The 121,296-nt window shown below is 40.2% G+C and overlaps 4 protein-coding genes across 7 annotated transcripts; 2 read left to right on the top strand and 2 right to left on the bottom strand.

The window, feature by feature from the left end:
- Positions 1-15,053: 15,053 nt before the first annotated feature.
- On the bottom strand, positions 15,054-24,516 carry LOC122885824 (immunoglobulin superfamily member 3-like). 3 transcript variants are annotated; one of them, XM_044217507.1, is made up of 11 exons: positions 24,395-24,516; positions 22,788-22,945; positions 21,781-22,155; positions 21,241-21,657; positions 20,674-21,078; positions 20,121-20,492; positions 19,598-19,969; positions 19,081-19,473; positions 18,408-18,815; positions 17,357-17,749; positions 15,054-17,238 (listed from the first exon to the last, which is right to left on the bottom strand). In XM_044217507.1, exons 2-11 carry the CDS (start codon positions 22,855-22,857, stop codon positions 17,042-17,044), a joined length of 3,402 nt encoding a protein of 1,133 aa, XP_044073442.1. In that variant the 5' UTR covers positions 22,858-22,945; positions 24,395-24,516; the 3' UTR covers positions 15,054-17,041. The 3 variants fall into 3 exon arrangements, with proteins under 3 accessions (XP_044073442.1, XP_044073444.1, XP_044073443.1); XM_044217509.1 differs by lacking the exon at positions 24,395-24,516 and having other exon boundaries at positions 17,709-17,749; XM_044217508.1 differs by lacking the exons at positions 17,357-17,749; positions 24,395-24,516.
- On the top strand, positions 24,212-31,129 carry klhl6 (kelch-like family member 6). Its single transcript, XM_044217515.1, has 7 exons — positions 24,212-24,638; positions 24,725-24,890; positions 26,316-26,765; positions 26,999-27,236; positions 27,804-28,006; positions 29,481-29,694; positions 30,424-31,129. The coding sequence occupies exons 1-7, from the start codon at positions 24,382-24,384 to the stop codon at positions 30,720-30,722; spliced, it is 1,827 nt and encodes a 608-aa protein (XP_044073450.1). The 5' UTR covers positions 24,212-24,381; the 3' UTR covers positions 30,723-31,129.
- A 43-nt stretch (positions 31,130-31,172) lies between these two features.
- LOC122885826 (protein starmaker-like) lies at positions 31,173-76,114 on the top strand. Of its 2 annotated transcripts, XM_044217512.1 has the most exons (10): positions 31,173-31,989; positions 34,133-34,423; positions 36,367-36,630; positions 38,379-38,477; positions 38,781-38,828; positions 38,942-39,106; positions 39,604-40,221; positions 40,985-41,149; positions 41,647-42,250; positions 68,928-76,114. In XM_044217512.1, the coding sequence occupies exons 1-9, from the start codon at positions 31,929-31,931 to the stop codon at positions 42,246-42,248; spliced, it is 2,313 nt and encodes a 770-aa protein (XP_044073447.1). In that variant the 5' UTR covers positions 31,173-31,928; the 3' UTR covers positions 42,249-42,250; positions 68,928-76,114. The 2 variants fall into 2 exon arrangements, with proteins under 2 accessions (XP_044073447.1, XP_044073446.1); XM_044217511.1 differs by lacking the exon at positions 68,928-76,114 and having other exon boundaries at positions 41,647-44,243.
- On the bottom strand, positions 75,297-114,919 carry LOC122885827 (anosmin-1). Its single transcript, XM_044217514.1, has 14 exons — positions 114,587-114,919; positions 108,973-109,020; positions 95,072-95,134; positions 94,530-94,752; positions 89,725-89,909; positions 89,243-89,372; positions 86,718-86,923; positions 84,782-84,926; positions 83,378-83,524; positions 80,867-80,955; positions 79,580-79,751; positions 78,630-78,850; positions 77,802-77,943; positions 75,297-76,503 (listed from the first exon to the last, which is right to left on the bottom strand). Exons 1-14 carry the CDS (start codon positions 114,776-114,778, stop codon positions 76,445-76,447), a joined length of 2,022 nt encoding a protein of 673 aa, XP_044073449.1. The 5' UTR covers positions 114,779-114,919; the 3' UTR covers positions 75,297-76,444.
- Positions 114,920-121,296: the final 6,377 nt, after the last annotated feature.

The raw sequence follows: 121,296 nt of genomic DNA, 5'->3' as shown, positions 1-121,296 counted from the left end.
GGTGAAATGGGTCTGGGCCCTGAGGCACCAAGATGTTTACAGAATACAGGACGTTAATAAACCGTAACCTGACATCTGAATAACAGTTACCCAAACAGTCTAAAACTGTGTCATGGAATTAACAAAAAAGAGAGACAGCTTTTAGCATGTTTATATAGAGAAAACAAAGGCTTTAGCAGACATTCCTGCCAATAAAAAGTAAGCCAGAATGGGATTAGACACTGTTATGAAGCATGTGGGCTATAAGTTCAGCTTCTTCAAAGGTCTATCCAGGTCCAACGCAGCTGAATTGATACACAACCAAACAGGGCTGGCTAGGTAGGCCATGTGCATTACACCTGGTCTACATATTGCTGCACCTAAATATAGTTCAGTTCTCCACAGACTCCTTATTGCATGGACGAGTGATGGCACAGTTTGCACAGGCAGGCAGCTAAAAGGCAGCTGTTACGTTTTTTGAGCCAAGCATCATGTTAGCACTGAAGATGAGATCACCTTCGACCCCTTACGCTAGTTTTGGCAACTATCCACAAGTATGTTTGCTTAGAGAAAAACAGGCTTCAGAGGGATGTTTGCAAGTATAGTGGGGATCACAATAGGTCTCCATGGAAACAGAGGAGTCTGCATTGTGTGCACTTCATATAACAGGGTCCATCACCAAGATAAACTCTTGATAGCCACAACCTTTTTTGCCAGTATCTTGCGTAATTGTTCAGCGCTGTGTGAGACTTGTACAGGTCCACTTTTTATTATTATTTTTTAAATCTTAATATTTTAATACCCTTACAGCACAATCTGTTGAGCTGGTGTATGCAAGGTCACATAGGATAGACGAGAGAGGCTTGATCACTTATTTCATCACACGCACATTTTCATAGTATGTTCCGATTTCTCTGTGCATTTCTCTCTAGTCTCACATGAATATGTCAGTTTTACACAGAGGAGTGTGTAGAGGCAATTCATACACACATACTGTACATGTTCATTAATGCATACATTAATGAAAATGTGCACATACAGACGCAAGTGTCACTTCAAATTACAGAGGGAAGTTCCTCACTGAGACAATAAACGTACATGTGAGAACATATCACACAAACATGGAATCACATGTGAACCCTCTTTGTTGAGGGCTGGGGTGCAAAGAGGATACAATGAGTTATGTAAATGATCTCTGAAACAAATGAGAAAATTATAAATAAGTAAACAAAAGCTCTTTGTTTTGATGGAGTCAAAAAGCAATAGAAAAAAAACATCTGAAACTACTTATGGTCATATATATTCTAAGAGGCTTCTCTAAAAGGGCAGAGAGGGATGGGGAAATAATCCAGATGATGGAGGAAAGATAAACAGAGAACAGAAAAAGTGTAACATTTCATTGTCAAGCAAAAGTTATGTTGCAATATGTGGTTCTTCTGAATTAAACATTAGTACAAGTGAGGTTATGAGGGGAAAAGGAATGGGCATTGCTTATGGGGAGAACAACTATTGTGCAACTACTTCGCAATTCATCAACAAGTATGGACACATTCAGAGTCAAAACAATTTCTCCTAATCCATACACATGTGGCAGGTTATTATGCTCTGATTTTATACAGCTTCTGTTAGACGGCAATGAGTGTATAGTCACAGGTATCAACCTGACATATTGTATATACTGTGGATTTTGACAGTCAGCAGACTGACAGACAGCAGGCAGAGGCAACACTCCAGCTGGGACCAACCAGATTCAAGAGTGCCACTCTTCTATCTAGGATTTAATGTGAGCTCAATCACAACACAGTCAAAGTAATACACTCCAATTTCTCACGCCACAATTCACATCGGCTCGGAAGATTACACACTGCATTGTCAGATAACCTTTGATTATATGAAGCTGGGCTGGTGCAGTCAGATGTAATTTTGCCTTTATGTTATAAACCAAGTGCCATGCGCAAGATGTTTTTTTTAAATCTAAAGATCAAGCTCAGTTATCCAAACTTCACATTAAACGTATGTTGTATACATTCACAGCCACAGTCACAGGGCTTTATTTTACATTGCATTAGCCGGCCAGGAGCACAAATTACTACATTTTCCAGCAGATCAATTATTCATCATAGGGGCTCTTAATGTAGAGTATTAATATGAAATGACTGTCAAGCTACCTTTTTTTTGTTGCCTTCTATCTGTCCGTCTCTTCTTTTCCATCCCTCACCTCTGATAGCATTTTCTCTCCCTTTCTTGGTAATCTCTGTGCTACATGCTACTCAGACTTCATGTCTTTTTTTCTTTCCACTTGAAAGCTGTTTGCCATGATTGCTTGATGATTATATCTACCAGTACTTATGTATGTGTCTGAATACGTGTTCATTTTTGTATGTGCATGCATGTGTTTGCACTGTAATTCATGAGCATGAATTACATGAGCAGAGATTTCAGTAACACACAGGTTTTGTAATTACTACACTAGAGTGAAAGCGTCCACTCGTTTCCCTGTACTTTTGCAGGTGGTTGCAACAACATTAATGTATGTTTATTTAAATCTCCTTTGTTTTCAAATTATAGCAGAGTTGATGCTGCAACAAGGACCGAACACCACATGTAATTTTCATAATCATTAACTGACAGGTGGTTGCAAGAAATATCCTATATTTATTTCATTGCAAATGATTACTCTAGCTGAATGCGTCAATTAAAGGCTTTTGAATGAAGTGAACAAATACTTGAACATCTAAGTAACAATAGATTCTTTCACCTACGCTGGGCAGGCTTACTGTAGGTGTTATTACACTGTGTTTCACCAGGTGTAAATATACACACATAGTCAGCATCAGAGCCACCAGGCCACACTGAATAACTGAACAAGTCAGATACAATTATGGCAATTCCTGGCAACAGTATAGATAAAATCCTCCTGTGTCATGAAGAAGGACAGCTGTGTACACTTGTTCTTTCATTGCATGCAGCAGAACTAATTTTCTGGGATCTTCATTAAAAATAATTTTAGTAAGGTTCATGCATTCACCTCTCCTCTTCTCTCTGTCTCTCTGTCTTTGTCTTTTTTGCTCATCTTGATTATGTGGGTGTTTCCCACCGTGCGAACACAGCTGAATGTCATACATTATTCATTTGTAGTGTACTGGTCAAAGCATGCACACACGCACGCATGCACGCACGCACCCACATGTTAGTTTCACTATCCCTGTGGGGGACAGTCACTGACATAATGCTTTCCCTAGCCCCTTACCCTAACCTTAACCATCACAACTAAATGCCTAACCTTAACCCCTACCCTAACCCTAACCGTAACCTAATTGTAACCTGTACCCTAAAACCAAGTCTTAACCCTTAAAAAGCAGTCTCTAGTGTGCATTCAGGTTAAAGTCCCCACTGAGATATAAGAACATGAAACACACACACACACACAGACACAGAGATGTTGTATTCTCAGGGAATAGCTCATGATAGCAAGGGCATCAAGGTGAGCTTAGACACATTGTGAAGGTTGTTTGACTTTACGCCCCAAAACACCAGCTACATTACACAACACACACATTTCATCATCATCATCTCTCGCAGGTACAAGCTTGTCCTTTTTGCTGTTGGGTGACAACAACAAAGCAGATGCTATCTATCAACCAGGATGAAAAACGTAATTTGTTTCTCACGTGACTCATGGCTGGAAGAGGAAGTATGTGGGCAAAAAAAGTCTTTTGGAGGCACAGTTGATACACTACCAGATTACTGAACCACAGCATTATTCAAGCTGGTAACAAACAAGGGGCCCTGCGTGTGAAATTTTATTCGTTTTAATAGACACATTGTAGTATGTGTGACGCTGAGTGCTGATGTTTACTTTTATTCACCTATATCCTTTACTTTCACATTGTATGTTTAACTAATAAACTAAGGAATATGACATTACTGTGGTTGGCTGTATAGTACAAGTTAATTTTACTGAGGTGGCAGTAAAGTCTGCACAAATTACAGGGTAGTTGTAACTGTTATTGTAGCAGTTAAAGGTATTTCTGCAACCAGAAGATCTCAGGTTTATTCCCAGGGACATGTCTGTTACTCCCCTTTGAGACCAACACAACTCAGCCACACAACATGTATTATCCGACCTGGGTTCACAACCCTGAACACAGGTCTGACACTGCTTGACTTTGTATGAAAGGTATTAAACAATAATTATAGGATTACTGTGTGCTTTTATTGTAGGATTACTTTAACCTCAAGGGTGGATTTTGGTGTCAACTTCCAGTCCTCTAAACCATTATTTTTGCTGCTCTCTTTAACATGTTTATAGCTTGTTGTATTAGCATAAGATGATCAAAAGAAAATAATTCACAAGAAAATCTAAACGAATAAGAAAATAAAAATAAAAATCCTATCATATTAAACTACTTTATTCATGCTGTCTGTTGTTGAATAACCAGTGAAGTCTACCACTCTGTTTTGCAAATTATGGGTTTGGTATACTTCTGTGATTTAGCAGTGATGTATATTGAACAACAGTAGCCATTAAACTGATGTCATTAACCCATAAGTAGCAGTCGAATTGGTAAATGGGTCAAACTTGTTTAATATTACCCCGTGTCAGACAGGGTGTTTGTGTGTGAAAGTGGTATACAGTGAGAAAGGCTGGGTTTCATATGACAGCAGGGACATTAAGTAGCAATTATTTCATAGCAAACTGGCACATAATTAGTGACTGTAAAATGGAGATTGCTTCTGTCTTATACAGCGTGCATGCAGGTCACTATTTTTTTTCTCCACTTGTATAATACTTGTCAGTGTCATGAGGGGAATACAACCTATCCCAACATACATACTGCGGTGCTAGGCACCCTGGACAAATCTCCAGTCCATTGCAAGGCTAACAGACAGATAGAAAAACTTTTACACTCATATTCATACTCCTGGACAAAGCTGGGAATCAAACATTGTGCAGTAATTCTTAATTTAAAGGAATAATTAAAATGTTTTTGGGAACACATTTATTCAGAGAGAGTTAGTTGAGAAGATAGATCCCACTCTCATGTCTGTACACTAAATATGAAGCTACCCGCTAAATATGAAGCTACCACCATCAGGCAGTTAGCATTGCTTAGCATAAAGACTGGAAACAGGAGGAAACAGCTAGCAGCTCTGTCCAAAGGTTAAAAAAACAATAAATCTCCCTACCAGCACCTCTAAAGCTCAAACACGTGATTTGATCCGAACAAAATGAAAAGTGTAAAAATAAATTAGATATAATCATAGACTGTATAAATAAATAAACACAGTGTCAGTGACTTCACCCATAGGTTTCTGAAGAGTTGTTCTGAAGCTCAACTTGGCAGTCCCCAACTCCGGCTAATCCAAAAATGGGCAAAAAGGTGGAGTTGAGGTGGGCCAAATAAAGCCTGGTTGATGAAACCACCTAGCGGCAAGCTACCTGATAAGGCACCTAGTTGTCACTCAAAGGTCCTTAATTATTAATAACAATTAATAACTTTAAGCCTTAATATAATTTAAACAAGTGAGTTATATAAAAATTCACCCCCATACAGTTGTCATGAATGGGGAAATTAGATATACAGATTAAAACGATTTTTTGTACTAGGCTGTAAACATGTTTATTTCTGCTGTAAAGTTGGGCATTTTAACATAGGGGGCTATGGGGATTGACTCGCTTTTGGAGTCAGCCTCAAGTGGCCATTCAAGGAACTGCAGATTTTGGCACTTCTGCGTTGGCTTAATTTTTCAGCCCTGGAGGTTGACGCTTGGATATAATGTATTAATTTGTGAGCTTTGCTGAGCTAGAAGTTTCTCCCTGCTTCCATTCTTTATGCTAAGCTAACTACCTGCTGGCTGTACCTTTATACATTACTTAGCGTACTAACATGAGAGTGGTATCAATCTTACCTACACCACCATCTCCTAACTTTCAGCAAGAAAGCAAATAAGCATATTTCCTAAAATGATGAACTGTTCCTAATAAGGTGACAGCACGTACAAATGCATGAGCCAATGTGGTTATTCTAAACTGCAATTACTTCTGTCCTAGTGTCCTGGGCAAGTTCCTCCGAAAATCTGAGAAATTGCTAAAATTGCATGGCCATGAACTTGTGTGGTTGTGTCTCTGCAACAGCACTAAGAAAACTATGTGACATCATCACCGACTGGGAAATCTGAGACGGGACAATGAAGAGTGCCACCATCTCCGGGACACAAGTACTAAATTCTGTTAAAGGTCACATTGAGGTATTGATGGCAATGACACAATAAGTCACACAATAAATTCGGTGTGTTGAGTGGGTGCAATGTAGTAAAAATGGTCTATCTATCTATTTATTGATCTGTTTTTTGCTTGTTTTACCTGAGATCTAACACGTAAAATTAAACTGACAATAGAAGATATCATTATTACTATTATTTTGATTTAGATCAGGGCAATGTATGCACTGATACTTAATCATACCAGTCAGATGGGAGTTGAGAGTTTACGGATAAAGATTTCTGAGCCGGTTGTGTGTGTTGTTTAGCAGAGGTAAAGCCCAGGGCTTCTTAATGTAAATGATCAGGTCAGTCCGATCTTATCTCTGCTGCCTGCCAAACAGAAGAAACATGAGCTGCCTGCCTACCTCGGGCTGAGTCATGCACTCCACTCTCTTAAACAAACACACTTGCATATTCATCTGTGTGGAACACAAACACACACCTACACAGCCACACACACAAAGAGACACACACACGCGCACAGAGTTTAGGACACACATACAACTGCTATGAAATACACCGCCTCTGATGCAAACACAATCTCATGCTAGCACTCCCATGCAACAACACTTTCCCTAACATGTCTTTGAGCCTGCTCTCCTTTTTCATCTCACCAGCATTAATGAGTCACATTCATGTGGGTTTTTCATGTCCTTCAATATTCATAAACAGAGGTTCACAGTGCTACATCTTTGCTCTTGGCGATCAACTGTCTTGCTGGAGAAACACTGCAACATGTAACCAACGTGTGGACCTGCAGACTGTCACGCATGCACACATAGTGTTGTTGATTGTGTTGATTGTGCAGAAAATCCGATTTTGCCCAAACAAACTTTGACACATCTCAGTTATAAAAAAAAAAGTACCTACTGTGAGCACTTGTGCAATAGAGGACCCTCGATCCTATGAATCACAACATATTGCAAGTCTAGACATTCTCATCTTACATCATGAAGCCAGAAATAATTCTTGTGGGTCCGTACTGACCCTTAGCACTGAAAGAAAAAATAATTACAGTTTGTAATGTTGTTTTACTGAAATGAGTTTTTCATTAATGAAAAAAGATATTATCATTTTAAATCAATAGGATATTTGGAGTCAACAGCATAAAATCATGTGATATTAGTTCAAGCATATTAAATGTTCCAGGGGATATTAGTTCAAGGAGGTAAATGCAACAGGAAGTTCAGGGAATTAATTAATCAGATTGTCGTTGACAGATTTGGCTTGGATTGCATGTCTGATGAGCATTAGCTGTACCACGATTCAAAATAATTGGTGGATTAAGCTTTTATATCTATAAAATCACTTTTCGCTTTTGTCAGAGGAAGATACTGTAGATTGGCTTTTACCCCTCTGGGAGAAACAAACGTACCGTCCATGCAATTAATTCTATTTAACATTGCAAATACACTCATGGACAAAAAATGCAAACATCTGAACAAACAAAAAAATGAGACACTGTATTGGCCCAGTTGGCCCTTGTTCCATGCATACATGCACAGCCTGTTGTGAACAGCACACATGAAGTACAGATAACGTTGCGGCCGCGCTATCTGAATCCAGGACTTACTCTCACTCCCTCAGGACTCCATATTATATCTTTGCTCTTCTTAGTCCACATTCTTCAATTGACTGTGAGTGTGAGAGAGGGGGGTAAGAGAATTAGTTTTCCTCCCTCTGAACCAGGCAGGGCTGTTAGCAAAAGAGTTTTAATTGATTTTGAAGTAGTAGCTGTTGGGAATGCCTCTCACTGTTAAAACATGCTTGACACACAGAAATCAAAACAGCTTATTACCACATCAAAGGGGCAACCACCCTCTTGCCATTTGTGTAAACTGAATCGCCAATTTTGATGACACAGCTTTTTTACATTTTAAATGGTAATTTATAAACTTCCCTTTAGCTGTGTTAGGGTCATCTTATTGGGTATGCTCAGGATATGCAACAGCCATAATTAGCTTTGGGGGAGGGATTGTTGCTTCATGCTTATCATATATGGAGACTGAAGGGGAGCATTTACAGGCTACATCATAACAGGATGTGGAACAAAAACCAAACCAAATCTCTCCCAGCAAAAAGTATGATTGAATTGTGTCGGTAAAGTTGGAGTTTGTTCATCCTCTCAGGTGTTTATCTGATTGATACGTCGCTCGCTGTACAGGTTCAGTCATGTGTGCTCTGCATCTCTGATGTCAGACAGTCTCCTGCACAGCGTGAGGCTCAGCTCTGGGATAAAGAAGCTGCTTACCAACAGAAATACCAATTACTGCACACTGCATCATGGAGTCTAATGGGCCTGCTGCGGCAGAGAGACGCTCAGGATGAAAGACTGTATCTCATCCCTCAGCAGCTTGTTTTAAGGCCACTGCCTACAGTTTTTAAGGACTTAATGCTGACACTAGGTTCTGATAAAGCTTTATCATTGTATAGCTTTCCTTGCTCAGCTCACATACAGTGCTAAATATACTGTATACGGTTCATTAAAAGGACAGCACCTGCTGTTAAGTAACCGTAAACCGATCTAAACTCACATAAGCTACACTTTCACACAGAAAAGCAAGGCTAAGCGTGACAAACATGCTAGTGGGCTGCATGCTTGTGTCCTGCTTGAGGTTCGCCAGGGGTTTGCCTTTCATGTTAGCTGTGTCGGCAATAGATTTGGCTATCTCTGTTGTAAACAGATTATTAAATGCGAAGAAAATATTTGTGTTATTAGAGCATGAAAAACCTAGCTGCATCTCCAGTGAGTTGGATACTGTAAATACCCCAAAGGGCAGTATATTCTCCATATTAAACTCTCATTAGTCAGAAAGAAGATTGTTTCAAAGATGACAGCATTTATTCCAGGGTAGGAAAATGGTTTAGGACAAGTTTCCTGGGTGATGAGGTACTCTAAAACTTAAAAGGTAAATCAGCACTGAATTACACAGGGTAGAAAACTGCTGGTGAAATGCTCTCTATGGGTGAAACAGTCGAGCATGCTGCACTCTTGGCCACACCCCAATCAGGGATGTTTTGAATCATCTGCAAAAAGAAAGTCACATACTTTTACATCTCTGATTGCAGTGTGGCTAGAGGTGCAAAGTGATTCAACCTTTCATTGCACCAGTAATTTTCTGCCTTATTTGAATCAGTGTGGATTTTTCCTTTGACTAGAGAGCAAGATAAAGAGAGAAAAAACTGATTTATAATAAAATTCACAATAAAGTATTACAGTATATAGTCTCAGTACTACATCTGTAGCATGTGATTCAAATGCTGCTGAACAGCACTTAAGAGGCATATTGTGCATGCCGGGTAATTTCTTAACTCAAGGTTGCAAACCATTACTGAAATAAAAAGAGCAGCTTCTGTGATGGCTGCATCTGTACTGTATGTAATTAGGCAGAGACTGGCAGATGATGAATAAAAGAAAACGTTGCATAAAAGTATCATGGGACCTCTCATTACCTCCATTATGACTTTGAGTCTGCCTGTGCTCTGGACTAGAAAAAAAGTTACCTACATGTAGACGTGGACCAGACCATTTCTGTGCCCTCAAGGCCTACTGTGTCACAGTGTAAGACCCTGATGATGTGTGACAGGCCTGCCTGCCTCAGCGTCACATCAACCAGCTGCTCAGAAAGAGACAAGCTGCATGAGTGAGCGAGTAAGAGAGAGAGAGAGAGCTTCATATTTCTCCATATACTTACCTGATCTGACCAGTGGCACATGATGGAACAGATATAAGTGTCAGAGAAAATGCCATAATAAGGATCATAAATTAGATATAATAACTGGTTAATTTACAATTATTATATATATATATATTTTACTTTTACTGTTAATACTCTCAAGGAGTTGGTTACCATGGTAGCCACAGGGTGATCTGAAAGGGGGGGATGGTAATGGTAACAGATCCTCTGTTTTAGTTGAAATGATTCCACATTAAGCATCAATATACTGTGAAAATATAAGGAAAGGGTTTTTTTTACAGTATTTCTAGTTAGAAGTGTAGATTATGAAATGTAAAAGAAATGTAATGACTTAATATTCGCTCAGTACAGTATGACTCACTGACTGAAAATGTTTGCATTTATGTGAATGCGTGTGGCTTTAATGTCCATATGAAATGCTTCCTTATGCTTCATAAGAAAGTGCATATTTGTTTGTGTGTAGTTGCAGATGTATACAAACATGAGCGCTGTAAATGTGCCAGGCCCTTGGTCGAACTGTACAGTGTTTGTCAGCTAATTAGCAACATGAGCTAGTGCGACAGCAGTTGGGGGAGCACCTCACATGCAGAGAAAAGCTGATGGGAGCTGATGGGCGCAGCAGAGCATCTTTGCTGGTGACTGAGGAAGAGGAGGGGCGGTGACAGCGTCTAAACTACTGCTAATGAAGACATCAGCTCACTTGCATAGCTATCTTAGTCACAGGCGAAGCAGCCATCAAAACTGGCATTATGGCGTGAATATATTGTTCAGAGAGTGGAGAAGAATCGTCAGACGTCAGACATGCTGGTGCAGAGAACAAATATATTTATGCCTCTGAAAACACAATTATCTCACTCCAGTAGGACTAGTGGTGTCCTGGTGGCATTCTCAAATGTGCAGAACTAAACTAAAGAAAACAGCAAATATAATCAGATTGTCTCTGTTTGTTTGATGGTTCTGTCTGGTTTGAGCTGTACTTCTGTACCTCTCTCTTACAATACAGTGATCCACAAAGGCTGGAATAGAGTGGCTTAAAGCAGCAAAGGCAACTGAAAGTTTTTATTAATTTCAGGTTGCTCTCATTGTGCTTATGGTGTTACCATGACAATTTGAAGGCTAAAGTATTGGAAAAAGAACATACGTACATCTCTTAAATGTGAGTTTCACAGGGGTGTAGGTGTACATAATGGAAGAAAATAAACATACATGGTTAAAGAAAAAGAGTTCTGGATGCTAAAAGAAGGCAAAATAAAGATAAATGTGAAATATATAAGGTAAAACAGAGATATAATAAGTGGCATGGAAGATAATTACATGAAAGCAACATCAGGCAGACAGACTGCAAATTAAGTATTGAGGAAGATGCAAAGACAGACACTACACAAAACTGTGGCAGCAATCTCTTTCTTGGGCTCATTCCTCTGAAAATGTGTAACAATAAGGTGTAGTGTGGTGTGGTTAACGTCAAACTGACCATGACATTTCTCCCCTCTCTACCCTATAGGAAAACATTTTGGATGCAAGACCCTTGTGGGCACTGGGTGTGAGGAAAGCTTTCAGTGCCAGGGGCTGACATGTTGGCTGATTAGCAGCTTGTGTGGCCTCTGCTGATAGAGTTCCCTGATAGCTGCAGAGCTATATTTGTTGCCCTGCTCTAAGATACCAATGAAAACATTTTTTGGAAACAGCTGACATTTCCCTCGGTTTTCATCCCGCAGCTAAGAGGTCTCTTCTCTACAGCAGCTCTGTTCAGATCAGAATCAGATAATGTCAAACTGTACACAGACAGTGTTAAAACCAGCTTAACTGTTGTTTTCTCACCCAGGAAAGTCAACAGCTTCAGTCAGAAATCACAGTTGTGCTAAATTAAAAAGTCCTGCTCTAGCTGACGTCTCAGACTTCATGCTACTTCTGCCTCCTTGGTTATGCTTGATTCAGATTGCCCTCACCAGCACGTCATCTGCAAGCCAAATAGATGCATGGCAACTCACACTGCATTAGTTGTCTATGTCATCAGTTATTCACATTGGGTACATGTTGCTGTCACTGATATTTCTTTAAAATAAATTAACAATGATTTATTAAAGAGAATTTCGGAATGATGACAGTCATAATAACAACCATGAGTAGCTGCAAGGCTCACACCACAGGAAAACAGCAGTCTCATAGTAGAAGCACCTGCAGTCCTATAAAGAAGCATTAATGGAGTGTTTGTTTCATTTTATCAACTTAACAAGTATGTTGAATTTAATCCCAAAATGAAAAATCTATTTCTTGTTTGTCAGTAGGATGGAAATGTCTTTGCTGTCCTGTTAAATGGAGTGGTCTATGGAGAATAGGAGACAAGGAATGACAAAGGAGAAATATGCTCGATCAAGAGTCAGTTAAGATTTATTGTTTTATTCACGTGCCTACCGGCGCAATATTATTTAAAAAAAAACAAGCCAACAAAAAAGCAAGATTGATTTCATTTCATTTTGACACATGAAGTACATGCTTCATTTGGCTGTTATAATGAAATCTGAACTTGTCATCACCCTCTCCATTTTCTGTCTACTTTCTATCAGGGGAGACACAGAATATGGCAAACATGATTAAAGGTAGCAGCATATGCACATACAACAAGCAGACAAACATGAAAGACACATGCATGCATATTGGTAAGCTACATTATCATAACAAGAGGCACACAGATAAAGCAGCTTTGGGGTGTTCATGCAGTTCCAGCATGTGAGAGTACAGAAATGGAAAGAAAGAAATGGGAGCTCTGAGTTTCTTGAGAGCTCCCTTGACAGGGAGCAGAACAGGCTATTACTTCATATTGCACCATTTAAGCTGTTTTTATTTTGGACTCTCCAGCTCCTTCTACCAGCCGGCGCTGTCTCTGGGGATAACAATCAGGCCTCAACAAGAAAAGGAAGACAGCTCTTTATGGTTTAGAGAGTTTCATACAGTTTGCGTATCTATATATTTGTGTGTTGGGGTGGGGTTGGATAAATGAGGTAATTATCTCTTTGCGTGAATAGACCGTGGCTGTCAATCATGCTCAGTTTGCTTTGACTCTTCTCAAGTGCCGCTATTCTAGGTGACAATGTGTAGGTGTCACCTTCACATGCTGACTTCCAGCCTCTCCACCTGTTTGTCTCTGTCCAACTTTGTAGGCAGTTTTTCCTCTATTCTCACACGACAAGCGCTTGCTTGCTAAGCCCTGGGCACCAAGAGAGCTCAACAAGTGAAGGCAGAGAAAGAAATCTGCAGTTTCAGTTTCTTAGATTCTCAGATTGGGTGTTGTGATGACAAGCTTTGAGCACTCTGACTCACCCCTTTCTATTTTAACCTGTTGACTACTATATGTCTCTGTCCTTTTGGCTAACAATAGCCCCCTCTAGTGCTGACAGATGATAAGACTGATGTGGAGAGACAGAGAGAGACAGAGTAAAACCATGTAGCTCATAGACCGGGTGAGGAACAGAAGGCTGTTCTGTCAGGCCTGTGTCCTCTCCTTGTGAGAAAAGGGAATATCAAAGGCAAGACAGGGCCATGAGGGAGTAGAGAGGAGTTTAGAGTATAAGCAGAGAGATTCAGTGAGCTGAGGTGAGAGGAGGCAAAAAGTGCTTCAGAGAAGACTTTCAGATTTCAGGAGAGGCGTTACGTAATTTGTGCAGATGGTGGTTTGAGTGTCTCTCTCCCCTTGTGTCGCCCCTACCTCTGCCAGGACACATTATCCTTTTGTTCAGGAGGTTTGAGGGCTAACTTTGATCACTTGTGCTGCTTACTGTGTTTGTGTTTGTGTGTGTGAAACATTTTTGACAAGGCACTGTTAAATGCACACACATACAGAGGCACGGGGAGTTGCAATCAACAGTAAGAAAGGCAGGATGCATAGTAGACCACAATAGACCTTTCTCGCAGGAGACATTTTGACATCTCATAACAAAATAATCTAAAGTCAGCCGCTAACATGCTCACAATGACAGCAGATATTTAGCAGATATGATGTTTACTATGCTCAACATCTTAGTTTAGTGTGTTAGCATGCTAACATTTGTTATTCATCACTGATGGGAATGTCTTTTCTTGCAGGTATTTGGTCATAAACCAAAGTATTGGTCAAATGAAAAGTTTGACTTGATGATGGCACTAGATATAAAGTCACTCTGAACCAAGGCTATCAACCTCATGGTGGCACTAGAAGAAAAGTCAGGGGATCCCTAAAGTTGGTGGATTCACGTCCTGGGAACCATGGATGTCTGTACGTAATGTTATGCCAATTTATCTAGTAAATGTTGAGATATTTCACTCGATAAGTGAAAAAGTTTACCTGCTGGTAGCACTAGAGAACAAGTCAGGGGTTCATCAAAGTCATTAGCATTCATCCTCTGTGCACCATGAATGCCTGTACCATATTTTATGGCAATTCATCCAATAGTTGACATTTTACTAAAAAACTAAAATGTTAACTTTATGGTGGCACTAGAAGAAAAATAGGAGGATCACCAATCCATAAAACTAAAACTAAAAACAAGGATGGGGCACAGGGCCATTTAGGTGTGTCAATAAACCAGACAGACAGCATGCACAATAAGGTTTTGGCACTGGATACCTACATGGAACACACCCACCATTGTTGTTAATTACACCTATGATTCACAAGTCAGTATGCAGATTGAGGTTGCTTTTACTTTCAGATGAGTAACCTTCTTTCAGTTTTATTAACTAGTAGCTGTTTCTTTAACTCCAGATATCTATATTGCTGCTATTACAGTCCATGTGGTATACCTGTCTGTGTGTGCACTTACAACGTTCATGTACCTGTAGTTCAAGATGTCATGGAAACAATGAGCCACATGGTTTTCATAAATCTAGTCCATTCAAGGCACATGAAGGACAGAGCATCAAGCTGATGCCAAATCAGATCTGGAACAAGATCATAGCAATAGAGATAACCGGCTCAAAGCATCCAGCTACATGCTGGGAAACTGGGAACCAAAATGTCTTCTAACACCTATGAGTTTTGGATATTTGGAAAGAGAAGGATTATAAATTTCACTTTGCGCTTCATGCACTGCATCCAGTGTCAAAACAACAACTGATGAAATTAATATTTAATATGTTAATGTTCAGACTTTATTAAGGCAAATAGCATGACAAGGGAGTTCTAACATGGCAGCTGTTGTACATTCTAGTTTGTCCCCGTTACATCTAGTCTTTGCTGCGTAGACACAAACATTGATTTGCCTCCCAAATTCAATGTTTCTTTGTTTGCTCTGACAGGCATTGCCATGGAAACACAAGGGAGTGGAATTACAGCAAAGTTAAGAGGGAGGCTGTAAGAGGGAGCCAGTCCATCAGACTGTGAAGGGCTGGTATAATTCAAGACCAAAGACAGTGCTACAACATCTCTCTGGGGCTGAGAGGACAACAGCCTGCCTTAACGGTCCTCATTGAACTTTTAGTCTCTCACATCTTTCAGAATACCACTGTTAGTTTTTAAGTTGTACATAACTGGTATACACTCATTGGACAAGAGCCTTCCTCTGTATAGGAGTAATATCATGTCTTGGCCTGTTTCCTCAAAAGTGGAAGCAAGGAATGGATTCTATTCTTGTCTCTTACACAGATGGGGTGTTAAACATTGATAGGGCTGATGTAGGGAGAAAGGGAGAAAGAGAGAGGCACTACTTTCTTCTTCTTAAGTTTTCATTTGATTACTCTCCAGCATCCAGTTATGTTGAGTAGGAACATCTGTTAAAATGCAGCAACTGCATTATTGCAGATTCAGAATCTGACATGCATTAATGTGCAAACATATACAAGTGCAGCCTGTTAGTATTTGGACAGTAAGACAATTTTGTTGTTTTGGCACATTAGACTTTCAGGTTTAAGTGCTGACTTTAATCTTTACTTTGAAGGTGCTTACACCTACATCAGACAAACCATGTAGGAATTATAGCACATGCATAGTCCCCCAATTTTAGGGGACCAAAATTAGATAGGACAATTTAAAATTTGTAAAATTGGTTGCAAATCATTTACAACCAATGACTGACTGAAGTCTACTACTCATAGAAATCAACTGTCATTTGGTGATGCTCTACAAGGTCTGTACTGCAGGCATCGCAACTTCTTGCTTGTTTAGGTGGGTTTTACCTTCAACTTGCTGAAAGACATGCTCAGATGATTTTAGGGTATTGACTTGGCCTATCAAGACCATTCCTCTAGCCCAAAATGCTCTGGCTGTGTATTTAGGATCTTTGATCTGCTGCATTGTCTTACATCATGGGACCATGTATAAGAGGTGACGATTCCTACGTTGTTCAACCATTATGAATGTCAGAACCCTGAAACACCCTTGAAAGTCGGACATTTAATCTTGTAGTAATTGTTTAATTTTAAATCCAATGTGCTGGATTAGTGCCAAAAATATGAAAAATGTTTCACTGTAAATGACATGTGGTCATCATCAAAAACAGTGGACAACCTTTAGCAAGTCAAGTAAGTAATTACAGCAAAAGGGATGGTTGCATTGGCTGATTTCTACTTCCAATGCATGAATGTAACCTCTTTAAGAATGCTGTGTCTCTCTGAGTCTGCGCAAATGCTCGTCACTCTCACATCTCAGCAGATTTGCAGACCACAGAGTCATCTTCTGCTCTACCCAACCACAGACCATTTCCTGGCTGATCAATCATTTTTATAGAGAGAAGTTTCAAAAATGACAACATTTCGTGCTTAGCTGCTCCCTTAGACATGCAATGCTTTGACTACCCATCAAAGACAGTATCAAGCTGCCTGGTATGTTGCTATATAAAAAAGAATGTTGCTTTGTAGGTGTAAAGCCACAACAAAATTCATTTCATTAATTCATAAAGGCAAAATTATTCCCAGCTGCATAGAGAGTAAAACATTTAAACTTTTTTTTTTAATGGAAGATTATCAACAGATTAATTTAAACACAAATTATTGAACTTTGAATAAAAATTAATAAAAAATATGCATAGTGCAACATTTTAAATTATAAAACATTATCACTTTTACATATCACAAAAAAATTCTGAGTGCATTTTTCCTCTCCTCTCCTCTCCGGTATATGAGTTTCATTCCTCTGCACTGGATTTGGTGTTCATAGGGTGTTGCTCTGCCCACAGACATGGGCCTGTCTTCTTTCCCTTGCTCCGGCATATCTTCACCACCAGTAGCAATATGACCAATAGTGTGCAGATGACAATAGCTACGAGAATCCCTATCCAGGTACCTAACTTGCATTCTGACTCACAGACGCCTTTAACATCTCCTGCAAAGAAGAAGACAAAGAATACATTACGTGTGCCCACATACACATATGTTTAACATAGTGTTCAACCACTGATATTTGCTGGGAGAAAGTGCTAATCACATTAACACGTGCGTACCTTCAGCATAGACATTAACAGTAAAATATCCTGACTTTTCCACTGCAACCTTCCTCCACCCATGAGACAGAGATGGGATCCACTCTTCTACCTCACAGAAATACACGCCACTATTTTCAGGACCTGGTTTCAAAACTGTAAGGCTGAATTGGTTGGGCAAAGGGTGGCCAAATCTTAGGTGATCACCCTTCCCAAATCTGTCTTGTAGGGTGGAGTTTCGGTAAGCTGCGAATATGGGGCTTTGTTTAGTTTCTGTCTCTTTCTGCCAAAACCACATGACTTGGAACTCAGATTCATTGCTGGATTGTTTGGTGATATGACAGGGGATAGTGAAATCCTGGGATCTGCTCACATTCAACTCCACTTCTTTCTTTACAATGGACAGGTTTTTTTCTGTGAAAAAGCACACAGGTAAGTCAAACCAATCAAAGGGACTTAAAATTAAATTACTAGGTACACAAGAGGCTTTGCCAAGGGCAGAAACAGAAAACAAACAACAGACATCTGCAATACTAAAAGAGCAGAACAAGTAGGGCAGACGTGAATAACAAAGTAGAGATAACAAAATGTATAAAATTAGAGACATTAGACCATTAGAGAAGTGGTTATTTTGATGAGAACAGCTTGTGGTAGTGAAGCACAAGCCATAAAAATGCATGCAGACATATATACACACCATCATATGATATTGGTAATATGAATGTACTACCTATTGCAAGTTTAAAGGGAACAGTGAAACATTTTGTCAGTGAGTGAGCCCTGGCACTGGGCAGCCATCATTAATACCTTTGGACAGTGCCAGGCTAGCTGTTTCCCCCCGTTTCCGATCTATGTGCGACTATGTTGACTAAGCCATAGTCAACTGGTTGCTCACGGTAGCTTCACAAGTACCGTACAGACATGAGAGTAATATCAATCTTCTTGTTTAACTCTTGGTAAAAAAGTGAAAAGGCAAGTTTCCCAAAACTGTTCATTTAAACACCCATACAAACACACAGCCACATCTATAAAGCTGCCTACAGAGTGCTCTGAAAGAAAGATGTGGTCATACCTGCAACATTTACAGTCAGCGTAATGGGGCCAGCACTGTCTGAAGCCTTTTGCTGCCAGTGGCCTTCATGATCCAGCTGGTATTGCTCCACCTGGCACTGGTAGGTCCCACTATCCTCCTCATGGGCCTTCTGAATTGATAGGTAGAAGGTGCTCTGAGTGGGTCTGGAGAGATGAAGGCGCCCCTGCAGCCTTCTGAGCCTCTGGTTCTCTGGGTAACTCAGCAGGCCCGTGTGATCAAGCTCCACCAGGGCATTCGTGACAGAAGAATTATGTCCAGTGTAGAGCCAAGTGACCTTGTAGAAAAAAGGACTGGGTGCACCTGAGATCATGTTACACTTGAGCTCCACCTCGTCTCCCTCCCTGACAAACAGCGGCTGCTCTTTCTTATCTAAATGAAGGTCACTGGCTGGAGAAAGAGAGAGGATAGAGAAAAGAAAACGTAGTCAATCGAGAACTTAGTCTTTTGTCAAATTATTTTTGTTGAAAGCCCATGAAAAATGTATTTCTATATATTCACGGCAAAATATTTACAAAACAGTCCTAATTTTAATACTCTTAAGTTTTTGATCAAATCGTAATTCACAAAGGCTTTTAGCACCGGGCACTTAAAATTTGTGAGATTGCAAATAGTCAAATACAGAAACTCTAATTTAAAAGATACCCAAACTTACCAGGCTCAATGACTGTTAGCATTGTAGTTTTGGACACTGGTGAGAGGTCATACCAATCCCCATGAGGATCTTGTAGCCACTCCACCACCTCACATACATATGATCCTTTGTCTGAGATCCGAGCTTGCCGAATACTCAACTCAAAACTAGGGCCCTTAGTGCGCTTCATGCTGATTCGCTGTCTGTGGCTCAGCTCTAGCTGGAGCCCAAATGTTACTAGGGCATCCTGGTCCGAGCTTACAATGGTCTTATTTTCTGCCTGTTGCTGCAGCAACCAGGTGACAGCATAGCGAGAGGACGCAGAGGGTTCTGAGATAACTGAGCATTTTATTTCTATGTCAGTGTTGATTTTGCTTGTCAAGGCCGCGGTGGAGCTGAGAACGAGCTTACTCACTAGGAGAGGGAGACAAAGTTGAGTCATATACGGTGAGAAACAAAGAGAAATAGAATGCACAGTGCAGCTTTCATCCAAAATTGCTCCAAAGATGGCATGTAGCCTTACAAATGTCATTGGTACCTGGCTTCTGCACATTCACAGCCAGCTGGTTGGATGGAGGCAGTTTCTTGTGTACATTCTCCAGGAAGACAGACACACTACACTGGTAGCTTCCTGCCTCGCTGTGGCTTGCACCGTTGATAAGGAGATAGTGAACGACTTCATTCTGTCTGTTCTCTACTTTCAGCTGGTAGCGGTGCTGGTCTCCAGACCAGCTGATGGCACCATCAGAGTACAGTGTCAGGATGTTATCTAGGGTTGAGGCATAACGCTGCAGGCTCCAAGTCAGTGTTATTGGTACATGTGGCCCTCTGACCCGGCACATCAACTCCACATTTTCTCCTACAGTCACTATGTTGTTGCGACTTATCAGCTTCAAATTCACAAACGAATCTGTGACACATACCCAAAACAGTCAGCAGTGGTAAGGAAGAAAGAAGAACTTGGACAACACACAATCATGTGATCTTAAGTGTTAAAAGTAAAAAAAGAGATGTGAGTAAATGACATTTCCAAAGCATTGTCTTTCTCTCTCATATCTTACCTATTAGAGCCACTGTCACAGTTGTAGTCTGTGACTGGCTGTTTGTCTTGCTATTGATTTTCCATTCAGACACAGTACACTGGTAGACACCTGAATCAGAAGGTGTGACCTCATCAAGCTCTAGGGTGAAGGTGTCAGTTGCTGGACGCATTGCCTTTACTTTGCGACTCAAAAACTCCCCCAATTTCTCCATAACACCTTCCTGACTTAGACTGATGACATTGGTGAAGATGGCCGTTGATGTGAATGCTGATCTGTGTTGCCAGGTGACAGAGAGCTGACCTTGGACCCCAAGCACTTTACAGGTGAGCTTCAGCTTGTCACCTTCGTTAACACTCAGAGTGTTTTGCATTTCAACTGAGAGCCCACTCTCTGTGATGAGACAGGGCAACAGACAGATTGCATGAGTGTGTTTTAGAAAATTTTAATAGAAAACACAATAACTTTATGATACTTTACAAGAGATAAAATTAAGATAAAACTTAAAATCCAGGGTACATCATACAGGTAAGAAAATTTAACCCTGAATAAATGGGCTCACTTGCTGACTGACCTGTGGCTGAGATGCTGACCAGCTGGGGGCTGGAGTCCTGGGCTGCTCCCTGTGTAAAGCCACCATCCTGGCCTCTGTCCTGAGGCCATGCCCTACAGATATACTCTCCTTGGTCCTCGGTTCTGACAGGCTGCAATATGAGACTGTAATCTCTTTTCCCTATTCGGGCTGCTCTGAGCTCTCCTTCTTCCGCTCGCACGCTGTATTTGGGCCCTGCAGACAGAATGCCTGTAGGGCCAATGCGGGCCATCTCAACACTTCCCCTGAGCCAGGCTACAGAGAAGAACCTTTCCTCCAGGTTCTCTGTGTTTATGTCGCAGGATATTGATAGCTTCTGCCCCTCCTGCAGAGTTGTCGGCTGTGCCGAGATTCTCACCACCAGAGACGACGTGTCTGGCACCACCTCTACTCAAGGCAAAAAATAAGCATAGTGAGACCAACACAGACACACACATACTGTCAAGCAGCCACAGCGACTGCATAAAAGGAGAGCAAAGATGAATGTATTGACTTATCAAGATGTGCTATTTAATAGATAAAATCAGTCAAATGATAGCTGCGTCTAACCTCTGGCTTTGACATTTAGGATAATTTCCTCTGCATTCTTCTGTGCAATAGCATACCAGGAGCGGTCGGGATCTTGGCTCCACTCCTGAGCCTGGCAGTAGATCCTGCCTTGGTCTGACAGCTCTAGCTGAGCTATCTTAAGCCTGTACGTGGCCTCGCCTATTTTATCTAACCTTATGAGTCCAGCTTGGTAACGCCCTTCAAACCCCTGGCCTGGCATCAGAGTGAAATCTCTGTCCAGAGAAATAATAGGCTGAGCGTTGTCCTCGCCGTCTTTATGGAGATACCAGGCAAGAGACAGATGGGTATGCTGGACCGTGTTGCTGGAGGCTTGGCATGTTAAAGCGAGAGCATCACCCTCATTATAGCTCAGTGAGGCGGAGGCAGGTGATGAAACACTTAGGGAGTTGTCAATCACTGTGGAACAACATCAGAAACAGACACAAAGACATGAAAGTAATACATTTTTGGCATCTTACATTACAGCGATGCAGTTACTTTGAAAAGTATGTCTTAAAAAATAGAATGGTGACTGATTACCTTTCACTGTTGTCTTAGCATTGTAGGTTCCATCATAAAGTTGTTCTGGGTTGATTACAGAACAGTCATATTCCCCTTCATCACGTTTCTCTAGGCTTTGTATCTCAAAGATGACTGAGTTTGGAGACACATGTTTCAAGGTAATTTCGCCGCTCCTCACACGGCTACTATACATGGCAAAGCCAAAGTTTTGGTCTTTGGTGCTGATGATGTTGATCTCAAATGCTAGATTTGCAGACTTCGTAATACGAAATTCAAATTCTTTTCTAGTACTGGCACTGGCGAAGCCACTCACATTGCAGAATATGTAGAGCGAAGAGCCCACCACGCGATACAGAGGCCCAGCCTGTGCTTCAGTGTTCACTCTGGCTTCTCCTGAGTGAAGAACAGACAAAACACAGATGTTGATGTCAGCTGAATACTGCAACTGTCACTCTAGAGTCCAAACTTTGTTTCAGTATTGCATGGATATGTAAAGCAAAACTATGTAGCCTTCAAGTTACTTTGCACATTGCAAGAAATTGCAAGAAATATAAACCTGTTACAGGAAATTGAAAGAAAGGAAGTGATTACTGCTGCTTCATGAAATTATTTCACATAAGTGAATGATCAGTTATGAATCAAAAGTCTTTGCTAAATTTGATTAAATTACAAAAAGAAGGTACCAAAACTACAATGAGTATTTTAGATTCATCAGATAAATTTAGCTTGATATACACATGTATTAGTGGTTATTATTATTTCTTGGTATTTATTAGTGGCATATTCAAGATAGACATAATGACCGATGCACAAATAATTACGTTCCACTTAAAATGCACTCAGCAGCACCAAGTTACATGGCTCCACTTATTACCTCCTTACTTTAACACTACTTTTTCTTTCCTGTTCTTTTTTCAACAAGGGCATATATTATATTTTACAAAATACGTAGCTACCATATTTTCACTCAGCATGATTTCTTACCAGAATCCAATTCAACAGCAGGAATTCAATGTACTACTTACCACAGTGAAGAAATAGTCCCAGACAGATGAGCAAATTGGCCCCCCAAAAGGATTGCAGGGAACACATCATTCTGAACCTGTTTCAGAAGTAACACAGTGTTCGCACCATAGCAGTTGTGACCAAGCCTCTAGTCTCAGCTGTTTAAATCTGCCTGTACCTTAACAGAGACATTGAAGTAGTTAATGCTTCCTGTAGGTGGTTATACAAGAGGAAGTATGAAATATTTCCTGCACAATAGGCTACACATACAACTGCAGCATGCTGTACTTGGAAATCTATTATCATTGTCATTGATCCTTAAACTGTATGTTAAAAAAAACAACCTGTAGGCTACATGTGCAGGTGGTTTGTGGTGAAGTTTTGGGAAAAATAAACAGACAAAGACCCATAAAATAGCTTTGTTCAGTTCTATTCGATCATTAATTTACATAAATAACAAATAGCTACTGCCATAATCTGATCATACAGTAACAAGTGCGGGAGATAAAGGGCATGCGGTTGAATTGGGTCCAAGTTCGTGCTATTTCGGCAAACATTGAAAAAAGAAACAAGTTTGGACTCATTTAGATTTTGTTTTAATGGTGTTGTAGACCAGTGAGGCACTAGTGCCACTTAGTGGAGAAGATACAAGCACACATGTCTGCTGCAGCTATATCCTTTATACTCACATGTCAGCATCTAGCCTGAGCTATTGCTTTGAGTGAGTAAATAAATGCTGGGGAATTTGATGTATCTGTTCATAAGAAGTGGTGTAGGACAGAGGTGGGTCTAATAGTAGACTCATCTCTTTCTTTTCTTTTTTCTCTCTTTTTGTTGTTTTATTTTTCCAGGGATGTTTGAGAGAGAAAAAGATAAGATAAGATCAGATAAGACTTTATTGATCCCAGAGGGGAAATTCACAAGTTACAGAGACAGGCTAAGAGGTAAGAAAAACAGATAAAGAGCAATTTGAATGAAATAAATACAAATAAAATGGGAAATTAAGGAAATTAAAGATATGGCATTGAAAATCTGTATACAAAATATACATTACAATACCTTGGACTTCATAAGAAAATTGTGCAAATATTTGTGCAGAAGAAGTCCAGTAGCACAACTCTGGCAGCCACAATTTGTTATAGTATAAGCATAGCTATATAGGTATAAGTATGAACAATAAATACAATATACATGATAATACATTACAGTAGAAACTTAAAAAGGTTGCTGTAAATTTGACTAAATAAGCCAAAAAGGCTGTGAACCACTGCATTAGGGGATTAAGGGCTCAGGGACACCTCATTTGTGGTCATGAGGGCAAACGCTTAAAATTAAGAAAAGAAGACAAGAGGAATATTGAGTAACTTAGGGGAAATTTACTCAGCACAAGAAGAGGAAGTGTCTAGTAACAAGCATTGCTACATACGTATGTTTCTCTCAGAACAGGAATAGGAAGTATGAAGAAGACAGGAAAAAACAAATCCACATCTCAAGCGACAGAACTGTTGCAACCATAAACCACAAGGGTCTTTTTACTAGTGCAGGTGCACCCACAGCAGCTACATACTGTTCTTCTGAGAAGAGTGAGTTTATGAAGAGCTACTGGTGTGAAAGATGAGTGACTCACTGGAGAGGACTACAGACTGTCCCTTGCTGCCTCTTGGAGATGACTCCAGCCCAGACGAGGAGAGAGAGAACCTGACAGGCTCAAGTGAGTTACATTGGGAAGATGGAGGTCTACCTGTGGAGCTGCAAAGAGGAATGGAGACCCTACGAGTAAATAGAGAGCTGACCGATGTGGTGCTGTGTGTTCAGGGACATGACTTCCTTTGCCATAGACTCATACTCGCTGCTGCTAGTCAGTACTTCAGGTAAAATAAATCTAGTAGTGGCCAACTCCATTGTGATGGCACTGCTGGTTTTACTGAATGAATTAAGAGAATTTTTTTCTGTGCAGGGCAATGTTTTGCAGTGGTCTGAAGGAGAGTCATGAGGAGCGTGTGGAAATAAAGGGGGTGGACAGCGGGACGATGTGCTGTCTCCTAGAGTATACCTACACCAGCCGAGCCCTCCTTACACACTCAAATGTCCAGAGAATACTAGAGGCTGCCAGTCAATTTCAGGTAAAATGTCAATTACTTACAAAAAAAGTTAAAGAAGATTGAATTTTAACATATCTTTTACGTAAGGGCACTGACTTCAAACACCTAATCCTAAACGAAAAACTGCATAACATCCTTATATCCTCAAAACATAAATCAACCAGTAAAGAAAAAGATTATATTTCTAGCTTGATACATTTTTGACTTGATTCAGTTGGGTGTAAAGGGGTTTTTAACATTTTCTCATTCTGCAGTATGTAAGTGTGACCACATGAAAAATCATGTGATTCTTCAGTGGAAGTAAAAACACAAACTACCAGAATTAGTCATGAAGTTCTAACCCAACAGCAACTGTTTACTGTTTATACAATATAGTTGATATTCATGGCATTTTAATTCAGTGTAAATGAATTATTAGCTGTCAGGTGGCACACATGGCAAATCAAAGGCAAGGCAGACACCATATGGTACAGAATTAACAGCAAAAAGCATAAAAAATGTAGAACATCATTGATTTATTTACATTCAGAAAGACTGGTTCTATCTAAATGATGATTTTTATCAGCGCTATAACCTTGCTGTAGTGTAGGACTACATTTAAAGTCTTCAGATTGTTCTGATATTCTTACTTTGGACAGTTATCCCTCATTTGGTGGAACAAACATCTTACTTACTGGGTAGGAGACGAGTTGCTCTAAGAGGGAAGTGAAAGTTGCCCCGTTGTTTACACTCAGGATCAGTTTTCCATACAGGCTTAAATTAACTGCACAGCTGTGTCACATAAGGGGGGAGGCAGGGGCTTGCGTTCGTATACTTGTATTTTTGTGACGAACAATTTGAGTTTTAGATTTTTAAAATAAAAAGGTTACAGCATTCTGGTTGGTACTCACTTCTTCAACAGGCTGTTCTAGGGTTAGGACTTAGTTTAGGATTGAGGTTAGAATTACAATCAGATTAAGATTTAGGGTACCTACAGTCTGAGGACTTGCAATGTAATAATAATAACTTTATTTGTATAGCACTTTTCTGAACAGAGTTCAAAGTGCTTATCGGTAAATAAAAATAATTAAATTACAATAAAAAAATTAAAAGTAGAACACAGAATAAAAGTGTAAAACAATGAGGAACATACAAAAAATGTAAAGTTGGTTATTGTTAAGCATTAGGGCAAGAATTCTCTTTTTATGGCCCACAGCACCTTTTGGGTTTCTAAGACACGTTTCATGTTGTTTTGTCAATTTTAGTTTTGCATACTTTTGAAATTCTACTACAGCTCATCAGTCTTAGAAATCTCATGTAGCTTTATCTGTTTATCAGTGACAATATTATAAATATAATAAAAGTAACCCTGTATGTGCACATTAGCGTGCTTACTTAATTAGCTTGCTTACTCAATTTCCAGCTAAAAAGTGACAGTAATGCCTATGCTGGCCTTGTCTCTTGTAGTTCATGCGTGTGGTGGATGCATGTGCTGGCTTTATGAGCAAGTCTCTGCACCTAGAGAGTTGTATTGGGATCCTGAATCTTGCTGAAAACCATGCCCTGCCGGCCTTGAAGACCAGGGCTCAGGACTATATCACCTCTCAGTTCTCAAAGGTAGTCCAACAGCAGGATTTCCTGGAGCTGCCAGCGGAATCACTGGAGATGGTCCTACAGAGGGACGACCTTGATGTGAAGTGTGAGGAGTGTGTTTTTGAGGCACTCATGCGTTGGGTGAGAGCCCGGCAGGATGAACGCCATCCTTTACTGCATAGGTTGCTTTCACATGTGCGACTGCCATTGTTGGAGCCTGCATACTTTGTAGAAAAAGTGGAGTCGGATGAACTGATTCGCAACTGCAGTGAGGCTTTTCCTTTTTTGCAAGAGGCCCGCACCTATCACCTCTCCGGCAGGGAGGTCAGTATACAGGGAAGACCAAAACTGTGTTGTCATGTCTGACATTAGAAGAGTTATTTTACAAATACTGGCACGCTAATTTGGAAACATCACAAAATCTATCCACTATCCTTTAAAATGTTCCATATTTGTAGTATTTTTAGTAAAAAACTACTGAAACTGAAAATGAAACTACTACTGTATTTCTTGTTTTATTGTTTAATGTGTGTTGTACATGTATAACATGTTTATAGGTGGTCTCAGAACGAACCAAACCCCGTGTGCAGCACTTTCTATCAGAGGTGTTCCTGATTATTGGAGGCTGCACTAAAGATGAACGCTTCATTTCCACTGTCACCTGTTTGGACCCCCTTAGACGCAGCAGGCTGGAGGTTGCCAGGCTGCCACTCACAGAGATGGAGGACGAATCCCAAAACAGAAAATGGGTGGAGTTTGCCTGCATCACCTTCCGCAATGAAGTGTACATATCTGGTGAGACAAGTCAAGTATTAATGTTTTTTTATAAAAAGGCTCAGTTACTGTAATATGTGTAGGTGACCCTCCACAGTGCAGATGAAAGTGAAATTGTTCACCGTCTACTGATTATGTATCTGCCAAGTTATGATTTCTATATGTCCTCTCATCGAATATTCATTTTTCTTGCATCTTCATCATGTACACAGGTTGTTGTAAATGTTTCTAGGCTTCTCTTATTTAAATGTAATGTTGTTTTAATCCTTGAATCCATAGTGTACAACTGAACAAAAGGAAGACGTGACATCATCTGAGGCAAAAGTTGTTGTGGTTTTAGGTGTTTCCCAACTCAGGAACTAAAACGTTAGCCACGGTTACTCTAACTGTTTAGCAACACTTACACTTTAAAAGTTCAGACTGGTTCATGGGATTTTACATCTTGAATCAGAATGATAAGTGAGTGGTAATGTAAAGCACAGATACAGTCATTACTAAAGACTCAGTGACACATTTATGTTTTGGGATAAAAGATAGTCTGTACAGCAGGTTGTATGGCAGTTTTCTCTAATGCTCCTGTTGTTGCAGGAGGTAAAGAGACACCACATGATGTTTGGAAATATAATGGCGCCCTGGACAAGTGGATCCAGATCGAGACTCTTACAACTGGACGCTGGAGACACAAGATGGCAGTTCAGGGGGGGAAGGTGTATGCACTGGGTGGATTTGATGGAGTTCAGAGACTCACAAGTGTAGAGGTCTATGATCCCTTTCACAATCGCTGGACGCAGGTAAACACACAAGAATTCTATAAAATCTATATAATATAATAAAAATGTTCCTTGAAGCAGCTAGAACAATAACTACATGTGTGTGATGGGTGTCGCTCGTTGAGATAAACTCACTGTTCTCGTCAGCATTGTTTCCAGTCACAGCAAGCAGCTATTTTCAGCTAAAAAGCTCTAAAAACCGACTCTAAGCTTCCTGTCCAGCACCAAAAGGCAGATAGTTAGCGACTAGCTGGTGAACATAGTGGAGCATTTAGCAGCTAAAGAGCCACAGACCTCCATCCGAAGTTGGTGAAGACCAAAACAGAGCTAAAAGCAGAATGAATATTAGACTTACATTTATCAGGCGGCCAGAAACACAATTCCATATGAATCCTAATGTTGGGCCATGTCTACTAGATGTGTAAATAGGCAGCTGTTTGCTAACAATCAGTTCATATCACAATATCAACTTCATGAGGTGATGTCCATGTTGTGTTTACAGGTTGGCTCTGCTGCCGTCAAGTGCAGGTTAAAAGATATAATTCAGCCTCCACCCAAAATTTCAGTCTTTCTCAAAACTGGGAGTGATGTCCTGCTCAGACACTGGATTGGCCCATAACCTATGGAACCCCAAAATGTTCAGTATTAAATTAATAAAAAAGACATCATATAAAATGTATAAATGAACCAACAATTATTAAAACAAATGATTAAAACTCAACTCATTATTATGCCATGTTATTTCATCATTCATTTTCATAAAAATGTATTGGACATCATATTTTTTTTTTGGAGATATTTAAATGTTCCCCAATAACACATTTCATTTCAAGTTTGATTTTATAATGCCACTTTTCAACATTGGCATTGTTGTTACTCTCGCTAACAGGTGAAAACAGGCTAATGTTGGTAGCAGTTGTTGAGCTTGCAAGCTTAAGAGGCAGGGAATTATTATGTGAATTAGTTATGTGATTGGCTGAAAGGTGAGAGGGCAGTGACTGCTGACAACACAACTGTCATGAACAGTGACATTATGAAATAAAAAGTGGCATGACATACAAGTGTTATTGGGAAAATGCCATTGTGAAATAAAAGCAGACTTTTTAAAAAGGGTAATTTGAAATAAAATGAAGTCCTTTAAAATAAAAATTATGAAAATAAAAATTATGAAATAACGTGTATAATAATGAGTTGAGTTTGAATCATTTCTTAAATAATTAAGCAAATTATTGTTTCATTTCTACATTTTCCACAATTTATTCATGTACTTATTTATTTCATAATTATCTGTTTATTTATTTAATATTGAACACTTTGAAACACCATAATAACCTTGTTAATTACTTTACTATTATTGTGTACATTAGGTGTTAAATACTGTACATCTGATGCTCCATAAAGTGTGCTGCTTTAAACAATATACCTCACATATTTACTTCTATGCCTGTGTGGCTGTACTTCATTACATATACTTACTTGGATGCCCTTTTGGCAGGTGACACCTCTTGCAGTAGGTGTGAGCTCCTTTGCTGCTGCAAGCTTTGACAGATGGATCTATGTGATTGGTGGCGGGCCGAATGGAAAGCTGTCAACTGATCAGGTCCAGTGCTGGGAACCTGGGACAGACTGCTGGGAACTGCGGGCGCCCATTCCCATCGAAACCAAATGCACTAATGCAGTCACATTCAAGAACTGCATCTATATAGTCGGTAAGCTGGCAGTGGTGGATGGTAACTAAGTACATTCACTCAAGTACTGTACTCAAGGACAAATTTGAGGTATTTGTATGAGTATTGTCATTTCATGCTTCTTTACACTTCTACTCCACTACAAATATTGTACTTTTTACTCCACTACATTTACTTGATACCTTTACTTACTTTACAGATTAAGATTTTACATACAAAACACGAGTTTATAAAATACGATGCAGTATATAAAATATTTAAAATTAGCTTAATCTCGACCAACTAAAAACAGTGCTACTTACACATGAATCCATCATTAATAACAATCCAATAATATTAATTCACACGGGACATTTTTTTATTAAAGTACTTTTGTATTTTGGTATTTTAAATACATTTAAAAATGTATGTAATGCTAATAAGACTTATGAACTTTTACTGAAATTACATTTTCAATGCAGGACTATTTTTTCACTATCTTTACTTACGTAAACAATCTAAATACTTCCTCCATCACTGTAAATTGGTTGATTTGAAATTTGGAGTATGTGTATACATGTGTGTATCTGAGTTTCATTCCAAAATAAGATGGCCTTAAAAAATGGTCGCTAGTATTAATCTCAGTTTTTATTTGTTTTCCTAGATCATGTTGTGTACTCTAGTATAATATCAATCAAACTGATGTTGGGTTATTTTGATAAGATATCTAAAAACTGTTTTTCATAAATAAGTTTAATTCTCTGCTCCCAGGTGGTGCCATGCATGCCATGTACTGCTACTCGCCTCTGTCAGACTCTTGGTCCCTTGTGACCCGTCTGGGAGAGAGGGCAAGCTGCGCCATCGCTGCCTGTAACAACAAACTCTTCATCACTGGAGGACGGGACAACAAGAACCAAGTTATCTCCACAGTGATGTGCTGGAACGTTGGCCGGGGGGTCTTGACAGAAGAGTGTGTTTTACCTATGGGAGTGTCGCACCACGGCAGTGTGACACTCATGAAGTCCTACACACACATACACAGAATAATACCTGCTTCAGAGGGCCAATGACACAGGCTTCTGTGAACAGGACATTATTGTTGTTGAGAGAATGGTTGGAAAGGAAAACTGAAAAAGAGTGATGAAAAAGGGGGATTTTCTTGCATGCATTATTATGTTCACTTTATACCACATTCATAAACTAGTCAATCACCTTCAACAATCAACCTTTAGCTGTATGATGTTATATTACAGCAGCAATTGTTGAAACTTGATTTTATACTGATAAACATTCATGTACAACAGTAATAACAGATGAACATACAATTAGTATATAAGACTTTAATACCAAGAAATGCATTGTTTCATGGCTTTTACAGCTAAAAGTGGTTAACATAAAGATTACAGAAACATACTAAGCAGTGAAGTGTTGCTGACAGAATTTAATATTTGGATGAAATAAATAATAACTAAAAATATGCATATCAACAACAGGTGTTACTTTCATGGAGGAACCAAACCAAAGCAACCTATAGCACCTAGTGGTTTTTTAAGCAGCTTTATGTCCCCACAACATTAGTAACACCAACACACACACATCTTTGTGATGCTGTTTCTGTATTTTCTTGTGAACACTGCCATCAAGTGGTGAATATTTTTCATTACAGGGTGAGAATTTCAATTCAATTCAATTTTATTTATTTCTAGAGCTTCAAATAGCCTAGCACCTTATGTCTTTCACATTCCAGGTAACAATGAAAAATAGTCTCTGGCGACTGACAGAAAAGACACGAATAGGTTATAGTTGGATTAAAAACACTGTAATGTTTAAATCACTTGCACATATTCCAAAGATTATGGGCATAGCCTATTATTTTAATTTACAAGCTTCCAAGGTCATTGTCACCTACTGTTATGTTGATGTGTGTAGAAACAATGATCAGGTTTCGAATTTATTGTGAAGGTCGGGGAAATCAAGAGACCGGAAACTCTCATCTGTGCATTCTTTGGACAAAATACTTTCGCTTCGAGAAGATTGATAGCCTGCCTTTCAACCAGAAATACACCCCTTGGCTTACCTGCACAGGTACTCTAAACAGTTTTGTTTCAAGCCTGTCTAAACTTGTTCGAGGAAGAATAACAACCCATGAGCTTTTCGACTTAACATATCGGGAAGGGCGACAGTTAACCTATTTATCCCTGCAACACCTGCGACGATAGAGTGAAAGTAAATGTAAGAGGGCGGCTGCGTACCTGTGATTTTTCTGCTTTTCTGAAATGGCTCGGTATTTCATGGCTCGGTATTTCATGGCCTATTCCATCTGGACCTTCTGCCTAGGTGAGTATGTTTGTGGATCATGGCTGTGCTGATTTGTTAAACTTGGCACTTGTGTGTCCGTATGAAAACTACAGTACAGACACTGGCAGGCCTGACAAGTTAATGATTTATCCAAAGTTGAGTTCAATAGTTAATGTTTTCTCAAAACAGATACAAATTAAATAATACTTGTGTCTGTGGTATATATTAGGTAGTATTGACCTAATGTAACTCATTTGGTTAAAACATCTTTTGATTAATACTGTTTAATTTATAGCCTAACTTATTGTAGAAATACAGCATGACTTCTGAATACTAAGGAATACCAAGAAATACGATGATATTTTTTTGTTTTTTAAAATGTATTTATTCCAATTGTTTACATTCACTTTACACCTGTAGTTACACCTGCACAGTCTAATACAGTGTTTTTCGACCTTTTTTGAGCCAAGGTACATTTTTTCATTGAAAACCAACCGAAAATGTTAAAAAATGAAACTCTGTAGCCTATATTAACAATATACAGTCATTCTTATCAAAGTGTCTTGAATAGGAATCAAATAAACGAAAGACAAAGAAAAAAGTCTTTTATGATCTTTGGCACCGTAGTCTCGCTAGCCACAATGCCACTGTCACTGCCACCTGTCGCATCCAGGCATCACTAATTCTCGTCTCAAAATACAAGGCAATTAGCTACCTGCTGCCACTTACTGATATGGAAGAGTATGACATGGTTACTCTGCCGGTCACTAGACAGCACAGACACTCGACAATGGCATATTGTTTGCAGACAATAATTAATTAGTTTTCAAAAAATGTTTTTTAGACCAATTAGGTGAAATTGAATAATTTTCCATGGCACACTAGTGCACAGTGGTTGAAAAACACTGATCCAATAATACAGCAACAGCTGCTATGTCTTAGGCTGATATCATTTTTGTCAGAGCGGTGTTATGTGGTACTTTTTTAAAGCTGTAGTTTGCGTATTGTTATGTTGGAATGAACTATATTGAAAGGTTTGACAAAATAATCTGGATCTGTTTCACTAGCTTTTTCTGGAGTTTTCAACTGCATCTCATGGTCTTCATCAGTAGATGGAGTTTGCTCGGCTGATATGGAGATGGCTCAGTTGTCATCATGTTATTTCATTTATGTGATAAGGTGGTGTTACATGGGGGTTTATTGTAACCTGTTGGTCCCTTGAGCTTTCTCCGCCTGTCCACTGACTCATGGTCGATGAGTTCCTAGTCGATGCAGTGACTGGTTCTGGTCTGGTTTTCACAGACAGCTGATGTTGTCTGTTTCTGATGTTGTGTCGAAGTCTGTTTCCCCATCAATTTGTGTTTCCCCTTAACCTTAAGCTGTACTCAACCTCATCACTAACCCCAACCATTTGCTTCCTGCGATGTTTAATGTCAACCTAACATTACCCTAAGTCAAGGGCTGCAACTGACAATTATTTTCATTATTGTTTAAAAAGCCCAACGTGATGTGAACACATTGGTTGTTTGATGACATCAACACTCTAAAACCTAAAGATATTCAGTTTACTCTCACATAACACAAAGAAAAGTACGAAATTCTCATATTTGAGAAGCTGTTACATGGGAATATTTGGCAACATTGCTTGAAAAATGACAATAACAAAAAAGTTGCAGATTAGTTTTTTGTTGACTGACTAAACGACTAATCCTTTCGGTCCTTACTGTGAAATGCAGTTGAAAGCTCCATAAAATGCTAGTAAATAGACGTTGAGTTAAGATTATTTTTTCAAACCACTAATTATTTCCATGGTCAAGAATGAACTTTCGCCCTTATATTGAAAGGCGTTTCTAATATTTTGCCCGCCTCCATTACCATACATTAGGGGTATAATATATTAGAAACCCCTCTCTACAACAAACAACTACAGTCTCAAAAATGATCATAGATTTGAATCAACACCGAAGACTGAACATTATAAGCTTCACAGGAATAGAATTTATTGCAGACTCATTTTTAATTGGATTATATTAGATTGTGCAGGTGTACCTAATAAATTGGCAACTCTGTGTATATTGCTGAGGTCTTGAGTTGTCATCATACCCTTCGATGTTTAAAATATACGAAACTCTTTCACTTATTATGCTTCATGTTATTGTACCTCTATATTCTCTGTGTCTAGTTGCTGGACAGTCTCTAAAATATGTACTCAAGGGGCTGGAGGTCAACTTAAATCCAGACATCACTGGACACCCTGATGACATTCTGTGGAAACATAACGGCAACAAAGTGGTAGAGTTTGATGGCAAGGAGCAACGTGTGTACAAACCATATGAAAACAGGATCACTCTTGACTGGGTCTCTGCAGAACTCAATATCACTGACCTCAGATTTGAAGACAGCGGAAACTATGAATTGGAAGTATACGTGAACAATTTCTTGCATCATTCACGTTTCGTATTGAAGGTCATTGGTAAGTTTTTTTTTAACTAACTTTTTTAACAAAGTGCTTATATACAGTTAATCGATCAACATTAGTACCTGCATTCTAAAGCTGGAAGTTGATGTGTTGCTATAGCAACTCCATGCCCTTAAATTCATGGATAAAAACCCAACACACAAAGAAAATAGACTACCTGCAATAAAAAAAATTATATCCTATTCAGACTATACCACTGCCACTGCCAGTAAGAAATATTGGATCTTTTCATGTTTTATTGTTTTACAACTTTGTGTTTTTTGACACTGATAATGGAAACTCTGACTCTTTGAGTTCCACGCCTGAAATGTCAGACACTGTGCATACAACAACTGTTGCTTGGTTAGTTTACCAGCTGCATTATTATAGTAGAGTAGCTAAAAAACGCAACCTGTGGGCAAGTGTTTTCCAGAGGACATTGGAGACTATGATGAAACAAATGGAGGAAGGTTCTATGTTCTGATAAGACAAAAACTGAGTTTTGGGCATCAGCCAAATACCACACTGCAACAGAAACACCCAACATGAAGCATAGTGGTGGCCTTGGAAGGCTTGTGAAGGCAGAGGAAAATAAATGCAGCAAACTAAAGAGAAATCTTGGGGAAAAAACCTGCTGCAGCTGACAAGAGAACGGTGACTTGTCAGAAGATTTATTTTCCAGAAATCCAGTTCAGAATTTGTAGCATTAAGCAACAGAGAATGGGGGGAAATTGCAGTGGTCAGATGTGCAGGGCTGATACAGACACACAGTCAAGGCTGTCATGCTGCAAAAGGTTCCTCTAAATATTGACCCTGGGGGTGGGGAATACACTTTGAAGGGATTTGTTTTCACTTTCAAGAGTATTTTTTTTTTTCTGTAGATCAATTTCAAAGCTTGTGACTCTAATATAAAACAATAAATACCTGAAAGGGGTGCAATAGTGGAGCATAGTTTTATAGGCATTGTACCTCTAGCATAGTTTGTGTTTCAAGTTGTTAATTTCATCATGGGGCTTAAGGGTTTATTGAGGCATTTTTGTTTTTGAATTCATTCTGTAAATTTTGTAGTTTTTGAATTGCATTTGTATTTGAAATTGGAAATGAAGTAAATTTTTAGTATTTGTAGTGTTTTTTTAAACATAATAAATTGTGTGGGCATTCACACATTGGCCTCCAGTTAATAGAGACATTCAGAACTGCTCTCCCACACCCAACAGTGTAGCGAGGACATCAAGATATCAAAACCAGTATTATCTCTTAATATGTCACCTATAAAGAGCATTTATAGGTTATATGGTATAATTGCTTTGCTTTTTATGATGGCCTTGGTATCAGTTGAGAGAATTTGCTCTCTAGAAAATATAGGTTGTTGTTTGCTGAAAAAGATCTATGTCTCCATTCAGTGCCAAAGTAGGAATTACTGTGACTTTCATATATTGCTGTAAGAAATCAGGGTGTTGTTGTTAATGGCATGTCCTATAGTCAGTGTTTTTCTCTTTAACAATGTAAGTATTATTTCCCTAAAAGTGTTTTAGTCTAGCCTTAACCATGCTGTAACAATAATTTATTTGTCATGATCAGGATGTTTCCCTAACCTTAAACCAAGTAGTTATAGTTACCTTAACTTATTTATACTTTAAATATAGGGGCAAAAGAACAAAAAACAAGTGCCATTTTGGAACGATTTAACCTTTTTGGCATTTAATGATGATGATGATGATATCTCTGCCATTGTAGTTATTTTATTCCTTTTATTTAATTCTGTTTTATTTAGTTTCATTCACATATCTTTATAACTATAACTAATATCTCTTTCTTTCTGGACTTAACACCACTTTATGCCATTTAAAGTGTTGATGCCTGAATGTAATGTTTCATCCATGTAACATAAGGGAATCATTTATTTACTCATTTAGGTTTGTATTCATGTGTTTATTTTCATCTATGTCTTCATATAGACAAAGTTGCCAAGCCCAACATATCCTGTGAGATGAACGATGGCAGCAGCTCTAACATATCTGGAAAGCTGCTGTGCTCTGCAGAGCCCAGAACACCTCAGTCCTTAATGAAGTTTGAGTGGATATCACATGGAAATGTGCAGCTTGGCCCAGAGTTAATAATATCTTTGGGGAATAAACATGATGATGAAGTATACAGTTGTAGGGTAAGCAACCATCTGAGTAGTGAAACAGCTATATTCATGGCAAAGGATTGCTACCCAGGTAAGATTTCACTTAGGTATTAGCTGTGTTGTGTACAGTATTTCTAATGTATTTTGTCATTTCAAGCAAATACATTCAGAAGCAAATTTACACTGGATATTCTTGTAATATACCCATCGATATACAGTATATTTCACAATATATTTTATTCTATTCACCAGTCACTGCCTATGGAGCCCCAAAGTGTTCAATATTAAATAAATAAATAATTCTAAAATAAATTATCAAATGAATAAATCATATAAAATTATATGAATGAAATAATAATTTGTAAAAAAAAAAGAAAAAAAAGAAAGAAAAATAGTAAGAACTTAAACCAAGGCTATCCATGCCACATCAACAGCATAGTTAAAACTGGATTTTATCAATTAAGAAAAATTGCAAAGATAAAGAGCTTTTTATCCCAGGAGGATGCTGAAAAAAATGTTCATGCTTTTATTTCCAGTCGACAAGACTACTGTAGGAATTTTTAAAAAACATCTAGTTCGACTACAGCTACTCCAGAATGCATCTGCTAGAGTTTTAACTAGAAAAAGGAAATATGACCATAAAACGCTTGTGCTGAGGTCGTTACACTGGCTCCCAGTAAATTTTAGAATTGATTTTAAAATTTAAACATTTTTTAAGGCCCTAAATGGTCTGGCACCTGAATATCTCTGGGACATGCTTGTGAGCTATGAACCAGCTAGATTGCTTAGGTCATCTGGAACAGGCCATCTGGTAATTCCCCAAGTCTCCACAAAAACGGGTGAAACTGTCTTTAGCTGGAACTCCCTACCCAATCATGTTAGGTGTGCCCCAACGTTATCATCTTTTAAAACCAAACTCAAAACATCAAACTTAATTTTTAGCTGCGCTTTTCAGTAGTCTGGTTTGCTGGTTTTATTTTATTTTATTGGCTTTAACTCACGACACATCCTATTATTTTTATTGGTTGACTGTTGGTCTTAATTATTTTATTTAGTTTTTATTCCTAATTTTTAATGGTTTTAATTACTTTGTATTTCTATAACTTAACTTTCACATGTATTATTAACTGGTTAAATTTGGTAGCAGTTGTTGAGCTTGTTAGCTTAAGAGAGGCAGGTGCTACATGATTGGCTGAAAGGTGGGCAGTGACAACTGCACTGTCATGAAAAGTGACATGAAATAAAATGTTAAATGAAATGACAGTGTTATTGGGAAAAATGCCAAGAATTATAAGCAGACTTTAAAAAAAAAGCCTACCATGAGGTAAAAATTGTATCCAATAAAATTAAAGGTATTATGAAAATGAATGATGAAATAACTTTTCATAATGAGTTTTAATTATTTCTTCAGTTATTTCACAAATTGTTGGTTCAATAATATACAGTATTTTACACAATTTATTCCTATGATTATTTATTTTATATCATATTGAACACTTTGGGTTTCCATTACCTCAACAGTATTATGGTTCTAAATATGTTCTTAGAGAAATACACTGAACTCTGTGAAGAGCAAAAAGACTGGGGCCATGTTATTGGCTGAAAAGTGGGGGTGGTGGTACTGGTGACAATTCCAATGTCATGAAAGCTGACATTGTGAAAAAACAGTATTACTGGGACGGCACTTTGAAATAATAATGCCTACAATAAAATAAGACTAGACTGAAATGTCCAGTGTCAGGGTGGTATATGTCATATGTATGTGGTTGTAGAAGTAACGCAGCTCGTTATTGATATTGCAGAACTTACTTTTATTTTAATTGTGTGTTTTTTCTGCAGATAAAAGTAGTGTAGTTGTAGCAGTGACTGTCGTGGCCATCCTTTTAATTTTACTCGTGATATGCATCGCCGTCTTTTTCTACTTGCGACACCGCAAAGGTACAGTAAATAAATTGCAGTTTCTCAAAATAGGATGTTAACCATAGGAATTGATTACAAAATTATTGCTATCTTGGAAAAAGTTGCATGTATTTTTTAGCAACTCTGGAGGAGTAGCTGATACTGTAACTGTCAGTATATTCTCAAAGCTATTTTGAGTCGTTTCATGTTTAGTGTTTTTCCAACAACTGTTTGCATAGAAAGCTAAAGATTTTCAGTAATGAGCACTGAACGCTTGATGACATACTAACCTAAAATATACTGTTTCTTTATTTTCTTTGCTACCTTGTTGCTCTGGAAAAGGAAAGAGCAATGATTTGGAAAATCAGTCACAACATGGTTCAAGAGAAGGTATGATATGTTTTCAGTTGTTATTAGCATCATTGTTGTAAGATTTGCTAATAGTTTGGATGTTTGAAATTAAATGAAATTGAATTTTGTGTTTCATTTGGTTTTGGGGTCAGACAAGACAGCAGATCAGGAAGTGGAAAAAAGGCCTCTTATGAACAGCGACCTTGCTACCAAACACAAGGAAGATGGCGACTCACACCAGATCACTGTAGAACCTACAGAGAAAAACAGTCCGGGATCTGGATCATCAACAGATATAAAAGAAACAGAGTCAGATGGTGAGTTGTGCATTTTAAGTAAGGAGAACCTCTGCTCTTCAATCATCCACCTCTCCTGAAGAGCAAGGTTCAGAAATTACTCTAACTGGGCTAGATTCAAACTTGTCACTGGAAGAAACAAACACTAGGCAAGCTACCAAATCTGTATAGTCTCTCCACCCAGCAGAGTTGGAGCCTTGTCGGTTGGTAAAAACCAAATTATAAAAAGCAGATTTTCTCACGTACTTCTACTGGTATGCACATGTAGTCATGCAGATAGTTAATATTTTTTGTGATCCTGACATTAACCAAACTTTATTCTCATGATTGATCATCACTGGATCCCTGATACACCCGTGGTAAGTTATACTGATACACAGCACAGAAGTGGAAGTTTAATTTTGTGACTGCTAATTCTTAAAATGGCAGATAAGAAACCAAGAATGCTTCTGGGTGGTTTGAACATTGTATTTACTTTTCTGTACTCAGTTTTTTACATATTTTATTGTCTGTTTCAGGGTCAAAGGAGGAGGCAGATGAGGATGAGGAAGCACAGTCTGCTCCTGCCAGTGCTGAAACTTCTACTGCTCAGCCATGTTTCCCTTTGACCAAAAGCTCTCCAAATATGGCACCTAAGGACACTGCTGGTGAACACAAGGAGAAGTCTGACTCTGATCAGGTCACTGGAGAAACTGTCAGAGAATCTGATTCTTCAGGCATTCAGCAGAAAATAAATGAATCGGACGACTTCAGCAAGGAGAAGCAGTCGTCCACCATTCCTGAACAGAAAGGTTCAGAAATACCAGTACATGAGCAAGATTCAAACTTGTCACAGGAAGAAACACACACAAGAAAAGACAACCAGCAAGAAACAGACAAACCAGTTTCTGAAGATGAAAACAAATCAGATAGTGTAGGTGACGGTGAAGAAAAAGAAAAGGAACAGGATCTGTATTTAGCCACCTCCCAGCAGCCTCAGAGCCCCGTACCAACAAAACCAGACAACAGGAACACCTTTCAAGAGTCCCCAGACACTGCACATGCAGACCCAGATCGAGAAGAAGAGGGTAAGACCAGGCATGACTCAGATGAGTCTGAGGGGCAGCCAAACAGCAGCACAGAAGACGCAGATAAAGGTGAGAGTATTATAACTGATACATGGTATAAAGGTTGTTCCAATTTTATTTGACGGTTCTGACTGTTAATTCTTTACAGGCACTGTCGCGGATAAGATAAAGTGTATTGAGAACGCTTGTGTGTCAAAGAATGAATTGAAAAGGTCTCGATCTAAAAATCGCTCCACAAAGAAAAAAATCTGGAATTTTTTTGTCTCTAATTATAGACAGTCTGATCATCAATGAAACTCAATTAAATTAGACAGTAAAACTTAATGAAACAGTTTCAAACAGAGCAACTGTGGCTTAGTGGTAGAGCGGGTCATCCACCAATTGGAAGGTCTGCGGTTCGATGCCGGCTTCCCCCAGCCCACCTATTAAGGTGTCCTTGGGCAAGACACTGAACCCCAAATTGCTCCAGAGGGCTGTTCCTTTGGTGTGTGTATGTGTAAATGATTTACTTTCTTTGAATTGATGGCACCTGCCATCAGTGTGTGAATGGGGTGAATGTAATATGTAGTTGAAGCGCTTTGAGTAGTTGGAAAAGACTAGAAAGGCGCTAGATAAGTACAGTCCATTTTTACCATTTATTCATATTTAATTGCTGGTATTGCATTAAAGTTAAAAAGCAACCACAGCCATTCAATTTCTTGCAGGCCATGGCTCACATGTGAAATAGTTGTGTTAATAGCTTGTTATTAGCATCATTGTTGTAAGATAAACAGTTTGGATGTTTGAAATTAAATTGAATTGAATTTTGTGTTTCATTTGGTTTTGGGGTCAGACAAGACAACAGATCAGGAAGAGGAAAAAAGGCCTCTTATGAACAGCGACCTTGCTACCAAACACAAGGAAGATGGCGACTCACACCAGATCACTGTAGAACCTACAGAGAAAAACAGTCCGGGATCTGGATCATCAACAGATATAAAAGAAACAGAGTCAGATGGTGAGTTGTGCATTTTAAGTAAGGAGAACCTCTGCTCTTCAATCATCCACCTCTCCTGAAGAGCAAGGTTCAGAAATTACTCTAACTGGGCTAGATTCAAACTTGTCACTGGAAGAAACAAACACTAGGCAAGCTACCAAATCTGTATAGTCTCTCCACCCAGCAGAGTTGGAGCCTTGTCGGTTGGTAAAAACCAAATTATAAAAAGCAGATTTTCTCACGTACTTCTACTGGTATGCACATGTAGCCATTGAGATAGTTAATATTTTTTGTGATCCTGACATTAACCAAACTTTATTCTCATGATTGATCATCACTGGATCCCTGATACACCCGTGGTAAGTTATACTGATACACAGCACAGAAGTGGAAGTTTAATTTTGTGACTGCTAATTCTTAAAATGGCAGATAAGAAACCAATAATGCTTCTGGGTGGTTTGAACATTGTATTTACTTTTCTGTACTCAGTTTTTTACATATTTTATTGTCTGTTTCAGGGTCAAAGGAGGAGGCAGATGAGGATGAGGAAGCACAGTCTGCTCCTGCCAGTGCTGAAACTTCTACTGCTCAGCCATGTTTCCCTTTGACCAAAAGCTCTCCAAATATGGCACCTAAGGACACTGCTGGTGAACACAAGGAGAAGTCTGACTCTGATCAGGTCACTGGAGAAACTGTCAGAGAATCTGATTCTTCAGGCATTCAGCAGAAAATAAATGAATCGGACGACTTCAGCAAGGAGAAGCAGTCGTCCACCATTCCTGAACAGAAAGGTTCAGAAATACCAGTACATGAGCAAGATTCAAACTTGTCACAGGAAGAAACACACACAAGAAAAGACAACCAGCAAGAAACAGACAAACCAGTTTCTGAAGATGAAAACAAATCAGATAGTGTAGGTGACGGTGAAGAAAAAGAAAAGGAACAGGATCTGTATTTAGCTACCTCCCAGCAGCCTCAGAGCCCCGTACCAACAAAACCAGACAACAGGAACACCTTTCAAGAGTCCCCAGACACTGCACATGCAGACCCAGATCGAGAAGAAGAGGGTAAGACCAGGCATGACTCAGATGAGTCTGAGGGGCAGCCAGACAGCAAATAAAGGTGAGGATGAAACTGTTGAAAATAAAAACGAGGTCCAGTGTGTCCCAAAAGAAGAAAAGCAAGGCAATAAGAGCCTTAGTCAGGATGAAGAAGGACAAAAGAAAGCTGAAGTTGTTGCATAGGCTTACATAGAAGTTGGCAAACTGAAAAGTGAACATTTAGGAAGGAAGCAGATAGTGAAAGTGAAGTTGTAAATAGTCAGACAAATATTCACTGTTGGAAAATGGTGGAGAGATGGACATACAGTAAGAGCCATTGAGAAAAGAAGCAGACACTGACCTAAGTAAAAAAGGACAGTTGTGAGGTCGAGGTCCACAGAAGATTGAAAGGTTCATCTGTGTTGCCTGTTTTTTTTTTTAAAGTAACATTGTATAAAAGGTCTCAATAAACCAGTAATAACAGTATGCTAACTAGATAACTGACAAAAATACAGCCATGTAGTGAGTCAGTCTCAGAGAGATGTCATGCACCTGAAATGACACTTGGCAGTTATCTATAATTAGAGACAAAAAAATTATGAATTTTTTGGTTGAAATCTTTTAAATCCTTCTCTCTCAAAAAACGTACCTGTTACAGTAAAGAATTAACAGTCAGAAGCACATCCTGAATACAGAATGAACTGTCACAACCAAAAAATTTTAAACACACCCTTTATACACTACGCCTAGAATCTATGGTGTTTCATCTGGTCCATTGTTTGGAAAAAAAGACACAGGAAAAAACAAACATTGTCAGAGTACCAGAAGTTAAACTCAGAGTACAGAAAAAGTACTTGTTTCATTTATGGTACCCATTTCTTAAGTTTTCCCTGGTCCTCCTATTTTTTAACTATTTAGCTACTTTTTATATTATTTATGTAATGTATTTGACTAATAGCTGCATTGTAAATTACATTTGTTTGTTTTTTCAAAAAAAAGTGTCCACTAATGATGCTACATGTATGTTTTTTTATAAATCAAGCAATTATAAATAATATATTTGACTATCAATTTAACAGCACTAATCTTATAAATGTCATGCTACGACTTTTAAGCTTACATATTAGGGAAACACTACAGTATTACAGAAATAACGACTAATCTCATAAATCATATATTGTGACTTTACTCATAAGGAAGACTTTATGGTGTAATGGAAATATTGTAAGCTTAGTTGGACATCCAGTGACGAGGTTAAAACAACAGATTTTACAATCAAAATGCTTTATTGAAGGTGTTGTACTTGAGTCGAGTCATCACAAGCATCAAATAATCCCTCTGGACTTATAAAAGACGGATAATATATGTTATGTTATGATGCTGTATACCTATGATAATATAACAGTAACCACCACACCCACTTTTAAAAATCTAAGATCAAAAAGATGGTTCATCGTTTTGTGCACTGATTTTTTTTCATTGAGACCAGCTTGTTTCTGTCGACTAATTGCTGTGATAGCATTTGAAATTGTTCAGCGCTCAGGGTATATTTTTAATATACTATTGATTATTCATTAATTTGTGATTTCCACCCATGACACTACAGCTAGATTTTATTTGTATTGTATTACCTTTCGCTTGCTGTGGTTTTTGCTGATGATGGATGCTTTGGAAGTGAATACCAGAATATTTACTGAAGGTTGCGGGATTTGCTTTAGAGTCCTTAAGTAGTCTAATGGAGCCAGAAAACTAAGGGAATGTATTTACAAGAGAAGCCATGTATCGGGGGGAAATGATTGTTGAAATTAAATGCAATACACTTGCTATGAAATAAGAGAAAAATAAGGTAATAAACTGATGGTGTGTTTGACAGCTTAGCACAGCAAATCTACTATATAACCTACACCAGGGCTTCTCAAAGTCCGGACCTGGATCCGCATCCGAATCGAACGGCAAGTCAATCCGGACCCAGCCCATACCTCTTGTTATGAATACAATATGTTATGAAGTGTAATGTTTCTATTTCGAAATTTTTATTATATTGATCAATAAATTGTTAGTCATGTAACGTTGAACATACAGTAGCTGGAGATCATTCACAGCGATCCTGTCCCCAGATGAGGTTTTAACTATCGTTGACATTGTTGTCATGGTGACGTTAACTGCTGGAGAGAGTGTCTTGTGTTGTTGCTGCCGGGACCAAATCAGGCGCTGCTGTGATTAGCTGCAGGTTTGTGCGGAGATGTGGGGACGTGGGCTTGTTTATTTGTGCTTTAGAACGTAACCGCTATGAAACAATTAAAAAAAGTTTTATTTTTCTGATTCACCAGCTTTCTCGCTACCGCCGCACCCTCTCCTCATTCACTCTATTGATTGCTCGACAGCAGCCGTCTCCCTATGTCTCTCTCTCACCAACAAATGAACACAAACCAAAGGACGCTTCGTGGTATCGCTATTTTTCAACATAGACTGCAATCCAGACACAGACGTCGAAGCTGGTTACACAAATAAATCTGTAAATACACTGCAGACACACAGCAGCTGTCAGAAAGAGGAGGTCATATTATACAGAGAAATATTAGCTTTTTCTGGGTGAATAAATGTTAAAAAGGGAAGTTAAAGGACAACGAGAATGCTGAGCTTTCAAGTTTCATCAGGAGTCATAACATCATCAAGCACATCATGTTAAATTAGTAGACTATCAAACCAATAACTAACGGCAGTCAATGTCAGACACCCCTATCATACTTTAGCAGGTACCTAGTGTTTCTGTAATGGTGACAAAACATTAAAAAATATAGGCTATATACAGTATTAGCAGTTTAAATTAAACTGAAGCATCCTGCGCGCTCCGTGGAAAATATTACGCCAAACTCCCTTTAAGAAATAGGATTTATTAACACTTCCTTACGTGTCCGCAAAAAAACATAGCTCTAGAAACACAAGCTAAAAGGAGTCATATATCGGAAGTCTTCCTGTCAATTTGGCATCAATATACTCCATAAAGATACTCTATTTCCGTACTTCACATTTTGGATTTTGTGCCTCAACTCGCTACTAGCCTCCGTCGTTTAGCTGCTCTATTTTAGTGACAGAAGACCGTGGGAATGAGTGGCGAACCTTTCAAAAATTAAGATTTCTCACGAAAATACGTGCTGGTTGGTGGATCAGATACACGCCGAATTAAACACCGACCCATAACACTGTTAATTCACCATCTATCGTGTTTGTGTGAGTCGGTATTTGAGGAGTTTTTCGGTCGTTTCCAAAGTAACTACCCGGTTTGATGCTTCCCGTTTGGTGCTGGAGAGATACAGTATATACGCAGACGGTAAGAAACCGTTTTTTTGACAGCGAGGTTTCTTTTGTATATTTCTATAATTTTAACCCGAATTTGTTGTTCACAATATAGCCTACGTTAGCATTATCAGGGGGAAAATATGGTGCGTCCCCAGGACTTTACCGCGTCCTTTCGGATTTAAACGCTTCAGAGACGCAGGACGCGTACCTAGCAACATCACTGGTTATACAAACAGCCTCTTAGTTTAATAAGGCTGCTCATGCTACCTAGCTAGCTAGCCTGGCTTGTGAGCTTATTATTCAGCATCAAAGTGGAGTCCGTGTTAGCATCGTTAACTTACCTGCTAGCTCCTGTTGGCTTCAGCAATCACAGTAAAGTGTATCTGTCTTTCTGATCTCCACAGAGGTGTGTGTCTGTCTCTGAGGATCATCTTTAGAATCAAAACGCTGCTGAGGTAACTGAATGAACTAGCTTGCTGCTGCCATTAATACTTAATTAATAAAGTTTGATGCTTAAACGAAGCTCACAACCCCGCCTAGTAAGTTAGCCAGCTTCGTATGTAACGTGAGATGTTAGTTTCTGTGGTTGAATACTTTATTACTATAATATGTACAGCAGCAGCTGATTCTTTCACACACACATACTTGTATTTGGTATTTGGGGGCGGTAATTAAAATCTATGGAAGTTTTTATTGGACTTTATTATTTGTAACCCACAGAAGACAATCCACAAATGTAACTCACAAGTATTTCACTATGCACAAATATGTATTTTTTATTTGTGTTTTGTAAAGGCATATCCACAAAAATAGTGATTTGCAAATATGCATAACTTACTCTGTAAAAACGTATTTTAATTTGACATAAAAATGACATAGGTTTTACAAATGTAAATTGTTTCACCACAACAAATACATGTAAAGTGATATTTATGCATTTGTGGATCCATTTTTACATATGAAACAGGTTGTGCACATTTGTAGATTGCTTCCTGTCAGCTTGTATGCCACGTGACATTTGTTAATTCCTTCCTATTTATTTGTGGAATTTTGTCCAATTCGCACCGCAGCAGACCTGTAAAAGGGAATCCGCAATGTGAGGTGCAGTTTCTAGTTTCCCTCACATGAGCTGATAGAACAACAGTCTCTACTAGAAGAAGAGCGATCTGTAGACCCGCCCCCTCTCTGCCTCTGATTGGCTATACCGTTCCAGGCGTCTGCTAAACAGTAACGCTAGCCTAGCTATGATTCAAACCGGCACTACGACCTAGACAGGCCCCAGAGGAGAGCTACTCAGCCACAGCAGCTCACGTTTTTGTTCCTGTAGCACCAAAGCAGCAGAGAGAAGCTCCACAAACTGCCACAACAGCAAGTTTGTACCTGCGGGGGTTGCTGGCTAGCCAGCCGACCAGGCACGCTCACAGACCCCACTGTAAACTACTGTCCACCATTAATCTTGATGCGTTATGGTGAAATTGACTTTTTAGCATGTAGGCCCCAGGCAGTCAGGGCTAATGGTGCTCTATCCAAGAAGCAGCTGCCATCCACAGGCTCACCCAGGGGTGTGTCCTGTCCCCAATATTGTATATTCTATATACAAATGACTGTAGGAGTATACGATGACAGGCATCTCCTGAAGTTTGCAGATGACACTGTTTTAATTAGTCTGCTCCAGGATGGAGAGATCGATCATGGGCCAGTTGTGAAAGACTTTGTAGAGTGGTGCGACAACCACTTCCTGAGGTTAAATGTTCGCTAAACTGAAGATATGGCCATGGACTTCAGGAAACCCTCCCACTCAACCGTTCCAACTATAATTAAGGGCTCACTTGTTGAGACAGTTGAGTGCTACAAGTACCTGGGAACAGTGATCGACAAGAACTTGAACCATGAGCTCAACACATCTGCAATCTGTAAAAAGGGCTGGCAGAGACTTTACTTTCTGTGCAGACTGAATACTTTTCATGTGGACAAGACAGCGTTGGCTTTATTTTACAAATCCTTTATTGAGTCCATTTTAACTTTTTGTTTGATTTCTTGGTATGGTAACCTCACAGTGCAAAACAAAAATCATTTGTTCAACATTGTTAAAGTAGCCAGAAAAATAACTGGCACACAGCAGCTTTCTTTGGCAGATATCTATGACAGTTGTGCGGAAGGCACGGCCGATCTTAGCCAGCTCTGACCTCCCGCCTTTGGAGGAATTCATTCTTCTCCCTTCTGGGCAGAGATACAAGTCCTCCAGGGTAGAAAGTTAGGCCTAGACTGCCTGGAGACTTCCCAGGATGCACTGAGCTCCTCTCTCCTTCTCTCTCTCCACCTGTATGCATTTTTATCACATTAATGCATGTTATTAACTCGACATCTTCTCTCTCCCGTAGTTTTGTGCTTTCTCGTCTCTCGTCTCTCCTGTCGCTTTCTGCATATATTTCTGTGTCCGGAGCTGCAGAGTCTGGATCTGTGGTTGTGGGCCACCTGCTGCCCCTGTGTTCCTGCTCGACAACTGCTACTACAATTGTTATTATTAGTCTTATTAGTATTATCATCATCATTATTATTCCTATCACTATCATTCCTATTATTATTATTTTATTAATATTAATATTACCACTACCATTAATTATTACTATTTTAAAATTCTAAGTGGAATTTGCATTGTGATCCCTCTCCCCCACCCCCATTTCTCTCTCTCTCTCACTCTCTCTCTCTCTTAACCCAGCTCAGCAGCGGCAGATGGCCGCCTACCATTGAGTCTGGTTCTGCCTGAGGTTTCTGCCTGTTAAAAGGAAGTTTTTTTTCTTGCCACTTTTGCTAAGCGCTTGCTCATGGTGAGATTTGTTGGGTCTCTGTAAATAATATTATAAAGAATACAGTCTAGAACTGCTCTATAGGAAAAGTGCAATGAGATAACATCTGTTATGAATTGGTGCTATATTAAAAAAAATGAACTGAATTGAATTAAAAAGCAACAGTTTTTTTCCAAGTGCAATAAATGCACTTAATTTGCGCTGAACCCTGACTGCACTGCTCAGCAGCAATTTATCATGGCTACCATTCCAATGGTTTGATACTTTTAACAAACAGATACATCTTTTTTATTTGGTTGTTTGCTGTAACTGTTGTGATTAATGTCCCATGTCCTCTTGTATGTTGTGTTTTTGCCCTCTACTGTAAATCAAATTTCCTCTCGAGGGACGATAAAAACCTGATCTGATTATTTGTGATTTCCACCCATGACACTACAGCTAGATATTATTTGTGTTTTGTTCTCTTGCCGTAGTTTTTGCTGATGTTTTGGAACTGTTTCATTGAACTGATTAGTAAGGGCAATGCTAGTGTGAGTGTGCTTTGTGAGTAGTTTATTTCCAGTTCCCTCTCTTTTTTGTTATATCTTAAAAGCTCAGAATCCACTGTTTTTTTAAGAACTATTGCAGTAATGGTACCAGAATATTTAGTGGAGGTCGCAGGTTTGCTTTTAGATTCCTTAAGTAATGGAGCCAGAAAACTTGTATCTGGGGGGGAAATGATTGTTGAAATGAAATGCAATCCACTTGCAATGAAATAAGATAAAAATAAGATAATAAACTGATGGTGTGTTTGACAGTTTAGCACAGCAAATCTGTAACCTACACACATACTTAGAAAAAAATACTGACAATGCATCAGGTGATTTTGGTAAGTAACTGTAAGAGCGTTTTTGTATCAGTAGGGGGCAGTGTTTATTAGCTCTTACCTCTAGTCAAGAACAGATTTTTAGACATTAGAAATAATTTTTTTTAGGATCTTAACACTGAGATGGTTAGATATAGAGGCAAGCTTAACAAATACACAGTTGAAAAATGAGATGGTCAAATATGGCTTTACAGGAATTGATTGATTTATCTAAAGTCCAAAACATACAGATAGGTGATATTACTTTGAGTTTAGGGCAGGGTGTTGATGAGGAGTTCTATAAATGCAATGTGTAGGAATTTGTGGGACTGTGCAGGTTCAGAGAGATTGTTGGTGCAGATGTGTCTACTTAAATGGACAGTTACATCACATTTTGGATGTTAATGACTTTTGTAGGTCATTCATTTAGTGAGAAGGAAAACAGCGATCACAGGAAACCAGCAGTCAAACCACCTAAAGTGCTCAGTGATGTAAATGCATGAAAAGCAGGTTCACCCACTGCTGGATGACAAGCTGGTGTAGATTTCTAAAGGTACTGGTTGGGCCATGTGAGAAAGTCATGCATGATTAGTTTAACCTCTGAGTCACAGAGAAGTCTGTGATCTGCTACCACCTGACCTGTGGGTTCAGGGCACAAGCAGAGAATGAACACTATCATATTTCTGTGGTCGCAACAAATACCAAGGGGATATTAGAGTATTGAATTATTTGTGGGGATCAGGGCTCTGCCTCCTCAGACGAGGGTCACAATGTGGTTCCACTGAGACATTGTTGATGTGTTGATGGCAACAGGGAAGCTCACATCCTGGCTCAGAGTCTTCCAGTGGAGCAATGATTTCTCCATGCCAGCATGTTTTTATATAAGCATCTTTTCTCTGGGATGATTGTTACACCAAAGAGGTTTTTTTTGAGTTTGTCCTGGATTTTGAAAAACAACACAAAAACGTGACAATGGCATGCCAGCCTAACTGGCCAGGGCATGCCTTTTAAAGTAAGAGTACTTGTTTCCTTTTCCACATCATGTAGTTACATTTCACTGGAGTTTAATGCTCCTTCAGATACAGGTCCAATTACACTTTTCTCCTCAGATTGTTAAGGTCCTTTTTTTGGCCTTGGTTGCAATAGGTGGAAAAGAAAAAAAGAAGAATGGGCCACCCTCCAGAACTGTCTTTTATACCAGGTTGATTAGCATGCTGGCTTGTTTAAATTGCCTCCTGGAGGGCTGACGTGAAATCGAACAATATCCTCTGGCTTTAGAGACTAGCCCCATAGCTTCTCATTTATTTTTATGCAGACTTAGGACAGACCTTGGCACTGCTCCACTGAGGAAGCTGAGCCTGGGGAGGCCAGGTCTGTGTAGGTCAGGACAAATCAATTAATATCAGCTCAATAAAAGTTCTTGGCTCTTTCTGGGCCATACTTTACTGTGACAGTGCAACCTGGGCGCCCAACATAATTAGGTGGATAAATTGTTAAGTGTGGTTGAGACATTATAATGAAATAATATCCCTTTCCTATCTCTATAAAAGGCCTCTATTAAGGCCTGATTTGTCTTTGGACCCTGGTTTTACGAGAAGTGATAGTAGAGCTTTGTTTGTCATTGTTATTATTATACTATACTAAACAAGGTTTCCCTCTTGGGTGATCATGTTTATGACTGTATGTTTGGGTCCAACTCAACCTCTATGCTCTTATTTTTCTACTAACATTTGGTCATCATGTAAAATTTAAGTTTGCCCACAGCAGAAATATTATTATACCCATGGCAGCAACCAACACAGTGGAAACACTTATTAATATACTACTTATATACCTATAAATGTTACAAATGGGACAGATAAAATAGGTGTAGGGTAGAAGATTGAAAGTTGTTTGACTGTACTCTCTGAACCAAAAAATTATCTCAGTAGTTAGAAATCATTTAAGTAACTACAAATATACCTCAGCTCCTTTGTGGTCTTAATGACAGAGGCCTTGCTCTGCGAGGGGAAAACCTGATCAGGTCATTGTTGAGATTTATACGGCTATCATGCTGTCATAACTCCACTAATAAGGAACATAATTTAAGGATGATATCTACTGTTTGGTTGTGTTTGAACAACACAAGTTCTATCAAACACACCACTGTTGCCATGTACATATTTGGTAACCACAATATAAACACTGATTATTAGACCTTCAGACTGAATGAAGGTGTGCACAGTGGCAGCCATGTTTGCGTGAGTCTCATGGTGGATTCTTTAACATCAGGACAGCTTAAAGGTAATTACAGACTCTCAGACATCTCCTTGTGGTCTGGCTGGAGTTTTGGAGTTTGGTCACATCTTTGTGCCTGCACACTTTCTCTGTCACACAATGTCTTGGCAATAATTTCCCGCTGAAACATCAATTGTTAAGTCAAAAAGTAAATATTTTCTTCTGTATGGCCAGGAAAAATCTTGGCGTATTTACATGTTTTCATTATGGTTTCTCTTGGGCATTTACTTTGGAGACTGCTTTCATCTTTGTGGTAGGGACATAGAACCTGGCCTAATTTGTGCATTTTATCTAAACAGTATGGGCACACTGCTATATGAAACAGAGACAAGCAATACTTGGTGTTAAAAAAAGGCACTACATCTTTTGTCAAGCATTAGAAAACAATATTTAACAACAGTTTCATTGTAGTAGTATAATGTAGGTTGCTTTTAGGCATGTAAGCTTCGGTTGTTTGGTGCACCACTTTGGTCCAGACAGAAATATTTCAGCTATTGGATAGATTGCCCTGACATTTTATAGAGACATTCATGGTCCCCAAGAATCCTAATGACTTTAGTGATCCCCTGACTTTTCCTTTAGCACCACCAGCAGATTGACATTTATGGTTTTTGGTGACACTTTCTTCAACTATTGGATAGATTGCCATGAAATTTTGTTCAGACATTCAGCTGTACTTTATACTTTAGACTTCCCTTAAGTCTCAGCTCTACTTTGTGTTTAGTGCTAATTAGCAAATATTAGCATGCTAACATGCTAAACTAAGATGGTGAACATGGAAAACACTACACCTGCAAAACAACAGCATGTTAGCATTGTCATTGTAAGCATGTTAGCATTCTGACATTAGCATTTAGCTCAAAGCACTGCTTTGCCTATGTAGCTACAGCCTTACAAAGCTACCAGATCAGCTGTAGATTATTGTTCTGTGTTGTTCTGCTATTTGTCAATAAAACAATTAGTCATTTAAAAATTGATAAAGGAGTCTTTTGAGACAGATGCAATAGATGGAGAACACATTTGTATATTTGATTTACATGCAGTATTCTCTTGCAATGAGCAACACTCATCATCTGGTTTCACACTATTTTGTCTAAAACAACCAGCACCATATGATGATATTTGTCAAAGAAAAACCTCCACACGAGTTGTTGAACGCTCTTGACTTTGCATAGGCAAAGATGTCACAAAAGCTTATGTTTTCCATTTGCTCACATTTTTAAACCACTCTGTAACCATTTGTAATTAACTTTGGAGTGGAAAAAGTATGCATTGCCCTTTTCAACAATTAGAAATATATCCTTTCAGCACCATGGACAGACAGTTTCTGAGAATCAGCAGAGGGAATCACTTTGTTTTGTTTTCTGTTGTCATGTGCATGTGTTTCTGTAAATACTTTTCTCAACAGTCGAGCTGCTTAGTTCAGAGCTTTGTCAGTTCTTTATTTGAACAAGCTGCCTGTCAATGTGCCACACTGACGTATCTGTGCTTGTGCACTTGCAGAACCTGACACAATTCTCTTGTGGCAAAATGGAAAACACTTGCAGCATACCGCCTGCCTCATATTGTCTGATGGGAAGATTAAAGCCAATCCAAACAAAATTCACTCTCTTCAACTCTGAGTTGGTCGATGGTGAGACCACCAGAGGGGAACAGCTTGCTCAACTATGTCATCAGATCACATTATCATTGATCTCAGTCTCCCGCTCTCCTCCTCTGTCTGTCTTTGCCTTCCTGAGTCTGCCCTATGCTTTCAGTAACATTTCTCATGGCTCGCTGTTGCCTCTCATCTCTTGAGTGTGATAAGAACTCATGATGACTTCACCAGAATAACATATTACATTTGAGTGCACAGAGATGCACTTTAACTGTTTTTGTCCCAGGCTTTGAATATAATCACCTTAACATGACTATTAATACTTACCAACATCTGTTAATAATGGGAGGAAATAATGCAGTGGGATTTCAGCTCTAAGTAATTGTTGCCAGTCTGGTGGTGTATTTGTGGCTGTTCTGTCTTCACACCAAAAAGATGACATAGCTTTCAGCCACAATCATAGAGCCCCCTGTAGTGTATTAATTGACAGCAAGGAGCATTGTTCACAGAAATTATTAAAACACTTCTGAGATAAATTCAAAAGCCTTTAAACATAACTTCCGCTTCAGGAAAAGGAAAGATTTATACAGCACAGCGGGTAGAAACTAAAGGTTTGACATGGAGGTCACCCACATTTAAACTGTGCCTTGATTAATTGGTTTCATCAGAGTCCTCACTAACTGAATAAATCCTTATTGAACAATTAAGATCTGACCTAAAAGACAGAAATTCCACTTTGAATTATGCTAAGAGTGATGTGTTTTCAGTTGAAGCACATGTCCAAATGACAATAAATTGAGTCATAATGAATTTCTTCAGCAAAAAAATATTGAAAATAGCAAATTAATAATTTAGTTAAATGTGTTTCTTTTTGTAAAATAGTGTCAGGATTTTTGGAACAATTGTGGCTATTTAAGATTTTCATGAAATTGTGATGTTACCAAAACAAGATGTACAACACTGTCTTCCTCTGTTGTGGTCGATGCGGAGTCTGAATATGTCGAAATGCTCTCCATATTTCTAGCTCCACTGACCCCTCTTACTTAAACATTGCCAGGGTGGAAGGCAAGGTGGACAGATTCCACACTCGGCCAATGTGCGGTGATGCTGTTGTTTTACTTTACATGAGTATCAGAGCAGTACAAATTCCAGTGAAACCTAACAAGGAAAGAGATCTACTACTGTGGCATATCTAAATTTGGAGTAGAGGAAGCTTGCCACTGATTGAAATGTTATTGCCAGCAGAGGACTTTTTATGTACTCCATAATGGTGCATAGGTATGGAAAAAAACTCCTGCTGTTAAAGCTCACTCTGTGAGACAGAGAGTTACTGTATGTGAAAGCGAGCGTTGCAGCCAAATGTTATAATTGTTTATTTGTGTCTGTTCAGCTTGATGGCAGCGTGTCACTTCTGTTTCCCGGATCTGTCTGTGGGGGAATGATTCATGTGGACAGCACCACAGATTGTGCTGGTGATTACCCAAAATAGCCCTGGCATGCAACATTGTACATGCGCAGAGAAGTGCATGTATGTCATTGTACGTGCATAAATGTTTGCTCGTGTGGCTATGTGCACATGAAACATGTCTGCTAGTGTGCACGCATTCCTGCCTTCATGTGCATGTAGTCTGGGATCTGGCGAGTTCCCCTCCAACCATGGTGGGCCTCTCTCAGCCAGATGGATGGGCTCAGCCAGTGTCAGAGAGGTGACAGCTGGCTGGCCTGGCCTCTCCTGGCCAAGGGTCTGGATCCTGTCCTCTGACAGCTCCTGACAGCTCCTGATGGGTGACACGTCTACCACTCCCCCCACCCATGAGCTTGCATCATGGAAACTTGTGGTTTACTGAGAAATCAATGATGTCTCACAGCGTGCTTTAATGAAATGTAAATGATATGAGCCACACCCCGGTGAGATGACGCCTGAACTCATAAGTGCTCTAAAGGAAGTAGCCACCCTACTGATGATTGAATAATTAGGCTTTTTCAATGGTTGTAAAACATGTTTTACAGAGGAAAAGAGTAATAGCTGCTCCATTCCAAACTGAAATAAGACAACAGGTCATGCTTCACACTGAAAAGCTAAACTCATGTACCATGTCAAAAACCTCATTAGGTAAGCTCCACAAGCTGTCACAAAATCTCTCATGAAAGTCATAAATTAGACTAAGCTAGTGCTACTTCTTTTACTTAACATAACACCCCACTCTCCCTCCTGGCTCTCTTGTTCTCTTACTCTCAATCTTAAGTGGACTCAACATTACAGTCAACTCGTTAGAGAGGCTGGAGGTCTAAGCTGCAGCGACCTGGGGAGTGGTGCTGGAACTGGGGACTGTGTACAGGGACTTTGTAATGTGTGTGAGTCATTATTTTCAGCTTCCATGCAGCAGGCTGCGGGCTTCAGCAGGACAGAGATGGGGCTATGCTAAACCAAGCCTGCTGGGCTCTGTGTTAATGAGACAGCTCTGCAGGGATGAGAAGAACACACACAGAGCAACTTAGGAGACGTCTGCTGGCCTCCCAAAGGTAATTCCCTTAAATGAAAAGCAGACTGCATGCTAGTCATTGTTGCATCAAGGGGGTAAGGATGAATAGTGATGGGGTTGTATTTCAGCACACCTCCCCATGCTCTTATTACGGGGCTGAGATGAGTGGAGGCAGGGGTACCTTGTTCAGACACTCCCTGCCGATGCTCTTTCTTACACAGTTATCCTTGACTAGAATGACTTGTGTAACACTGGCTGTGTCACGCAGCTTTGGAATGGATGTTTTATCCTATCAAGGCCTTTTCATTTTTCAGATTAAAAGTTTTTCTTGCTTCCAACCAAGGACGCCAACAGGACTGAAGTACTCTACATCTGGGAGACATTAGGGACACATGGAAGAGGCTCATTTAAGGATCTTGTTAGCTCACCTGGCGCTTTAAGTAGGACCATTAATATCGATCTACTTAAAATATGAACAACCTCGGTTCACACATGTCTGTTCGATGAGAAAGACACAGTGTCCCTCAGTGTGCATCAGCATGTCAATTCCAGGCTTGCATCAGCCATCGCTATCAAACTGGCCGAAGCTGTGATTTGGAGCTAATAGGCTTTCCAGATGTTCTCCCTTGTATTTCATTGAATCCAACACCTCTGCAGGCCACTGTCCAGCCATAAATCACAGGCTGCATGCTGCATGAGGAGAATGAGGGGATGTGGCTTGATGCATAAGTCACATGCTTGATTCATGAGTTCACTGCGAATATCTTCAGGACACAAGTGAAACAATTAACTGTTACCTTAACCCCGAGGCCACAAAGTCTCTTAAAGGGATTTAGTACCCCCTTTATAAGCTCTGAAGCCCCAGCTCAAAGCCATGGGGACAGCAGAGCTTTATAAGAATGATTTGGTTTTATGTGGTATTCTTGGATGACAGTCCACCACGAGTCACTGTGCAGTGTTAGCAACAGTTCACAGCTTTATTTGGTTCTGCAAGCGAGCTTCAGTTCCAACTGTCTGAGATTAGTCGGGTTGAACAGATGTCTGATAAAATGCTCTGCTCTCATCCATCTAATGTAAATGTACTGTGTGACCAAGGTTGTTATTAATCTCTGTAAAGCATCAGGCAATGTTTTCCTTCCGATAGCTGAGCCAGAATAACGTCCTGCTAAGAATTACACCTACACCAATATTCAACATGTCGGCTGAACATTTATCCATAAACACGCATGCATCCATTGTTTTGTACCTAATTTAATTCCCTAATGTGTCATTTGTTAATCCTCCTTAGCCATGCTATCTAATGAGCATCTCAACCTTGAGCTGCATTGATTTTTTTATTTCATAGACATCTGAAATGTTATGAATCCATATACAGAACAAATCACACAAACTCAAGAAGGTTATATTTCACTCTAAGTCTTCTCTCCAACTGCCTTTTGGTTACTGAGGCCTTGGGAAAATCATGCCATTTTAAATCTTTCTCCTTCCTAAAAGGATGTTGCCTCTATCCCACTTTTTTTAGCCTTTAAAATTGGCCGTTGGCGTGTCTGAAGACTTTTAATGTGCAATCCATCTGCTCTTTGGCTCATATAGAGGAAATGAGCAGATCCATAATCTTTACCTGCACTGGTAAGTCTATCTGACATGGTGACGAGAATGATCAATCTGGTGTTAGGGTTTATCTTTCCAGGGGATTGTTATTTGGCTTAGATATCTCAGTGGAATCACTGGGTGAAACAAAAACATTCATAAAGCTGTTTGCTTCCACTATCTGAGTTCTCCAATATTGTGAATCATCAAACATCAAATAAAAGAGAAAAAAATGCTGCTACAGACACAGAAGTTTATGATCCGTTACTTGCACGCTGTTAGACATTTCCCAAATAGTTCCCCACCCTTCACATGTGATGGTGTATGAATTTGAAGTAATGTTTAACTGTGTGAGAATTTTCACACCCAGGTTTTGCCCTTTGTACAGTAAAGGACCTCTTGATCATATTGTTCTTGTAGTTCATAGAACATGTTATAAAAATGTCCTCCTTCCTTGACATCCTTACTTTTGTGGCCCCCAATCTAATACTCACTGAAGAAAGTGTAATTATACAGAATGTAAAAGGTGGAAAAGGTTGATGAACTTTATGGAGGTTTTGATATATTGACCTTTTTGTAGATTTATGTGTCCGTCCGTCCGTCCGTCCGTCCCCCCCAAGGCCCTGATGCTCCACAGGATGTACTTTAGCTAGTTCCAAAACTAGTGATTTACTAAATCTGGTTGCCCCATTAAAGCTTAAGGACTTAGTGTAAATCAGTCACTAGGAAACATCTGTAGCAAAAGCAACCAACTATGTAAACAGGAGGTCAGCTGTAGCATCACAAGCTGTAGCATAACATGAGGGGGCAATTATATATTACATTTAACTGTTTATGCTATGTAAATATAAGTATGACTTTGTTTCATTTCTATATGCATATATGGAGAAATATGAGCGTTAGTAGTATTTATGCAGTTTAGAATGAAATATCAGATTATACTAGCTAGCATAATATATCTGACATTATTAGGTCAAATGAGGTATGTTGTGTAATTTTGATAAAATGTCATTTAAAATATTCCCAGTTTACATCAATATTAAACAGCATTTCATCAAGTGTTGGGTCAGTTATGTCGACCATATTCCACATTACCTCTTTCACTCCACACTCTAAATACGTCATATATTAAAAAGCTAACGTTAACTTTGTCACTTAGTTCAATTAGCTACGCAACACCTGGCAGTCATGGGTGTAAATATTTAGTAACAGCTAATCTCTGTGTAAAAACTAATTTGTATGGTGCAATCCATTTTGATTTAGTGATGCATAAATATCCACATAGTAAAATTAAGTTATAACTAGACTAAGTTTGAACTTACAAAGAGCTGGTGCAACCAACTCCAGGTCTCCACGTTGACAGCTAGAAGCCTGGCACTGTTGCCTCCAGAGAGCTGCCTCTTCTAAGACAAACAACAAAGCCCGCAGCAGCTGCATTGACTGTCATAAGATCATCCTGATATTTATTCTATACAAATTACTTGCACATGTTCACCGCTGCCTTGCCCTCCAGGTTAAAGCTCTCATCCAAGCCCAAGGAGGGATGTAGAGAGGACAGTTGGCAGTGACAGATCTACAGTGTTGTCTCTCGTTTCCCATCCACACCTCGCAGCAAGGTCCAGACGCTGAGAGAAATGAGTTCCAGATATTCTGTGAAATGCTCTGCTGATTCTTGGCCTGTTTATGATCACACCTTTAGATTCAGATTAAAGTCAAATCAGAAGTAACTCAAGGGAGCACCTTCACATGGCCAACCATTACAATCAATGTCATTTGTCCAAGTTGAGCTGCCTGGTGTGATGGGAAGCAGAGAAGGTGACGAATTGTGTTGTTTCCATATCAAAGGAGAGCTCTTAGTTTCAGGATCACTGTATTAACGGCATGTGGTGAAGAGTCTGACTGATAAATGAAGAAACTAATTAGAGGAAGTAGTCCTGTGGTGCTACAAGGCGGCTGGAGCTTGAGGTCCGGATGTCATGTCACCAAGTTTGCAACATGGACCTGTCAGGATGATCTGTGGTTGGTGTGCACACTGGACAGCTTGACATTATGCCCTACCCAGCTACCCTTCATGAAGATGAAGCCTGCAACAGCTATTCACATTTATCACAGGCCTTGTAAATGTCAGCACAGAAACTGCTGTAGACATGACATGCAAACGAAAATGAATCTAAACAAAAATAGGTCATGATCTGGATTCCATTACAGTACATACTGTGGCCTCAGTCACTCTTCAATGTCTGGGCTGTGCTGTTGCTCCACTTGCGTAGCTTTGGCTAAAGTGGAAGATCTATTTGTAACAGCCTTTTAATATACTGTACTAAGGTCATTTGTAGGAAATAAATCATAATCTTAACTTTGGTTGGGTACCAATTCAAAGGTAGCAAATGTCAGTGACACCATGAACAATAGCACAGACTTAGAACCAGCAATAACACACTTTTATTTCACTTCCGAGTTGCGTTCCAGGAAAATTTTATGACATTTCAGGTCACTGGCCCAGTTTGTTAGTGAACTTTTCATATTTAATAAAATATATTGATAGCAAAAGCCATTCAGGACAAAAAAAAAAGGTGCAGATTTTTCTCTGGGCTGTTCCACTGGGAATGGTATATCCACGTGTTTCTTTCCTTGACATTCTCCCTTGCTTTTTAACAAGCTCACAGAGACACATAAAGCCCTCTTCCTTTATCCAGCGAACAAGTTTGATGCAACTCCTCTGAGCAGATTCTCAGAGGAATTCTCCTCCTCCAAATGCAAATCAGACTGGAAGAAATATAAATCATAAGATAACCAACATATTATGTGGCTTAAAAAAGATTTTAAAATTTGTACAAACTGTGTGGGTTCAGACAAACTAGGCATATTTGTTATTATGTATCAACTATCCACTAAATGGATGCTAATTCATATTCCAACGTATCACCTATCACTAAATCCTAAAGTTTCTTTTGTTCTTTCATGTTTTGAAGCTTATTTCCTCATTGTAACATAATTCATAAACGCTGTACTGACTAGGATGTAATGATTAGATAAACACTTTGATGGTTTGCTTTTGTTTTGAAATATGGATCTATTATAAATGGGCTCCTGACAAACAAACACATGCCTGGCTTCCCCCAGACGTCCTCAGAGGCTCACAAAGCTTAGACAGAAACAATGCCACAGCAGTCATGAAAGGGAATAGCAAATCCTCTGCATGTCATGTGCTCTCACTATATCCATCAGCTTGAAAGGGCTGCTTTAAAATGGATGGACAAAATATACATATCCCTGGATTTGACATGGAATTATTTGAACCTCCGCTGGGGCATAAATCCACCCTATCCTAATCCTGTGGTAACATGTAAACAGTCTACTGCTTGCATGACATAACTCATACCCACTGAAGTATTTTTCAGCGTCTTTCTCGTCTTACAACATGTCATGCTTTTAAAATCTACTTCCACCTAATTCCAATGTTAAGTCATTAGATTGTGGTTTTCTTCCTAACATGCTACGGTGCTGTCCTGCTGTCTCACAGGGGTGGTGCTAGAGGGGTGCCAAGGGGTGGCACCGCCCTGCCATCAGAAATCTGATTGACCCCCCATGGTGCCCCCCTACCAAAGTCAGAAGGTGATAGGTAGTTGGCTTATTAGTTTCATGGATGGATGACTGAATGGGCCTACTGGGTACAGGACCAGGGCCCTTGGACCAGAACATCTGTATGAAGTGACTGTTAACAATACTTGTTGGAAAGTCAATCAAATGACTACAAAGAAACGTAAAACCACCACAAAGAAACAAAAAAGAAAACAACTAAAGAGATGCAAAATTACAATGAAACTATTAATAATGTACAATGTATTATTGCCAAGAACCTTTAGGCTTTAGATTTCAGTCTTCACACATTTTTACTAATTTTACAAATGTGCCCCCCCTTCTTTAAAATTGGGCCCCTGTCCGGCTCCTCCATTCAAAAGTTTCTAAACCCGCCCCTGGTCTCTCACAAAAACGTGTTCACTGCTGCTTTGAGAGGTGATTGCATGCTGCGTGGTGTCCAGACTCCTTGGCCCCGACCTTGGCTCCATTCATTTGAATCAGAAAGAGCTTTTCACTGGATGGTGCTGTAGTCACAGAGGAGCTGGACTCTCTTTCCTTGGACTTTACAATAACTCTGTGCCAAGGGACAAATATTCTTTTTTACTGCAAACCTTATATAAGCTTGTGCTAGGATAAATGATTTTCTTGCAAAAGTGAACGTATGCCTGACTTTTATGATTTGATCTGAAGCACATGTGTAGAACACCTATGATTATAACGACGTAGCTGTAAAGTGAAACAATGCGCGATGGTTTTTTGTGTGGTCACAGATAGATATGTCATATTTTCAATGACTTACTGAATCAATTTTGCATTCAGCTCTGTTGACTTTCAAACGCCTCGATCTCCATGATAAATTCACAACAGAAAGGGTCTCTGTCGTTTAAAAAATGACAAAAGCACAATGTCACTTCAGGCATGCCCTTTTGCGAGAGTCCAAGGCTCAGATCAGCTGCATTGTATGCTTCTTCCTCAGTATATAGTGCAGGCGTCATAGCACAGGCCCCTCTGCCCTCATAAACACATCCAGAAGGGAGTGATTATTTCTCAAGATGTGGAGATGGGGGACTTGCCAGTTCATGCCTCTTTATGAGTGTTTTGGCATGACGGCCTGTTCCGCTTCACAATGCTTTTGTTCCTCTTGTTAGAAGAGATGCTTAACCCAACCACCCTGTGAGCCATGTGTCTCTGTCACCTTGAGCTCAGCAATGGGGCTGAGAGAAACAGCACTGTGGGTTTCTGTGTTTGTGTCTCCCTCTAATGAAATGTATCAAGTGTCCCCAAATTAGTAACAGTGTTGCAGGTCATAAAATATGGCATCTCCTTTAATCCACAGTGACACAACCATGCCCGCATTCTCTCATGTTGCAACATCAGGAATGCATTTTCATCTAATATGGGGCTTCTTAGCCATGTTCATGCATTTTTGAGGAGACCAATTTGTCCCCAGATTGTGAAATTTGAAGATGTAATAAATCAGGACATTTAGCAGGGATATTATGAGTGGTTGAAGTGTGGGCTTTGGAAAAGGATAAAAAAAGATATGTGCTCAGTCATAAGAACGATTTTTATTTTTCCTTTCTTGGATAGGACCTCTGAATAAATGCCATGAAGCAAGTTTGTCATTAAAAAGGCACAGATAAGCTTTGATGAGTCAGTTCTTAAAGCTGAACTATGTCTTACTTCATCTTCTTCCCTTCAGATCTGCATTTAGTGATACAATCTAATTATCCTAATGCTTCCTACCCAACCCAAGAAAAAATCTTTTTATGATGCATTATTTCTGATTGTTCCTCCATACCCACACCTCCGATTCAAATTGTATACCAGTGGAGGAAAAATGGAAATTTGAACAGCTGCAATTGCATGACAACTGGGGAAAAACTCCATCTGCTGATGAAGATCATACGATATGACTGAAAGCTCCAAAATAGCTATTAAATGGACCTTGTGGTGATTCTTTTTTCAAAATCTACCTAATTACAAAATAACATCAGGGATTTTCTATTTTCCATTCATAAAATTCAAGAAAAACAGACAGTATAACATACAGTATAAAAAAAACATATAAGAAATCCATCAAATTGTATTTGTTTAAAGTAGCCCAGTGTTTATTTCAATCTGTGTGTCTGCTTTACTCACTATACTGTAGTATAGACTCTACTGTGTCTCTCTGGAGTCAACAAGACTGAATAATGAAATCATCACTACTCCTCAAAGAGCAACTCATCTCCTGAATACCTATCATTTTAATTATATTGTAGAAATACTACTGGCTCTTTTCCCAGACCTATACGTACAGAATCAGTCACACAAGATCGGGCTTGGCAAATGTTTATTTTCCCAAATACTAAATGGGACCCTGGGGATATTATGCTTCATTCCACTTTGTTTCTCACTTCAAAGGCACTGCTGGGAATCAACTGACATATTTCACTGAGCTTACTTGTCCTATGAACAACTACTACACAATAAAGGATATTTTTCAGGGTATCACTGGATAATTTCAAATTTTTAAAAAAGTGCTCTCTATCAAAATGAATAGAACAAATCCACACACGCAACAAGCAATAAAAACATAATTTCTGATTCTACTTAGGGATCTTTATTTCCCATGGCCAAGCATTATCCCTTAGCATCAACATCAGGAAGGAATGTGCTGGCTTCATACCTACAGACTTCATAAATTAAAATGTGTAGAGAAATTACACACAATGGCAAAAAATAGATGACAGAAATGTGAGCTGTGTATTTAGCAGCATGCTGTTTGACTCTCTGGCTCTGTAACAGAGCTTTTATTATTGTGCTGCTTCCCGGTACTCCTCAAACAAACTCTCACACTCGCTTAATTAAACCCTCGATTGAAAATGTGTTTGTGGAAAGAAAGGAGATATTTTCCGTGCAGAAAACACTTTTGCAGACAATTCATAGCCCTTTGTTTTCCCAAAGAGGGCTGCACTCACTCCAACCCAGATTGTGTCTGTGTTTGTTGGCTTATAAGTGGGTGAATTTATTTCCAACAGGCTTTTTTTTTTCTCTTTTCAGTGTCATGCAAGGCTGTGGTGGATTTTTACACTGCTGTTAGCTGACAGTCAAACAGAGACCCAGGTCATATGAGCAATTAAAATACTCAAGGCATCCAGGATTCCATACCTGACATTGTGGTGGGATTTTATGACACTAATGAGGCATCTTTCTTACTCCGGTCAGGAGGTGTTTCCTTGGAAAATGCTGCATTCTTGGTTTGTTGGCAGCTCTCACCACCTCTAATGATTCATGTCTTCAAAATGGTTGTTTTTGAGAGCTAGGGTGAAGTTTGTAATTTTACCTTGGAATGTTTGCTTGGGATGAAAAGATAGGGTGTTTGCTAATTAACTACCTTGAACTAGCACCTTATTTTGCACAACACTGGCTGGACATTACTGTCTGATGTCTTTTAAAATGACTCCTGTCTTCTTTCTAGCAGGCTATTTAGTTTACATTTAGCTTTCAAGCGGCTGTTAATGGTTTGTATGTCATCACATGCTAATGCAGACTAAAAGAATTGTTTAAAGCCACTTGGTATGAAGTTGAAAGGCATTCCTCCTGTATCATCATGCAGAGGCTTTGTTCCAAGAGCGAAAAGCCACAGGCTAAATCACGAATAATGCTGCTTTCTTGCACATGTTTCATGGTTTGGGATAATTTTGGCACAGCAGGCTGGGGAGTCCACGACATTCTGTGATGTTGTAGCGACAGGCCTGTTGTGATTGACACATTTCAAGTGGGATTTGGTGGGATTGAAAGACCATGAGTGCATTAGGAGTGGAGACATGGCGCCAAAGGCAACACCTGTAATATGAGTTGCATGTTTCAAACAAAGTTGCATTACAGTCACTTTCAATCTGCGCTCTGCAAGAAAAAGCATAGCGGCCAGTTAAATCCAGAGAAATACAAATCTAGTTTCTGCTTTCCCATGCCTTGACACTCTGTCATTCATGTTTCTGGTGATCTTTATTTACCAAAAGAGTAAGATGATGGGAAATTTGTCTTTTCAATCCATGCATTTAGGCTTCAGAGGCCAAATAAGCTCCATTAGGTGGAGCCCAGTGGAGAGGAGAGCAGGAATGCAGGAGGGATGGTAGCTCTGAGAGTGTATTTACTGTAATGAGAAGCAGACAGGAGGAACTCTGAGCTGCTATTGTTGTGCACAGGTTTGCTTTGGATTCCTGTATCACCCCTGCAGGCTCCAGACCCATGAATATTTAAATAGGAAAGGGACTTCCTCTAAACATCAATCAAAACCCTATCTATTCAATTACTGGCCTCAGATCTGAGATGTTCTACCAACAGCAGCTTCTGATGAGAAGGAATTTTGCCTGTGGTAGTGCCCGTGAACATACCAGCCATGTGGACAATGAGTTAATTAAAAACAGCCCCTCAATAGCTGGCAGACCTTCAAGAGAGGAAAGTCACTTGATATTTATTCAGTGACACTGCACTTGGAAGAAATTCATAAGAAGTTTTAGTCAATTGAAAGAGAGTCCGAATATAGCAGAAAAATCACTGTAAAGAAATATAATCCCCTTTTCTGTACCCGGTATGAAAGCTTAACTCAATTCAATATTTTCTCATAAAGTATGGTGAATAGACTCAAATTCAAAGGCACTTTCTCTCTCTCTCTCTGAACACATTTCATCCTTGATAAATGCCAGAGGCTAACACTATTTCTTTTGTATGAAAAGAGCAAGCGAAAGCAATAGAGAGCGAGTGTGTGGGTGAGTGTGCGAGAGTGGGAGGAGTGGACTGAGATGGGATCAGATACACAAACAGTAATGTTAAAAAAGAGAGAGAGAACAAGAGCAATGAGAAAGAAAAACAACAGCTTTGGACACCTGTTCAAAGATGTTCTACCAGGCTCTTGCCATGAGAAAAAGATGACTGCACTGGCAGAGGATCAGTTGATTGGAGGTGTGTCATTTAGCAGCTCCAACATCTCTGTCAGTGAGTGATTGTACACAACAGTCCCGTGATCTTTTTTAACCACAACAACAACACGACTCAGCCTGCAGAGAAGCTGTGCTTGACACAAACCTATCCTCTGCTAACAAGAGCCAGACACATCAGCCAGTGCTATTCTTGGCAGTCAGCACTGGTCGTCTATGACAGATCGTGCAGCGAGACCAGAGGACTACTAGAGGGATTTTACAGCAACCACTACAGTGGTTAGTTAATATAATGTTTGCTTTTTGTATTATCTTTGCATATTGTGGCTTCCTGTTCTTGATTCGGTCACACTAATTGAGTTAATCAAGGATCAGAGTGTTGTGCCCTGTAGTAAATGGTTGATTTAGTCTTATGAACATAAGAAAACCATAGAGGAATTTATTGAAACACAGCAAGTGGATGGATGACTAGTGAGAGTGCTGAAACACTGCATTAATTAATTAACACTGTGCTTAAAGGAATGTGCTTATTCGCTTTCATGCAGAGAGTTAGATGAGAGGAATCGATACACTCATGTGTCTGTGCGCTAAATATGAAGCTACAGCCAGGAGATGGTTACCTTAGCACAAAAACTGAAAGCAGGGAGAAACAGCTAGCCTGGCTCTGTCCAAAAGGTAACAAAATCTGCCTACAAGCACCTCTAAAGCTTACAAATTAACATGTTATATCTCATTTGTTTAATCCCTACAAAAACGTCAAGTTGTGGTCTTACGGGGGGATTATATGTCAGACTATTTCTTGGACGAAATAGTCTTGTTTCCAGTTTTTATGCTCAGCTAATTGGCTGCTTGCTCGAGCTTCAAATTTAGCATACAGTTATGAGTGTGGTATCAATCTTCTCTTCTCAACTCTTGACAAGAAAGCGAATAAGCGTATTTCACAAAGCCAGAGTTTCACAAAATAAGCATAGTTCACAGGTGAATGTGGTTTTTCCACAATACTATTCAAAATGTTTTATCACCAGAATAATGCTATTAAATATATAGTGTATTAGTGTGATCGGAGCTTAACCGATGGACACTATGATCTAAAATTCTGAAGTTTCTTTATCACTTCATGGCATTGTTTTTACCACATATATGGGTATGACCCATTCATGATCAAACATTAGGTTGACTTTGTTTGAAACAAAGAGTAATACGTTTGCTTTTACGCAAGATTAATTGAAACACAATCCAGAAAGCCACTAAAAAGATGATGGTGAAATATTGTCAGAGCTGAAAAGAATCTGCAACGCATTAAGAGCCTTGCTTGGAGGAGCAGATGAAAGGCGCTGCCCTTATATTAAAAGAACTGCTGGGGAGGTGAAGGATTCTCCTCAGGAGAAATCAAAAACACTCTTTTCCCACCGGCGCACTGACAGTAACTCACCGGGCTGTCAATCCATTTTAATCAAATTACCATGATGTTTCAAACAGTCTATTTTAAAACTGGAATGACATAAGTCTGAGAGATTGCTAGTTTCACATTATGAAAGCTGTTTCCAATCAGATGTGCACAATATTTCATTGTCTTTGGGGCTTTGCTTTAAAGAACTGTGAATATGAGAAGAGATGAGCACAGAGATGAGTTGAGGGGGATCTTTGGCAACATCATATAGTCACAGACATGAGAAAAGAGAGGTCTGGGAGACATGGCACAAATTATATGAAGCAGTAAATTGTTTCTGAACTGAAAAGAGGAAAATGTTTGTTTGTTTAGCACATTTGAATCTTACAGGAACTTGAGGTGCTCCACTCCAGCTAAATGACTGCTAATGTTTCACAAGAGTCTCTTGTGTATGGTAATGAAACATCATGCGATTAAAAAACCCAAAATATGTTGCTGCAGTCAGTATAGAGGATTGGGGAGTGAACTGGGTCTGGAAAATAAGGTCTAGGTTTCTGTCATAAGTGATGAAAAGCAGATTGTCCTCAAAAAAGTATCAGATAAGTAGCTGATAATGTCATTTATCCCAAAGGTGGGACGTGGTTAACAGCCACTTAAACATCAAAGCGTGGAAAAAGAGAGATCATCCCTCGTTTAGCTGCACTGTGCAAACCTTCCAAACATGTATACCATATGTGTGTTTCTCCTCTCGAGTGTCATAAACGTGTTACAGGCTGCGCGGGCACAGTGGCCTGTCCTGACACTGAATCACAGGATTCCCTCAGCTCACCTAAATCTTGGGTCCACTCAACACCTCAACACAAACGGAACTGTTTATGTTGCAAACAGGCTTGAAAAAGCATACTCGTAATGGTGCATTTAGACAAGGGATTTATGATCAAGATGTTACTGTTTCATTTTATATTGTTGACCCACCCACTCTCTCAAGATATTAACACCTAATACCCACCGCAGATATCCCTATCATCCCTTAAATAATCTGTAATTTTGGTGAAATGGAACACAAATGCTTCAGTGGTGTGACTAAGATATATATACCATCATGTTCTGCTTACCATCGTCCTCACCCTCTGAGACAAACAAGTCCAGGCAGTGCCTCGAAGCATGCTGAGGCACAGGAAATGGTCAGCTATCACTGAGGTCATAAATTGAAGTCATGGAAGTATTAGATGTTGCTTGTACTGTGCGTTTTTTGGTGATAAGGCATGGGCTACTTTTTTAATGGTTTTGAATGGCTTAATGGCTGTTCATGGTTCATTCATTCATTTAATAATTTTGCTTTATAGATCAGCAATAACACATTAATAAGAACACCAGAGTTGAAGGCTTGTTAGAAAGCTGTTAACCTTTATGAATGTTGTAGTAACATAACTGTAGACTTAATGGCTTATTGGTTAGTAAGTACTGAAGAGTTATTCCACTACAACAGTCCAACAAGTCTCAGGGTCTTCTTTTGTTCTTTTTTTTTTAAATTATGTTTTCGGGTCTCGGATAGACAACAGCATCCAGCCAGAAGCAAACAGGAGACTCTGCAGTTCATAGTTGGTGCCTCAACCTCTAGGCTATCAGGGCGCCCTTGTGGTCTTCTTGATGAATTAAAGAACTAGTTAAAGACAAAGCAAGTTATGCTGTTGGATGATATAAACAAGCCCACAGGGGGTTTTCCACAGTTTGTTTTTACAAATGGTTACTCACTCATCCATTCATTAATGATTTATTAACCCTTAATAAAGCCATAAGTTACAACTTTTATAAACCCCTTATAAGTGATGCCTTATTAGAAAATGGTACCAATTTTTTAACACGCAAACACTGTATATGAAATCAAAACAGCATGAATGATAACTTTGTGAAAAGCATGACCTAGAGCCATCATTCACAGTTTTGTTTTGAATTCTTTATAGGGCATTACTGACCACAGCCAAAGTATCAAGTCCACCAGGTTGAACAGCTGTCAGCGTGGCTGGCATATGGCAAGTGACGCCGACGACCAGAGAGGGAGAGCGGTTGACTTTCACCAGCCAGGCCCTCTGTTTGACATCGTGTTATTTTAATAAGAGCCAGCTGTCCGCAACATCAGCATTCAACTTCATACCAGCATAAAAAAAACACATGAAAGTTAGTGCTTTAAACATGTCCAGATTCCTTTGTACGCCACGGGCAGAACTAGCCTGCTCGTCAGTATTACAATCAATGGTGCCTGTGATCATCAAGGGTGGAAATGAGCTCTTAGCCTTGGAGCACACACACACACTGAGAGAGAGAGAGAGAGGCAGGACGAAATACTGCACATTCATTATATAAACACTGCGGTTTGCTGAGCCATGTGCCGGCTTTGTTTTTAATGCATTTAGATCAACGTCTTCATACAAAACAAAAACAAAAAAACATATTATCCTGGTGCTAATATATTTGTGGAGTCAATTACTGTGCCATGTTTTCAGGGGGCCTGTAAAAGCTTTTGCCTCTGTAGCCAGTGATTGCACATATAAGCTGCTCTTTTACAGTGTAATCAATTTCATGCTCCCTTTTCAGTTCATGCCTCATTTTGATTTTCTCAGGACAACAAATGGATTTAACAGACATTTTGAAAAATATCCCAGTGTCTTTATTGTGAGCAATAATTACCTCTGTTGCCATATTTCTATATGTAAACAAACAGGTACATTTACTATTTTGGGTATGAACCAGATGTTAATCCATAGCAGTCCTTCCATATGAAGAGAGCAGATATACAGTACATATGGTTTGACTGTTTAAAATATAGTCGTTGCCAATCTGGAACAATCATGATGAAGACGATGAGCAGATTTTCCTTAGAGAAATCTCTGAATTAAAATGTGCAACTGTGTTTGAGTTCAAGTAAGAATTAGATTTTTTGTTTATTGTAAAAACAGCAAAATAAAGTGCATGGATTTTAATCTCTAAACAGCCCTCAGAACACATTTTTCACAGCTCTTTTTTCTGTCATGCAAATTAATTTCGACTTGCTGAGGAAGCAGAGGCGCTTAAGCTTTGTGTTTACACATCAAATTATGCCTGTCATAACTTCCTCTTTTACTGTAACTGCCACTTTGGATGGCAGATGTATCATCTTATTAACACCTTTGAATTAGTGCAGAGTTGGAGATGTGTTTACAGTCTCTGATTCTGCATCCGCCTTGTGGAGTCTTTAGCGGCAGGCCAACAGGAGAAGTGGAAGAAGCTCTGTTCTCCCCTGACAATATCTATTTCAACATCCTCTGTGTGGATTCCATCTGAACTCAACCCCTGACCCTTCCCCTTGTCCCCGAGCCTGGTCTTGCCCTCGCACTGCCGTCCATCCTCCTGGGTACATGCTGACCTTTGCTTCGCCTCTGAGGCCCGATTACAGACCCTGCACACTGACTTCACAGGAGAAAAGAACAGAAGACGGAAAGTTGCCCCTCATCACTAGTCACGCCTGGGGGGTGTATTGTAAAGTGAAAAGCAGAAACCAACCAGTGATCCCAATTTAAAAGTGTCAGCTGTTGTATTTTGAGTTATTACCTATACATTGTATCATTAGGAGCACATTTTGCTTCTATACAATCTCATGTAACACTGGATTGACCACAGTGAATAGATGATACCAAACTTCCTAACTTCATAAATTAGGAGTGGGTCACTTGGGTCAACATGTGTTTATTCTCAGTGAGGAGCATTAAGGGGATTAACACTAATCAGAGGGGATTATAAGGAGCTATAACCCAGCTGGATGGTACTTTCCTGCCTGATCTCTTCTCTTTGTGCGCCTGTGGAGAAGGATGTTTGGTTTGGAAAGAGGGATCTGGATAACGATTCCTCTGGTGACATTTTCTTTGTAAACACAAACATACTAGACTCTCTCTTACCTTTGACCCAAAAAATGTCAAGTCATTTGAACAGAGTGCATTTCAATTCGGGATAAGGGAAAATGTATGTGAAATGTGTCATATCGTAGGTTAATTGATTGTAAGGATCAGCTTGTGACTGGTGGGAATAATTGTCATTAGATAGCAGTCATTAGATAAATGGTTTCCTACACTGAGCAACCAGTTTATTGGGTAAATCTCTACACTCCAAAACAATAGCTCTGCTATAAATCCTCTGTTTGTGAAGCTCAAATGTTCAGATTTGATGACACTGTTTCAGAGAGGTGTTGATTCAACTGTATGGTCATTTTTGAGGCTGTAGTTAGCGTTGTTGTTGTTGTATCATATTATAGTCAGGGGTGGAAAGGAACTTTGTACATTTAAGCACTGTACTTAAGTACAGTTTTGAGGTACTTTTATCTGAATATTTCCATTTTAAGCCACTTTATACTTCTACTCCACTACATTTCATTTGGAAATACAGTACTTTTTACATTTATCTGACAGCTTACACTCGTTAGTTACTTTGCAGATTAAAACTTTCTATGCAAAACATTTGATCAGTTTCAGAAAAAGAATCAGAATCACAAAAACTTCATTGATCCCAGAGGGGAAACTCTTTAAAAGTGGAGATGCCAGGGATAAAACCCAGGGACTCACACATGTAAACCATGCACTCTCTCATGCACAAACAATACAAAATAACACAATATGAAGTATTCTTATAGACCAAAAGACCCAGCAGTATGCATTTAAAATGAGTTCAAATAATAATAATATATATAATAGAATAATCAGCTGCAATAATATTAATGCAATAATGCATCATAAATAAAACTATGAAATTCATTCTGCCTTATAGGTACTTACTTTTCATACTTTAAGTACATTTGGCTGATTTTGCTGATTCTGTGCTTTTACCTGAGTAGAATTTTGAATGCATGACTTTTACTTGGAAGAGAGTGTTCTTACAAGGTGTTGATACTTTTACTTTAAAGAATCACACTACATCTTCCCCCATTGATTATACTGAGAGGTGATTTAATATTGTGCCTCCCACAACACATTTCTCTATAATAGTCCAATATATATCCACCACAACTGCCAAAAAATTACCATAGAGCTGAATCAACAGCTCTCTGACACAGTGTCAACAAAAACGAACGTTATGAGATTGGACTGGATTGGAGATTATTGGAGAGCTGTTGCATTGGACTGCATTTGATTGCACAGGTGTACCTTATAAGCTGGTAACTTTGTTTATATGAAAGAATTTTGTTGTGGTATTATTATAGCAGCTCAGCGGCTGACTTGTATAACCCAAGATGGCACATCTTCCATTTCTTCCAAAATATACATGATAGAAAGCTTTTCCAGGCACAGAGTCTAGAAATCAAGTTCCCTGTGGAGCCACAGAGGCAAAGGAAATTGTTGCTAAAATGAAAGACAGAGAAAACAAACACATTATCGGTCTGTCTTTGGACGTGGCAATGTTTTCACTTCAATAACCTGGTAGTACTGCTTTTTAATCGCAGCACACACATGTGCTTATCAAGCATTTCACTTTTTCAACCTTTAAAGAACAGGAGAAGGATACCAAGCTTGTCAACAGCGTTGTAGCTCCAGTGCTTGTATAATGTGTGGCATGCATGTTCTCAGGTCTGTCCATGTGTTCTGGTCTTCATTAGACTTAGACTGAACATCTTTGCGGCCTGACAGAGAGATCCTTTCATGTGTCCCCACTCACCAGAGCCTAAGCAGAAACATGCCCACTGCCCAGGGCAAGGTCAGATTTCTCACCATACCACAGCATTAAAGCAACATTGCCTTTCCTAATGGAGGGGGGAAACACTGGTTATTTTTCATCAATCTCACAGACAATATATTCCATCTCATCATATTTAAGGAGTACCAGCGCAAATTGATGTAGTCCATGTGGTAGTAATCTGGAGCAAATGCCTGGCTCTGCTCGATGATCTCACTGACCTGAAACTCACATGAGAGTTAAATTTGCTTTCAAATCGTTCAGGTTCCGATCGGTGTCATCTGAAAAGGGAAAGCAAAGACCATCCATTTAATTTTTTGCCTCATTCTTCAAAGTCATGCTCGGATTGTATGTATCATCAAAACTTAAATTCCACCCATCCTTGAAGGAGTAATGTTACAGTTGCTCTGTCAACTATTGTAGGATGACCCATAAAAGTGGCTTAAATTTGATAAATAGTGATGCATGGCTCATTGCAATGTTAATCTGCAGAACGGGTGCTAAGGGGTCAGAGGAAATGTGGGAGAAACAGCCATCTTTGTTGCACTCCTCTGAATGGACTCACTGTTATTCTCAATTCTAATAAAATGAGGGCTAATGTCAACCAGAAGACGTGTAAATATTTAACTGACCACGATTATTCAAAGAGCCAAATGAATAATACTGTTTTCAGAAATATGTGTTTCAATTTGAAAGCAATATCCCCTGCCTGGTTTTCACAATAGGGATGTAATGTCATGCAAAGTGAATAAGCCCTCACTGGCCTTGTACCATCAGAAACAAAGCTTTTGTACTGACGACTGGCCTATTATTTAGTTGTTGCATTTTTTCCTTTCTTTTATGTCCTTGGAGACTTGGACGTCTTGCAGCATGCCTCAAAAGAGGCTAGAGGCCCTTTTGTTTTGAGGTTTTCACACTTGAGGGCCATGGTATTTGGTGTGTGTAGAGAGGGACTGTGACAGCCTGAAAGGGAGAGGGGCTGGGCTGGCTCACACAGAAAGGAGCCTTGGCTAAACACTGGCCCGGCTCTTAGAAAAGAGAGAGGGATTAGCGTGCACAGACCAAGAGGAACTAATCTCCTGTGACATAATAGAACTGTACATAAACAACATCCCTGAGAAGTGAGTGGCGAAGCATTGACTGACTGAAGAGGCTGAGTGTGTGAAAACAAGGGCTCGGAATTATTTGAGAACAGACTTCAATTCTTAACATCTGGACAGCAAAGTCTCCTCACAGACATACACTTATAAAAACGTGCACACACACACAAATATGCAAACGCTGCACCCATTTCATACAGACACATTTCTAATTTAACACTGACATATTTGCAGTTCTGAATTGACACTGATTAACCGGAAACAGGAAACTATACCTTTGCTAGTGGCACACTGGAATAATATCTGTCTATTTGGGGACACTCATTTTCCTTAAGTGCATCAAAGGTAAGGCAAATTAGAATTGCAATCTAAAACAAGAGCATGGCTCAGGGAAGTAAAGCAAAATTAAAATGCATCAATCTGAGGCTGGAAAGGAAACTGCACCAATTGGAAAAGTTAAGAACAATTGAAATTGATCAACAGTTACTGTTTTTTATTAATTTTTCCTCTCTACGTAACATTTCTGTTGACTGAATTCATTTTACAGTTACATTTGTGATGATTTTTGGAAACATCAGAATGTATCTGATTGACCTGAATTGAATTTTGGACAGAATGCATGCTTTATTAATTTTTCAATCCAATCACTGATGGATTCCCTGTGTGTTGTCATTATGTCAAGTCAATGTCTTTTGAGGTCCAAAATGCCAGGTCTGGATGTCAAGCATAATGAAGGCAGATGCAGTGGTTTGAATGCTCTGATGAGCTAGTTGGGGAGAAGTGAATGAGGATACTGGTGTTCATTAGTGCAGTGCAAGACTGAATGTGCAAATGAATGCACTTCTTGTAAGTCAATTTGGCCAAAAGCATCTGTAAAATGAACTTTAAAGTGATGACAATCACCACAAATCATACAGTATATCTCTGGTGTAAATAAACCTCTATATCACTGAAATTATTAAGGAGAATGTAATGCATGTCAACTTGCCTGTATGATAAAATATATAAAAGGTATGCACTATTAACATTAGTCTGCATGCACTCCTTTGAGGATTACTGTATGCGTGCTAAAAAGGCTTTCATCCGACATACAGAAATAGCTCAGTTTGCGATTTTAAACACAAAAATCATGCACTCCACACATGTAGGCTCAACTCTCACAGTGTCACTCTTAGCTTTATTTTCTTGTAAACATTTCCACTTTTCATTTTATGAGGGTGAAAGGCTGCTGAGCAGAGGAGGGATTTAATGCTTTTCAAACACACGAGTGCTCTGAGAAGCTGAGCATTATGTTGAGGGGTGCCTGACCCCAGCAATGGTAAATTTGCTAGGGCTATTGAGCTAGATGACCTGTTTATTTGGACTTGCAGAGCGTATGTCTCAGGCTCCTGGACCGATCAGTGAATATGCTGTACACAGAGTCTGCCATGATGGGTTTTACAGCCAAAATAAGCAACAGTAACTGCCAAAAACTGGGAGGAGAAGCATGTCTATTTACCTCTCACAGCAGCTTCAATTAGACAAACAGCAAAGGGAACGGGTTAAGGATTATTTTATTACTTAGCATTTTGTACAGTTTCTACCATGGAAAAATAACATGTAACATAAGACTGTATTTACAATTCCATTTTTACAAAATGTCTTTACAAGATTATTTGACGGTTCAAAAACTTGAGACTAGAACACACAAAACATACACATTCACACACATCCAAACCAAACTTTGTAATACACACATAAATAAATATAGACATTCACTGACTGTTCCACGACAAATATTTCTACAGCCAAGAACATGTACAATTCATCATTTCCACACAAGTTATAATTTCATTAATAAACATTACATATTACTCCCAATATATTTCATTGTTAATCTGTTAATGAAATATTGCTAACATACTGAAAAGAGGTAACACAGACATTATTTCATGCCAACAGAATGCTAACAGTTGTCATGCAAAACCATTACAAGCTTTCAATTTGAAGCAAGTAATTCATTTACAGTTCAAAAATCAAATGTACTACATGCAACATACTATGTGAAATATTCTGGGTTAGACAACAATGACTTTAGTTACATTATCCATCAGTACTGATCGTATGCCTAAGCGCCTCTTTAATGGGTAACAAAATAAATAGATGAATTTCTACGTTTCTTTCTTCATGAATTGTTTTACAGTTTCCTACCATCCATGTTCAACCATCTTCAGTCAAGTTGCCAAAGTAATTATTTTTCTTTAAACCATGAACTAATTGCTTGTCATTAATCAACTGATCAAATCCCATTGAAATTTTGTTAATATGTTGTTGCTGTGTACAATGACAGCAATTTTAGGGGTTCCTGGGTCTTACTTTTACCTGGAATTTAACCTCCTGATGAGTTGGGGATGTGTTGGGGAGCTGTGTACTAACCAACGCAGAATATGAGACCTTGCAGTATAAATTTCACTGTACAGACCAACCCATCTAGTGACATGTATCAGTCAAGAGAGACGGGTTAAGAAGGAATAGCTGATGTGTTGTGGAGCCTGGAGAAGATGGACCCATATTTCACGAGGAGGGGGGTCAGTTCATGGTCTGGTGCACTGTGTTTCTGTTTGGTTCCACACATTCCTTCCCTGACAGACAGGAGCAGAGAGCCACTAGTACTTCTCCCTATTGGGTTTGCCTCAACTTGCAGTTCAGTGTCTCTCTACTGATGGCTTCTGGTGGTGAGAGTGGTGCTGCCGGAGTCTGGGTCCTAGAAAACACACATCATCAGAGATCTGTCAGATATCACTTCAAAGATTCAGAAGTATTACTTGACTATTTTTTCATACAGTATAAATGTGCTTGTTTGCTACCTTTTGTTGCTGATACGTAGTGTTTAACCTCTCCTTTTGGTGAGCTAAACGCCCAGTGTTAAGTGCCTTTTCCTTAAAATTATGCTGCCAAACAAAGTAATGTGGCAGAGGCACAACATCTTTTCTTAAAACTACAGATTTTTTTGCAACTTGGGGGCAGCGGAAACAAGCTGTAAACACAACACTGACATATTATCACCTTATAAAGTTGATATGGCGAACTTGTTAGCAAACAGTTGCTTATTTATACATCCAGCAGATACAAAGCAACATTAGCATTTATTTAGAGTCGTGTTTTTGCAAATCTGATGAATGTAAAATCAATATCCACACTTTTAGGTTTGTTTTGCTCCCCATCAATTCATGTGAGAAATATCTGACTCTTTAGCTGCAAATTCTCCACTATGTTCACTAGCTAGCCGTTTAGTTCTTGGCAGGCAGCGTACGTAAAACCGCTGCCTGTTGCATCTGGAAATGATGCTCGAGTGGGCCCGGAAACCAAAACATTGAGCTGAAAGACGCCAAAACGCTCTGTAGAGCTGAGGGGAACTGCAGTAATTCTCTCTGGTTTCCCCCTTTCACATACAAGAAGGCATGTGATGCATTGTTGATATTAAAATATATATTGATCAAACCTAAAGGAATAGTTTGATATTTTGGGAACTACACTTATTTGCTTTCTGGTGAATTATCTCCCTAATCAATACGAAGTACAAAAACGACAGTGCAACGTTTTATGCGGGGTTATGTGCCGGTCTACTATTTCTGGCTTTGAGCAGTTGCCAAGCAACATGTTAATTAGTGAGCTTTAGGGGTTTTATTGGATTTTGTTACTGCTGGACAGAGCCAAGCTCGCTGTTTCCCCTTTGTTTCTAGTCTTTATGCTAAACTAACCGGTTTATGGATGTAGCCTTATATTTATTGCACAGAAGTGAGCGAGGTATTGATCTTCTAACTCTTGCCAGAAAGCAAATAAACAAATTAACTAAAATGTCAAACTACAGCTTTAAGGATAAATGAAAGATCTACAGTATGCTGTTAGCACTGCGCAGTAGCAGCCACCAAACAAAACAATAATCCAGACACAAACTTCAACAGATTATTTTAGCAGATAATCACTTAAAATCAGCTAATTGAGGTACAAACTCCTCGGATTGTTTGACATAGCAACAGCTGACAGGGACTTAGTACTTACGGTGTTGAATGACTGGTAATATGTTCGGGGTCTGGAAGGTCTTGACAGTGGCGGGACCTTCTCCTCCAGTTGTTATGACCTGCACCTCCAGTCTGTAGTAGGTGGATGGCCGCAGGTTGGACACTACAAGCAAGTTATGATCCTGCCGAGTGAGGGAGGAGAGCAGCAGAAGACATGCAATCAGTTGAAATACAACAGAACGTGCCTTTGAATTTGACAGGACTTGAATTTGAATGGGCTGTCAAACAGGGGAGTATCAGCTTCATAGCTGTCTTTGCACAAGCCACAGACAAAAACAAAGACTTTGTTTCATAAGGCTTGTCTCTCGATTTTGCTGCCAGCTTGATAAAGTGTGAGGTGGGTGGTTTTATTTATAGACGAGCTCCAGAGGCTGGGGGATGCAGATAGGCGGAACGTGTTGTTGATGGAGCAGATTATGTCAAAGAGTAGTTTTTTCAGAGCTCTCAGGGAGGATGAAAGAGGAAGACATGAAGGCAGATGAAAAGGTAGAGGAGGAGAACTTCCAGCAGGACACAACACTTCCTCAGATCTATCCCTGTGTCTGTCTGCACACCACCACTTATCACAAGATTCATGCAAAGAGGTCACAACAGTGTTATCCTCAAATCACCCTCACCTCTGACAGAAAATGATGGAACATACTTTCCTACTGCAAGGGACAATTTACTGACAATAAATGACAGAGCATGGTCCCTGTCGTATATGGAAACATATTCAATCTGAAGCATTTGACAACAGCCTTTACTCTATGGCTATTATGGGAGTTAGAATAGAAAAACAATCCTGTTTTAACAAAAATAGACTTACTGGAGGCAGGATCTGGGACTGGGAGATGATGCTGTTGGGCAGGCTGTTTTGCCGGCTTTCAGTGGTGATCTCAGCCCAGGTGACCTGGAAGCCTGTGATTCGCTGATGGGGAGCCACCCTGGATACACGCCACAGGAAGTTGCCAGTGATGTTTCCCTCAATGATGGAGAAAGAGGCCGTCAAGTTCTCTGGCTTAGCCAAAACCTTTGGAAGCCCTGGAGCTGTTAGGAGAAAGTCAGGGTCAGGGTCTCAGTCAGGGTGTTGATATTCAAGGAACAGTTCGACATTTTGGGGAATACTCTTATTCACTTTATTGCAGAGAGTAAGATGAGAAGATACTACTCACATGTCTTAACTGTGCTTAACTTAGCACAAAGTGTAAACAGGGGGAAACAGCTAGCCTGGCTCTGTCCAAAGGACAGCCTTTGTGCTAAGCTAAGCTAACCGGCTGGTGACGGTAGCTTAATATTTAAGAGGTCAAAACTCCAGCACCACTTGTAGTATATAGAACAACTTTAATGTTAGACCAACGCGTTTTGGCTTGTGGCCTTCATCAGAGTCATCATGGAACACATTACAAACAACATTTAAATAGGGTAGGTGTGGAGCAGAAAAAACTATTCAAAAGGGTAAAAAAAGTACAAAAGACAACCAATCCTATACATCCACACGTATCAGCCAATGGGGCACCTACAAAGGTGGGTTGGGTATATGGTCATGTGGCTACAGGCCAATTGTAGTCCCTGACTGGCAGAGAGGTAGCTTCATATTTACTATACAGACATGACTTGGCAAAATAGCGAATAAGTGTATTTCCCAAAATGTCAAACTATTCCTTTAAGAGCGTATAGATTTTATCCCTCATCATGATTATAATATGCTGCTAATACAGTGTCTGATTACTGTGTCCACACTACTACAGATCGATTTCAGAACAGCTGAATACTCACCTCCCTCCCCAGGGCAGGGGATGTGTTTGTGAGTCTTGCTCCGGATGGTAGCACAGGATGGGGTGAGGAAGGTGGTGCTCTCGTCCTTGGAGCGTCTCTTGGACTTCAGCATGTGAACGGTGACTTTGTACTTGCAGGAGAACAGCAGGCCTGAGAGGTTGATGTAGTTCTCCTGAGCCAAGAAACACATTATTCAGCCCTTATGACTTTGACATGTCACCCAGGTCAGGTCCCATGGAGCTTCAGAGATAATTAAATACACAGCACCAGGGCAGATCCCATTCCCACTCAGGCCTCAGGAACATGCCCCACATTACAGGACCACTTTGAACACTCACATGGTAGGGGTTAGACCAATATTCTTCTATTCAACTTACAATATAAATGATTTTTTATAGCTTCCACATGTAGCATAAACACAAGAAGAACTTAATTAAGAAGCAGCAGCAAAGTGAATTCATGTCTGATTTGAAAAGAGAAAGGCCTGTAAATCCATGTTAATGAATTCTGTGCAGCAGTCTTACACTTACTCATTTCAAACTTTAATCATCTATTGATCTTAACAGAAAACGCTTTTCTCATCTCTTTTCGAGGAAACAAAAAAAAAATCCTGCTGACTAGTGGATTTAGATCTTGCATTTGTAATAAAGAGATTCTACATTAAAAAGACAGTCCCTTGAGAGAGAGTGTGTGTATATTCTCTCTGATATGAAACAGCTTTGATTAAAAGTGAATGAGGCGCTGTACTCACATAAAAGCAAAAGCCTGGAATCCTTCCGAGTGATCTATAGAAAATGGATGTATACTTCCTAGCAACCAGAGTGCTGGTCCCCAAAGAATGTGTTGATTGCCAGGTCTCTGCCATCCTATATCAGCCTGAGACCCAACAGTTAAACCCCACCCCCAGACTCTCCCAATCCCTACACAAACCCTACTGCACCCTAAAAGAAAGCCCCACGCAGAAGCATGGCTGGGGCCATTGGAGGTGAATGATTCCCCATTCCGGGAAACATTGTTTAAGTAAATGTGTTTTATTGGCCAACACACCACATACCTGACCACACGACTGACTCATAATATTCAAAACAACAGCCAGTGATTTGCCCAGTGCAAATCCAACACAACAGGGCTTCGGGCTCACTCAGTGGAGTTGTTTTCTTTAGCGTGGCTGTCCTTTCTAAGCATTAGACAAAAGGTTAGGAGCGTGCTTTGCATAGCACAGAGCTGCTGATCAAGCCATAGCTCTGTGCACTGCAGTCTGTGATCAGACCCTTGCTGGTAACTAACCTGTGCAACCGATTTCTCTGGTCCTCGGGTCTCGTTGTGGCTGCAGTACTCCGGCATCCACTGGACATGGTAGCGACTCACGGTGGGGTCTGAAGCAAAGGGAGGATGAGAAGATGAGAGAATGACACATCACACAACAAAGACACAACTCAGTATTCAGATCATTTACTTTTTTACATTATATACATGTTTTATATACTGGTGGGTTGGGTAGATGAAATGAGCCAACAGTATATTAAGTAGTTAGAATAATAACTGTATTGATAAGAACATCATAGGTTTTGTACGCGAAATCTTAATCTGCAGTTACGTTGGTTTAATCCCTGAGCTCCTCCTCCACATGTTAAAGTTTTCTTTAGCAAGACACTGAACTCCAAACTGCTTTCAACATATGTGTATGCATTGGACAAAGGCATGAAATGAATAAATTAGTCAAATAAATGTAGTCGAGTAAGAAGAATAACACTTCTGCCCCTCTACCTCTGAAATGTAGTGGGGTTAAAGTATAAAGTAACCTTAGATATCTTAAAACTGTACTGTACTTAAGTAAATGTACTTAGTAATGTTACACCACTGCACCCACAGAACATCAATCAGATGTCAAAAGACAATCTGACGGGCTGAAATGATTAACTGATGAGTATCTCACAAATTACAACACTTCCTATCTGAGATCTGATATCACTATTTCCATTATTGATGATTGCGATAACTTATGTCTTTGAAAATAAAACAAGAAACTTGAAAGCACTTCCTTCTTTATCTTTGCATTAGTTTATTAACATGATTTCCCTGTTTCCTAAACCTTTCCCTTTGTTCGTTGAGGGCTCAATTCTCAACCTAAACTTTTCTGCTTCAACTTCACGGATTTGCATTCTCAAGGCTGCCAGGAGTAGCAGCCTTGGTCACGCCGGGGCACGCTAGCTCTCTCAGCTGCTGAATTCAGCAGCAACGTTCGCTTCATTACTGTACAGTTGCTCCTCCTGAGCTCATCAGCAGTGTTTATCTGCCCATCACCCTCATCTTATGTTACTAGATTTATTATTCATTCAACTGTGTCGCTTGGATATGTGAAATACTTCTCAATTAATAATTGAGTTATGCTATGTTCGCCCCTGGGCGGGGGCCTGGGTTGTGGTGGGGAGATAAAAGGGGTCCTTTGAAGGCTTAGACACAGATCTGGCACTTGGAGCCCCTGAGCTCTTTGGAAGCAGAAGAGAGGAATTACAGGGAACCAGGAAATCAGGAAAAAATAAACAAGATATGCTTAGCCTGGTCTGACGGACAGGGGAAGTGGTATGTAAAACAAGAAGTGGGACATGGAAATCAGGCAGAGAACAGAACCTCAGCAGTGTTCGATAAATCATGACTGGAAGCGAGCCTCAGATGTGCCGCCACCGCCGGACTGCTGTGTATTGTCTGGGTGTTGGGCAGACGGCGATATATTATCTGAGCTGGTGTACAGTAAGGTTCTCTATCGTCTCCTGGACACAACCCAGAGACTGGACTGCTTTGGATCACAGAGACAATGAGTGAAAGTTAAATCATGGTTCAGTTAACCTGTCCCTTTCCTCTGTCACACAAACCAGATGTCCAGAGACTCCAACTCTCCAGGCCATCTGTATGTCTGTATGTTTACAGTAGTGGAACCCAGGTTGTCAGAGTCAAAGCCAGGGTCATCCCTCAGACTAATGAGCTGCAGTGGCACACACACACACTGCAGACCAGCCCTGCAAACAAGAGACAGAAAAAGAAGCTGGACCAGGATTAACTCTGCTCTGCAACACTGTGATTCCCCAGCCATTCTTGATCCCCGTCAGCATCACTCAGCTCTCTGAGTCCAGGCCAACCTCGCTAACAGCTCTGGGCCAACTCTATCTTCCCCTTCTCTCTCTCTCACTCTGATTCAGCAGTTGGTGTCTCACCAGGCCTCTCCTTCAGCCAGGGTTTGCATTCTTGACTCTAAGATGTGGAGTTTGGCTTAGGCGATGACATATATTAGTAACATAACATAGACCAGTGAATGGGACTTGACAGGTTACCCTGAGAGCATGGCTTTCAAGGTTTCCATATTTCCACTCTGGTATTAACAGAAGGGATGGGGAATGGACGCCGCTGGGATAGGCATTTCTATAGGCTTTAACCCCTTGCTGCAACCCACGGCTGTTTCTGTTCCCTATCACATCAGGTCAATAAAGCCCATCGCACGGCTGAGCTCTGCCTGTTTATTGTTCCTTACTAAACGGTGGCTCCACTCTGCCAATCCATGTAAAGGTTTACACCAATTTGCCCAGCACACACATTACTCAGCTCTCACAAAGACACATTGTTTCATTTATTTCTTTTACACCATACAATACCACGTTTATAAGGAATCTTTAATCGTTTGAGTAACTGAGAATCAGTCATAACAGTTTATTATGGTGTACATGAGTCATTGTGATTGATGGGCATAATGGGGTGCTAATTATATTCTAACAAAGCTATAAATCAATACAGTAGAGTGCATACCTCCCCGGTTCTTCCAGTAGACACGGACCTGCAGCTGGCCATCCTGGTAGAAGGGCGTGCCTACCTCTAGAGGGCCAGAGGGGCGTTTGGCCATGGTCGAACCAAGAGGGGATATCTCCTCCTTCTTTGACTTGAGTACTGATTTTACTGGAAAGAGAAAGGAAAAATGTTTGCTGCTGTAGCTAAAACAGTGACTGTGTTGTGGCAAACTCTCCAGCATGGTAACAGAAACACACAATTATTTCTTTGTAAGATCACAATAGTTACAACACGTTCTTTATGCATGAATGTGGTGCAACACGATTGGTACACACAGTGCTAACACTGCCAAGGTTAGAGGTTCAATTCCCTCTAGAGCCACACATGTTTAAAATGTACACACTCATAGCACTGAGGCTCGAGTCTGTGCTTCCTAAACACACAGGAGCTCTGAATGAATGCAGATGTGCTCTCAGCGTACCTTGGCCATTCCTGCTTTTTGCAATTCTCATGATTGTTTGCCTGAAGACTCTCAGTAATTTAGGTAAATTCAACTCAAAAACAACAAATTCAACAAGGAAAACAAACAAACAAAAAGAAAAACTGGATTCTGCTAGGTTGGTTCAGCCAACCCCATATGGATCTGCTGCAATCACAAAACTGCAGCTCGATCCAGGTTTTTGTTTGATTTCAGGTAGTGCATGACACTGCATGTGACTTTTAATTGCACCTACCATGCCTATTTGGTTGCCACATAACCTCGGCTGCGTCAGTTTCTGAGTGGACCCTTAACCATTAGGTGTTTTGGCTAAAAGTATTTACCATATGGCATATACTGTATATAGTAAAACAAGACTAAGAGTCTACAGCCTGTGAGGCTGCACTTACACCCAGCAGTGATTTGAGCTAAATGCTAAGCTAGATGCTGAATTCACCATTTTACTTTAGTGTGTTAGCATCCTAGCATTTGCAAAGTCGCACTAAATGTGAAGTACAGCTGAGGATGATGGGGATGTCATTAGTTTGGCAGGGATTTGGTCATAAACCAAAATTGGACAAAGTGAAATTTTGGCCTGATGATGGCGCAAGGTGAAAAGTCCGGGGATCGCCAAAGTGATTACAATTAATCCTGAGAAGGACATGAATGTCTGTACCAAATTCCATCAATTTCGACAATCCATCCAATGGTTGTCGAGAAATTTCCCCTTAAAAGCCACATGTCAACCTTGTGGTGGTGCTAGAGGAAAATTTAGAGGATCACCACAGTCATTAGGATACATTATCTGGAAACAATGAATGTCTGCACAAACTTTCATAGCAATCAATCCAATAGTTGTTGAGATATTTCAGTCCAATAATGGACTGACCAACAAATACTGCCATCCCTACCTGAATGACCAAGAGAAAATTAGCACCGATGATTACCTGACTCATTATTCTGGGCAGTGCTGAAGTGGAGAGAAGCCTTGGCGCTCTTCAGACGCACCTGTCCCCAGTATGTGATGGCCTGCAGCTCCACAGTGTAACTGCTGTTTTGTTGCAGTCCCTCCAGATCCACCCAGCTCTGAGCCTGAGACAACAGAAAACACTTGCATGTTGGCATTTTGTATGTTACCGCACTGTCACTTGAGACTCCTTTCAAAGCCCTGTCATTGTCCCAGTCATAGTTCCAGCTCAGCTCAGCCTGGGCCAACACGGGATTGTGGGAAAGCCCTGCTTATTAAGAACACATGTGGAGCTGGGGAAGGTATCGTGGTGAGGAGATAGCCTTCAGGGCCATGTGAGGGAGCCATGTTATCAGAACCTCCCAGGGTTTCCTCACTGTGTTTGACTTGCAGCATTCCACCATCAGCATGAGCTTGATGAGTTCTTGTTATTGACTGTGCGTGTTTTGACATTCCTCTACCAGCAGGCTGCTTCTAAAGCCTGAGGTGCCAAAGTGGAAACCAGTAGTACATGTCAATAGGTGTCTGGTGTCTTCCACCTCTAGCTTCTCTGTGCCACATCTGTAATGCATTTCATAAACTAATTCAAGAGAAGACTCTATAGAGGTGTGTGTGGACTGTCTAGACAATCTGTCTTTCTGCTCCTGTCTCTAATGAAATGCTATTCGCAGATACTGAGCCATAGGTGCTATCAGGTCACATGTTAATGGATATATTGTGCAAATGGCTCACGTACCAAATTGATTCAGTTATGTGTATAAGAGTCTGTAATGTATGAGGACAGTCAATGATCTAGTCATATGATTTATCTACAAGGTCAATTCAATTTGTATGTGCTTATGGACCCATTGCTTCAATCTGTGACAGTCCAATCAATGCTTGCATACAAAATTGTGTAATTTTTATGTAGAAGCAAAAAAACTCATTTGTAATACTATCAAGCTATTATTCTGTGGCTTTCTGAGTTGTCCAAGCCAGGAAGTCTTTGTAACTTTGTAAGCTCTTAGCTTGCCTGTTTGTTTAAGCTTTTATAACCAAATTGTATTTATTCTTTCATTGTGATCGCAAGCGGGGGGCTTTGTCTATGTGAGAGCTCAGACAAAGGGTCATGAAAACTCTTACTGACTGGACCAAATAGTTGAGAATGTTCCAGTATGCAAACTAAACTGTTCCGAGGCATAAACAGTAGGAATCAATGGTATTTTCCTTTAAACATGATATTTATATCATTATTAGAGAATGTTTCTTGGACGTTTTTAGCTGTTCTGTCCTGTTTTACTGAGTTTCCTCTTAGTTTAAATACACTGTATGCATTAATGCAAAAGATAATAATAGGAAAAAAGGATAGGAATTGTGAGTGTAGTTATATAACTACTTGAATATCAAACTACTGAGCTCTATGTTAAAAATAAGACAAATAAATAAATAAACCCATGTACCACTTTAGAAAAAGCTGAATTACACAATCAAAACAGAATAGGAGAAAACCAAAGCTCCAAAACAACAACTGCAAAAAAAGTGAACAATACAAATTGAGATATTTAAGAAATACAGAACTTGAAATCATGATTTATAACTATAAATAGGGTCATTTATCACACTTAATGTGTTTTCTTTCAACGCTTAACAGTGCATTTAAGGGTTCTTTCATCAGTATAAGGAATTAAAACAATGAAGAACACATTGTATCAATCTGTGTGTGATTGATAGCCTTGCAAGTATATATAAATAAATGCAACTCCTATTTTATGTTTATCCTTTCTTCCACTGCAGGCCTACATGGTTATTTACAGTGCTGTGTTAAGGCCAGAGGAGAAGATGCTGAGATAATCCTGGACAAGACCCTATAGTCTTAGAGAAAGGAAAAAGGAGTGGAAGAGAAAGAACACATCACTAAGACAGGGTGAGAAGATTACCCCGTTGGTGGTCTTTCTCCTTTTCTTCTTGGATGGCACCATCGACTTGGTGGGCACAGTCCAGCTCCAGAACACTTTGTAGTGATGTATAGGGATATCGGGCTCCTCTGGCACGGTCCAGTTGAGACGAGCTGTCACCAGGCCTTCGTCACCCAGCGTCACGTTGGTGACACGCACACTGCTTGGGCTGGGAGGGGCAGAAGGATCTGAAGACATAGCAACAACAAGAAACAACACTGTCAACAGTAACAGATTTTAGTACATCTGTAGACATTTAGAGAGGAAGACAAAGAGGGCCTCTGGTTCTTGTATGTGACAAATCATGGGCCAAGGCAGTTTTCTTGCAAGTATAATTTCAGGTTGAATGTATTACAGGCCAAGACAACTTTCACCACTTGAGGGTTAGCATTGCAGTTGAGGAGGGGGACCAGTATGACACTGTGTAAAGTAATTAGTCCTCCACTGACAATCTGCCCTGAGATGTTATGACAGGTGTCATGTCACGTCTGTGACAGCGTTCGGCAGGACCGAGAGCGCAGGTCAGGGGTTAACAAACACATGCTACTCCACACTCAACATTCCTGTACTCCAACTAATGTGTGTGTGTCCAGAGTAAAGCTGGTTCTGAACCCATCCGTATGTGCTGTGACCCAGCCTGCTGCCGGCTGTTGATGTCAGCCTGGTGCAGGAGGAGAGGCAGGGCCACATGCCAGATGCCAGACCAGAGGGAATAGCCCTGTAATGAGAAAATGATTCACGCCACAGCCCTGTTGGCTCTCCTCTCCCCTGCCCTCCCACCTGAAACACATTTAACCCAGTCCAAAACACAATTGGACACATCGGTTCTCCATACCAGCTGATGTTGGCTGCGCAAGATAAATAAGCAGTCAGTCTTACAAATTGCCCTAACAAAGTATAGTAATGCAAAATTGCAATCAGATGATATGGCTGTACTATATAAATAACAATGGCATGACAGAATGGCCAGGAGCTCATCAAATCCATGACAGCTCCCATCAATCTATCAATGTTCTGGCACTGATTGGCCTGATTGGAGATCAGTTTCCATCCCTGCAGCAGAATCCTTTTCCCACCTGGTATCTGGCTCTGTCTGACAGCCATCCAGAACGCTCTGGGGACTAAATGTATGACGAAGGATTGACAGGACAGGTCAAAACACACACACCAAACACACTAATACTTTCTGTATTTGGCACAGGTTTTTAGTATTTGGCAGAACATGGAAAGTACTTAGGACGTCTGCCAGTGTTCCACTACTAAACAACTTCATATATATGTTAATGAATAAATAACACAAGTTTGGTAACGTGTGTTGATGTGAACTAAGCATTACATAGATGAAAAAGTGGTCCACACAATACAGACACTATTTTACATGATATACATTTACAGACACTGAACTCAGGGCTGGGTAAGGCTAAACTGGAGGGCACATGGCTCTGCCTCAACATGTCAAACAAACACACTGTATCTGATCTGGATCAGATTCAATCTAGACACAATATTATATTCACAAACCTGTAATCCCTAGGAACACCATTACTTTAACAAATGCCATATGCAGCACAACACTGAGATTTAGTGTCATTTAACATTGATAGTGCAGGGCAGAGGAGTCGAGCAGCAACACAAGCCATCAGAGCTTGTTCACTAATCTGTGGCAAAGATCTGAAGCGCGCCTTGGGTTACGTCACTCCCTCTGGAAGCAAGACAACACTTGCATTCATTTGAAACCTGCAATATCCTGACTTATTCAGACATATTACATTTTATATGACTGTAAAGAGGGGGAAACCCCTCCTTTGAAGACATAAATGAAGATCTGGTTGCAACACAGAAAAGAAATGTTCTGCGCACCTAGTCCCTCCTCATTACTTGCATTCTACTTGGCATCGGCATGAATTACCCTTTCCACTTAGCTCACTGGGTGAATGTGTGGAAACCGTGGAGGGGAAACATGTATTTAGAATTCAGGTTAACAAGTTAAAACAAAATACCTGAATACAGTTTTAAATAAACACATCTAAGCAGTGTGAACGCCATCAGTTAAAAGTGATAAATGCATGTTTGACTTTATCATATTTAAGTAGTTTTCATCTCAGTCAGTTTGCTGCTGCTGTATGGAGCCATGGGGTTGAATATTTTAGGAGTGGATCACACAAAAATGTAGGGAAAAAAAGACATCAGTTCTCACAAAAAAATATGTCCTCTGAAGAGATGCAAGGTGCAAAGTGCAGGTGAATAAAAACTAAATTTAGACAAAATACACATTTTCTTTGAGTCAGTGATAAAGAAAGCTTGGCTGACATGCAAAGGGAATATTCACCGCATGCACTTGCTTTGTATGGTCAGATAAGAAGTCAAATCAGGTCTTAAAACTCTTTCCCAAAGGCTCCACCTGTTCCAAGGTCTTAACCGTAACAAATGGAGGGCAGTGGGTGTCAAACAGGAACTCACAAAGCAAGGCCACACACACGCGCATAAGTACATACACACACACAGACCTCTGGAGGAGCGGAAGTGTTTGCTGGGCGCAGTGAAGCCGCGGGTCCCGTGGACGTTGACTGCAGCAACTCTGAACTGGTACCATCTGCTGGCTCTGATGTCAGCCAGTTGGACGCGCTCCTCTGCAGTCTGAGGGACAGATGGGGGGGAAAGCAAACCACAGGGGTCAGGGTTCACACAGGGTCACCGCCCCATGTGAGTTTGCTGCCACATCAGTCATCTGTGTGTTTCTCTTTGCCAAACTTTCAAAGACACTGTGACTGTGAGGAATGCGCAACCGTGTGCAAAAGTCCATCAGCGCAGTGCAGCACTTTCACAGCTGTAGCATGTGGCATGCTGGGACATGTGAAGCTGACATTTCTTAGTGATACAAATCCCAAAAGTCTGATCAAAAGGATTACTCATAACAACATCTGATGAAAAACTTTTCATCATACTGACATGCTTCAGTATTTTGCAAGTATGGTGTGTAGATTCCTACCTGCGCCACAGTCTCCCACTCCGTGGCATCATCCTCGCTGGGGTGGATTCCATAATTCCAGCGGCGCTGCACCACATAGAGGACGGGCTCCACGGAAATGTTGAACTTGGAGGACCAGCGGATCTCCAGCTGACCCGACGGCTGCTCCAAAAACACCAGCTCTTTCCTCGGCTTCAGAGGGACTCCTAAAAGTACAAGCAAGGAAGACGATACCGCGACAGGACTTAATATCACCGCTGTATGGAACATTGTAGGTGAACTTCAACATGAAATTTGTTGTTTTCCTTTCTTGGGTGGAAAGATAAATGACACCATTGGAGTTGGACAGATACAGATTTGAAAATGAGACATGACCTCACTGCAATAGATTTAATACATGCTGTGGGTCAACAGCATCATCTTTCTACTGTGAAAGATTGTGATATTTCCTGGCCAGAGTGATGTGTTTTAGTAGCTGCGCTTCTTAGTAATGATACACATAGTTTGCATCAAGGTATGCGAGATGGCTTGCATAACGTCTCACTCGTTCTCTTGCAGACAGAAAAGACACCAGTGCAAACATACACACATACATGTAAAGTTCATGTGGATCATTGGACTTCACATTCAGCCTTTCAGATGAAGCCAATGTGGCCATGTGCAATAAATTTAAGATTTATTAAGTGCAGGACTGGGCCAAATGCTCAGCCAAGTCAGACTGACTCTCTCAAGTGAATTTATTGCAGTGGAGACGTAGTGAGTTGTTGATTGAGCGCTGGGCACAGTGATAATGAGATGGAGATTGGAAAAGCAAGTCTGGAAGTACAGGAGAAGGCTGAATACATCCCACAGTTCTCAATAAATCAACTAGCACTTCAGACCATTATGTCGGACCTCTGTCGCTGCTGAGCAGCCCACTACTGCTCCACATTTATAAACAGCATCAACATGCGCTCAAGGCTACTTCGCTTCATGTCGGTAAACAACATAATCAAGACTGTGTTTTGTATGCAGCGCGCTTGATCTACTTATATCTCTATTCAGTCTTCATACAGGGCATGTAAAAGATTGATTGATGCATATAAAATCCTGGAAGATGAAGGAGGGTTCTTGAACCACATGCATATGGAGTCATTACTTTGTTTTGTCCCGCTGATAACAGCTTTCTGCATACTAACAGCTGGGGGTCATTTTGCTGTGGTTTCGCAGCTCCACAGTTGAGTGTGTGTGTCTTGCGAACAAACGTGTCACATTTCCTGCGCAATAACGAACAGCAAGGTAACCACAGCATTCCTCTTCTCCCTCTGTCTTAGCTCATCTTCCCACAAAGTCACACAAGTACTCCTGCAAAGCACAAACCACACAAAAATACAACCCCCACCACACACAACCTCTCTCTTCCGCAATATGTAAGAGCAACAAATACACTTTGTCTCAGTTTGCTACTTCCAAAGATAACTTTCAGGTCAGGTTTGGTCCAAGAATCATAGAGCGTTCATTTTTCAATGGCCACACGCTTACTCCAAACCATGATGTAACTGCTGCTGAAGCACAATCAAGAGTACGGTGTCCATTCATGTCTTAATCCTGCCAGAAATTACACTCCAGGAACATAATTCTCAATACTCACGCACATACTGTTATAATGACTGCTCTAATCACAGGGGTTGAGAAAAACACTACAAATACTGCTTGTACTGTAGCACAAGGTCTTACTGTAAACTGAGGATGGCTGATGGACCGATTAAGTGACTGACTTGTTGTGACAGCGTGAGGATAACTCTGGCTGAATTTAATTTCATTCTGACATCTACATTTTTCACATATTCGTTGTTTTAACCACTCCCGAGCTCCTCTTCCAGTTTCTCTCACAGTATAGTGTAGAACTGTGCACTGCTTTTGATCACAAATTTATCGTCCTTGCTAATCCTTCCAAGGAACTAAGAAAATGAGAGAACTAGAGGGAAAGATATGAAAATGAAAGAAATAGAAGAGCCTAATAAACCGCCTATCTCCATACATGCACAGCATATTTTATCTGAGGCACACCTCCGCGAACACATCTTTGAGACAACATTACAGAGCAGTGGATGATAACAGCATCGGGCTCTATTGATGTAAAAAAAGAAGAAGCTTTGTTACACATCAAAAGCTCAGTGGGGGTCCAGTGTCTCAGAGATCCTGAACACTGAAGTTTTTCCTCTATCAGGGACATACACATGGCCTGGGGACCCTAATACACACACACACACACACACACACACACACACACACACACACAAACATACACACACACACAAACATACACACACATCTGAGAGTGATCTCAGTGGGGGAAACGCTCCATTTCTCCTCGCTTGTGTTTGTTAATGGCTTCCAGCATCATGGCTCATCATGGCAAAGACTTCGTACACACTTGTGCACACATAGAAACAATTACACTCTTCAAACCATGAGCAGCTAATTAGACCTTTAACACTGAGGACCGGGACAGGAATTCCATCCGGACTTTCACCAAAACGCTCAGTGTAATTCAGTGTAAATGTGGTGCTGATGGCGACCCATCACGAGCTCAGTGTTTGGATTAAATCAGCGGGTAGGCTGCCTGATTTGAAGGTCTTACAGTGCGGTGAATAGTTTTCATTCACTGGGTCACTGAATTGACATTTTCGAGGTTACGCCTGCTTTCATCTTTCCCCGATTAACTGTTCACCTTTTGAGCATGACATCCACCATGAAGTCCCTCTGAATTTTTCCAAATCAAACATAAATACTAGCATGCTCTTCTGTGTGCACTCGTTCAACTGAATACAGTATGCACAGTAAAACATGCTTACACTCACTGCTGTGTGTTTCAAAGCTTTCACAGCTACAGTTTATCACTGCTGCGGTTCAAAGCTTGATTTAGACTCATCTTCCACTGCTCTCACTTCAACATCTCCCCTACTTTGTTATGGCCTCAGGCTGCCAATTGTGTGCTGATAGTGTATATAATGTAGTTCCAGCTCTCCTCTCCAAGTTCAGAGGCTCTTGGTTCTCTCACATAACGACTCAGCACCCTCAGAACATCAGGCCGCCTTGGGCAGCACTATTAAACTGTTTTACTGCAGCAAAGATTCCTGGGTACATCTGTGTCTGTGAAACCCTCAAGCTTATCCAGCAAATTCAAGACTGAAGATATTTACAACAGAAACAGCATGAGCGATGTGTGGGTGAAGTACAATACAAAGAGATGAAATAAAGATTTATGATTCTGAGCAAGTTGTCAAAATTAGTTTAAGATAATCTGCAATTTGCGTCAGTGAGAATTAAAATTGATGTTTGACAGAGAGGGATTAACTGGTTCGACACTGTTTATGAAAATGATGCAAACTGCAACAGTTAATCACATTAAAAACATGACGTTTGCATTGGACCATTAACAGATATGAAACGTCATTTATTGGGTAGGATAAATAGAGAGGGAGGGAGTATCCATGATACGGCTGACGAACCGTGTTAATCTGGTCCCTCTTGGAAACAGTACTGAGGAATGATTAAATAAAGAGATGAGTTGCTGAGTGCACGGACAATTAAACAACTTTATTAGAGCGCACAGTCTAACGTTTAGACACATTGTGCATCCTAGTCTGTCACCCTGGCTTGCTGTAGAACTCCATTCTTCCTCTAATTAATAAATTATGATGTTTCTACTACCTGCCTCAAATCATAATTTATCACTGCATTGCAGTTGAAATGGCAAACTTGTTGGCAAACAGTTTCTTATTTACACATCCACCAGTTATGGAGCAACATTATCATTCATTTGGAGTCGTGTTTATGGCCGCGTGGTGAATTGAAGTCCAATATTCACTCTCCTTTTGGTGTCCATCAACTCCTGAGGGAAATATTGGACTTTTTAGCTGCTAAATCTCCCACTATGTTCACCAGCTAGTCGCTAACTCTGCCGCAAAAAAACAACACTAAAACATATATTAATATTTAATACAAATGTTTAGACTTTTATTCTAAATGACTTGCAATACAGTAACATATTTAACTTATAATCCTCATAATTTTCATGAAATCAAACCCCATTTTGACAGTATTTATGGTTAGCATTTTTTCAGAAATAGTAATTTAATGTATTTACATTCTGAAATTACCTCTCTATATAGTGTTTTCATTGTTTGTGGCAGAGTCCATCCTGATTTCAAATTGCCTCTACACACACAATACACATACACATAAAATGATGCATGTATGTAATCCATCTTTCCTGTTTTTCATTTGATCTCAGTGATAACAGCCTCTCTGTTTACTCTCCTACTGGTGCTTCACATGCTTCACATTTAATAGCATTCTGCAACTGGTGAAACACATGAGGCTTTTATTGTGAAGCAGTCACAAGAAATACAATGTATTGGTCACCGAAGTAAGAACTGACAGCTATCGTTCATCAACATGCATCTAACAAAACAACAGAACATGAAGGAGCAGCCACCGTTAGATGAAGAGTTGCAGGCGACAGGCTGCACACCTCAAACTCCTTTCACCGTGCCCTGCAGTTGTATGGAAAACTGCTAAGATGAAACAAAATGAGTTTGTTTGGCTGCACTGTAAACAGATACCTCAGTTGCTCTCCTGTTGTATTTCTGACAATGTAGCTGCTGAAGGAGCATTTGCTGTAGTATTCATTAAACCACATTTGTACCACCTGTGACCACAGGTGTCACTAAATCAACCAGGGCTGAAATCTTAAGGATTCTAACTTTAAAGAACAATTTGTTGCGGAAAAAAATATTTTATTGTAATGCATGTGATGTAAGTTTAGCCTTTAGTATTACCTTTGTAGAGGTTCTTAGGCAGCTGGCAGGTGTGGCCGCAGCCATTGGAGCAGCACTTTTTCACGGCTGAACACTCTCCATCCTCCTCACAGCTCTCCACGCAGGCTGCTGCAAAGCCGCTGGCTTTCTCTGGGGCAGGACAGTCGCCTTGCTTCACTCCCTCTACTGACTTTAGGAACTCACAGCTCGTAAGACACTCATAGTGCTTCTTGGGAAAGAGGGGCTAAGGAGTAGGGGGAGGATGAGAAGGAGGAGAGGAAAAATATATGTCAGATTACCTTTTAAGACCAACCTGCCTGGCTGGAAACAGGCAGCTCTGTGAGCTAACAGGGATTGTCCTGTTTACATTTCAGCTTATGACTCACTGGAGCGGTGAGGACATTAAACAGCTTTGATTCAGCCTCACAGAGAGCGTCATTACAGTGCAGAAAGAGTTACTTCACGCTCCTCTCAAACTTTCCTCTCATTGAATTTCCCTCTAAGTTTGAAAAGCTCAAACACTTGAGTCTGAGGCAACCACGGTATTTGTGGTAGTGACATACCTCGCATAAATCCTGGCACTGGTTTTCCTTCAGGTCCCAGGATTCCTTGCAGGGCTCCAGGCACTGTGAAAAGGAGAAGGGTGTCAGTTCTTCAAAGAGCCAGCCACATCAAAGAGCCACTGCTGTGGAGATGGTTGGCTGCCTGACAGGCACCTCACTCAGCCACTTCCCCTGCACGTTCACAACAACCAGTCACACCTCCTTTTGTTACAAATGCCTGGCATACTTTCAAAGGACATAAACAATATTCTACAAAACCAAACAAGGGGCAAAGGGGTTCTCCGTTATTAGTAGACAGGCACATCCTTGCACTGTGTTTAGAAATCTACCGATGCTTGGATTTGGGTGTGCTTGGTGTGCCCTGGCAAATTCCTTCTTCATGCCTTAACACTACTAGCCTCCCATACTGTCTATGCCTCATTCTCATCCTGCCACTTCTCCTGCTCATGTCTGGGCCTGATACACTCTGGCGCTGGCACCAAACTCCCTTCTCTTTACCACGCTGAACAGAGAGCGCTTAATAGATGATACACTTGGTTTAATGTTCTTGGGATTCCCTTTTTTAACACGTGGAACAAATTTACTGAATGTTTGGCATAGGCATGGGATAAAAGAAAAAACCTCAGCGCGAGTGCAGCTTGAAGTCATTTTGCCAAACATAATGGGATGATAAAATTTAAAATGAAAAGTTTACCAATCTAGTCAAACTCCTCTTGCTTTAAGTACTACAACTCACCCTGAATGAATCAAATTCAATAAAAGTGAATGTAATATAACACAAAAGTCCATGCATGTCCAATAGAATCAGGCAGATGCTGCCGCAGGAAAGGGAATGATTCAGATGGGTCTGAGAGAAGCTAGGGTCTTAAATGCTCCTGTTGCTGGCCACTGAAAGCTGGTGTGAAAGAGAAGAGCAAGCTCAGTCAAACAGTCAAACCACTGCCAGGCTGCTTCTGTGCTGCACTGGGAGCAGCCCAAACCACACCAACCAGAGACCTGCCAAAGTCACTCATTCAACTCCATTTAATTTAGACTCCTGCACCAGCTACAGCTCTAAGACAAGGCACAGCAGTACATTTTCAACACATTTGCCTACATTCTTCATCTGGGACAGTCCAATATATTGGTCAGTGGAAGAGGGAGATATGATAGAGTAGATATGGAGATCTGCCATGAGTGGAGGTCCACTTTTGGCCAGAATAAGAGACTCCTGAAAAAAGATCATCAGAACAACATGTAGTGTTATGTAAGGTACAGTGCAAAAGAGTGGTTAAATGAGGGAACCTACTGTAGAGAGTGTATTTAACACAAAGTTGGTGTATGAAATTTCACATCTCAGTCAGGGGGCCAGGGTTATATTTATGACTTTAATTCACTCATTAGCCAACTCTGTCATTATTATGCCATTGCCAGTGAAAAGTTTATTTGCTTTTTATGGAGTGCGGTGGACGGGCGCATGATGAAACATAAACCTTGCTTCTGGAGGAACATGCTGCAATCAGAACTGTGCATACGGCTGCCAGCACTCAATTACACTCAGCTTCGGCTCTCTGCTTTGCCCAGCCTCGTCTCGGGCAACCGAGAAGCCCTGTGTGGACAGTGCGTTGAGTGTTGAACAGCCGGCTCCAGAGGGTGGAGGAGGTTGGGAGGGGAAGGTATTTTCTTAATTACTTCACAGCAATATAGATATCTCTTTAGCGATGATATAAAATATAAAGTGCCAGAGGGAAAATTGGACACCTTGGAGGGAAAGCACGTAGTTATGACAGCTGAGAGCTCCAAAAGAAACTAATGTGGTTTCTACAGAGCTGATCAGGTGAAACCACTGCAACTCCTCTGAGATTTAAGATGACATATGAGCTCAATTGCACAGTCCAAGTTATGCCTCACTGGCCAGAGTCTATGCAGTTTTATCATCATCTGCTATTAATAATATGGTGACCTAATGTCATTAATTCTGTTCTCAATTGTGTCCTCTGAGAGTACAGCCTGCAGCGAAGACGGGCAGTAGCAGCAACCTCAGCATCCCAGCCTCGCACAAGCACAGCACTGGAACAATGAGGTGTTGAGGCAATAACTGTGTGGTGCACCCGTGTCTAAAGGACATTCTGCCAGTAGACGCACATGTTAAAGCCCCCAAATCCCTTCTACAAATCACTGAACATACACACATAAGCCAGGGGATCAAGCTCATTTTACTCATTGAAAGATCTTGTGTGCATGGACTGAATGCATTCCATTGGCTTTTCTTGAGGATGAATCCTTTTCTGGTTCGCCACAATCACAACTATATGAGTGAAAATAGAGTCATCGTTACCTCGAGATGCTCGAGCTTGCTTGCCAAGCAGCATGAATTAACACAGCACATTGCGTACCAAGGATATTGCAACACAGATCAGAATGCTGGCTGTGTGTTTAGTGTTGTCTCACCCTCCGAGTCTTGGTTTTTCTTTTTTTCTTTTTTAACTCTTCGGGGCAAAAGTTCCCAACTAACAAAAACTGCTGAACTCAGGAACTGTTAACTGTATTTTAAACATGTTTATCAGGACAATTATTTTCGCAGAATGAGCGGATACATCGTAAACGGCACTCTTATAAAAGATAAGCATTTGTGTCGAGGCAGGGAAAGCTCCCTGCAGGTGTGCTGGAAACTGACAATCTGTCAGCGTTTCTCCCCAGCCACACCCACAACCTGACATTTAAGTAGGGAAGAGGAGGACCGACTACAGATGTTTTGCCAAAGCAAATAGGACAGCTGTATATAATTACAAAGGTGCTCTCATCAATCAAGTGCCTGATTCCTATTTACACAGTTTGGTGCTCAATCTAAACCATAGTACTGATGCTGCCGAGCACACTTGGGAGATTGCCATAACATATCTTCTATAAGCTCTTGTGCAATTTGTTGGGGGGCCACCAGCTCCATCCGATCATATGCAGATACACACCCTCATCCTCCTGACACATGTACTTCTGCTTTTATATGTTGAAATTTTAAAAAATGTGTTGCATTGGCCTATGCAAGTACGAATTCTACCGCTTTGCTAATTACAACAAACCAAAAAATGCTAAATCACTTCCAAACCATAAGTAAGACTTCCTGTATATATGAATGGCACATAAAACTGCTGCTATTCTATTAATGGGATCAGGAGATATATGCGGTCTAACTTAGTATTAGTGGGTCAACGAGAGCCTTGGAGCTCTCAACCATTTGCACATTTTGAACCGTCAATAGCTATGCTAGTGTTTGACTTCTGAGATCTAATCTGGGAAAACACACCATGGAACTGGAGTCGAGAACATAATTGAGCTGGACATAGTGTATCTGCTGGGTTTGGGTGCCAATGTCTGGGTCTCCCTCAAGCAAATCTCTCCAGCTGGCAACACAGCTACCATCTGTTTGAATAGCGTAAGGAATGCATGTAATTATCCTATGTGATGTTAACATATTTCTGGACAAATTTCACCTAAAAAGACACAAATGGTTTTACTCTGAGATGTAAACAAGAGCATGGGGTTGTTTCTATGGACTGGAGCTGTTAGTCTTAACAAAAGCATTTGAGCGGCTGATTTCCCCTTTGTCCCCTTATATTCCTACCCAATAGTGACACATTCTGCATGGTTAAGTAGGAACATCCATAGCGGTCTTTCACTCCACATTTCACGCTGTAATAAAACGCAGCAGTTGTTACTCTGGGGGACCCTGAAAGGCATTCTGTGGGGCCGATGAGAAAGTCAGGCTGAATGGCAGCCAATGCCACAGCCCATCTTCACTTTGTCATAGCTGGGACGAGGCAGGGAGGAGGTGGAGGGAGTGAAGAGGGGGAGAGATGGGGGAGGAGAGGGAACGGAGAGAGGGTGGTTGCTGTACATAGAACTGCCTTTCTCCGTCATAGGACCACGGTTATCTCCACCCATCGTAAAAATGCTTACTGGCCCGAGTGAGTGACTAGAATAACAAACTATGAAAAAGGTGCATATATAAAATGTCACGCAAGTGTTTTGTCTTAGTTAATGAAGCATGAAGTGCTACCAGTCGAGATTGCCCCAGGCTTAACAATACACAGTGGATACAAAATAAAAGATGGGCCATAATTCACACTGATGAAAATAACATTTTCCCATTTTGCCAGAACACATTTGTACAGTCATGGAAAGATGGGTGAGGCAGCTATGACTGATATTTTTATTTTGTAAATTATATTTAACAGACGCAAAATCATGCACCGATACATGTGGGTACCTGTGTTTTCCCCGCATCTACACAGGCAGCTAAAGTATGGACTTCCCCAGTATGTTATCCCAAAAGCTTAGACATGACATCTGGGAGCTGAACGTATCGATCCCAGCACTGACAATCAGTGTAAAGCGCCAGTGGTGCCAACAGATATTTACAAGGTGCCTTTGCTGCCCCTTGGGATGGAGCAGCAGCTTTCTGCTCTCCGGGAGACTCAGATATGGAGGAATCTCTGTTGTTGATCATACACATTGTAAATCTCACCTCCAATCTCATTGAGTCATGGCTATTTTCTGCTGCCCTGGCGCTTTTCACACTCCGGATGACCGGACTCAATTATTCCAGCAGCTCTAAGCTCTCTGCTCATATCTATCGACCCATCCAGGAGCAAGTCATCGGGCACTTACTCCACGTATTCACTCACTTCTCACTCTATTTGACTATTGTTTGGCTGTCGTCTCCCCTCAACTTCCCCAGTTTTCTTCTCAGTTCTTATCTGCCTTTCATTCCCTCTCATTCTCAGACCACGTCTGCTCTAATCCAGATAAATTCTAAAACTCATCTGTTCTCTCTGTTTTGGCCTTCCATCTGCACTAAGCCAGTATGATCATACTCAGAAAATGGATGTTTTCCATAACTCTCTCCAAAGTAGATACATCTGAAAACACCAGGCCCACGTTGCAGTGCAGCCAAAGAATGGACTTTTTATCATGTGATATATCTTTTGTAAACATGGCCAATGCACTTTCATTTGCCAGCAATGTTATGAGGCCATGTTTCGGCCTCCAACTTCTTTCTGTGATCTTTTTTTTGTGTGTGTTTTCCTAGCCTATAGCCAACCACACAATACAGGGGATGTCACTGACACATGTTTTGTGTCTGCTGTAAGACAATTGCACACACAATTACTAAAAAATCATTTGATGAAAAAATCCAAACAAGAACAGGCTCTCAAGAAACATTTTGCAACCTGGATGAGTTTGCTGTTTTATGCAATCTTGGCAGTTGTAGAAAATGTAGAAAATCCAAATTTGGTCAAAGTGAAGGAAGGGTTGAGCTGAGGTGGGACATGCAAGCAACACAAAGAATTTATGACAAATTCATTTTTTATTCTGTACTTTATTTTTTTAAACAGTACAGAAAAAAACATGTCAATGACCACACCTGTGTTGAGCGTTTGGATACTCTTGAGACACAAAATAAGCAACCACAGAGGGAGTCAGGAGTGACCAAACTAGTTTCTCAATTAATCAATTAATCATTTTGTCAATAAAATGTCAGAAAATATGGAAAAATTACCGTTATAATTCCCCTGAGCCCAAGAGGACAATTTCAAATTGCTTGCTTTATCTGACAAAACTATCCAAAACCCAAAGATATTCAGTTGGCTGTCATTTATGGCAAAGAAAAGAACCAAATCTCACATCTCATAATCTCACATTTGAGAAGCTGGAACCAGAGAATTTTCGATTTGACAAATCAACTAATTGTTTCATCTATCGGCTACATGTGTCACAACAGCCTATACAGTCTATTCAACCCAATTTTATTGTTTGAAAACCACTATTAAACATAAAAGAAAGAAGAAAAAGTTTTTAAAATGTTTTAATTTTCAAATGTATCCGCAAAACAGTGAACATGACTCCATGCTCTCTGCCTGTCTATCACTCGTTCCCTTTCTCACCCTCAGTTCTCAGTATAAAGCCACAATGAGGACCATTACTCTTGATGACTTTCCTGTTTTCTCCCCCATTCTCATTCATGGCACAAGCCCTACTTCAAGCTGCTTTACAAAATTCAAAGTCATCTTGATTTCTGTCCAAAATTTAAGTCTATTTTTGTAGACAAAAAATGAGTAGCATGCCTGAAATCTTTGTAGTTGCCTTTCAGATGATGCCCACAGAGACTATGATTACAGGTTAACTAGGCTGAAACATATTTCATCAAGTGCTGGAGCTGTGATCTAAATGAGTGTAAAATCATATGCTAGCAAGGCTTTCCAATACGTCTCTGACGTGCCATTAAATTTCAAAGGACTGTAAAAATATAGCGCGTAAATCAGGAAGAAGATATCCCCGTCCTGAGCTGTTATAAAGTCTAGACACACTATTTCCTCAACCTTACACGACCTTATGGTGTATTAAGTCCAAGAGATATCGTGTATTTAATTTCTGCACTGCTGTAAATCAGCACATGTGTGTGCTGAGCAGACAGTGGGGTGGATCAGGTAGATCAAAAAGATTAACAGCGTGCTGACTTGAGATGTGAGCCCGCAACTCTATACGCAGCAACCTCACATGGGTGCTGATAAATATGAAATGAGGTTTTCCAATGAGCAGAAGGCTGCTTATCTAAATGCCAGACTTATCAGGAAGGAAAGATGGGTGAAGATTTAATTTAGGAATTGTATTAGAGCTGTTGGAATTATTCCCAATCAATGTTGAGGTTTCATTTGCAACTCAAACTAACAGAAAAAGCTGTGTGTAAGTGCATCTTATATATTCATAGAAAGTTTTGGTCTGATATTTCGGGGGGGGGGGTGAAATTATACCGCAGTGGTTGCTGTGGGGTTTTCTATTCTGCAATTACATAAGCCTCTGCAAACTAACAGGAAACCCGCATGGCTCACGGTGCCAGAGGAGGATTGCTGTATTGAGAGCTAGAAAAGACAACAATTACAGGATGTTGGTGCTCCTGCGCTTCATTTGCTCCCACTGCTGAAGTCTGTGTGTGGAGCAAATTGGTGGCTGTCTGCTTGTCTCCCTAAAGGTGCAGGTATCCAAACTGTATGGAAATGTGGCATTAGGTGCAGTAGATGCCTATCATCCCTGTATCTGTTTATCACTTCTGTCATAGCTGGTCTGAGGAAGGACAAGCTCTCTGTGCCAATATCCTGCAGCACCTGAGAAATACAAAAATGAATTATAAGTAATGCAAGATACAGTTATGATAAATATGAGACTATGATTGACACAGACTTCTTCAAATTACTCTTACACTAGTAATGCCACATTTTCCAAATCTCCAAGTGTTTTACAGCCCTGAGAGAGACGAATGCTCTGAACGCTGCCAGTGTCATAATTCCTTCATATTTACAACCAACTAAAACACTGTAGTATTCCAGCTCTAGTGGGGTAAAATGAAATGTATACGGTTCAAGACTTTATATTTTGTTTCTCAAACCAGGCTCAGAGACGGTGAGTAACCCAGCAGGTGGTGTCACAGACATTCTTTGAGCATTCCTTTAATTATTAATTTAAATGCAGTTGAGGGTGCAGACAACAAAGAGCTGAAAAGGAATAGCTTGGCAGAAAGTGAGAAGAAAAAGAGGAGGAGCAGGAGGGGCAGTGCATGAATTATACATTTACCCCACAATCAGAGGTGCCTGCCTTATTTATGAGCATAAAGCCCACACAGCTTAGCCAGAATTGTGCTTTGTCTGCAGTGGAATGCAATAGCAGTTCACTTAATACTTAATGACTCAGAAGTTTCACCCAGACACCCCCACACACACACACCGATGCCCCCGTCCTCTGTGAGAGCTCCTTTTCTTACAGGTCCTCTGCCATCTCATGTTGTTATGTTCTGCAGTGACAAGAGTCAAAATTACAGAGGCTGTAACTAGAGCCTCAGTTATCACCTACCTCTGGGCTCAGTTTACATTTCATGACAATTAGACTCAACAGGACGTATCAATCATGCGGGGTCAGATTGGTGATAAAGAGGCCAGCGGGGCCTTTTCACAGTGACGTGGCATGGGAAAGCCAAACCCTCTCCGCTGTTCTCTGAAAACCACGTCAGATCTGCCCAACACATGATTTACTGTGTTTACTCCTACACCATCACACTGAATAATGTTATGATGACAGACGCATGGGAGCAGAGTTGAAAATGGGAACACATGATAAAACACTTCCTCAGCGCCAAAGCCATTTATTCAAACTGTCCATACAGTTGATTTACAGCAGCGATAATGAACTCACATTTTCCACACAGAAAATAAAAAATGCATTTCTGTCATGGCAACGTCAGTCATTGCAGATTGAGGAGATAGTAAACAAGATAAAAGGATGTCAGCCCTGCTGGCTTCCTCCTACAGTGACCATTCAAGCCGTCTCAATCCCTCCTCATCTCAAATGAAAGATTCTGTCTCAATGTAGGCCAACAACATGTAAAACATGACACGCCACTGAGGGGAGTAAAGCCATCTTAATCCCATGCTGCAGTCACATTCCACCGCTATCTCCACTTGTTTATTTGAGTCTCCGAAACATTTGAAATTCACTAATCCTACTTGCCCTCTCCAGCCTCCACTAACAGCTCCTCACACCAGAGGTTCTTTTCAGTGTCTTTGAATTGTAGCACATACAGATTGAGAATTAATGTGCAGCCCAATAACAGTGATATAATGCATTCTATTTGCTTGAAGTGATGATTGATTTCTCTTTTATATGTATTTCAAAAGCTGACAACAAAGAGGGCAAATCTGGGCAGGTTGACCGTGAAGACTTTGCTGTAGAAGACAAACAAAAGAACCAAAAAAGGGGGTTTTCTTCATCTCTGATACATGTACAGTCTGGAGTCTCTATCTAAAGTATAAATTACTCTGCTGAAGCACCTCCAAGTCAAAGGTTAAGAGAGCTGTTGATCACTCAAGTCTTTGACACACATTCTGGTTTTCCATCGTCCTGAAACTGTCGCACACAAATCTATGGGATTTATCTGCAGGATGCAGCAGCTTTGAGTGGAGCTGGAATAAATTGATAAGCCCACATCTACTAAGTACATCAGCTTTAAGATTCTTACATTCTAATCTTCCCTGCGTCAATGTGACTGTTGGCGCGATTAGTTCAGTAACGATATATTAACGTAGACCATAAATAAAGAATCATGCAGAATCATTTCTTGCGTTAGCTCCTCTAAACAAGTGAGCTAGGGAGGGAAAAGATAGCAAAGTCAACATGAATGGTATGCTGTAATCTATGATAGTTAGCCAATCCATCCTCAGAATGAGAATAAACACTTGGATGACAGCAGATTGTCTCTGTGTGACTGGTCATTATAGCTAAAAGAGGATTTTACAGCAGCCTTGATTACATTAATCCTTCAAGAGATTAAAATCCCCTCTGACAGGAACAACATCTGTGAATGGTTGATTATCTTAGAAAATAAATGGCTACTATTGAAAAAGACCCCCATGCTCTGTAGGATCAATAAAAACACAGGTTGGTATGAGATAGTGAGTGTATTTCTTCATGGAGGATTTCCTGGAGTGCTCCTCACTCAGATATTGAACAGACAGAATGGCAGAGAGCAGCTTTAGATGTGAGCTTTCACTGCTGAGGAAGTCTAAACTGCAGTTCCACAGCCTCCTCTCCCGTGGCCACGTCTTTGGGTTTTTTTGCTGTGGGGGGTTTTCATTCTCTGCCACCCACCATGTGAATAATGAGCTCCACAGATAGCAGCCAATGAAGCGACCCCCCCTTTAGCCAATGAAACTTAACAACCATGTCCAGATCAGGTCTTTCCTGCTGGGACTGACCAGCTATGCTTCACACTCCTCCGCCACCCACACACACACTAACACTAACACTGCCTCAGAAAAGGCTTCAGAGAAACTACAGAGACATCTCTTTACATGATCTCCACCACCTCTTCTACCGACTTCTTCTACATATATATGAAATTAGAAAATGAATTAAGTCAAACTGGCAAGAACTGTTTTTCAATTTTTACACTCTGCTTTGCAGCTACACTGACAGGCAATCCATACACTGCCCACTTGACAGATTGATTTCTAGTCCAGCTTGCTTTGAGGTGTTGGTGCTGGTAATGTGGCTAACACGGGGAGGTGAGACAAACGTCTGGCCTCAACATGACCAAAAGGTGCTTTGAAGTCTGCCTAAGCACCTAACAATCCCAGCCATGCCCAGCTGTAAACCTACCGACCAGCACCCACTTTATCACATCTTTTCAGTGCGCCTCAAAATATACTACCTACCGCCAAAGAAAAGATGACCACACAAAAGACTTGTAAACTGCATTGACACACACTCAAAGCTTCAAGGGAAAGTGACCCTTCCCCAAAGTATGTGCTGTTATTTTTGTTTTTAATAGAAAGAAAAAGATTGAAGAATGAGGCTCCTGATTTAATTTTATAGGTTCAACTGACCCTGAAAAAAAGAACAACTGATGGGAAGTTTGACCAATTTATTTTGGCGTGAGAAAATATGGGGGTTCGTAGGAGGGGGGTTGACAGTGGGCTTTGAAAGACACTTTTGAATGAGACATAGTAGCATTCCAGTGATTGTTATTCAACCACTCCAAAGCTTCAAACATATGAAGATGAAGGCGCGTGTAATCCAAAAGAGTAAACACTTCTTATTCTTGCGTTGGTATGCGCAGCTCAGGGTGTGATTAGTAGGAAAGTGTGGTCCAAAAGAGCCACCTGGGATATGTGAGACATCTATGAAAGACATGCACGACTCATTGCCGGCCAGACAATGTTGCTTTCTAAAGCTTTTCCCTCTGGAAACTCTGGATAAATAAAGGGCAGGGACGTGGCTGGTTTAAAGAAATGTAAGGCCAAGTCAGCATCTCCCTCCTAAGAGATGTTAGCCTATATTACAGACTGGTGCTTTAATTCTCTTCAGCTCAGTAATCACCACTCAATCTAATTCATTGAGAGCTCAGTCTCATAGGAGGAAAAAGTATACTGATTTTAAAAAATGTTCAGGATGTTCAGTGTGTTTAGAAGAAAAATATTACACTTTCTTCCTCAGGAATTATAAGTTATGGACGCGTTCCAATGACTCACCACAGGCCAACTAATGCACATGTCCTTTCTTCTCTTCCCTCCCTGAGAGAAGTTTGAGTAATGAAGCGCACCGCTTTGTTGCAGACCGGCATTTAGCTGCCTTAAGTCAATCCTAGCATTTGATTTGGAGCCTGGATCACACCCATGGGGGAAAAGCAAGCCCTGCTAACATCAGCCATGCTCTGAATGTAGAAAGCTTCTTGGCTGCTTCTGCACACTCCCATGCACACGCACAAAATCTATTTTCTTTGCACCAGTAGAAAAAGAGAAACCCCCCTGGAGTTTTTTAAAAACCTTAGGGGAACACATCCAAACTTCTCAAGTGCGGAACTCTAACAGTAGGGAGACAAAATGACAATAGCTCATAGAAATGCTGCCGCTGTCTGTTCTCCTGGCGTCTCCCCACTGAATGGAGTTTGTCTGCTGGTCCAGTGTTATGGCATGATAATGACTCCCCGGCTCTCCAAATGCCACCACGCTCTGCTCTGAAGAGAGGGCAAGCAGGTTAATTACCATGACAATGGGGGCACTGAGAGCTGTGCTGCCTCTGGACACTGCATACGAGATGACCGGGACGACTTTCTCATCACAGTTGGAAACAGGAGGCTTTGATTTCCTAAAACGCAGACAGATGGACGGGGTCACAGCATCTTTGTCTAAATTATTAGGCAGCCCTTCCTCGCATTTTCTTCACAGGCAGAGAGCTCTCGGAGGCTCTTTAACAGAGCTCTGGGTGGACAGGCCTTCTGCCCTAATGCACTCCCCGGGAGCCACCACCTTTGTTTCTCTGTTTGACTGTGTGCTGTTCATGAAGTGAAGAGGCTAATCAGCGGCTGTAGAGCTATTCACAGGGTACCACTGTACAGCACGGGCCCATTTGGTACAATTGTTAGAGTGGCTACAATAGCCGCGTTTTGACAGACTACACAAGGGCCCTGAGTGTGCACTCGAGTCATTCATGTGGATGTGAAGTGTGGTGGTGTTTGCTACCAAAATATTGACTTCTGGCCGCAAATTAAACTTCAGCACAGTGCCTGCATCCTGAATGGCTGAACCAAAACCTAGGATACAATTAAATTAATTAAAGTCAGAGAGCCCTTGAAACTATTTGGAATGGCAGAGAGGCAGAGCACCACAGTTATACAGCAGTAACACAAGCATGTCATTATTTTTAAGGGCTTACATCAAATCCAGCCTCATTTATTTACAGCCTACAAGTAGGATAAAGAAGTGCTAACTGACATGCTTGTTATAGCAAGGGGAACACGAAGTCCATTAAAAGAGATTTTGGACATTTGCAGAGTTTCAGCTATGTTAGCTGGTTGATTATGAAAACAGTATGCTGTGCTTGGACTCACAGCCAGCAAAAGCCTTTTTCAAACATAAAACTCTGCCGAATGACTGGGGAATGACTAGTGCCAAGAGCCAATGTTGGTTGGCCATCACAGTGGAAAGGGGAGAAACAAGTTTCACAACAGTAAGGTTTTCCTATACATTAATTTTAAACTTGTCACAGAGGGCATAATATAAAATTAAGAACATGTTCTTTATCGTACATTTTGTTTTAGGGACAATCAGACAAACTTAAGTTTTTTCTGTGCTTTCACTTGAGATGCTTAAATTACCACATGGAGTTCAATAATAAAACTTAACAATTAGAAGTAAGACAATATAACAAAAGTTTACAATTTACACACAGATTAGGACGTGCTGGGGAAGGGAAATCACCTATACATTTGCAGATGGGGTAGAAAGCACAAAGCACAATAGCTCTGCTGTATCCCAGGCAAATGCAAATTGCCAAGGAAACAATTTGAAATTCAAAAGAAGTATTTAGAAATCAAACACAAAGGGTTATTTTGTGAGGCAGTTGATACTAGACACTGATTGTGATTAATACGTACACCAAATGTAAGGCTGTGTTAAGTAAGCATAAGAAAAAATGCAGCAACTCTGCCTTTTCCTGAATTTCCAATTAATCACCATCATTGCAATACTGTGATTTGCCCAAATTCTCAGCATGCATTCCTCTAGAAGTACAAAATCTGTGGACTTTTGAGAAAAAACAATAAATACACACAAGGACTACATCTACTTTGTCATCACCTTGACAACAACATACTTCCTGTATTTTATTTAGACAATGAACATGTGTTGTCTTTGTCCTATTTTGAGTCCTCATGGGCTAACGGCATTGAATCCTAGTGTCACAGTCTGTGTGTGTGAGGAGATGAGAGCCTTTGACAGCTACAGAGAGCAGTGTTCAGATTTCTACTTGGACGAGGTTCTGCTAGCATATCATCTGTCTTATTTCAGCGCCATAGTGTTCTCCGTCTACAGTCTATACAGCACATCTCTGAGGGCCTTGTCAACAGCTCCAGGAGAGTCTGATAGAATATGTCAGCGCCATCTTTTCAGAGGAGCTGTCAACGCCAGCTTTGTATCAACCTTCTTTGGGACAGGGCACGAAACACAAACAAGCCCTGCGGGAGGCGTACCGTAATGCATCCTACTGAAATTCCAAATGACAAGAGTAGAAAAAACAATCTTGCTTTGCTTTCATAAATCAACAGGCATTTAACCTCTTCAAATCTTATTTAATTGTATCCCATTTACAAGAGCAAATGAGTATCAATGAAAGCAGAAGCAATCTAGTAAGGACAAGCTGAAAAGAAAAGAGTTTTTCTCGTGATAGTCTATGTCAACAACTCTCGAAGCGACTCCTGCAGGCATGACAAAACTAGTCCTGTCGTGACTCGTACGCTTTATGTTGTATTATCGTCTGATAATGAGGTGTGTATGTGGCATGTGTCTTATTCATGATAGAAGTGAAAACCACACTACCTTGGAGCACTGCTTGTGATTCTGGCACCACACCAAGGATCCATTATTCTGTAAAAGAGAAAGAAAAATATCATCAGCCATCGGAGATATTGTTGAAAATACATTTACAATTATCAATTCATAAAATGAATATGCAGCCTCTCCTCTCCTGTCACAATACATCTTAATGCCAATCTCCTTAAGTCATGGCCTTTTTGAGTAAGAATAACGCTAACAGTAGACAAATTTCAAAGACAGACTCAGCTTTGCACACTGAGTGCATGTAACCTAAGCAGGAAAGTGGGGGCACCGGCTCCAGGGCCAGGGCAAACCTCTGGTCAGTTTTAGCAGAGGATGATGACCTCAGCTTTTCTGTGGGCCTGTTTGATCTCTAAACAGACGTCCCCAAGGTCACTGAGGCGGGAATTGATGTCAGCACTCCTGTGTAGACTGCAGATACTGCCAATTTCCTCTAATTGCTGTGGAAGTGCCACCTTTTGCGCTCCAATGAGGCAAACATTTGGTCCTAATAGTGCTGTGTATTTAGAAAACCCTCTAAGTGTAAATATGGAGAGTTGTCGAGTGAAGGACCAGTGGGGGTAAATGGCTTGTACAAGTGGTCTTTTCCTGAAAGCCATTAGGGCAGAGAATTATGCTGTCATCCTCTTCTAATTGTGCTTAGATGGCAAGTGCAAGGCTAACACTTCAGAATAAATGACCATTCGACCAACATAAAAGACATGAAATGTTTGAATGTGCAGTATATCACAATTGATAAAAAAAAAATCAAATGGAAATATTCTCAATAATTCAATGACCTGAATCTGAGCTTCACTTTCAGATGTTCCCTGCACTTCTTAATGAAAGCAATGAAGCGGTAGGATACAGCCAAACTTTAGGGGTCTGCAGGCAAAAAGTCTGCTTAAGTTCAATGTCAAGTTCAAAGCCTTTTCCCACAATGTAATCCAGAAGAAATTTCCCATGAGACCTTGGGAGAGAACTTATCATTAAAGGGTTTAATTTGACATCCAGTACCAGTAAGTGCTGAGCTTTTAGTGTCAAGGATAATGGTCAAATAGCTTCAAAGGAATCCGTGATTGTACGATCATGTCTTAAGAGAATCTCTTCCACAAAAAACTGCAGATAAGGATGAAAAATACATGAGTCTAAGCGCCAAGGAGACTAGGAATAGTTTTATAACCCAATAATTTTGTTACTCAATGAAGTGGAAATGAGCGCTAACTTGGCTGAGGAGTTTAGTGTGCATCAGCAAGTTTTCTACCCTTTTCTGTATACAAGAACACCTCCACTCTGTTTGGTCAAATACTGAGTAAAATATGAATTATTCCCCACCACATAATTTTGTGCTGCATCACATGATTAAAATCATTGTGGAGTTCACTAACTTATTAAACTTATTAAAATGATCAATCCAACCAAAGCCAAACCACAGCATTGGTGGCACGGCGTAAATAAAACCGTGACCTTTACACTGGCAGCCAATGCCTCGGGATAATTTATACAGATTGTCACAACTCCAGACCATGTCCTAAATCATCAATCCTGTTTTTTGACACCTTTCTTCGCCCATCCATCAACGGCGACAGGTCCAGATCCACAGAAGAGCTAATTTTGCTGTGTGACAGCATCCCTCTAGCAGAGAAGCTCAGCAGGATGTTGCCCCAGCTGTCCAGGCCTGACCCCACCATGTCAGGGACCAACGGGGGAATAATTATAGGTCAGGACTTCATCCCTCTGACTCACCATGACATTCCTCTGCAGCCTGAACATTATGCAGTGCTGAGGACTGTCAAGGACTCCAGTGAATGAATGCTTTCCAGATATCCTCCTGTGTGACTGGGGTCGAGGAGAGGAGACCAGACAGAGGTCTACGAATGTGTGGCTAAGGTGAACTCACTGCTTTGTTACTGATGCTGGTGGAGTCATGTAAACAGGGGATTTATCACAGAGATACATTATGGCTGTTGTCAGCTGAGAAGTCAGAGCAGGTGGCCAGGGGTGTGTTGTATTGTCTAGACAACTAAGGGGAACATGGAAAACTCCTTTTATCTCTGAGGATAGCATTCCACCTTTTGAAAATGGAAATCTTTTGTTTTCTATGATCTTGTTTCCTTCTGATTCAGATTAAATGGATCTCCGTTTACACTTATGAATTGTTGTTTGTTTTGGGGGGGGGGGGTTCTAAATTGTATTCAATCTTACCTATAGGTTTTTTCTAGCATTAAACTATTGGAGAATACTGCTGGTCTATGAGACCTTGTACATTTCCGGCCAAGTTAACAGGAGACAGGACTTCAAAGGACAGGCTGGTGTCTCTGTGTGTTCTTTGACAGCCCAGGGGTCCTCAGGCAACACGAAAATAACTGATCCTTAAGGGCACATATGCAGCACTAAAATAAAGGGCCTCAAGATTTAGGCTTTGACTTGAGTGGGTGTGAGGGCTGTGGTCATTCTGCTCTTCAATTATTTATTTAAAGTGAATTATTTGACAGAGGCTCTGAAAGTGAGCTAATGTGTTCAGTGCACATCCAATAACATAAACATTAACATAAAAGGGTGTTTCAGAAATCTCAAACAACACTGGTGTAAAGTTGTCCCCACTTAGCAATGAAGTCTATTTGTCAAATGAGGTAGCTCAGGGTGTAGCAGCACTGGCGGCTGGGATTTACAGACAGGACTGTCATGGTTTAAAAGCATTTACAGAGAGGTGAGGCCAAGCTACATAGACCCCTATTCATCCGCTGTCTTCACTAATGAAAAACTCCACACATGAGAAGAGCACTGGCTGAGGTTTGATTCCACCGCAGGTTATTTAATATCAAAGGCGAAAACAAGGGGACGCGGAAAAACTACTTTCCAATGTTTTTTCTTCCCTTCGCTTAAAACACAAATCTCTCAAGCAAGATGCTTAGACTTTACTGCACAGCACATTAGAAATGAATGACTGAATTTAAAATGTTAGATTTTTATTACTTTGAATGTAATAACAAGACCTCATGGACACACCTTGTTTTTGGCTTCACAGGTCCCCACATAAATAATCCACTACAAGGCTGATGCTTTCAGAATACATTATTGCACAGGGCTCCCAGCTCGCTCTTAATATTTTAAAGTGTCCGAGGCTAATATTTATGGTTGGGTGTTCCCCTCTGTCTATTGTACTGGGGTGACAAGGTCCCCAAATGTGGAGTAAAATGTCAATAAATCTGTATTTGGAAATACTATTACATCAATAAATCTACAGTTGCTATAAATTTGACAACTAATGGACGACCCATGGGTTTCCTAACTCTGCAACTCCATGCTTGTTTCCATTTCACACTAATTCATAATTGCGACAATTAAAACAAAGTCCTCTGATTTGTACTCTGATTCAGCCACATAAAAAAGGAAAGACGCGTGGGTGTTCATAACATCTGCAAGCGCTAAATTCTCCAAGTATCATTCCAGTATTCACAGAATGATCAAATTAAAGCAGATATGAAAAACAGAGGTTTAAATTCCAGCTGCAAAATGTGTTAAAAGGACAAATTGTCTCTTGTACCGTACCCAAAATAAGTAGTGGTCCATATAGATTACTAGATACTGAGTAGACACAGTAAAATATTAAGAAACAGTAGGCAAAAGTCACCGCTTTGACATACAGCCCAGGCATTTCATTTCCATTAAAATGGAAAGTGTTGTATGTCTTGGTTTTCCTATCGAGTATTAAATGACCCCTGAAGGATGTCCGAGTTGAATTAAGAGGTCTGTCGTCTCAATCATTGGAGTGGAGCTCCGAGCTGCCTGTCGGCCCCGTTGCTGTAATAAGATCCGGCAGAGGAAGCAGATCCACCTGTAGGTTGTGCTGACTGAGCATGCTCCAGTGTTGTGGCAACAGTACATTAGAGCTTATCACATTTAGCACAATTGGGCGCCAGCATTTAGCAGAAAGGTGACCTCGGCGGAGCAGCATCAGTAGCTCAGTGTGTATCCTCTACATGCCTATGAGGTGTGATGCTGGCATTTATTGGCAGGGCCAGGGGGGTAGAGGGCAGAGGGGGGAGGAGAGCCATATGTTTTTGCAGCTGACCAGACCCCCCATTTTCACATGAAAGGACTGTTGAGAACACAGTGCATAAGACAGTCCTCGCAGATGATCAACAATTGCCTTCTATTCTTAGACCCACAAGCTTCCTCAAGTTACCTTGCTTAGCACTAATCACAAATACCTCCCTCTCACTGAATAACGGCTGCCTCAGACTTCAAGGCTCTGCAGTCAATTATATAGACTACTAGCTGTTCATTAGAGGTGAGACCTCCATTACTTATTTGACTTTTCAGTCAGCTGGTGACTAATTTCATTCCCCAACTTTGCAACCCAGGGCAGCAATATACCCTTGGAATCTTCTTAAAACAAATACCTAACACTACTTGCCAAGCTGTGAATTAAGAAACACTGTTTTCAATCTGTGTCCTTTGGATGCACGGCACTACTCTTTTCTGTCCTAACATGATGTTAATTATGGTTAACTGCATTTATCCTTCACCCCAGGTGTATATGGTCGCTTAATAAAATTGCTAGAATTAACCGCAGTGGGTCCCTGTGTCCCACGGACATGCATTAAGAACTACTACACTAGATCAATAAGTGCTTTCAAAGTAAAGTTAATTGGTGACAAATAAACAAGCAATGAACTCGGTTGATTCATTAGAACCAATTACAAATGTACCTTGCTCCACAATGTTTCCTGACAAGTAGGGGATTCATTAATGCACCTTGAGAAAGACAAGCCATGCAAATGCAAATGAAGTGAGCATAAAGGCCAGATACCAGATAGATAGCTGGTGAAAAGGAGCAGAGGGGAGAAGGATCACTGACCAGTCCTTTTCTCCAGAGTCCTGGGAGAGAACAGTGTGTCCAGTGGAGGGTGAAAAACAACTTCTGACACCACATACCAAATCATCCAAAGAATACAGGGAATTCATAGTAGCTTCAAACAAGCTCTGCATCACAACATTCTCTGTGAGGACACTAGTGTGAAATTCTCGCTATAAACATATAAGGCAGTGGTTCCTCTCATATGAGAGCGGTACAGAAGCTTTAGTAGTAACACTATATAGAGTCAAAACAGGAATTAAGTCCATCACATTAACAGAAACGGGCATCCTATTTTCCAGTATTTAGCAAGTAATGGATGGAAACTGGCTTCACTGAAAGGTATCCATCATTTCTCAGTCTTAAAAATACTGCAGTGTGTTAGTAGATATTAAAGCGTCCCACTCTTCACACTTAGGCGATCAGTGATATACTGTATGTGGCAACTTTGCAAGCAACTCAAACCTTCATATAAATGCTGATAGGATCTGCAACTGGTGTTTATAATTTTAGTGACATCGTTTTGAAAGATCTAATTTCCTTGTCAGTGATAATTCCTGACAGCAGAGAAAGTATTTCAGCACCATTAGTGACCTGCTCCTGTCTACTCACAATGGGCTCAATAGAAAGAGGTTTGACTTATGTAGGAAGGATCGACTGGCACATATTCATTCATTAAATAATACATCACCGCTTTTATTTCTGATTTCCAACACATTGCCAGAAGTTTGAGGGTCTGTGGCCACATGCTCGTACCTGAGAGTGCTTGAAAAAAGCAGAGATGCGAGTGATGTGCAGGCTGAGGCATCTCGAGGCGCATCTTGCTCGGTAAATACTGCCAGTGAAGAAAGAGTCGTCCTGCTTCCTCGCAGACACACTTCCCGGGCTCATTAACGCTGTAATCCACAAACACAGGGTCACACACACATTCAGGCTCCTGGAAAACATGGTCCCGCGGTTGTGTATTTAATCCCACCACGGATCGGACAACACTGCGTGCAGGCTCCGCCGGAGAAACTAAAGAAACTTCAATTATACACCGGGGAGGAGTCACGAGCTCACGTGCCCTGCGATTGGACGATCCCGCGGTGACTGACAGACACGAGGAGCGTTAAAGCAGGTAGACTGCTGCATCGTCCTGCACACTATTCAAAGCATGAGCAGGTTGTTCAGAGAGCAGGCCTACACGGAGAAAGAAAAGGGTGTATTAATGGAAATCACGGTCTATAATCATAAATGTAAACAGATAAGTGATTATTATTACATTTTAGTCTACACAAGCTCAGTCCAGCACCTTGCTGTGCAGTACACAATTTGCATTACTAATGTACAGTGTTTTATTACTGGGCACATTGTCCAGTGTTAGTTCAGTCTCTCTTCTCAGACTTATACAATTCTAGTTTATTTTTTGTTGTTGTTGTTTTGTGTTGTTGTATTTGTTTCTTATCTATCTCTCTGAATCTATCTACCTATCTATCTCTATAGCCAATAAGTGGAAAATAACCAATCAGATTCTATTCGGTATCTGAGAAAAATTGCATTACATGTAAAGGATACAGTAACACTTAATTGAGGTACTGCAGCAATTTAATATTTCACATGCATACAGTTGGGGGACTCACAAGACACAGAATGGTCAAAATCAAACCAGCAGAGGCCAAGATATGACTTAGTCCCCTAGTATGGGAATCCTACATTTCCCATAATGTAACTCAATAGTGTCTTTCATTAGACCCCACTGCCTCCTCAATGCCCACTCCACAAGTCCAGTTTGAATGCAGGCTTTCTGATATAAAATTCAAGTCCAATCAGAGATAATAAAAATAACCCTGATGACATACATTGCAGATTTGTGCTGATTTATTTATATATTTTATGCGCTTCCTTCCTTCTTTTCATTTATTCATTAATGTATTGGCAGTGTACCAGCTTATACCTTCATAAAATACCCCAACAATATACCCAAGCATAATATACAAGCCAGGTACACACCTGTCTACTCTAAGCAGGGGGGGTAGACCTACTGCCATCTACTGATGACATAACTCATCAGAAATGTGGAGAAACCAGGTTTTCTGTATCAAACCCTCACATATGGCCTTGGTGGAGCTTGCCAACATCCCAGGGAAGCCCTTTCGCTTTAGCTCTCGCCTCCCAGTTTAACAGTAGCTTGGAAAAACAATTCCACTTGGAAAACTATTAAAACCAACCTGACTAAATTCCTCAAGATGGACTCCCAACTTCTGGCATCATTTCATAGCCTGAGGTATGGAGAAAATATGACATGTAGGAAAAGCTTGAAATCCTTGCTATTTATTGGAGTTAAAGAGAGAGTATTTAATTAGAAAGTTCCCTCAAGGGTTTACAAGACACTCCTGCTTTTGTCAGCTCATGGAGTACTTCCCTGAACCCCATTACAGCAGCAGCATAATGAAGTTTTATAGGTGTTGCTCTTAAACTGTGTGCAGAGTGGGAGTGAACACACACTTCCACACCATCATTAGATTTGGCTTAAGTCGCCATCTTGCCTTTGGCCAATTACGGATTGTGCCAATAGTTCGACCCATGCCTCTCCGCTGAAATGGTCATATGCCCATATTAGCACATCCTGAACAGCAGACACTGTCTCTATGATGGAGACCATGTCATTCATGAATACTCAACTTCCTCTTCAGTGACAATATGCAGACCGCTGTAATGAGAGCACTGCCCTGTTATAGTTTTGCAAAAGTATGGCTATGTATCATACAAATCATCTCACAGCTCTCTAATGATAAGATGGATGTGCGTTCATTTCCCTGGTGGTCTCAGACATACAATGTAACTTGGGGTGAGAGATCCCTTGCTACTCTTAAAATATTTAAACACGGATGTCTGTGTACCTTAAAAACAGTATAATGGCTTAATTTGTTGCCTTATTACAGCCATGTGTGGTGGTGGTGGTGGTGGGGGGAGTTTATAGTGTGCAGTGAAGGAAACACACTGTCTGTGTGCGGTCCTGATGTCTCCTGCAGCCTGTGGGACACGTACCCCTCCGACGCCATGCTTTCATTGACTGGGAAAAGCCTCTGCGAATCATAAAATCAGACTATAAAGCTATCTAGAGAGGGCATGTTTGTCTGACTGGATGTCATCTCTCACTGCATTAATTCACACCTGTATTTACAATGAGTCACCGTTAACAACATGTGTTTACCTGTGTAAATAGACCTTCATGTACATAATCTGGCTCATGATCCAATAAAACATGAGCATACAGTTTTTTTTCCTGCATGGTGCATCCAGTCTTTAGTGCAATTGTGAATGTGATTGGTTTGGAAGATATTGCTCAAATTTGCACAATTTGACAATAACTAATATTTGAACACAAACCAGTGGCTCAGCACTGCTTTTAAAAAAAAAAAAAAAAAAATTCCAGTCTTTGTTAATCAATTTGTCCCTTCTCACAAAATGACATCAACATGCAGAGGAAAACAGCCAATCTATAACCCCAGGTTCAGTGCTAAACAGGAAGTGAACATCATATGGTTGCTCTTCTTTATGTGGGGCACTCTTTGTTACACTGCAGCTTCTTTACACCCTCTTTTCTCCCTCTTTAGTTGGTATTCTGAAAGATGACTGGATATGCCGGTGTGGCGAGGGACCGGCTGCACACGATCTGACAAAAGGCATCTCAAAATATACCACACCACTATCAGTTTTCAGCCTGCATATTCCTGAAGAAAGAAAGAAAGAAAGAAGGAAAGAAAGAGGGTGCATTGCGATCAAATGCTTGAGTATCTTTGATCCTTAAAAGGTGCAGGTGAACTCATAGTTCACACCTTTGATGAGAGGCCACCCGGATCAGAGGAGACACCCGGCTTTTGTTGTGAACTCTAGCAAACAAAAGAGAAGGAGATTAGTTCAGATGGAGGCAGTATTACAACAAGGATAACTTAAGTGTTATGAACTAGAAGTGCAATAAAAAAGTAGATGCAGGAATCCATTTATATACCTTTTTTACGTATTTCTGAATTAAACAGTGAATCTTCCTCCATCATCTAGATGTATATATATATATATAATATATATATATATATATATATATATATATATATATATATATATATATATATATATATATATATATATATATATATATATATATATATGTTATGATATATGATTTGTATGATACATAGCCATCTAGAGGTGATTTTATAGTATTGTTTTCAGAATTTCAACACCTGCTACAGAACAGGTTGACACTCGCTAATATACAAGACTGAAAGTTCAAAGATCTCCCATTTCGTCACAGCCAAAACTGTGAGTCTATAATTCCAACACACCTGACATTATCACTGCTTAATCTGCACAGGCTATGATTTAATATAAATCAAATTTCCAGAGGGATACTATTACTAAGAAAATGGCTTCAGGCAAATCAGCAGCCAACACTATATACAAAACATGAGGTCTATGTCTAGGAGCAAGCTACAACAATGCCATCATTGCAACAGATATCTTCTACAGTGTCATCCAGCAGGGAGAGACAGAAAACACTGAAATCTTGCCCAAGTCGATACTAACATAATGGTTGATTAAACACTTTTCATCACATGCAAAGTCTTGAAGTAGTACACACACACTCATATCAATTTTAAACATTTATTTTGTTTATTGATCCTCTTTTGTTCATTTTACCAAGTCAAATAACATGTTATGGAAAGACACAGTTCCACTAGCAGGCTTCAAATGAAGGCAGTATATTAAAAATTCAGTCAGTGTCTGTCATATTCCTGTCATTTTATTGGAGATAACAGAAGCAAGTTGATATGCATTGCATGTTAATTATTCCATTTCATTAGCAGAGGGTTTTTTCCACTGAGTATTGATATGCAAGCCACAGGGATGTATCTGTTGCAGATGAGAGAGGGACTAATATTGATTTACAGTATGCTTCATAATTTAGATTTGGATGTGCTATTTATACATCGTCTCTGATTGGTCAATTACTTGATATTGCCTTTTTATTTCGAGTTATGCCTTCATGCCTGTGATGTTGTACACTGCTATCCTTTCAGGTGAACCATGAGTGGATGGTTATGTCTTGAAACTAATAAAATATAGTGTGTGGAAAATGTTTTTCTCTCTAAATAGGCTGTCTCACTGATAAAAACCCTTCAGCTATACAGTCACTCTTTTGTCTATTCATAATTTCAGGTCTATTCACTCCTGCCGTGTTCACACAAATTTCTAACATTCCCTGTGAAAATATTTGTCTTGTGTACGAGGTTGGAAAAACCTACTTGGCATGGAGGACTTCTAAATAGATGTCTGCATGAAATATTTTCCTTCTTGCACCACATCCCAAAACAATGCAGCGTTGTTCAATGGTGGGGGATGATAATCCAGTAGAAGGTGTTATTCACATATAAACCACCCACCCAGAGCTGAAGTTACATTTCAGTTTCAGTTTAGACAGTGATGGCTGACTGACAGCTGAGTATCCCTCAGTGGTTGTTAGCAGGCCAGATCATAATAACTGCACCTTTTTGCGAAGTGTGCTGGTGTTTATTTTCAGATTGGATATAATAAACAGACAAAGAGGAGACAAGGAGGGTGGAGTTATGAAACAGCACTGATTTAAACTTGTCTATTCACAGTATGAAGACAGAAAACATATCCAAATGAGGATGATCTCAATGCTTATTAATAGGTAGTGTACCATTTTACACCACTAGATGGCAATGTGTCCACAGACAAATTTTAGGTCCAGACAAGGCTTTGACACTTCTCTCCCCCTCTCTCTTTCTCGCTCTCTTTTTCTCACAATATTTTCCAGGAGATGATCCAGCATTAACACCCAACAATGGGGAATTTATCAGGGGGATTTTGTTCTCTCGTCTGAGGCAAACAATTATCAGATATGATGGGAAATAGAACACATTTTGAAACTCAATGTAATCTCTCTTTCTCTGTCACTCACACACATGCATGCACATACACTAACACGTTCAAATGATTTTACACACAGAGATGCATACACACAACTCTTACATAGTTAAGCAGGATTTATCCATGTTTTATAACATAATTTGGTAGTGAAATGTTAGCAGATGGTAATGCTCTTTGAATCATTTTATTTTACATATCAGATCATGAGGTGCTTGAGATCTCCATATGAATGACTTTTATCGGGATGTGTGATAACACAGTTTGTTCTTTCCCGTCTGTTATACAATCCCATCATTCTCAGCCACATGTAAATCTCAACCAGAACCATGCCAGCCTTGTTCAAATGTCATCTCCTAAACCTGGAGGTCATGAGGAGGAGAGTGATTATGTAGAGTGACATGTCACAATGTTGTATTGGGTGTCTTGCTGAGTGGAGGCCCATTACACAGCATTATGTTGCTATGACAAAGCAAGAGGCTGAACCAGTGATCCACTGCACAGCAGACATGCCCATCCCCCAGCCTCTAAGCTAACAATACAATTTCACTAGGAGATCACAGCTCCTGAGAGATTCTCATGGCTACAAATCATACAGTAGGAATGTTTCAAAACGCCTTGGGGTTGTACACTGAAAGCTAACCCCGCCCTATATTTTCAGCAAAGCTCACCAGCCTGGTTTCTACAGATCTATTTTGAAGTTGCTCAACACAAACTTCCAAAAATTTAGAAAAATAAAGAAAGAAGAAAGTTCAACTGTAACCTCAGGTAAACAAATAACATGCTAATTTGTTTTAGGCATGGCCATTTTTGAGTTGACCCTTGCATGCTTCATTTGGCTTCACTATAAAAAGACACATTAGTGTAACAAATCACAAAAGTGAATGGTGTTATTATCAGAGCAGGGAGATGATTTTAAAGTCATCAATGTAAATTTGGTTATAAAGGATTTACTGCACAACTCCACCATCATGCAGTCTAATAAAATTACTAAATGAATAGGCTACATTCCGATACCTAGCAGGAATATTATGCATAGCCACAACGCACAACATCTCAAGACTGCGACTCATACAGTGGTCTCCATGGAAATCCATCCATGGCATTTGTGCTGTAGACCACCATTCAGCTTCAACATCAGCATTAACGATTTTTAAACAATAAAAAAACAAAAGATAACATGCTAATTTGTGAGCGTTAGTGGTGCTGGTAAGATGATGATGGTGAATTTGTTATTTTTGGACAGAGTTAGGCTAGCTGTTGCCCCCCTGTTGCCAGTCTTTACGCTAACCTAAGCTAATTGTAGCTGGCTCCATCTACATATACTGTATTTACCATACAGATATGAGAGTGGTATCAATATTCTCATTTAACTCCCGGCAAGGTAGAGAATAAGTATATTTCCCAAAATGAATGTACTGAGACGCACTTGTTTTTCCATTTAAGGCATTTAGTTGAATTTTGATAAAGTGAAGAACATGTAGCTTCTGAGCAATCTACAGCTTGACCGGGAATTTCGAAACTGTGAAACT

This window comes from Siniperca chuatsi, linkage group LG12, assembly GCF_020085105.1.
Source record: "Siniperca chuatsi isolate FFG_IHB_CAS linkage group LG12, ASM2008510v1, whole genome shotgun sequence".
In the NCBI taxonomy this organism is placed as follows: domain Eukaryota; kingdom Metazoa; phylum Chordata; class Actinopteri; order Centrarchiformes; family Sinipercidae; genus Siniperca; species Siniperca chuatsi.
Note: the sequence above shows the minus strand (reverse complement) of the source record. Positions and strands in the feature narration are given on the sequence as shown.

Excerpts from the sequence above, each read along its gene's own strand:
- LOC122885824 (XM_044217507.1), bottom strand. The coding sequence starts at position 22,857 with ATGATGTGTTCCCTGCAATCCTTTTGGGGGGCCAATTTGCTCATCTGT. Across the intron at positions 21,658-21,780 it reads TGCTAAGACAACAGTGAAAG|TGATTGACAACTCCCTAAGT; the intron begins GTAATCAGTCAC and ends GTTGTTCCACAG. Across the intron at positions 21,079-21,240 it reads CCTAAATGTCAAAGCCAGAG|AGGTGGTGCCAGACACGTCG; the intron begins GTTAGACGCAGC and ends TGCCTTGAGTAG.
- klhl6 (XM_044217515.1), top strand. The coding sequence starts at position 24,382 with ATGAGTGACTCACTGGAGAGGACTACAGACTGTCCCTTGCTGCCTCTT. Across the intron at positions 26,766-26,998 it reads ATCACCTCTCCGGCAGGGAG|GTGGTCTCAGAACGAACCAA; the intron begins GTCAGTATACAG and ends ACATGTTTATAG. Across the intron at positions 28,007-29,480 it reads TTCACAATCGCTGGACGCAG|GTGACACCTCTTGCAGTAGG; the intron begins GTAAACACACAA and ends CCCTTTTGGCAG.
- LOC122885826 (XM_044217512.1), top strand. The coding sequence starts at position 31,929 with ATGGCTCGGTATTTCATGGCTCGGTATTTCATGGCCTATTCCATCTGG. Across the intron at positions 34,424-36,366 it reads TTTCGTATTGAAGGTCATTG|ACAAAGTTGCCAAGCCCAAC; the intron begins GTAAGTTTTTTT and ends GTCTTCATATAG. Across the intron at positions 40,222-40,984 it reads CACAGAAGACGCAGATAAAG|ACAAGACAACAGATCAGGAA; the intron begins GTGAGAGTATTA and ends TTTTGGGGTCAG.
- LOC122885827 (XM_044217514.1), bottom strand. The coding sequence starts at position 114,778 with ATGTTTTCCAGGAGCCTGAATGTGTGTGTGACCCTGTGTTTGTGGATT. Across the intron at positions 78,851-79,579 it reads CCCCTGCCCTGGGGAGGGAG|CTCCAGGGCTTCCAAAGGTT; the intron begins GTGAGTATTCAG and ends TTCTCCTAACAG. Across the intron at positions 76,504-77,801 it reads ATTACCAGTCATTCAACACC|GACCCAGACTCCGGCAGCAC; the intron begins GTAAGTACTAAG and ends TGTGTTTTCTAG.